The 143,635-nt window shown below is 45.8% G+C and overlaps 8 protein-coding genes and 1 non-coding gene across 10 annotated transcripts; 4 read left to right on the top strand and 5 right to left on the bottom strand.

Annotated features, from left to right (window-relative positions):
• The first annotated feature begins 51,668 nt into the window (after nt 1-51,668).
• Nucleotides 51,669-52,324, top strand: LOC136510815 (uncharacterized). Its single transcript, XM_066505146.1, has 2 exons — nt 51,669-52,038; nt 52,098-52,324. The coding sequence occupies exons 1-2, from the start codon at nt 51,669-51,671 to the stop codon at nt 52,322-52,324; spliced, it is 597 nt and encodes a 198-aa protein (XP_066361243.1).
• Nucleotides 52,325-55,678: 3,354 nt separating this feature from the next.
• Nucleotides 55,679-60,606, top strand: LOC136513504 (probable ADP-ribosylation factor GTPase-activating protein AGD11). Its single transcript, XM_066507495.1, has 9 exons — nt 55,679-56,046; nt 56,193-56,248; nt 58,068-58,167; nt 58,549-58,624; nt 58,975-59,135; nt 59,218-59,407; nt 59,501-59,623; nt 59,728-59,823; nt 59,998-60,606. Exons 1-9 carry the CDS (start codon nt 55,946-55,948, stop codon nt 60,283-60,285), a joined length of 1,191 nt encoding a protein of 396 aa, XP_066363592.1. The 5' UTR covers nt 55,679-55,945; the 3' UTR covers nt 60,286-60,606.
• Nucleotides 60,607-69,535: 8,929 nt separating this feature from the next.
• On the bottom strand, nt 69,536-72,533 carry LOC136510816 (cation/H(+) antiporter 20-like). The gene is given in 4 exon segments (XM_066505147.1): nt 69,536-69,740; nt 69,834-70,129; nt 70,132-70,870; nt 72,381-72,533. Coding segments are annotated over 4 exon segments (1,350 nt in total). The 3' UTR covers nt 69,536-69,578.
• A 21,152-nt stretch (nt 72,534-93,685) lies between these two features.
• LOC136510817 (uncharacterized) lies at nt 93,686-97,318 on the bottom strand. Its single transcript, XM_066505148.1, has 2 exons — nt 97,053-97,318; nt 93,686-93,785 (listed from the first exon to the last, which is right to left on the bottom strand). The coding sequence occupies exons 1-2, from the start codon at nt 97,316-97,318 to the stop codon at nt 93,686-93,688; spliced, it is 366 nt and encodes a 121-aa protein (XP_066361245.1).
• Nucleotides 97,319-98,373: 1,055 nt separating this feature from the next.
• On the bottom strand, nt 98,374-99,982 carry LOC136512787 (annexin D4-like). The gene is made up of 3 exons (XM_066506781.1): nt 99,746-99,982; nt 99,255-99,658; nt 98,374-99,158 (listed from the first exon to the last, which is right to left on the bottom strand). Exons 1-3 carry the CDS (start codon nt 99,783-99,785, stop codon nt 98,619-98,621), a joined length of 984 nt encoding a protein of 327 aa, XP_066362878.1. The 5' UTR covers nt 99,786-99,982; the 3' UTR covers nt 98,374-98,618.
• A 2,918-nt stretch (nt 99,983-102,900) lies between these two features.
• On the top strand, nt 102,901-102,974 carry TRNAR-CCU (transfer RNA arginine (anticodon CCU)). The gene has a single exon. It is a non-coding gene; the product is annotated as a tRNA-Arg (tRNA).
• A 1,508-nt stretch (nt 102,975-104,482) lies between these two features.
• On the top strand, nt 104,483-106,066 carry LOC136513133 (annexin-like protein RJ4). Its single transcript, XM_066507123.1, has 5 exons — nt 104,483-104,573; nt 104,736-104,881; nt 104,997-105,224; nt 105,332-105,640; nt 105,714-106,066. The coding sequence occupies exons 1-5, from the start codon at nt 104,498-104,500 to the stop codon at nt 105,912-105,914; spliced, it is 960 nt and encodes a 319-aa protein (XP_066363220.1). The 5' UTR covers nt 104,483-104,497; the 3' UTR covers nt 105,915-106,066.
• A 22-nt stretch (nt 106,067-106,088) lies between these two features.
• LOC136513134 (mitochondrial fission 1 protein A-like) lies at nt 106,089-110,350 on the bottom strand. 2 transcript variants are annotated; one of them, XM_066507124.1, is made up of 5 exons: nt 110,003-110,318; nt 109,184-109,313; nt 108,929-109,050; nt 106,497-106,560; nt 106,089-106,336 (listed from the first exon to the last, which is right to left on the bottom strand). In XM_066507124.1, exons 1-5 carry the CDS (start codon nt 110,093-110,095, stop codon nt 106,254-106,256), a joined length of 492 nt encoding a protein of 163 aa, XP_066363221.1. In that variant the 5' UTR covers nt 110,096-110,318; the 3' UTR covers nt 106,089-106,253. The 2 variants fall into 2 exon arrangements, with proteins under 2 accessions (XP_066363221.1, XP_066363222.1); XM_066507125.1 differs by lacking the exons at nt 106,089-106,336; nt 106,497-106,560 and adding an exon at nt 108,505-108,833 and having other exon boundaries at nt 110,003-110,350.
• A 29,742-nt stretch (nt 110,351-140,092) lies between these two features.
• Nucleotides 140,093-142,977, bottom strand: LOC136510819 (uncharacterized). The gene is made up of 2 exons (XM_066505149.1): nt 142,845-142,977; nt 140,093-141,804 (listed from the first exon to the last, which is right to left on the bottom strand). The coding sequence occupies exons 1-2, from the start codon at nt 142,975-142,977 to the stop codon at nt 140,858-140,860; spliced, it is 1,080 nt and encodes a 359-aa protein (XP_066361246.1). The 3' UTR covers nt 140,093-140,857.
• Nucleotides 142,978-143,635: the final 658 nt, after the last annotated feature.

Raw genomic sequence — 143,635 nt, forward strand, 5'->3', positions numbered from 1 at the left:
TTCTTCGTCTTGTTGGGGCGGTTGGAGGTGCCTTCACCGACGTCCTGATCCTGCTTTGCCTTGCCCTTGGGGTGGTCAAAAATTGCCTTGACCGCCTCCTCGCCCGAGGCATGGCTAGTGGCGATGTCGAGGAGCTCCTTGGTGGTTTGTGGGCCCTTATGTCCTAGCTTGTGAACCATGGACTTGCAGGTGGTCCCGGACAGGAAAGCACCTATGACGTCGGCATCGGCGATGTTGGGCAGCTCGTTGCATAGCCGGGAGAAGCGCCGGATGTACCCACGAAGAGTTTCCTCGGACTTCTATCGGTAGTTTTTGAGATCCCATGGGTTCCCAGGACGCGCGTATGTGTCCTGGAAGTTTTCCATGAAGATATCTTTTAGGTCCGCCCAACTTTGGATTCGGTTTGATGAAAGGTGTTCCAACCACGTTCGCGTCGAATCGGCCAGGAACAATGGAAGGTTGCGGATAATGAAATCATCATTATTCGCTCCACCGGCTTGGCAAGAAAGCCGACAATCCTTGAGCCACAGTCCGGGGTTTGTTTCCCCAGAGTATTTCAGGATGTTGGTTGGCGGTCGATACCGCTGTGGGAAGACAACATTGAGGATGTGTCAGCCAAAGGCCTAAGGTCCCAGCAAGTCAAGGCTCGGGCTTTGATTCTCGCCGCTGACATAGCGTCCGCCACGATGAGGGTGGTAGCCATGGCTAGCCTCCTCCCTCTCGTTTCCATGGGCACGCCTGCGGGCATCCAGGGTGTCACACGCATCATGGTGGAGGTCGAGATGCTCATGCACTAGGGCCGCGGTGCGCGGCCTGCCGCCTTGCTACACCTGGTGGACTGACATGTCCTTCTCGGGTCACTCTAAGGGAGTGCGCTGGCTAGCGTCGAGCTCGCGTCATTGGGACAGCGAGCTCTCGGCCTGCTGTGCCGCCGCATGCTCAAGTAGCGTGTGATCTCGTGATAGGCTCGACGATCCTTGGGTGTCGCGGGCTCCAGAAGCCCTTGAAGTATGGCCGCTGTGGCACCGACGTTTTGGCTTGCCCAAGTGAAGTGTGGGAGGGCTTTGTCATCCTCGATGATCCTCCAGTTCACATCGCGGGCCATGGCACATGCACGCCCACTGTCTCCATGGCGCTCGATCTCTCGCTTGAGCTTGCGTTCCTGCTCGAGCTATAGTTGTGCTTCTTGGACCTCTTGGTGTCGCGCCCTCAGCTGCTCTACCCACAGGCAAGGCGGGGCCCCAATATCCCCCTCAACCTTGTCGTCGAGGTCGTCTGTTGGGGTAGCCCCTCCCTTGTGGATGCTTTCGACGTATCCCTTCCAGGTACCTGCCATAAAACATTCTCGCGAGGGGTGATGGCTTCCCCTGCTAGAGTTAGAGTTGGAGGGTGAATCTGATTCTCTCGCGAGGAGGTCGTGGAAAGATTCCACAACATATTCGGTCATCCCCAAGAACTCATCGTTCGTAGGGGATGAGGGCATGCGTTACGCCACAAGGTGGCCAACGGTCTCTGTGGCATTGCGCAGACCAAACGGGAGCGCTGTCGAGGTGCTCCAGATGAGGTATTCTAGGGAGAGCGGCTCTCCTCCGGCAAGCTATGTCATGACATTAGCGAACGAGAAGGTGAGGCGGCGTAGGTCCTCCCGGGACGGTCGGGGTCCTAGGAAGCCACCGAGCTGGTGCTATAGCCTCCTATAATCGAAGTCGAGGAGCTGGTTGCTCCCGAGGGTGCGTGCCTCCGGTGCATGCAGATGTAGCTCCTAAAGCGCCTTGGCGATCGCGTCGAGGCCGGTGGAGTGGAGAGTTTGGACGGCGGCGGGAACTTGCGCCAACTCTCCCTCCGTCGAAATGATGAAGTCTAGGTTCCTGAAGCACACATGCGTGCCCAGGACCCAGCTGGCACCGTCACTAGCCATTCGAGGCCTGATGTGGACGTCGAGATGCGCAAAAAGCCCCTACCTGGCATGCCAACTATCGGTGTTTTTGGACCACCGACGAGTAAATTTGTATTTGCCCGTCTGGCTCGGATGGTGTGCTCGGAGGACACAAGGATTTATACTGGTTCGGGCAAAACGTACCTACGTCCAGTTCACTGTTGCTCGTGTTACCGGCACTTAGTTTACAGTAGGGGTTACAAACAGGCGAGAGAGAAAAAGGATCCCAAGTCTCTGGTGAAAGGACTGAACGGGTGCTGAGAGCTCGATTGCCGCTCAGCTGTGTGCTCGTGTCATGCTCTTGTGTTCCGATTTGTTCATTGTTCGGTCCCCCAGTAGGGGCACCTAGCTTTCCCTTTTATAGGCGAAGTCAAAGTGCAGTGGAGGAAAGGGAGAAGAATGAGAGAGAGAAGAAGGCTTATAGGATCGCCGGGTCCTTCTCCTTCATGCGGGTCCCGCCGATCCTGTAGATGTCAACATGGACGGCTCTACATCGTGGCCCTATTCGTCACTAGCGCTATGCGCAGGCGTCATCTGCTAGCATGGCGTTCCATTCCGTTCTGGCGGACGTCGTGGTGAACTGATGCGTCTATCAGTGTTCGTACGAGGGTTAGGCAGAACAGCACCGGCACGCCGACACTGTTCTTGATGTGAATCCTCAGGTATGGTCGGTCATGACCACGGATTACATTGAGGCGTGCCAGTCTCTTTCCTGGTGTCAAAGTTTTGACCCAGGCCCATACGCCTGGACCTGGAGTGGTTGACGGCGGTATGGGTCCCCGTCAGACGAGACGGAAACCGTGGCCTTGGGGTCGGACGAGACGGAGCCCGCGGACTTGAGGTCGGGCGAGACGGAGCCCGTGGCCTTGGGGTCGGACGAGACGGAGCCCGCGGCCTTGGGGTCGGGCGAGACGGAGCCCGCGACCTTGAGATCGAGAGAGACGGAGCCCGCAGCTTTAGGCGAGAGCCCCATGGCCTCGAGGTCGGGCGAGACGGAAACCGCGACCTTGGGGTCGGACGAGACGGAGCCCGCGGCCTTGGGGTCGGGGGAGATGGAGCCCACGACCTTGAGGTCGGGCGAGACGGAGCCACGGCCTTGGGCGAGACCCCCGCGGCCTCGAGGTCGGACGAGACGGAGCCCGCGGCCTTGGGGTCGGGCGAGATGGAGCCCGCACCCAAAGGGTCAGACGAGACGGAGCCCGTGGCCTTAGGTCAGGCGAGACCTTTTAATACGTCTTGCTCCATCCGGGGAAGTCACCCAAGGGGTTGGGCGAGACGGAACCCGCGGCCTTGGGGTCGAGCGAGACCTTTTAATACGTCTTGCTCCATCCGGAAAGTCAGCGTGGGCGCTAACCTCCTTACTTTGAGTATCTCTAATATCGATACCTGACACAATCCATTCAGACAGCATATCTACAACAGGAAGTATGCAGCTGAATGGTAATTCAACAATTTATGTGTATATATTTTTCGAGAACATTTATGTGTATATATCAACAAAAAAATGATAATAGAAACTTTTAGATACCTGCAATATATTTCTATATTTTTTTTAAAGGAATAAGGGATGTCATTTATAATGGCTATTGGAATATCTAAGCACAAGTAAAATAATGCATTAAGAATTAAGGGACGAAAGCATCTTGACATAGAGTGCAATAAACATGGCACTGGGCCAAAGAGATCATAACATAGGTCTGAAACTGAAACCATGCATGTGTATGTGCAAAGCAAGTAGCCTGCAAAAATTGACAGAAACTTGGCAACAATTTGTCACAAACTTAGAGAATTACATATATGTCAAAGTTGACCTCATAGTCATAGCATCATATATGTACACTGCAAGAGCTTCTGCCTCATATACTAAACTTCTCGCCCTTCTGAATAAGGATGGAGGAAAACATATCAGATAATAATATGAAGAACGAGATTAGGTTGAGAAATATGAAATGCAATAGCAATGTGTGCCAAAATCTATACTATGCAACATCAAATACGGAAGAAGAAACAATCTATTATATAATTCATCAAAGAGAAGCCAGTGTGACGGGTGTCGAAACCTTAGAACGGAAGAGCAGCAAGGTGCCGCCGTGACGTGTCCGAGAGCCCTCTCTCGCTGTCAAACGGACTGCCGAGCCTTCGGTCTCCCCTCTCCAGCGGGATGGGGGTGTGCCGTGCCGGCCAGCAGCTCGCGACCACGGCGGCGGCGACGCAGATCTCAGGCACGGCGGGCTTGGCGTGCCGACGGGCCGGCCCGGCACGGCCCGATGAGTCAGCCATGCCGGGCCGGGGTGGGCGGATATCTTTCAGCGCTCAGTGCTTGTGTTTGAATCGAACTTGGCCGCAGGCAACAAGGGCGAGAGGCTAGCGGCAGCGGCAGGTCTTCGAGTTGTGCGCCCGCACGCGCACGGGCGTCCGTCGACCGGTGAACGGCGTGGGCGGCAGCGGATCATGCGCCTTCTTCTCTCTCTGCCTCTGTATAGTTCCAAATGTGAAATGCCCTGTTTGTTTCCTTTACAGGTGGTTGCATTTGCGGTTGTTGAGCACTGAAGGAGAGCAGCGACAGCATGTGCACATCAAGTGTTTGTCGAAATTACAGACCCAAAAAACTGAATGGGCCATGTCAATGAGTAAAGTGGTATGCTGCAGATCCTTGTTATCGTATCGATGATTCAGCATAACAGTATCTGAAGAACCTAATGTGCCAATTGTAGTTTGAAGCAGTGCCAATTGTAGTTTGAAGCATATTTTCTTTAGCCAATCACAAGTTCAGAGCTCAACGGCAGTATCATTTTACTTGTTCATGCAGGGAAATACAAAAAAAGGATGTTTCTCCAAATACTGCTAGAAGTAGCAAGCTGGAAACAAAAGCACCCTACACATGTGTCAGGTTTTGACAGATTGACTGATTTTGATCGTGTTGTGCAGGGCTAGAAATAGGATGCTGTATTTTACAGGGCTTTGACATTTTAGTCATGTTCGCTTGTCTTATAATCCGTACTGTTCAGTTTTTTTTTTCAGCCGGAATAGTATTTTTCTCTCACAACAAATCAGTCGGAACAGTGTTTCGGCTTGTTTTTTCAGCGAAGCGAACGGGGCCTTTCTTCTTATTTACGTATGGAATTCCTTCTTTTTCTGAGCAGGGGTTCCTATCCCACTATTGTATCTAAACATATTATTTCTATGAAATAAATATTTTTTTTTGAAAGAAAAGGCAGGAGCTCTGCCGCTCAATTAAGTAAGGAAAGTAGAGGTTTATGTACACTTACATCCACTATGCCACACAGATTGGTCCTAGAACCAAAAGGAAAAGGAGGGGGGGGGGGGGGGGGATATGATCCAGGCACCGCTAGAAGCTAAGTGGTCTCTCCAGCCATGGGCAGTGTCCTATGTCTCTGCCCTATATCTTCTTTGGTCATGGAGGCTATTTGTTGTGCCATCTTGTGCTCATTTTGAAATATCCTCCTATTCCTCTCCTTCCACAAGTTCCACACAATGTAGATGCAGATTCCAATGAAACGTCTTCGTTCGTGCTTTGGCACCTTGCTTGCTGTATGCTCCCACCAAGTGGCAAGTGATGCTGGGTCTTGCTGCGGCAACTGCAATTCGATGTTCTCCCAAGATAGCACCTGATCCCAAACTGCACGTGCAAATGGGCATGACAAAGAAAGGTGCATCCCAGTCTCCAAGGGGCCATTACACAGGACACAACTGTCTTGGTGCGGCCACCCCTTTTTTTTTTTGGAGATTATCTGCCATGAGGATTTTGTTATGTACCAGGATCCAGACATGATTTTTGCATTTATTTTCTGCTTTGGCCTTCTAGGTGAGGTCGTGTTGGAATCTTTGATGGGAACCCCTGAACTGTATTCTGTATGCCGAGCGAGTAGAGTAGACTCCGATGGCCGTCCATTTCCATGTAATGGAGTCTTGTGCCTCTGCCTGCAGCTGCACGCTTTGTATCCTGATCCATAAGCCGATGAACTCTTGAATCTGTATAGCTGTTGTAATTCTTGTCCGTAGCGATCTGATCCAGTTTCCATTTTGTAACTCTTGTCTAACTGTCCTATTTTTTCGGCGTACCAACATGAACAAGTGTGGTGCTAGATATCTGGGCACCTCTCCATCTAGCCAGTTGTGGTGCTAGAAGCGTGCTTTGTTGCCGTTACCAATTGTGATCGTGGTGGAAGAGTGGAATAGGAGCCGATCTATGTCTTTGCACGACACTTCCGTTCCCACCCAAGGTTTTGGATCGTCGCCCCACTCCTGCCAAAGCCATCTTAGGCGCAAGGCCCTCCCAAACCTTTCCAGGTCGGGCACTCCCAAACCACCCAACTCCTTTGTCATGCAAATAGTCGGCCAATTCACTAGACAGTGCCCCCCGTTGACGTTCTCCTCTCCTTTCCAAAGGAAGGATCTTCTGATTTTATCAATCTTCTTTCTTGCCCAAACAGCTAGCGGGAACACCATGAGGTGGTAAGTAGGCATCAAAGATAAGACCGTTGTAACTAGAGTTAACCTTCCGGCTCTGTTGAGCATCTTCCCCTTCCATCTCGGCAGTCGCTGGACAATGCGCTCAATGAGGGGCTGAACATGGATCTTTTTGCAGTGTTCGCGTGTGTAGTTGCAGGCCCGTTGGCATTTTTAGCGCAATCACCAAGTGAGGGGGTTTTAAGTCCATCACCGGCAACGGCGCTAGAAATGCTTGTTGGCATTTCTTAGCGCAATCACCAAGTGAGGAGGTTTTAAGTCCATCACTGACAACGGCGCCAGAAATGCCTGTTGGTATCTCTTAACACCATTACTAAGATTGAGTTAATCTTATCAACGCCGTCAAGAAACACCAACTACGATAGTTCTTAATGATTATAGAGAATATCCACAAGCGCATGGATCTATCGTTGTAGGATTTCACCCGAAAGTATTCAGGGTATCGTTATTTATATTTTCCCAAATGAGGGCAAGGTTTTAAGAGTCTAGCATGAGCATAAACATGACTACATACTTGCATAGTAGACCATAGTGCATGATAGGGGTAAAAAGGTATATCAAGGATAGTGGACATACATCTGGGCCAACCTCAAGGATAAAAGGAAAACAAAGAATAAAAGAATGTTCCTAAGCGGAGTCGGCATGTTTTAATATAGCCGTGCAAAGAACAGTTAATGATCATACAAGTTATATGACTAGAGTTAGAACTAAGTGTGAGATAGACGGGGAGATCTTCGGGAACTGGTCTGCCAGCGCATGGGAGACTTTAAGACTCCTACACAATACCCGGACGTGGGGGATTACAATGGATGGACAGGGCTATCACCACCTACTGCCTACCCCTCAACCGTGGGAAATCATCATATCTGAAGGTTCTCGTGTACCTGAGCACCACGCCCATGTACAAGGAAACTACCCATATCCCTCTGGGACTCTGACCCTACGGATCGACAAGAATACGGGCAAACCCAAAGGAACGATGAACCATCACCTCAACCCTAGCTCTACTTCTACTCATACAAATCATATGAATGATTAAGCATGAAATTGAACATGTTAAGATCATGACACACAAACTATATGCTAGTTTATATATCACGATTATAACAAGACAACTATACTCTAGTTCATATGCACTACTATATACTACTACTAAAGCTAAGAGAGTACAAGTAGAGAGGTGAGGTGTATAGCTCCAAATGATGGTGTGTGTTGTAGAATAAGCTCCTTCCTTGCTTATATAGTGAAGCATGGTCGGTTTGGCCTCAGTAAATTAGGAAACCGGCCAAAACCAACGTAGCATGGTGGCATGCAACTGCCAGAGGAGACTGGGCCTAGGCGGCAATGGTAGGGGTGCGGCCGCACCAGGCGCCCGCACCCTGGTGGGGCCGGCTCATGACCGCCTTCGCGTGGTCGGTTCCTGGGTGGGCCTAGGCCCCTCCCACGTCGGTGCTCGGCCCTGGTTTGACTTGTAGGTGGGCTTCTTCATGTATTTCTTTTGCGCATTTTTGCATTATGCTTTCTGCTTTGCGCCTTTTACTTGGTTTTGTTTGTTTTCCACTTGTATTCGAATGTGTCTCCTGTAAAACAAGTTTTCTCCAATACAAGTGGAACTAGGTCAATAGTATATGCATATGTGTCAAAAGTATGTTTATTTCTCCAGTTTTGAACTATAATTGGCAGTCAAATCTTGTCGTTAGTGACCGCCAACAAGGCCCAAATAGCGGCATGGGAAAGATTATGTTTTCCCTGTGAAGGAGGTGAGGACATGATCGAGGTCAATGTCTTGGTATCTGATCGGGTGGACTGAACTTTTCTACAAGTTTATGTGAAGGCCTAAGACGCTTCTAAAATCTTGCAGGATGGTCGTGATGGCTTCTAGGTCCTCTTTGTGGGGGTTAATAAATATTGCATCAGCATCACATACATGGAAGTTCTCCATCTTGCTGCAAGCAAAGGCAAATTGGTGAGGATGGAGTGCCGTGTCGCTAAGTCTAGCAGGCGCTGCAGTGGGTCCATGGTGAGAATAAACAACATAGGCGATAGCAGGTCACCCTGCCGAACCCCCCTCCTATGACTGAAGGCCAGGCCTTGTTGACCATTTAGGAGCACTCTTGAGGAGGTGGTGTGGAAGAGTATCGAGATCCACTCACGCTAGCGTGCTCCAAATCCTAGAGCCTGAAGTACCTCAAGAAGATAGCTCTAATTGACTGTATCAAAGGCTTTGTGGATGTCCAGCATGAGGACGAGGGTCGGCAATTTTTGTTTCTGCATTGTCCACACCATGTTCTTGCTGGTAATGCCCAAGATGGGCCTGGCCCAATTAGCGTTGGCCCAATTAGCTAGTCTATAAATGCTAATAAGCTTTTAACCCTAGAACGACCAAGATTCCTACTGCCATAGGGCTCCTGCCAGTGCAGCCGCTGACCAAGGTTCCTGCCGCCGCCGCACCTGTAGTCTTCCCCCCGATCAAAGGTTGATCATGAGGATCTTCGAGTACGTGCCGTGGAGTGCTAGCACGCTCCAGTTCGTCGTCCCATCCCGTATGTGTGGACTACCATAGAGGTGTTGCTAGGTTGCGCACTTCGTCAAATCGTACGACTACTTCCTCGACGTTGATTGGATCGATAACTCGCGCTTCATCAAGACTTCTGCTGCGATGCGTGACGAGCGAAGGTATAATCTATGATCATCTACTCGCAAGTGATCCTATTTACGCGGTTAATTCTTTGTGTGCTAGCGAGTAGCATACCGCATTTCCCAATAGTGGTACCAGAGCTGTGCTTGTGCTATTTTTGTTCTAGATTAAATATTTTGCATGGTTGGTTGTAGATCAGATCATTTTGGCGAATAGCGTTACGCATGAATTGAACTATTTTACTACATTCTTGCTTCCTCATTATGTGACTGGCTTGTAAGGAAAATGGACCCTAGGCCCATTTACTTTGGATTTTGGTGTTTGATGACCAACACAACCAAATTAGACTAATGAATTTGCAAGTGATTGTTTTGTATTTCAATAGGATGCAAGACATGACTTGGACAAAGGCGATGTGATGATCCAATGATCAACACCTCAAGCAAGACCTTAGGAGCACAAGAGAAGACCCAAGATATCAAGCAAAGTCCAAGCATGAAGATAGGAACCAAGCCGCATGCAAGATCGCAAAGAAATGAGCTCATAGAGGTGACCGAATGCTAGACCGGACGCTGGAAGAAAGTGACCGGACGCTCCGATCAGTGGCTCAGTAGCAGCAGGCGTCAGCAGCAGCGACCGAATGCTGAACAAGTGAATCAATTAGACGCACCGATGGCACTGTTCATCAGTTCAGCAACACAATCAGCAAGAAACCAGTCCCCAGGCGTGTCCTAGAAAGAGACAAAGCACATTCACCGCAAGGTGAAGTGTGCCCACTTAGTCCCCGAGCCTGACCATAGGTGACGTAGTCACGTGGTGCCAGGGTCGGAAACAAAAAAACAATCAAAGACCAACAAAACAGACCACCAGTCCCCGAGCTGCAGGTGGAGTTATAGGAGAAATCGAATCATGGAGGAAAAACTAGAGTAACAGCTATACAGTGTTAGTTACTTAGCCTCAATAAATGGTGGAGATGTCGATGATATTTCGGCGAGGAGCAATAGAAGGCAGAGACAAATGAGCGCCATGGGCTGTGGTTGCGCAGAAGCCTAGGTAATGGCCCATTAAGCTGCATCGGAGAATTCAGAGGAGCATAGATCGCGGGAACGGTTTCCCAAAAACCCTTGAGTCATAAAAGTGGGGAAAGTGCTTTATAACAGTACCACCGCCCCCCATTCTCTCACCCTTGCCACTTCACCATTTCATCTTCTGCCTCAGCCACCATACCACCAGATTTGCAACCACACACGTTGCCAACGCCAGACAACATCCAAATCTGAGTGATGGCCTCGAAGAGGAGAGCCGTCAACCCAAAGAAAGCAAGCCCAAAGAAGGTAGGTGGTAGAGCCAGTCGCGACGAAGAGTGGACACCGTCGCGCACTGGAGAAGCGGATCTTGAAAGAATGGTGACAGCGGGTGTGCTTCCTAACCGTGTCATCGCCAGATGGCGGCTAGCCAGTGGTGAGCCCTTTCCAATGCCTAACACCGATGAAGTTGTAGTCTTTGAAGATTATTTCTAGCGTGGGTTGGGGTTCCCTGTTCATCCTTTCCTACGAGATCTGTTGGTATTTTGGTCGATCAGTCTGTGCAATCTCCACCCCAACACTATATTGCACATCTCGATCTTTATTCACTTCTGTGAGGCATTTCTTGGGATTCTGCCGCACTTCAACCATTTTAGACACTTGTTTTGGTTAAAGAAGAAAGGCGGCGGTGGCTCCAAAGTGGTCGGTGGCATATATCTACAGCTCGGGATGGAATGTCAAGCGATTATATCAGCGTACCACTGAACACTTCACTGAAAGGGTGGAATTCCAAGTGGTTCTACATGAAACAGAGCCACCCGGCCATTCGCTGCGACATCCATCATATCTTGGAGAACCAAAGAAGCTGGTCGGAGAGACCAAGAAGTATCGACATGGAGCAGGTGAAGGAGCTCCTTGACTTGATTCAAGGTGTGGACTTGAGAGGTGAACTTGTGGCAGCAAGCTTCATAGTACGCCATGTCCAGCCTTGCAAGGAGAGGGCCTACCCTGCATTTGACTACAAGGGCAACGACAACAGAACCTGGGAGAGACCTAAACGGCTGTCAAGGAAAGAAGTAATAAGTCATGCCATAGAACTATTCACCTCCTGCGCCTCATTTAGCTGGCCGAAAGAAACAAAGGCCTTCAACTGTACAAACCCTCCTCCTCAGGTAACCATTTTAGTTTACATTGTTCAACTGCCAATTGCCGAGCAGGGAACTGACTTACTTATGCAAAGATCCATTTGCAGGACAGGGCAGTGTATTTTTCTGACGTGCCGAGAGCTGAATGGCCGCCGTCGGTGGACGTCCGACCAATAGTACACCCTGAAGAAAGTTCCATCGATATCTCGTCAGAATCCAGAGATTTCGATGTTGATCACACGACGTGTCCCCCCCCCCCCCCCGTTATCGGAGAAATCTTGGGGGAAACAGGCAGCGGCAGATGAGCTAGTCCAGAAGAAGAGGAAAACAGCGACTGCCGCTCCCCACAAACCGAGCAGTATATCATTGGGTGGCGACCAGACCACTCGACTGTGAAGGGCCACAATGATCAATTGGTCCGATGACGACGAAGTTATAGTCCCACCTCCTCCGAGTGTGTAGACAGCTTCACGCAGCACACGCATGGAGGAGCAACCAAGGGGAAGCGAGGAAGTCCCCGAGCAGCAGGCAACGAAAATCCCCACGGAGCAAACGACGGGAGTCCTCAAGCAACGGGCGGAGGTAAACCCAGTGTTACAGGTGGAGGAAACACCAGAACAGCAGGCGGAGTAGAGGTCGACTATAGAGGAGGACAGACCTCCACCCGAGAGCACAGGGGTCGACCCCATAGCCGCACCTAGGGGCTCAAACAGGCCTCGTTGATTCAAAAAAGTGCACCGGCAGACCAAACGGTAAGTATCCTCGCGTTGGTGTTGTTTTGCTATTTTATCTTAGCTTTTTGGGCGATTGACCAAATGATCTAATGTAGTGCAAGGCACACAGAGGATCCAAAACCGTCCACCCAGACTGACGAGCAGCCTCGGGCTGATCCCGAGGTAGAGGTAACGCCGGCAGGCCCCATGTTAGGGTCCCCCAGTGCTTGGCAACCGGTGGGAAAGTCAACGACCGTTGTGGGTGGAGCTGGAGATGGCTAGGGGTCAGCATCAGTGGAGGCTGGCTCGGCAACAATGCCCAAAGCAATGGCGGGTAGTGCTGGACCCTTGGGAGCTGAAACTAAAGTTGCCAGCAAAGCAATAGAGTCTGGGTCGGCGAGACCAGGGGTGCCTGAGGAGCTAACAGTACCCCCTGAGGCATCGCAGGTCATGCTCGGACCCACTATCCGGCCACAGAGCCCCCCAGCGGTGACTCCCACTACTGCGGAAGAGGAGGACAAGGTGGAGGAGATCGTTCGTGATGAGCCCCGAACCCAATCCATCTGAATCCTCCGCAAGCGCGGTGACGAAGTGATAGTTGTCGAGGAAGACGAAACCCCTAGAGAAATGAGGAGGCTGAAATCCACCCTCGGTGAAGTAATAAAACAAATCGAGGTTAACACTGAATCCTGGGTATTCTTCGTTGACATTGGTGGTGTCCTTCTGTCATTGTCATTGTACATTTCTAGGGGATAACTCGGACTGCCGAGCACCATCACCAGTTGATTAAGAGGATGGAGCCCCTCGCTGAGGAGAACAAAAAACTCAAGGAGGCGATGAACCTTTTGGAGAAAAACATCCAAAGGGCCCAGCGCGAGCGAGACCTTGCTGAGTCTAACGTGTGGGACCTAGAATACCAGAGGGGGGGGTCCTATCTAAGCACCTGGTGACTATGAAAGAACAACTTCGGAGCATGTCTAAGCAGCTGGCCACTGCCTCTACACAACTTAAAGATGCTTTCGAGCAGTTGGAAAAGCTACAGAAAATCTCCGAGCAGAAGAAAGGTACGTATGATCCGCAAAAATGCCTCGCATAGTTGGATATGATTACTTTTGGTGATGAATGATGTACTTGTAGAACAAGACGTGGAGCTCGGCCAACTGCGCCAGGCCCTCGAGCAACTCTGAGAGAGGAAAGCAAAGGAGACAGGGCGAGCGAACAAACTGACCGAGGAGCTAAACGATGAGTACCCCCTGGTCGGGTTTTCTGCTGAAGTAATTGTCTTGCCTGATGGAACTTCAAAATGCATGCAGACTACCATCGGAGGGTCAAGGCATAGTTCGATGTGCTGGAGCAAGACGCCCGGACCCAGAGGAACAAATTTGACACCGTAGTTACCGGAATCAACCCAGTGCTCGACTGCGTTGAACCAGAAACTGGTCCTCAGCCCAACGATAGGCCGCCGTGCCTAAACATCATCATCGAAAGATGCAAGACGACATGGGAAAGCTTCAAGAGCTTCAACCACGACACCATTGTTACCGCCGCTACCCACGCCCTTGCTGTTGTTCGGTCCCACTATCCAGCCACTGACCTTGAGGCGATAGGGGGTGGGTATGCCAAGGGCTGAGCGAAGTGGAGACCCAGCGGCTGGAGGATGAGGTGGAAGACGCGGTGAAAAAGTTGGCCGGCGATATAGACCTGTTCAGAGAGACTGACAGCAGTGGCGAAGCACAATGATCTCCTTGGTAGATATCATCTGTAATTTCTGGATAGTATAGTTAGAATGCGTGAAAGCATGGAAAAATACTTATACAGATGATAACTGTTATAAAGTGCATGTGTATGCAGTCAGATTGTATTTTGGTGAAAAAATCTTTGTAATTACGACCATAAGGTATTTATACGGAGTATAAGTAGAGTCCAAGCAATTAGTTCGCTACTAACCCCTATGGCCTCAGCTAGCCCATAGTCCATGACGTCGAGCGCGGAGCCCATGCATGTGTAGGAAGAACAGGCGTGACCAAGGAACCACAGCTGACCACCCATAACACAGAGCGCGGAGCCCGTAGCACGTGTAGGGAGAGATCAGAGACTGGGTCTTCTCCATAGAGAGAAAAAAGCGGAACGTGTGCTGCTCGGCGGTTACCAAAATAACTTGGAGATATAGATCGTATAAGCGGAGTCCGAGCAACTAGTTCTGTGTTGAACTCTCGGCCTTGGCTGACCCATAGTCCATAACGTCGAGCGCGGAGCCCATAAACATGTAGGAAAAACAGGTGTGACCAAGGGACCACAGCCGACCACCCATAACGCAGAGCGCGGAGCCCGTACCACATGTAGGGAGAAATCAGAGACTGGGTCATCTCCGAAAGGAACAAAAAAGAAAGGATGTTGCTCTCCGATCAAAGAATGTTTTGGCGATTTGAGGAAAACATGCCCAGTGATTTGGAGAAATCGAGTTCGGCGATTTGGAGAAATCGTGTTTGGCGATTTGGAAAAATCACGGTCGGCGATTTGGAGAAACCGTGGTCGGCGATTTGGAGCAATTGTGTTCGGCAATTTGGAGAAATCATGTTTGGTGATTTGGAGAAATTGTGTTCGGCGATTTGGAGAAATTGTGTTCGGTGATTTGGAGAAATCGTGTTCGGCGATTTAGAGAAATCGTGTTCGGTGATTTGGGAAATCGTGTTCGGCGTTTTCATATTGGAGATCATTATGGAGTATTGTGATGCTCGGTGACCGTACGTGGAGATTAAAACAAAAGGGGAAAAAGAATATAACCAAATTACAGAGATCAAAACTTTATTCATCACAAATTGGAAAGTACATATCCGGAACGTTTTAAGGGTAGAAACGTATAAGGTGCTCGATGTGCCATGAATTGGGAACATCAATTCCATCCAAGTCACATAGGCAATAAGAGCCTGGTTGAGTGACCTCTTTGACAACATAAGGCCCTTCCCAAGGGGAGGAGAGCTTGTGCAACCCTTCAGTCCTTTGTTTTCTGCGAAGAAGGCGGTCGCCGACGGTGAATGAACGACCTTTAACGTTGCGGTTATAGTATCTTCGCAAGCTTTCTAGATATTTGGCTATGCGGACACAGGTGATCAGGCGTTCTTCCTTGGCCCTATCGACGTCCTCTGTCCAAACAGCTGCGGCTTGCTCTTCATCATAATTTTCCACCCTAGGTGCTCGGAAAGTAACGTCCACTGGTAGTATAGCTTCTGAGCCGTAGACCAAAAAGTATGGAGTCATGTTGGTGCTATGACTAGCTTGAGTACATAGTCCCTAGACAACAGCTGGAAGCTCCTTGAGCCATCTGCCCGGGTGCTTTTCTTCTTTCTGATATAGTTGCTTTTTTAGGGCATTAAGGATCATACCGTTTGCCCGTTTGACCTGACCGTTGGCTCGTGGATGAGCAACGGAAACATATTTGATGGAGATGCAACAGTCTTCACAGAAGTCCTAGAAGTGATGGCTAGTAAATATAGTTCCGAGATCAGTGATGATGCTATTTGGTAGACCAAATTTGTGGATGATATCTTCAAAGAGCTCAACTGCCTTGTTTATAGTGGCCGAGATGAGCGGCTTGTACTCAATCCACTTGGAGAACTTGTCAATGGCGATGTATACGTACTGGAAACCACCTAGTGCTAGCTTGAAAGGCTCGATCATGTCTAGTCCCTAGCATGCAAAAGGCCAGGAGGCTGGGATGGTTTATAGCTCTTGCACCGGCACGTGTATTTGCTTAGCGAAGAATTGGCATCCTTCACAACGTCGGATGAGATCTTCTGCATCAGTGATGGCTGTGGGCCAATAAAAACTAGCTCAGAATGCCTTGCTGACTAGGTTTCTCGAGGCCACGTGGTTGTCATAGGAACTAGAGTGAATTTTGAGAAGTAGCTTGACCCCTTCACCTTGGGTGATGCATTTCTGCAGTATCCCTTCCTTGGCACTTTTCCTCATCAAGTTGCCATCTACCAACATGTAATGCTTGCTTCGGCGAATTAAACATTCAGTTTTGATCTTGTCAGCGGGTACTTCAGCAGTGGTGAGGTACTTGACGAACTGCTCCCTCCAATCGGCGATCGGCAAGGTATGTCAAGTACCAACTGCTCGGCAGGGGGAACCTCTACAACTTCCTTTTCTTCTTTAATGGATGGCGCCAAGAGATCTTGAACGAAGACCCCCGGTGGAACCACGGCGCGAGAAGAACCTATTTTTGAAACATGGTTGGCAATCTAATTTTGATCTTGTACCACATGGTGGTATTCGATACCATAGAACTTCCCTTTAAACCTCCTTATTTTGGCGCAGTATGCATCCATCTTCTCACTGGAATAGGACCAGTCTTTGTTGAGCTAGTTGATAACCAGCGCAGAATCCTCGTACACCATGAGGTGCTTGACGCCGAGCTCAACTACTATACGGAGACCGTGGAGACATGCTTCATATTCCGCGGCGTTGTTGGAGGCCAGAAAGTGTATCCGGAGGACATAGCGGAGCTTACGTTTGGTCGACGTAATGAACAAAATGCCTGCACCAATGCCATTGATGTTAAGGGCGCCATCAAACTACATCAACCAGTGCTCGGGGTAAGTGGCAGCAATGGGTTCTTGGATCTCGGTCCACTTAACGATGAAATCAGCGAGCGCCTGTGATTTAATGGTAGGTCTGCTTCTGAATTCGATGGAGTAAGTTCCAAGCTCAACAGCCCACTTTACGATACGGCCATTGGCCTCTTTATTGCAGAGAATGTCCCCTAGAGGGAACTCGGTGACCACAGCGATCTTGTAGTATTCAAAGTAGTGTTAGAGCTTGCGCGACGTAATTAGAATTGCATATAACAGCTTTTGTACCTGAGGATAATGAGTTTTTGGCTCATTAAGCACTTCGCTGATAAAGTAGACCGGACATTGCACCTTGTAAGCGTGTCCAACTTCCTCGTGTTCGATGATGATAGCAGTGCTGACGACGTGAGAAGTAGCGGCGATGTAGATCAGAAGAGTTTCATCTGGTCATGGCATAGTCATGATCAGAGGCCTTGTTAACAACAACTTAAGCTGCTCAAAAGCTGTGTCCGCCTCTTTCGACCAAGAAAAATGCTCAGAAGCCTTGAGGAGTTTGAAGAAAGGTAGCCCTCTCTCACCGAGGTGTGATATGAAGTGGCTTAAAGCCGCCATGCATCCTGTAAGCTTCTGTATATCCTTGACATATGTTGGCCGTTTCATATTGGTAATGGCGGAGACCTTGTCAGGATTAGGCTCGATGCCTCGAGCACTAACAATGTAGCCCAGCAGTATACCAGATGGAACTCCAAAGATGCACTTTGAAGGGTTTAGCTTCCATCGATACTTGTTCAAGTTGGCGAAGGTTTCTTCGAGGTCGGCGATAAGGTTGTCAGCTATCTTGGTCTTGACGACCACATCATCGATGTAGGTTTCGATGTTGCGGCCGATCTGTTCATCGAGGCACATCTAGATGGCCCTTCGATAGGTGGCCCCGGCGTTCTTGAGTCCGAAGGACATAGTTTTGTAGCAGTATGCGCCAAAAGGTGTAATGAACGATGTTTTTATCTGGTCTTCTTCCTTAAGAGAGATATGATGATAGCAGAGTAACAGTCAAGGAAGGAGAGTAGTTCACAGCCAGCGGTAGAGTCTACAACCTCATCTATCCGAGGCAAGCCGAAGGGGTCCTTAGGGCAATGTTTGTTAAGATCAGTATAATCAACGCACATTCTCCATTCTTTATTCTTTTTTTGAACGAGAACAAGATTTGCTAACCAATCTAGATGATACACTTCTTTTATAAACCCAGTAGCTAAGAGCCATTTTATTTCTACCCTAATAGCCTCGTTCTTGTCTAGCATGAATCGGTGGAGTTTCTGCTTGATCGGTTTGGCGGTCGGCAAGACATTCAAGGAGTGCTCGATCTTCTCCTGTGGTACCTCCAGCATGTCAGAAGGTTTCAAAGAAAACACATCGGCGTTGGCACGTAGGAAGGAGATGAGCGTGCTTTCCTATTTGGGGTCAAGGTGTGCCCCAATCTTCACGGTCTTGGAGGCGTTGTCGAGGCCGAGGCCGAGGCTGACCTCCTTGATTTCCTTGGACTTGGTAGAGGTGCGGGGAAGCTCTAGCTTTGGAATCTCCATGTCATCGGCGGGTGCTGTCTTGGCTTCGGTGACCACGCTAGCCATCTGGATGGAGAGGTCAGTGGCTTCAGCGAGAGCGAGACTCTCTATCTCGCAGGCGTAGGTAATAGAGAGGTTGGCCCATAGAGCCAGGACTCCTGCAAGCGAAGGCATCTTCAACACTAGATACGCATAGTGTGGTATGGCCATGAATTTGGCTAGAGCTAGACGACCAAGTATGGCATGGTAGGCGGTGTCGAAGTCGGCGACGTAGAAGTTGATATGCTCGATGCGGTAGTTGCTTGCCGTGCCAAACTATACTGGTAGGGTGATCTCTCCAAGTGGTCTAGATGCCCTTCTAGGTACCACACCCCAGAAGGAGGAGTCCGAGGGTGTGAGATCTGATATCGCGAGGCCCAACTCCCTTAGGGCCCCGACGAAGAGTAGGTTCAAAGCACTACCACCGTCGATAAGGACTTTTCTGAAGAGCACCTTCTGGATGGTTGCGTCGAGGACGAAGGGGAAACGCCCTATGTAGGGTATGTCTGCCCACTGGTCGGCCCTACTGAAGGTGATGGGGACCTCGGACCAAGGGCGATAGCTAGGGTCGACGTTAGTTTCTTCTGAAGCGACGGTGAGCACTCGTCGGGCGGCGAGCTTCCATTCTCTTCTACTCTCAGTGGAGGTGAGGCCCCCAAAGATGGTGGCGACCACCTTATCGTGGTCCTAAAAGGTGTTGTTGTTGTTCCCCGGTGGTCGGCGGCCTCTGTTCCCACCATTAGTGTCGTTGTCTAGCTTTTTGTCTTAGAACTCCTTGGCTAAACCGAGGAAGTCCTTCATCTTGTGTTTGGCATTCTTGTGGAGGGGGCACAGGCCATCGAGGATCTTCTTGTACTGCTTGTCGTAGTTGCGCTTGGCGCATGGCTCATTGACGTTGCCGACAAAGTAGTCTAGCTGGCAGCGGTGATTCTGACTTGGCTTGGATCCTTCTAGCCGATCACGGCTGATGTCCTGGTGGAAACTTCATTCGTCATAGCGGCGGTCGTTGTGGCACTGGTTGTCAAGGCAATCATCATAGCGGTGAGGCTGGCAATTGGTGCCCGCGTCTTCATTGAAACATACTTCAGCTTCCTCCGCATCAGCGTACTGGTTGGTTGTTGTGATCATCTCGCCGATGCCTGTAGGTGGCTTGCGGTTGAACTTGGAACGGAGCTCACGGTGATGAAGTCCCCGGACAAAGGCGGTGATGACCTCGGCTTCCATGATGTTGGGGATAGAATTCCTCATCTCAGAAAAGCGTCTGATGTAGCTGCGGAGGAGCTCAGATGGCTTTTGGTTGATGCAGTTGAGATTGTGCTTGGTGCCCAGCCGGGTACATGTAGCCATGTAATTATCAGTGAAGACTTTCTTTAGCTTTTCCCAAGATCTGATGGAATCTGGAGCATGGCTTGTAAACCAACTCATGGAGGCTGGCATGAGCATGACAGGGAGATAATTCGCCATGACGTTGGTGTCTCCTCGGGCGGCGCGGACAGCAGTGGCGTAAGCCTACAGCCACTGAGTTGGGTTCATCCTTCCCTTATAGGGCTCGACCCTAGTGATTTTAAAACCATGGGGCCACTGGAGTGTTTAGAGGGCCCTGGTGAAAGCTGGAGGACCTTCTGGGTTGTCGGTGCCGTTGTCTGCAGTGTTGCCGGCGGTGATCGGCTCTAGAGATGAATCTGGATCACCATACTCTCGCTCGTACTCCTGGCGGCGGCGTACTTCATCTTCATGGCGGCCGAAGCAACGCTGCTCGATACGCCATTGTGCATCCTGAAGGTTATTGAGGTGCACTCGAGCATCCTGTTCGACCTCCTAGTCGTGCTGGCGATGATGCTCGGCTTGATGGCCCCTAGCTCCCCCTTGGGGAGGTAGTGACTGGTCGGCGAAATGGCTTTGACTGGGGCAGCGATTGGATCTAGGCACAGCTGATCGGTGAATGGTGCTGGTGGAGCACAAAGGTCTTTGATCCTCCCAGATCTCATTGACTTGACAGTGTGCCACTTTAAACATAGCGGCGACCTTGGCGAGCTCGGGCGTCTGTGGGAGGCGGGCGAGTTCATTGGCAGCCACCGCCAGATTGGCGCTTGGAGTCTTGAAGACGTCATGACCGTCAACGCGGAGAAAATCTTCATCGAGGTTGCGATGGAGTGGCCTTCCTTATGAGTCAAATTGGTTGTCGTGAGCAGCCTCAGCCATCGCAAGGGTACGCTCGTTTTCGCGGTGCTATGCGTAGTTGACGTTCTTGTTTTCACGAGCGACGCGTTCCTCATCGGTTTCGCCATTCCAGGGGGGGCTGTCGATGCTGACGTTGAAGATCACGCCACCCCAGAAAGGTAGGAGAGGAGGTTGCTTGGTGAAGGTTTCGGCGAGGGTCTCGGTGGAGCCCTAGGACTCGGAGTCCATATTCTCCTCTAGGATGGTTCAGAGGGATGCTCCGGGGCCTCAGCCTGCATGCAGCATGTTGACTGTTGGCGGGAGTTGATCGACGATCTGGTCGGCAAGAGGATAGGTATCCCCCACCTGGTCGGTGAATTTGCCCCTCAGGGCGTGTTGGTATGTAGTGGCGGCGTTGTCGAGCCCGTAGGGTAGGGCCGTAACCCTCAGAGCCTGCCGAGTGACTTCCAATATACGTGTATGACAAGGTGGTTGGCACTGAACCATAGTGTCCAGAGCTGATTCGGCGATGGAGAGGCAATTGGCGAGCTTCAGACCGACCCAATCGATGGATATGATCAGATCGTCGTTGTTGATCTGCCTCCTCTAGTAGCAAGGACGTAGGCAGTGAGTTGTCGATGAAGGCGACCTCGAAAGCGGTTCCAAGATTGGATCTACAGCCACGGGAGCAGGGGTGGTCGATGCAGAACGGATCCACACCTGCTCGAGGATCTCTCCGACTCCATCAGTGTTGATGACCCACGAGATGGATCTGACCGTAAAGATCTGGCCAGGCTGTGGGAGGGACAAAGAGCCTACAGAAAAAGCCATCTTGTTCGATAAGAAAACAGCACGCACACCCCTACCTAGCGTGCCAACTATCGATAGAATATCGTTTGCAGTCCTCCAAGGGGTATCCCACGAAGGTAGATTGATCGGCAGAGGAGCACGTGATCAAGAACAAGAAGGCAATAGAGACACATGAGTTACACAGGTTTAGGTCGTTGGTACGATATAATACCTTACTCCTATGGTCTATCGGTTTGTATTAGCTATCGTATGATATGCCATGATTTTAGAGGGGGTCCCTGCCCACCTTATATAGTCCGGGAGGTAGGGTTACAAGTTGGTTAGATCTAAGAGATAACCAGAAAGTAATAACTGATTACAGAAATCTTGGGATCGTACATATTCTAACAGATCTCGTAGTATCTTCAGGATATCTTCCCGATATCTTGCAGAAGGCGCCAAGCAGAGTCGTGCCCCACAAGGCTTCTTCTTGTGGGCTGGGCCACCCCTAGGGGCGCAGCCCATGTGGTCCGCCGTGGGTATCCGGGGTCATACACCCCACAACTGGCGGTCGTCGACATGTGCTGATTTTTGTTGGACGAAGAAAAGGCCATACTATCACAATAATTTGATTATCTATGATGATTAATATTATGCATTGCCTATGATGCGAATGATGAATCCCTCACAAAAAATTAAGATTTTATGCCCTTCCAACAACTGCACCATTGGGATCTTGTTAGTAGGTGATGGGTCTACCAAAGCAGAGTGTCATCTTCTACCTTGATCCATTGGGTGGTGTCGGACACCATAGCATAATGTTGGTTTACTTGACAGAGCTATCAAGTTGAACTTGGGCTTTGGGGCATAAGTGTTGGGAGCCGAGACATATGATGTCGCCCAACAAATGAGAGTCGCATTGGATGCGATTGGCAAGTGTTGCCTACCTTGTTCACTATGATGCTAGCAGTGATGCCAAAGCTCACTAGTATCACAGGGAGCGTTGGATCTCGTTCTACTATGCAACGTCGGGGGATGTTCACACAACATAGCAGGAATTCTTTTATTAAAGGTCTTAATAAAAGAAGTGCTAATGGTTGCGTATCTTACTGTTGTAGAAAATGTCGAGTGCATCAAGCTTCAATCTACGATCGATCCTGGATAGAGAAAAGCTAAATGGAACAAACTTTGTTGATTGGAATTGGAATCTGAGAATTGTTCTCAGACAAGAAAAAAAGGAGTACATTCTCGATACGCCTTACCCAGAAGAGCCTTAGAATGTCGCGCACACCACTAGTGCATATCGTGCTTATGTGAAGCATACTGATGATGCGGTGGATGTGCAATGCTTGATGCTTGCTTGCATGAACTCTAAATTGCAGAAGCAATTTGAGAGCACTAACCCGTACGATATGATCGTGGGGTTACATGGCATGTTCGAAAACCAGGCGAGGGTCGATAGGTTTAATACCTCAAAAGCCCTGTTTGGTTGCAAGCTTGCTGAAGGTGTTCCAGTCAGCCCTCATGTGATTAAGATGATTGGGTACATTGAGAGCTTACAGAGATTGGGTTTTCCCCTCGATGATGATCTTGCCACCGATGTGATACTGCAGTCCCTGCCTGCTAGCTTTGAACCGTTCATCCTAAACTATCACATGAATGGTTTGAAGAAATCACTGACTGAGTTGCATGGGATGCTTAAGACAGCAGAGGCGAGTCTTAGGAAGACTCCTGGTCATGTGATGACAGTCTAGAAGGGTAAAAATCGTAAGCGCCTAACGAAGGATAAAAAACCTATCGAAAGTGTGACTTCCGGGCAGATGTCCAAGGCCAAAGAAAAGAAAGTTGGTGCCTCCCCTGATGATGCTTGCTTTGACTGTGGTGTAAAGGGGCATTGGTCGAGGAATTGCAAGAAGTACTTGGAAGATAAAAAGAAGAAAGGAGGTGCAACCTCCGCTCAAGGTATTAATGTCATTGAAATTAATCTTGCTATGCATTCTAATAATGCATGGGTATTTGATACTAGTGCAATGATTCACACTTGCAAATCATTGCAAGGGCTGAAAATAATTAGACGCTTTGTGAGAGACGAAGTGGATTTGCGCATCGGGAATGGAGCAAAGGTTGCAGCGTTGGCCGTCGGCACTTATCCATTGTCATTGCCTTCTGGATTAGTGCTAGAACTCAATAATTGTTATTTTGTTCCTGCATTGAATAAGACCATTATTTCCTCCTCATGTTTAGAGGATGATGGTTATGAATTCATAATAAAGAACAAGTGTTGTTCCATTTTTATGAATGGCATGTACTATGGGAGATGTCCTATTGTGAATGGGCTTTATGTTCTTGATCTAGAAGATGCAGAAATTAATAGCATTAGTACTAAGAAAACTCGCGTAGATAATTTAAATCCTAGTTACTTGTGGCTTTGTCGTTTAGGCCATATAGGCGAGACGCGCATAGAGAGGCTCCATAAAGATGGTCTTCTCGATTCTTTCAATTTTGAATCGATTGAGACATGCGAGTCATGCCTACATGGAAAAATGACTAAGACTCCCTTTGTTGGACAAAGCAAGAGAGCAAGCGAGTTATTAGGCCTAATACATACTAATGTATGTGGTCCAATGAACTTGGTCGCAAGAGGTGGTTTTTAGTACTTTATTACCTTTACTGATGACTTGAGTAGATATGTCTATATCTATTTGATGAGGAATAAGGTAGAATCCTTTGAACGGTTCAAAGAATTCCAAAATGAAGTATAGAATCATACCGGCAAGACAATCAAATTCCTACGATCGGATCATGGTGGAGAATATTTGAGCCATGAGTTTAGCGATCATCTAAAGAGTTGCGGAATTGTTCCACAACTGACTCCGCTAGGAACACCGCAATGGAACGGTGTGTCCGAGCAGAGGAACCAAACCTTGCTAGACATGGTGAGGTCTATGATGAGTCAGATTGATCTTCCATTGTATTTTTGGGGCTATGCACTAGAGACTGCTGTGTTTACACTAAACCATGTACCATCTAAATCTGTGGAGAAGATGCCATATGAGATATGGACTAGGAAGCGTCCCAATTTGTCGTTCTTGAAGATTTTGGGTTGCGAAGCCTATGTGAAGCATTTGACGCCCACTAAACTCGAGCCCAGATATGATAAATGTGTCTTTGTGGGGTATCCTAGGGAAACCAAAGGATACTATTTTTATAATCATCAAGAGAACAAAGTGTTTGTTGCTCGAAACGCTGTCTTTCTTGAGAAAGAGTTTCTCTCGAAAGAAATTAGTGGGAGCACAGTGCAACTTGAAGAAGTTCAAGAAACACAAGAAAATGTTTATGTTCCCATTGATGAGGTGCAACATGATGAATTAGTGATGGTTGCTAACCAACATGATGAACCTCAACCACGAAGATCAATACGGGCATGTTGTGCACCTGATAAGTACACGCTACTGATTACAGGGTAGAAGGACATCCTATTGTTGGACAATGAGGAGCCTAAAACATACACAGAAGCATTGATGGGACCGGAGTCTAAGAGATGGCTTGATGCCATGCGATTTGAGATGGAGTCCATGAGAGAGAATCAGGTTTGGAACCTAGTTGATCCACCCGATGGTGTGAGAGCCATTCAGTGTAAATGGATTTTCAAGAAAAAGATAGATGCTGATGGAAAGGTTCACATCTATAAGGCACGACTGGTAGCGAAAGGTTTTCGTCAAATTCAAGGTGTTGACTATGACGAGACATTTTCGCCCATTGCAATGTTGAAGTCTATTCGAATCCTTCTAGCAATCGCCGCATATTATGATTATGAGATTTGGCAAATGGACGTCAAAACAGCTTTCCTTAATGGAAACCTAAGTGAGGATGTGTACATGACACAGCCTGAAGGTTTTGTCAGCCAGCAAAATGCTAGAAAAGTGTGTAGACTTAGGAAGGCTACATACGGGCTAAAGCAAGCATCCCGGAGCTGGTATCTTCATTTTGACAAGGTAGTCAAATCGTTTGGCTTCTCATACAATAAAGGAGAGGCATGTGCTTACAAGAAGGCTAGTGGAAGCGCACTCGTATTTCTAATCTTGTATGTGGATGACATACTATTGATTGGGAATGATATTCCGCTTATGGAGGATGTCAAGGCCTCATTGAGAAAGAGTTTCTCTATGAAGGACCTTAGAGAAGCAGCCTACATATTGGGCATAAAGATCTATAGAGATAGGTCTAAACGCTTAATTGGATTAAGCCAGAGCATGTACCTCGACAAGGTGTTGAAGAGGTTCAACATGAATGATTCCAAGAAAGGATTCATACCTATGTCACATGGTGTAACCTTGAGAAAGACTCGATGTGCATCGTCGCTTGATGAGCAAGAAAGGATGAGTTAGGTGCCATATGTCCGGCTATTGGCTCGATCATGTATGCATGTTGTGCATGCGCCCAGACATTTTGTATGCTCTAAGTGTTATGAGCAGGTACCAATCCAACCTGAGTGATGGTCACTGGGTTGCAGTAAAAAATATCCTAAAGTACTTCGAAGAACTAAGGATATGTTCCTAGTCTATGGAGGTTCGGAGGAGCTTGTTGTAAAGGGTTTGTAACACCCCTGGTGTTAGTCTTACCTAATTGCACTTGCATTTCCTGATCATGAGCATCATTCATCCATTCATAAGCATATATCACTTGAAACATGTGAAACATGATTATGAAACAAGAGTATCATTTCAAGTGTTTTCATCATTTCAGTACCTTTAGTGCTTGATTTTGTATGACCAATCTATGGTATAGCTAAATATATTGTTAAACATCTTAGCTATGCTTAGAAAGTCATTAGGAACAATGTTCATGTTGATCATTTTGCCCAATTAAGATTTCAAATCATGGTTTGACTTGTTTTGACCCTAGGACTTTTTGGTTTGACTATTCAAAAAGTACCACTTAGAATGTTTGCATGTCTAAGCAACCTAAAGCAAAGTTGTAGCAAATTTTATAAGGAACAAAAGTTATTTTGTGGCCAAGTCATGAAAATGAGCACAACATGTTCAATTTGGGCCCACAAGTCGGATTTGTGGTGCTGACTCAACACTTAGAATATTTCTAAGTCAAAAGTCAGATTCCAGTTTCATGTACTCAACTTTGGCTCGATATAACTTGTGATCCAGTGAGATTTAGGTCTTGGTCCTGTAACATGATTTCTAGCTGGTACTTAGAGCTATAACTTTCATTTCTACTATTTTCGCTAAGGACCAACAGATTAGGAGTTAGAGCCTCACCAAATGGCGCTGTCAGTCAGTTCATTGATCGCTGAATCATAGCTACAGTGTTCTGGTTTCAGTCAGTCCATGGCCGACCGAGGTCAGGTGGTGGCCGCCGCGTGTCCGCCACGCGCTCGGCTCGCCCTGACCACGCAGCGCGCTGGCTGGCTTGAAGAGGAGCGCGCCCTGCTGCTCTCCGCACGCGCTCTGCCCCCTTTCACCCCTCCTTGCCTTCCCCATTCGCAGCCGCAGTGCACCGCCGATGCCATCAGCTCCGCCGAGCTCGCCGCGGCGCCACAGCCACCACCATTCAACCCGTAGCTCCGCCATCACCTCTCGGACCTCGTCAGCGCTTTCACGGAGCCAGCCAAGCTGTAGGTGAGCGACATTGCCACCGTGCACCACCGCGGCATGGCCACCATGGTCGCCGCCGGTGATCGCACGTGGTCCCGCCTGACCGCTTCACCATAGCCACTAGCCGTAGCATAGGAAGGTCCGCCTTGTTTACCCTGTGCTTGCGCGCGCCTTGTATGGCCACCAACCGTCGGGGTTCGCCGGAGCACCACCGTGCGCCATGGCCGAGCCGCCGTGGGCCATGGCCGGTATCCAGGGAGTCCATTAGAGTCTAGCTTTAGGGGTGCTATGGGTGCGGGAGACCGAGGTGAGCACGCCGGTGCCGTCGGGTTCACCGGGGGAGCTCGCCGTCGGCGAATTTCGCGGCTGCCGCGCCATCGTCTCCCTCCGTCCCCTGTTCTGTGTCTATGACACGGGGGTCCCGTGCGTCAGTCGCTGAGCCGAAGAGGGAGCCAGGCTTGGGCTGCGCTGTGTCGTGGGCCGTCGGATCTTTTCGGGCCGGCCCAGTACTGTTTAAGTGATTGGATTTCCCTTTTATTCTTTATTATCTGAAATCTAAAATGGTTTGAAAATTGTTTGGGTGATCAAACTTGCTCCAAATTTGTTGAAACAAATTTTGCTAGGTTCCTTATCATCAGATCTACTTGGGAAAATTATTGCATGTCATTTTTGGGATACTTTTCTGTAGGATTTTATTTAATTATGGATATTGCTGATAACTTGAAAAATATGTAGAAAAATCTATAGTCTGCAGAAAAATATGATTTCAAGTTGGTCATGTACTTCCTAGGAAAAATATGTTTCATGCATGTGCTGTGGGAAAATTTTGAGGTGTAGTTCAAGTGCCTTTAATGGCTTATTTTTGTTATTTTTGCTAGAGAGCAAACTTTGTATAAAACATGCATGTGGTAATTTTAGTACAGTCATTATAGGCTATGAAGAACCTAGGAAAAATATTAATTCTGTTGTTTGACACTTTTCATAGTACAAAGTAATTTCATGCTCATTTTTATGCTATAGCTTGTCATTTTTGTGTAGGATAGTTTACTTCTCCAAATGTCATGAAATTTTTATGGTAGTCTGTTTAGGGTAGTATTATGCTACTGTAATTTTCTCAGATTTTTAGGAGCATCAGAAATATATGTTGCTATTCAAACCTATTATTAATTAGGGTTTAAGTAAATGTTGCTTTAAGTGTGATTAAGAAATTAGTAAAGCTTTGGTGTATCTTTGAAGTATTTAATAAAATATGTTGACTTAACATATTAGTAGTAGAAGAGAATGCAGTAGATGACATGTGCTTATAGTATAGTTTCTTGGATGATGTTGACTACCTTGTATTTCAACATACCCATGGCATTCATCTCCTTCGATGCACCGTTTGCATAATCACTTACGCGCATTGCATCATACAGGATCGCAAACCGAGAACCCAGTCGTCATACCCGAGGAGCCAGAGGAGCAGCTCGAGGTGCAGCAGCAGGAAGTGCCAGAAGCCGACGAGGAGGACGTTGAGGAACTTCCGAAGTGCCCCGATCACCGTCCGAGCTCCTTCGAGAGAGGCAAGCCCCGGAGCATTTTTCTCCCGGTTTGCGATTATTTAATTAAATACTTTACTTTAAATTGATGCATTACGTTCAGGAGTTGTTTGCAACCGTTGCTGCATTATACCTTGCTTACCTTTGTTATACTATATCCTTGTTACCCTGGTATCCGCAGTCGAGTCAATGCTTAGCTGGCTTAGACCGGTAGAAGTCAGGTGATTTCCTGTCACCTGCGAGCTATAGGTGGTTACCTGGATCTACTTGGATGACTATGAAGTCATGGTATAACTAAGTGTTAAATGAAGTTGAGACCGGACGGAGACTTGCAGAGTTTTGGACTGTAGTGCTTTCCGTCTGTGTCGATTAAGGACCGACCGTTGTTGGGCCTCGAGTCATGTTGAACGCATGCCTTACATTTAGCTGGCCAGATAAAGTACCTTCCGACCGCGAAGCTGGGAGATTTTTCGGGCCGAGTAGATTGCCCGCAACGCACTGTACCGGAGCAGGTGTGGTAGGACACGGGGGCGGGATGATAAGACCAAAGTGTAGTCGGTCGGCCCCCGGGTACATGTGGTTCCTAGCAAACTCAAGATTCCTGGAAAGTTGACTCGGTGATCAATATCTCACTTTAGCGGGTGAGTGAGGTTTGTGTATGGAACAAATCACCAGCTGGTTAGGAATCGATTCGAATCGCCATCGCTCTTGGATAGTGAGCACTTGACTTGAGTTACTTCATCGTAGTAAATGTTATGGAACACCTAGACAGTTATAATGAATATGATAGTATGGAAGTTGTTTAATGATCATTGGTTATCATTATCTGCTTAATCACCTGTTTACTCTAGTATAGGTGCAAATCTAGTTGATAGGTTAATAATAATTAACTTGGCAATAATGCTTTTAGAAAGTTTCTTGAAATGCTAAAAATGCTTCTTTTTGCAAATGAGTCAGCTACCCTACTATAAAGCCCTTCATAATCCTTGGTGTCATTTATTTTCGGTTATGTCGGGTAAGTCTGGCTGAGTACCTCCTCGTACTCAGGGTTTTATTCCCACTTGTTGCAGATGGGCAGATGTATTACGGCTACTGTATCAACTGCCTTTATCCTGCGATGGGTGATGCTTAGGACCATGGGCATGGTCATTCCTTACGTCTCATCTGATGCTTTTGTTGGAGATGATCATTCGCTGGCACTATATTTAAACTCCGCGTGAGTGTGTGTGTGGTTTGAACAAATGACTTCCGCTACTTTTATTCGAACTGGTTTGTAATAACTATGTTTAAACTCTGATGTATCTGAGATTGCGAACTTTTATGTAATATGTGATGGTGACCGCTAAACTTATTACGATCATGTCTGGGACACAAGTTGGTTTGAAATCCTTCATGATTTCACGGACTACCGGGTTATACGGGCTTAAGTTTGCTCAATCGTCTGCTCTGGTGGATGATTTTCTTACTTAATTTCGTATAATTGGTCGGTTCTGTCACAGCTGGTATCAGAGCATGGTTTAGCGTGTTACTGTTCACAAGTGTATTTAAAACAAAAAGGCATTTGGAAAATGTGATTTTTAAACTATAAAGTGTGCCAGTGATCATATCCTTTATGCCCAGTTAAGGACTTTAGGTGGCTTAATTAAGTACTGACTGGGGTTCTTGCATCATATTTCTCTTTCATCGCTCATACGGCGTGCTATTGTATGAGTGCCACTTGGTTGAGTGGTAATGAATGGATCATTTGCCTCTACGCCTTGGTAAGTGTGAGTTGTGAGAGCATGATCGGATACACCGCCGATCTAGGGTGAATGCTTATATGATGCTGGAGTAATTACATGTTCTACGCATGTTTTACAAAGGTATCTCATGTATGGGTCTTCCGTCTGTGGAGGCGATGCCGTCAATAGGACGATGGTTCGGGTAGTTACTACCGTGGTACACGTATCTGGGGATTCGTGTAGAGCGTGTAGATAAAAATTTTACTGCTTTTATGCATTCATTGGGAATTGGGCTGAAATGAATCTTCTGTAGGTACATAACAACGCTATCATGTAGAACGTATTAGCTACGTATTTGAGAGATCGTTGTTATGCCACCGAATTCGTCGTTAGAAATTATTTATTTCCTAAGTTTGTGAGAACGTATGGCACGTACATACATCATGTTACTTGTGCATTTCATTCATCTCATGCATTCCTCCCCTTATAAATTGATTATCTCATTTTGATAAAAGAGATATCACCAAAAATATGTTTCCCCAAGGTAATAAGAGAACTTTTGCTACAGATGGCCCGCACGAAGCAGACCGCCCGTAAGTCCACCGGAGGAAGAGCACCCCGACGTCCGTTGACCCTGAGGGAGCACCGCACCACGGACACCTTCTTGAGCGAGTTTGGCATGCCAACTTTGCTTTGGAGAGTGCTCCATGATGTGGGGTACCCAGAGGGTCAAGAGCCGGTGTACTCTTGGAATGAGAACCAGTTAGCAGATGATGGACTTGTAGTGGTGGATATCACGGTTCCTGCTCTCGGTGATGCTCCAGATTGGGATGGTTGGCATTTGGAGTTTGAGGGTCGCACTCCAGCTGAGGGTGTAGAGGGAGCAGCCTTCCGTGTCATCAGGGACATTATGAGCAGATTTCCCAGTGAGCTTGCAGCAGCCCTAGCTGGTACTTTTCCTAGGGATGATCCTCGTGATGCCATTTGGGTTCAGCCTTAGGGAAGCGCATTGGTCAGAGGTCCAGCTGAAGGACAGGCTAGCGACAACCAGGCAATGAGTGCTATGTTCGCCGCCATCAGAGCGTATGAGGGTCTCGAGAGTACCTACTGGACTTTGACTGGCTTGCGTAGTGAGGATAAGCTCAAAGGGAAGAAGTAGAAGAAGAGACAGGCACGTGCAATAGCTAGCTTGCAGGAGCAGTTGGCTGATATGAACTTACAGAGAGATCAGGCGGTTGAGAGAGGTGATAGAGCTATGCAGCGAGTGCATACGTTGACTCAAGCCAACAACAATGCAGACCGCATGATTGGACAGCTGGTTCAGGAAAGGAATGAAGCCTGGAACGCAAGAAACCTTCTGCTGCAGAGGGTCGATGAGCTAGAGGAATACAACGGCTACTTGCACGAGGAGTTTCACGCGCTCTACAATGGGGTTGGCCCATATGCTCCACCAGTCGCCACTGGCATGGACATCGACGACGACAACCAGGATGAGCCTACAGCTTCACCGGGAGACGATGGTGACGTCTCCGATCTCGACGATGGCCCCAAGGAGTAGGCTAGTTGCTTTGCGCTAGTATCTAGGTCTTGTCGCGATGACCTTTCTTTTGTTGGCATGTAATCTATCATATGTTGCTTCGAACGTATGAGACTTGGCATGTGGTTGGAACTTGATTTTCGAATGCGATATCTGAACGCATAAAAAGTCCAGTGTATGTATGCTGGCAATGTGATTGTATGGACGCGATGTTTGCCATTTAAGTAATTCGATTAAGTGCTGTTGTTTTAATTGGAATGCGATTGTTGTGCCTCTGTTTTATTGTATGAATTTATTCTCTCCAGTAAATTCAGTACAGCATAATTTTTCCTTCACTCGCAATTATTACAGCTTCACTCAATCGTACTTGTTGCTGAAATATGCAGATGACAAACACTCGCCGAACCACGTATGAGGCCGCTGAGCCCGGTGCTAACGGTACGGGGACCGGTGGTGGTGGTGGTGGTGGAAACCACGGCAACAACAATGAACCTCCCCATGAACCACATTTGCCACCTCCTCCCCCGTTTACCCCCGAGATGTTCCTTGCACAGCTGCTCGGGAGTCAGCGCAACACGGAACAATCCCAGAAGAACATGGAGGATCTTCTTCGAACCATCGCCAACAACGTTCAACGTGGTAACAATCAAGGTGGTGGCATGGGAGTGAACCAATATAGCAGCTTCAAGGATTTCATGGACACCATGCCGCCAATATTCAAGGAAGCAACAGAGCCACTCGATGCTGAGGAATGGATCAACACGATGGAAGATAAATTCCGTGTGTTGAGGATGACTGAGGTTCTAAAAACGGAGTATGCTGCACTTCAATTGCAAGGACCGGCGGGAATGTGGTGGAAGCACCATCGTACTACCTTCCCTCCAAATGCTCAGATTTCTTAGAGAGAGTTTGCTGAGGCTTTCCGTGGAGCCTATATTCCACCCGGGCTGACCGAGATGAAGTTGGGAGAGTTTCTAGCATTGAACCAGGGCACCAAAACCGTGACGCAATATCTGCATGCCTTCAACAACTTATGTCGCTATGCTCCTGACATGGTTGACACAGATGCTAAAAGGATAGCCAGTTTTAAGAGGGGTCTCAATCCAAAAATGATGAAGCATGTTGGTACCAACAACCGCGTCAGATTCAATGACTTCATCAGCGACTGTCTGAAGCAGGAGAAGAATAACAATGCCAGCACCGCAGCCAAGACACGCAAGAGAGCCTTTGAAGGTGGGCCGTCCCAAGCTAGAGCACCTATGGGAGGTCGTCCTCCATATCGCCCATCGGCACCTGGCGCTAGATTCCGGCCACCTCAGCCAAGAAGCCAGAATTTCCGTGGACCTCAAAAGTCGTACAAGATGGCAGTACAGCCCAACAAAGCAGCCGCAACTGCGGTATAAGGCAGTTCCAAGGGAGCTATGGGATCTGCCGGGACAGTAAGAGGACCCTGCTATAACTATGATCAACCCGGTCATTTCTTGAGGTTTTGTCCGTACCCGCCCAAGAAGAAGCAGCAGACTTATAATGCTAGAGTGCACAGTACAACAGTGGATGAAATTCCAGAGGGAGAGCCCATCACTGCTGGTAAGTTTCCTGTCAACAAAAACCCTACAGTTGTTCTATTTGATTCTGGATCATCGCATTCTTTTATGAGTCAAGCATTTGCACAGAAACATAGACAACTATGCACAGAATTGGGTTATGGGTACCGTATAAGTTCAGCAGGGGCTGATGTTTTGACCAACCAGATGGTTCGAGGGGCAACCCTTGAATTAGGTAGCAGGAAGTTCCGAGTGAACTTGATAGTTATGCCTGGGTTAGTCTTGGATGTCATTATAGGGATGAATTGGATGAAGGATTGGGGAGTAGTCATAGATACTGGAAGTCGAGTACTTACCCTTAAGGATCCCCTGGGTGAGGGTACTTTCCAAGTACCATTGCCTTGAAGAACAGACCTTATAAGTGTTACATGTGCTATGGCAGTCATTCCTATTCATCAGATTCCGGTAGTGTGTGAATTCCCGGACGTATTCCCGGATGAGCTACCTGGTCTTCCGCCAGATAGGGAGATTGAGTTTGGAATTGAGCTAGTCCCCGGAACAGCTCTGATTTCAAGGAGACCCTATCGGATGCCTCCAGATGAGTTAGCTGAGCTGAAGAAGCAATTAGAAGATTTGTCAAAAAGGGGGTTTATTCGACCAAGCAAGTCTGAATGGGGATGTCCCATTTTGTTTGTGAAAAAGAAGAAAGAGGGCACGTTGAGAATGTGCGTAGATTATAGGCCACTCAATGCTGTGACCATCAAGAATAAATATCCCTTTCCACATATTGATGTTCTGTTTGACCAATTATCCAAGGCCAAGGTGTTCTCAAAAATAGATTTGAGATCCGGTTATCATCAGATTAAGATTAGGCCACAGGATATACCGAAAACTGCATTCTCCACCAGATACGGGTTGTATGAGTATCTTGTCATGTCTTTTGGCTTGACGAATGCTCCCGCATACTTTATGTTTTTGATGAATACAGTTTTCATGCCAGAATTGGATAAGTTTGTGGTAGTATTCATCGATGACATTCTGGTGTACTCTGAGAACGAAAAAGATCATGAAGAGCATCTGAGAACTGTCTTGACTAGACTTAGAGATCATCAATTGTATGCTAAGTTTAGCAAATGCGAATTCTGGCTGAAGGAAGTTCCTTTCCTTGGTCACATTCTATCAGAGAATGGGGTGTCAGTCAATCCAAGTAAGGTGCGAGAAGTTATAAATTGGAAAGCACCGACCACAGTTCCTGAGATTAGAAGTTTCCTAGGACTAGCCGGTTATTACCGTCGCTTTATACCAGATTTCTCAAAGATCGCCAAACCAATGACGAGTCTCCTATAGAAGGATCACAAGTTTGTGTGGACAGAAGAGTGTGAAGCAGCTTTCCACACTTTGCGGAAACTATTGACCACTGCTCCTGTTCTAGCACAACCAGATATTGAGAAACCCTTTGATGTGTTTTGCGACGCATCGAACACTAGATTGGGTTGTGTTCTTATGCAAGAAAGGAGAGTCATAGCTTATGCATCACGTCAATTGAGAAAGCATGAGGTCAACTATCCAACACATGATCTGGAACTTGCTGTAGTTGTGCACGCCCTAAAAATTTGGAGACATTACCTACTTGGTAATGTGTGCAATATTTTCACGGATCACAAGAGTCTTAAGTATATCTTTACCCAACCAGAGCTAAACATGAGACAGCGTAGATGGTTAGAATTGATCAAGGATTACAACTTGAATGTGCAATATCATCCTGGTAAAGCCAATGTAGTGGCAGATGCTTTGAGCAGAAAGTCACATTACTTGAATGTGCAACCATTACTTGAAGATGGATTCGATCTAATGCATCCTGCTATGTTACATAGTATTCAGATTAGTTGCTCTTTGGAGAGTAAGATAATAGAAGGCCAGAAAACTGACAAGGGGGTATTCCACATCAAAGAGAAAATAAAAGAAGAGCCGTCTCCACACTTTAAAGTGGATGAACAGGGCGTGTTGTGGTTTGACAACCGTCTTGTGGTTCCCAAGGATCGAGAGCTTAGGAATAAGCTCATGGATGAAGCTCACCTTTCTAAGCTATCTATCCATCCTGGAAGTAGTAAGATGTATCAAGGACTAAGATCCCGCTATTGGTGGACCAAAATGAAGAAAGAAATTACAGCATATGTTGCTAGATGTGACACATGTTGTCGAGTGAAAGCCATTCACATGAAACCTGCCGGTATGTTGCAACCCTTATCAGTCCCTAGTTGGAAGTGGGACGATATCAGTATGGATTTTATCACGGGTTTGCCCACTACTCAAAAAGGACATGATTCGATATGGGTAATTGTGGATCGTCTTACCAAGACCGCTCATTTCTTGCCTGTCAAAACAGATTATCGACCACCTCAATATGCCGAGAGATATATCACAGAAATTGTGAGGTTGCATGGAATACCAAAGACCATAGTGTCTGATAGAGGCTCACAGTTCACGGCTCATTTTTGGGAACATTTACACAAAGGCTTAGGAACTAGTTTGATTCGCAGTATCGCTTATCATCCTCAGACAGATGGTCAGACTGAATGAGTAAATGCTATTTTAGAGGATATGTTGAGAGCCTGTGTATTGTCTTCCAAGGGATCATGGGAGTCATGGTTACCGTTAGCTGAATTTTCTTATAATAATAGTTATCAAGAAAGCATCAAGATGGCCCCATTCGAAGCTTTATATGGCAGAAAATGTAGAACACCATTGAATTGGGTCGAGCCTGGTGATAGAAGGTATTATGGCATTAACTTTGTAGAAGAAGCCAAGAAGAAAGTTCATATTATTCAGCAGAATATGAAAGCTGCCCAATCACGTCAGAAAAGCTATGCAGACAAAAGAAGGAGACCCCTTGTATTTGAAGTTGGTGACTATGTTTACCTGAAAGTCACGCCAATGAAGAAGAAAAGGTTTGGAATCCGAAGAAAGCTTGCCGCGAGATTCGTAGGACCATACAAGATCCTGGAACGAAGAGGTCTGGTAGCCTACAAGATAGAGTTACCTGAAACAATGAGTACCATTTTCCCAGTTTTCCATGTATCACATCTCAAGAAATGTTTGCATGTTCCAGAGGAAAGAATAGAACCTCGAGGTATTCAACTCAAATCAGATTTGGTGTATCGTGAGCAGCCAGTCCGGGTGTTAGACACGAAGGAACGTGCTACTCGGAATAGTGTGGTGAAAACATACAAGATACAGTGGGATCATCATGATGAGGGAGATGCAACTTGGGAAATAGGAGAGTATCTACAAAAAGCTTATGAAGAATTTTATAACAAATGGTTCGTAACCCAAATCTCGAGACGAGATTTTTATAAGGGGGGAGGGCTGTAACACCCCTGGTGTTAGTCTTACCTAATTGCACTTGCATTTCCTAATCATGAGCATCATTCATCCATTCATAAGCATATATCACTTGAAACATGTGAAACATGATTATGAAACAAGAGTATCATTTCAAGTGTTTTCATCATTTCAGTACCTTTAGTGCTTGATTTTTGTATGACCAATCTATGGTATAGCTAAATATATTATTAAACATCTTAGCTATGCTTAGAAAGTCCTTAGGAACAATGTTCATGTTGATCATTTTGCCCAATTAAGATTTCAAATCATGGTTTGACTTGTTTTGACCCTAGGACTTTTTGGTTTGACTATTCAAAAAGTACCACTTAGAATGTTTGCATGTCTAAGCAACCTAAAGCAAAGTTGTAGCAAATTTTATAAGGAACAAAAGTTATTTTGTGGCCAAGTCATGAAAATGAGCACAACATGTTCAATTTGGGCCCACAAGTCGGATTTGTGGTGCTGACTCAACACTTAGAATATTTCTAAGTCAAAAGTCAGATTCCAGTTTCATGTACTCAACTTTGGCTCGATATAACTTGTGATCCAGTGAGATTTAGGTCTTGGTCCTGTAACATGATTTCTAGCTGGTACTTAGAGCTATAACTTTCATTTCTACTATTTTCGCTAAGGACCAACGGATTAGGAGTTAGAGCCTCACCAAATGGCGCTGTCAGTCAGTTCATTGATCGCTGAATCGTAGCTACAGTGTTCTGGTTTCAGTCAGTCCATGGCCGACCGAGGTCAGGTGGTGGCCGCCGCGTGTCCGCCATGCGCTCGGCTTGCCCTGACCACGCAGCGCGCTGGCTGGCTTGAAGAGGAGCGCGCCCTGCTGCTCTCTGCACGCGCTCTGCCCCCTTTCACCCCTCCTTGCCTTCCCCATTCGCAGCCACAGTGCACCGCCGACGCCATCAGCTTCGCCGAGCTCGCTCGAGCTCGCCGTGGCGCCACAGCCACCACCATTCAACCCGCAGCTCTGCCATCACCTCTCGGACCTCGTCAGCGCTTTCACGGAGCCAGCCAAGCTGTAGGTGAGCGACATTGCCACCGTGCACCACCGCAGCATGGCCACCATGGTCGCCGCTGGTGATCGCATGCGGTCCTGCCTGACCGCTTCACCGTAGCCACTAGCCGTAGCATAGGAAGGTCCGCCTTGTTTACCCTGTGCTTGCGCGCGCCTTGTATGGCCACCAACCATCGGGGTTCGCCGGAGCACCACCGTGCGCCATGGCCGAGCCGCTGTGGGCCATGGCTGGTATCCAGGGAGTCCATTAGAGTCTAGCTTTAGGGGTGCTATGGGTGCAGGAGACCGAGGTGAGCACGCCGGTGCCGTCGGGTTCACCGGGGGAGCTCACCGTCGGCGAATTTCGCGGCTGTCGCGCCGTCGTCTCCCTCCGTCCCCTGTTCTGTGTCTATGACACGGGGGTCCCACGCGTCAGTCGCTGAGCCGAAGAGGGAGCCAGGCTTGGGCTGCGCTGTGTCGTGGGCCGTCGGATCTTTTCGGGCCGGCCCAGTACTGTTTAAGTGATTGGATTTCCCTTTTATTCTTTATTATCTGAAATCTAAAATGGTTTGAAAATTGTTTGGGTGATCAAACTTGCTCCAAATTTGTTGAAACAAATTTTGCTAGGTTCCTTATCATCAGATCTACTTGGGAAAATTATTGCATGTCATTTTTGGGATACTTTTCTGTAGGATTTTATTTAATTATGGATATTGCTGATAACTTGAAAAATATGTAGAAAAATCTATATTCTGCAGAAAAATATGATTTCAAGTTCGTTAATCTTCTTAGGTCATGTACTTCCTAGGAAAAATATGTTTCATGCATGTGCTGTGGGAAAATTTTGAGGTGTAGTTCAAGTGCCTTTAATGGCTGATTTTTGTTATTTTTGCTAGAGAGCAAACTTTGTATAAAACATGCATGTGGTAATTTTAGTACAGTCATTATAGGCTATGAAGAACCTAGGAAAAATATTAATTCTGTTGTTTGACACTTTTCATAGTACAAAGTAATTTCATGCTCATTTTTATGCTATAGCTTGTCATTTTTGTGTAGGATAGTTTACTTCTCCAAATGTCATGAAATTTTTATGGTAGTCTGTTTAGGGTAGTATTATGCTACTATAATTTTCTTAGATTTTTAGGAGCATCAGAAATATATGTTGCTATTCAAACCTATTATTAATTAGGGTTTAAGTAAATGTTGCTTTAAGTGTGATTAAGAAATTAGTAAAGCTTTGGTGTATCTTTGAAGTATTTAATAAAATATGTTGACTTAACATATTAGTAGTAGAAGAGAATGCAGTAGATGACATGTGCTTATAGTATAGTTTCTTGGATGATGTTGACTACCTTGTATTTCAACATACCCATGGCATTCATCTCCTTCGATGCACCGTTTGCATAATCACTTACACGCATTGCATCATACAGGATCGCAAACCGAGAACCCAGTCGTCATACCCGAGGAGCTAGAGGAGCAGCTCGAGGTGCAGCAGCAGGAAGTGCCAGAAGCCGACGAGGAGGACGTTGAGGAACTTCCGGAGTGCCCCGATCACCGTCCGAGCTCCTTCGAGAGAGGCAAGCCCTGGAGCATTTTTCTCCCGGTTTGCGATTATTTAATTAAATACTTTACTTTAAATTGATGCATTACGTTCAGGAGTTGTTTGCAACCGTTGCTGCATTATACCTTGCTTACCTTTGTTATACTATATCCTTGTTACCCTGGTATCCGCAGTCAAGTCAATGCTTAGCTGGCTTAGACCGGTAGAAGTCAGGTGATTTCCTGTCACCTGCGAGCTATAGGTGGTTACCTGGATCTACTTGGATGACTATGAAGTCATGGTATAACTAAGTGTTAAATGAAGTTGAGACCGGACGGAGACTTGCAGAGTTTTGGACTGTAGTGCTTTCCGTCTGTGTCGATTAAGGACCGACCGTTGTTGGGCCTCGAATCATGTTGAACGCATGCCTTACATTTAGCTGGCCGGATAAAGTACCTTCCGACCGCGAAGCTGGGAGATTTTTCGGGCCGAGTAGATTGCCCGCAACGCACTGTACCGGAGCAGGTGTGGTAGGACACGGGGGCGGGATGATAAGACCAAAGTGCAGTCGGTCGGCCCCCGGGTACATGTGGTTCCTGGCAAACTCGAGATTCCTGGAAAGTTGTCTCGGTGATCAATATCGCACTTTAGCGGGTGAGTGAGGTTTGTGTAAGGAACAAATCACCAGCTGGTTAGGAATCGATTCGAATCGCCATCGCTCCTAGATAGTGAGCACTTGACTTGAGTTACTTCATCGTAGTAAATGTTATGGAACACCTAGACAGTTATAATGAATATGACAGTATGGAAGTTGTTTAATGATCATTGGTTATCATTATCTGCTTAATCACCTGTTTACTCTAGTATAGGTGCAAATCTAGTTGACAGGTTAATAATAATTAACTTGGCAATAATGCTTTTAGAAAGGTTCTTGAAATGCTAAAAATGCTTCTTTTTGCAAATGAGTCAGCTACCCTACTATAAAGGTTAGTCGATCAGAAAAGTTCTTCACTGAGCAAGAAATGGCTAAGAATAAGGGTAGCACTTCATTGGCCTTACACTTGGCTAGGTGTCGTGTGGCAGAAGGATATATTATTGGCAAGTGTTATAGGTTATGCAAGATATGATCTTCGTGAACCTTCAGGAGTCAGTATGCCTTGCTAGAGGCCAATGCTAACTATTGATCAGAAATGGTTTCCGAATCATGTCCGTAGGTTGCATGAACCTACGGGGTCACACACTTAAGGGATTGGAATAAATGGATACTTACATAATTAACTCTCGTGCAAGTGGGAGACTGCTGGTAATGCCCAAGAGGGGCCTGGCCCAATTAGCGCTGGCCCAATTAGCAAGTCTATAAATGCTAATCAGCTTTTAACCCTAGAACGGCCAAGATTCCTACTGCCGTAGGGCTCCTGCCAGTGCAGCCGCCAGCCAAGGTTCCTGCCGCCGCCGCACCTGCAATCTTCCCCCCGATCAAAGGTTGATCGTGAGGATCTTCGAGTACATGCCGTGGAGTGCTAGCACGCTCCGGTTCATCGTCCCATCCTATACGTGTGGACTACCATAGAGGTGTCACTAGGTTGCGCACTTCGTTAGATCGTACGACTATTTCCTCGACGTTGATTGGATCGACAACTCGTGCTTCATCAAGACTTCCGCTGCGACGCGCGATGAGCGAAGGTATAATCTATGATCATCTACTCGCAAGTGATCCTGTTTACGCGGTTAATTCTTTGTGTGCTAGCGAGTAGCATACCGCGTTTCCCAACCGTTCTGGACATAGAGAAAGTTGTCATGGATGCTCCTTTTTTTGATAAATGCACTCTGACATTTGGAGTCCAGCAAGGGCCAGCCTGTTTGCCAGCATCTTGGCTAATAGCTTTCCAATGCTGTGTACGAGGCTAGTCAGCCGGAAGTCCGTTACACGCATAACGTCCTCTTTTTCTGGAAGCAAGACAATATTTGCCGAATTTAGTAGTTCGAAGCCTTGGGAATTTAGCATGAACATGTTGTTCATCGCTGCCATGACATCGTCCTTGATAATTTCTCAACATTTTTTTGAAGAAGGCTCCTATAAAACCATCGGGACCTGGTGCTTTATCATCCGGCATGAAGTTTATTGTGTCTTTGATCTCCTCTTGTGTGAACGGAACCCAAGGATGGACAGGTCCCTTGGGACATAGCCTAGCACGTTCCAGTTGAAGGTCCTCGTTCTCTGATCCACTGAACCGAGGTGGTCCGAGAAGTAATCTGCCACCATCTTCTGTTTGTCACTGTAAGTAATGGCCACCCCTCCGTTCGCGTGCAGGCGGTGTATGTAGTTTTTCCAACTTGTACTGGCTCTAATATAGAAACATTTGGTGTTTGCATCTCCATTGTGGATGTATGCCAATCTTGCCTGCTGTCTGATCCTTGATTTTTCTATGGCTGCAAGCCCGGTGCTTCTTGCCTTGTCGTCGTAGGACGATTTCCTGGGATGTTAGAATCCTACTCTCCTGCGCCGCTTCGAGTTGCAAAAGCACCTCTTTGACGATGGCCAGCGGTAGACGCGTGTCCCCAATTTTCTCTCTGCGCCATCTCTTAATTCCTTTGGCCACTCTAGCTAGTTTGGTGTTTAGCCTCTTGAGAGGCACGACCGAATGGACTGGTCTGTTCCAAATTTGCTGTGCCAATTCAGTGAAACCGTTGACATTCACCCAGAAGTTTTCAAAGCGAAAGGATGGGTTCTTGTAGTGCACAAGCTCGCCTTGCAGAAGTAGTGGCGTGTGGTCCGACATTAGCGAAGGCAGGGAATGCAGAAAGCAGGTTGGGAAAACTAGTTCCCAGTCTGGGCTGCAAAACAATCTGTCAGTTCTTGTAAGTGTCGGCCTGTCTTGTTCATTGCTCCAGGTGAAACGGCGGCCATTGAGTAGTAACTCTTTTAGGTTCAATTCGTCGATCAGTGCCTTGAATGCCCCCATTAGCCGACGGTTCAGGTTTGAATTGCTTTTATCTTCCGCCTGGTAGATGAGGTTGAAATCGCCAAGAATTAACCATCTCCCATGAGCCGGCCTGGGTATTGCTTTGAGCTCCTGTAGGAACTGTAGCTTCTCAGCATCGCCTTGCGGACCATAAACAACCGTAATTTGCCATGTGGTCCCATCGGCCCTCATTGTGCGTGTAGCCGTCACCGCATTTGTGGATAAGTGTTGGTTGGAGAGCTGGAAGTAATCCTCGTTTGCCGCTAGGAGAATGCCACCCCTTGTTTGGGCAGCCGGCAAGACCATGAAGTTATTTGTAAATTTTGCGCCTATTGATCGGCGGACGATGCCTTGATCCACATTTTGCAGCTTTGTCTCTTGCAGTCATACAATGGTGGAGGCTGTGTCTCTCACTAGCAAGCTTACTGCATCGTGTCGCACCACGTCATTGAGCTCTCTCACATTCCAGCATAAGACATTGCAATTACGTTGTGACATTGGAAACTGGATTTGGTCCCGATAACAGCAGCTGGAGAACTTGCCAGGGAAGAACAGGCAAGGAGGGAAAAGTAAACAGGTTCCAGGAGACCGTAACATTGCATACATACTGAAGGTTGCAGCAGCTGGTGAGCTGAAAGCCGTTGGCCACCAGTTGTGCCGGCTGTAGCACTGTTGCAGCAGTAGCAGTACAACAACAAAAGCATGCTTAATCCAACGTTGGTCAAATTAGACATGCATGTTACTTATTGCAACTCTTATCATAAAACATTCACTTATACTTCATTTTCTAATTAAATCTCCCCGTTGGTTCTAATTTAATCAGAAAATTAGTAAACTAACAACCAAAAAACAGTCCTAAACTGGCTTAACTCAAGTCTTTTCATTCACATAGCCTAGCATCGCAACCCGTTGGCATGCAGCCGAGTGATCTCGTCGGTTAAAAATAAAACATACAAGATGCTTCTGCATCAATTCTACATCACCATTGAACAGAAAATAGAATTAATGCATAAAACTCATAAATTAACTTAGAGGACATATAACTACTCTTCAAAATTAAATTCTCCCATTGGTTCGAATTTAATTAGAAGATAATCAACATCATTGCAGCGAAAACTTGATAATAAAATAGATTCTATTAGTTTAGGAGCATTTCTTGGTCTTTATCTACTCTCTGAAAAATTGACCATGTTGGTATAAAATTTATCAGAGATTTAAACTTCAACCTTAAACTTATTATAATATTATTATCATCAACGTCGGTCAGAAAATAACAATATCATAATTTAACATAAACAAATCGGACTAATCCTCTAATTTAAATTTTTCCGTTGGTTCCAATTTAATTAGAGGATAAACTTAATCATAATTTACTAAATAAAATTTAACTGCTCTTTAAATTAAATTCTTCCATTGGTTCAAATTTAATTAGAAGATAATAAACATTAAACTTTGCAGCGGAAACATAAAAAAATAATTTATGAACTTTTCAGAAGCATTTTACTGTACCCATCTACTCTCTAAAAAATTATTCCATTGATTCAAAATTTCACAGAGATTTAACACCAAAACTTGACAAAATTCATCAAAATGTGCTTCTGAAAAAATAAAACAAAACTTTGCTATTGTTCTGCGGCCCTCAGCGAAAATCGGCCCAACGGCCCATCCGCCAGCGCACCCGCGCACGCGACCCAGCGCGCTCCCACGCTCTGCCGTGGCCTAGCAGGGCAAACGGCCCGCGTGAAAGATTCTTGTGTGGTTTTGGTAATGAAGTGACAACCCTAGGTGAACTAATTGTGTTTATGTGAGATACACAGGTGATTAGTCCATAAATACATGTGTGTGAGCAACATATGCAGTGAAGGTGAAAATGGTTTGGAGATGTTGCAAAGCTCACATATGTGATGATGAAGGAGTTTATTGCACATAAGACATGACATTGAGTTATATGATCAAGGTGGAGAAGATCAAGACAAGACTTGGCTTGATAGACCAGTTGCAAGCGTGAAGGGCAAGTCGGGGGCTTTGGAGCGATGGACAGCGTGGCGGTGAAGCTTGAGCAAGACTTGGCGCCGATGGATGAAGGGAGCGGTGAAAAGCAAGTGAAGTCAAGATCGATGAACCAATATGATTACGTGATGATATAAAGTGGATCATATCATTGTTGATCATGTTGGTGCATGTGTTGCATCGACATTGGAGGAGATGGAATGGAATACGCAACGCAAAGGTATAACCTTGGGCATTTTATTTCACCGATCATAGATGTGTAGAGAAGTTAATGACCGGGTTTAGGATAGATGGCCGTACTATCAAAAGGGGCAAACTTGTTTGCATATCGGTCATCTAGTGCCACTCGAGTGATATAACTTTGCATCATCGCTAGGATCAAGTGGCGTGGCAAGTTGAGTGACTAATCCTTTGGAAAATGTTTGTGAAAAGCTAACACACATACACATGGTGGTGCACACTTGGTGGTGTTGGCATATTTGCAAAGGAAAAGAAGTTAGAGTTGTTGTGAATCAACTTAGAGAAGAGAAAAAGGTTTTTCAGTGTACTCCAAACTATAGGATGGTCCTTGGATTGGAATACTACTTTGATCCATTGTGATTTGGATCAAGTATGCATGTGTGATATGTAGCCCTCTAAGTAAGATTTCCAAAATGTCCAAGATCATTGAAATCGGAGTTCGGAGCTAAGAGTTATAGCCATTTTAGCGCTGAAAGGTCTATGACCGGACTCTATGACCTCCATGTCTGGTCAGCACCTGCGAGTCCGGTCAGTGTTTTTAGCGTGTCCAGAAGCGACCAGACACAAAGAGTCTGGTTAGTGATGATCAGACGTGTCCGGTCATTGAAAACGTCTTTGGAACCTCTCTGTAAGTGACCGGACAATGGGAGAGTCGAGTCTGATCGTAGGAGAAAGGCGAGTCCGGTCAGTTGTGCAGAAATGTGTTGGTAACCGGACTTGGCCTTGGCGCATCCAGTCGTTGGACCTAGGCGCGTCCGGTCAAGAGTATGCGCACGTGGGAGCTAGCCGTTGAAGCCCAACGGTCGGCTTCGAAAGGAGGGGACGCGTGGCATCATCCTAGTGACTAGACTCTGTGACCTGCACGTTCGGTCGTTATGACCTGCGCGTCCAGTTAGTGCGTGTTTTGCTCAGTAAAGGGGTAACTGCTATTTTAGCTCTTGGGGATATAAAAGGAGTGTGTGGCCGGCCTTGGGTTGGTAGCTGAGCACCCTCACACCTATGTGCCTTGTGTAGGAGTGCTTGGATGCCCTCTAACTCACTTGTGCTTGCAAGAGTGCGAATCGATTGCGAGTGTGTGATTCTAGTGCGTTGCATTGTGAGATTGCATCGAGTGGCACTAGGTGATCGAGTTGCAAGCCGGTGGTGCTTGTTACTCTTGGAGGTTGTCACCTCCTAGATGGCTTGGTGGTGGTCTCTGTCGAAGCCCGCAAGAAGCTTGTGTGGTGCTCTGGAGAAGAGCTTTGTGAGGGGCATTGTACTCGCCCCGTGGGAGCCGCGAAGAGCAACTCTAGTTGAGCGTGTCATTGAGCTACCCTCACTTTCAGGGTAGGTTCTTGCGGTGCCCGACGTGTGGGCTTGGCGGGTGATGCCAATTAGCCGCCGAACCACCAAGTAAGCGGTCGACACAACGGGGACGTAGCGTGTTGGCAAGCACGTGAGCCTCAGGAGAAAATCACCGTGTCAACCTTGTTCTTCCCGTTGGTTTGCAATCCCCTTACACAAGCTTGTGATTACTTTTATATACATTGTGCTTGTGTAGTTGCTCTTGTAATTAGTTAGCTTATGTAGCTCACTAGTTACCTTCTTGCTTGTGTAGCATAGAAGTAGCTCCCTTACGTGGCTAATTTGGTTTGTGTAACCTTGTTAGTCACTTTGCTTAGTTTGTGTAGCTAAGTATTTGCGCTCTCTAATTTAGCATTGGTTGCCTTATTATTGAGCATTGCTAGCGAGCTTAGTTGGCTTTGTGCTTTTTGTTTACTAGCATGTGTAGGAGCTCCCTCATTGCTTGAAATACTAGTGGTATAGGTTTGTATGACCTTGCTCCTAGAATTGGTTAGGTGAGCTCTAGTTAGCTCGGCACCTTTGTTGCTTAATTAGGATCTTTGCAAGGTGCTAGAGAACATAGATAGAGGGGTGTAGTCTTGGCTAGACCGATAGTTTTAATTTCGCACTTGTTTTGGTTAGCCGACGCGATTAAGTTTTAAAAATGACTATTCACCCCCCCCCCCTCTAGTCGCCATCTCGACCCTACACCACGGCATCCGCTCGCACCACGCTCCCCCGCACCCAGGCCGCAACCTGGGCCTGGGCTAGGAATTCATTCGCCCGCCTGGGCTGAATGTTGGCCCAATCAACGTCAGACGTCAGATTTCATCAGACGGTTGTCCACGCGTCTCACCCGAGTAAAACCCCGCCACGACCGCTTCTGTCGAAACCCTAGGTCATTTCTTCCCTTTCCTTTTCTCTCTCACCGCCACAGCCGGAAAAGAAGGAGCAGCAGTGATGGTGCCACCACCGGTACCCTCATCAGTGCGCGCGCTCGCCCTAGGCTGAGTGCGTCGCTGTCGAACGGTCTAGGGCGACGGTGCCCTAGTCTCCCACACGCGCTGCGGTGGGGCTCGCCCTAAACCCTAGCTCTTTCCTTTCTCCCGTTTCTCCTTTCTCAGCCGTCAGCGTAGCAGACGCCGGAGAAGAGAAGGATGGTGCCGCCGTAGGCCCCCTCGCTGGCGCGCACGCTCACCCGAGGTTGAGCGCTCAATTGTCAAGCGGCTGTGGGGCGGTGCGCTAAGCCCTGGCTTGTGCGCTGATGAAACAACACTGTGCGGTGGCTCGGCGTTTGCTTCCTGCGCGGCGCCATCCGGCGGCCGGAGGTGGCGGCCAGCAGGTGAGAACGATAGGTCCTGCCGGCCCTCTTTCTCAACTCACTTTGGGTTAGGGTTAGGGTTAGACAGTCTCTCCTTGCGCCCGCGGCGGATCGGGGTGACTTCCCGCGCAGCGTTGTGGTGACGGCCGGCGGTGGTGACAGTGTGGGCGGTTCCCTATTAGGAAAGCCCCTTCCTTTCCTTTCTCGTTCTGGTCTACCCTAAACTAGATCTACACACTAGAAGAAGCATTGGCTCTGATACCATTGATAGCACTAATAGGGTCATCTAGCCGTAGATCTAGGGGGTAAAACTTAACTGGACAAAGAACTTGCTGATGTACCTCATCCAGCGCAGTGTTGCGGCCATAGCGCCACCATCGAGGTAGCAGCGACGTGGAGGCGCGGTCCAGTGGTGGCGGCGAAGGCGATGGCGCTTCCCGTCACTCACGCCGCCACTCACAGCGCACCCTCTCAGTCAGTCTAAGGTTAGGACGCTGGTGGGGAACAGGCGGCTACAGTGAACCTCGTACCTTGCGCCCCAGCCCCCACCTTTCTCTTTATAGCGCTGCGCGACAGGGGCCCATCAGCTAGGAGAACGACGGGGCGCCCCTGATCAGGGTGTGGATCAAGGGCCCAATTGGCCATTGGGCCAACTGGTGGAGATCAATCTAACATCTTCATCTTCCATTGGACGCTCCGGGAGAAGTGACCGGGCGTGGTCGTCCGACGCTGCGCGGCGCTAGAGGCCTCCGTCTTGTCAGGGCTGCCTTGGCAAGGGGTGCCGCCATTAGCTCTGCTGCTGCTGAAGGCGCACCCCTTTGTGAGGGCGGACGGGGGAGTAAAGGAGAAGTGCACTCTGCGCTGAGCAGCGACAGGAGGTGCGGTGGCCGCTGTCCCTTGGAGCGGCAGCTCGAGCGAGCCAATCACCAGGAGCGGACAACGGCTGGCTACCGGCCGGCGAAGCAGGCCCTGGCTGGGTGTGGTGAGGGCGCTTGGATGGTGGGGGTATGTGTGGTGGTGCCGCGGTGGATCTGGGCGTCACCGATGGGGTCCGGGGCGGGGAGGATGGGGCTAACGGACACATTTCAGTTGGACTCACCACTTCTCTTCTTTATCAAATAAATATGTGTTGATGTCATTGGAGAGCATGGATCGCAAATGAAAAATCATTTGTATGAATTTAAGGACAAAATACTTTAACATTTGATAATACATCACTGGAACGGTATACTTTTTATTGATCAATAAGAAATCATTTGATAAAAGCATGACTAATCTAATGCTGCAGGATTTGATACGTCATCAAATTATAATCTTCTAGCAGCAGAAGCAGACCAAGTAAAAGACTTGTATATCCTCCTTTTGTTGGATGAGAAGCCATGGTCGGAAATCCACCATATGGGTTGGTTAAATAGTCCTGTGGTGCAATATTCACACCAGTGCTTGCATGAGAAGGACCACCCTGTGTGGGAAAAAATTCAGAACATAGTTTTGTAAATAAATCTTTTAAAAATAGGTCCACTAGTCTCTCAATGAATTCTTATGGATCTTGTCCAAGTTCTGTATTGTCTTGTGCACTCACAATCAATTCTTCTGGATCATGTCCAAGTTCTTTATTGTCTTTTGCTCTCTTTGCTTGTTTTCCTGAGATTTAAAAAACAGGGGATAAATATTACTGCTTATAAAACTGAGATGGGAAAAATGCATGCTTGAACTAATGCAAGTACCTTTTTTCTTACTGGTGGCCTTTTCCTTCCCTTTGTTTTTTTCAAGTACACTTTTTGATCTCTTATTCTTTGGACTTGTTAGCACCTGAGGAGCTCTGGTTGATATTTTACCTTTTAACATGTCTCCAGCATATTCGATACAACTGAGGGGCTCTGGTTGATATTTTAGCCCTCGACGTTTGGACGCCATTCATCGAACACTTGGACAGCCTTCTCCAGCGCTTGGATCCAGGAGGCAAAAGCTTCAGCGTTGACCGCGATCTGGCCCTTCAAGTCGTCGAAGCGTCTGTCCTGAGCGGCGAAACGCTTGTCGACCTCGTCGAGCAGGATCTTCATCTTCGGGTTCATGGTGCCGTGGCAACGTTGAAGTCGGGTGAAGTGCTCGTGATCGGCAAGGGCTTGGGAATCCAGATTGGGGAACACACGCCACAAGTCGATCCAATCCGAGATTGGAATTACGGAATCCTGACTTGGCGAAGGGTTAGACCAACCGAATTAGTTGGATAGATCGACCGATGGGATGATGGTGCTCGCCGGCAATCGAAGAACTCCGAGGATCGGTGTCTCTGATACCACTTATGAGAGATAGCAGAGGGGATTGGGAGGAATTGGGGAAGAATTGGAGAACAAGTAAGAACAGAGGAAGCAGGGATACGGAGGATGAGTGCTTAGCGAGTTTAAGAATTTCAGTTACATAACGTGCAGCCTGTTCGTTTGGTCGTAAACGATCGTGGATTATAAGCCAGAACAGTATTTTTCTCAAACACCAAACCAGCCAACAGTAATAATCCACGACCGTTTCAGCCGAAACGAACAGTGCGCTGATGCCTTTCTCCTCTCCCCTCTTGTCTCTTAAGTACAAGAGGCTTAGCCTCGCCACGCGCGTGCAAGCGCCTACTGGGTCCACTCCGCGCCAGCATATCGAGCGTTAACCTTCATGGGCCTCCTGTGCTTGGGCCGGCTACTGGAGACGTTCCCAGAGTGGCTTGTCGAATCGTCTACAGTAGCCCGGGCTTGTTCATCTTCTTCAGAACGGCTGCTGACAGGTAGGTCTTTGGCTTAATGAATTATCAGCTTCTTTTCTTGGTCCAGTTTATCAATAGCTCTCTTCAAATCATCAAGAAGATCTTTTGAAACTGAGCACTTCAATGCAATCAATGTCTCTTTTCGAGAGATCAATGCAGCTTGTGCTCTTGAAGTTTCATTATCATCTATTTGTTTCTTTTCATAACAAAATCCTCTTTTTGCATATTTCTTCCATCTATGCAGTATGTATTGGCGAGGCAAAATAAAAACTTCATTGATATTAAGGACTCTGAGAGGTGAGAGCATGCTTGCGCAATATACCTGCAGCATATGTACATAAAGTTTGACTAATATGTACAGAGAAGTAATACTAATATGTACAGAGCAGTAATATTAATTTGAAATCACATACCTATCAATGCATTCATATTTTCTGCAAGAACATGTTATGGTCATATCCTTAGAGTTAAAGGCAATTATTGCTTCATCATTGAATCGGCTAGGCTTCACCTTGTAGGTCCTGATTGCCCCCTCAGATTCTAATAATTTGCATGAGAAAGAAAATTGCTCTCTAAATTGCTCCTCAAAATTAGCTGCTTGTCCGCCTCTGTAATGTGACCTCAATTTTTGTCTTATTTGTGCTAGCAAGATAGTGATTTTGATCGAGTACAATCTTTTGCACTTTCTAAATTCCCTCTTGACTTATACTGAACTGAACAGGAGCTTTGCAACATGTTCATGTAGTAGCATTTTCCTTTGAAGCCTCATGTGATGAATGTGTGCCTCGTACTCCTTGGCTGCTACAAACTATATGTTTCTGATATAAAGTCTTATCAGGTCTCGGTCTTGTGGTGCTCTTTCTAATACTGAAACCAATACTCCTAGCTATGAATTATACATATAAAGTCTTATCGGGTCTCAGTCTTGTGGTGCTCTTTCTAATACTGAAGCCAATACTCCTAGCATATGAATTATACATATGATAGGCATCATCCACTGAGGTAAAACCCATCCCAACTTCTGGCACAACTACAGTTTGACTTTGATTGTCGTCCACCTAATAAATAAAAGTACAATAAAGCATAATTAACATATGTGAATACAGTTTGAATTTTATCGCAAGCTGACAGTTGCAGCAGGGCCAGCAGCCAAGGAGGTGGCTCCGAACACTCACGGAACCTGACGCTGTCAATTATGGCTGACGATTTGATTTGATAGCTACTCGTACTCGCTAGGGTCAGTCACTGATGGCGGGAAGCTGATGCTACAATCACGGTGAAAGAATTCTTTTGTCGTTGGTCAATACGACCGGCCAGGTGCAGGTACTGTAGAACGATTTCATATCTTTAGAAAATTAAGCATCATCATTTCTATCTCATTTAAACATCATCAAATTTGTGACCACCCTTTGAAGAGAGAGTACAAAGCTTATAAATACCTTGCATTTGCAGCTAGCTACCTCCCCGTCTCCACAAGTCCACATTCCACACGACCACACTCCACTACAACACTCCGGACTCCAGCTCTCCGCCTCCGCATCCCACAATCCAATCCCCCAGCTGTCGCCCTCGCTTCTCGCCGTGGTCGAGATGAGCCAGGTGCAGGCATGGAAGCGCTCCTTCGATCGATGGAGCCCCAAGGAGACGAACGTGCTCATCGAAGCATGGGCTCCACGGTACAGTTGCCGCCGCCAAGGTGCCGTCGGTGCCGCTCCACATACGCGGCCGCGCGCGCAGCTCCCGTGCCCTCGTCACCGAGGAGTGGCGCGCCAGGCGTTGGCGGTGAACACGTACCGCGCCATCACCGCCCGCCTGGACTCCTGTCGGATGCATGTTCAGTGCAAGGATCGCGTGGAAACCCTCAAGAGGCAATACGTGAAGGTGCAGGCCGGGCCATTCTTCAGCGTTCTCCACGCTGTGTGGGCTGATGAAGTCGCGGGCCGCGGCGCTGGAGCGGCGGAGCCCCGGTGGGAGACGCTGGCGGTACTGAGGCCGCGGGCGCCTATGACGGAGCGGCGGCGGATGCGGGCGGCTCTGCGGCAGGAAACGCCGATAGCCGTACGGCGGCGGTCGATGATTTTGGTCCGTCCGGCAACGAGCGCGGCATTGCGATGGTCGACGCGCGTGCCAGTGCGGCGGCGGCGGCGGAGGGCTTTGTCCCGGCAGGGGACGCCAGCCGCGCTTCAGCGGTGGAGGAGCCTGATGGTGCGTTGGTTATCAAGGGCGCTGCGGCGGCCGGGGACGCAGGTGGCACTGCATCGGTGGCTGCGCGCGGCGGCGCCTTAGTCCACGAGGACTGCCGCGCTGCGGCGGTCGCCATCAACTCGAGCCACACCGCCGACCGCGTCAGCTCTGAGAGAGCGCACAAGCAGTGCAGGGGGCGCGTCAAGCCCCTCAGCTATATCTACGAGAAGAAGCATGACACCGTGTTCGATGCAGCTGCGGGCGAAGAACGCGGCGGTGCTTCCGTCGACGGGCATGGTGCTGCTGCAGAGGCCGCCCGCCGCCGTGCTACTTTTGTGCTACCGCCGATCCCGAAGAGACCGAGAATGCGTCGTCTGCCAACATGGCGGCGGACGATGGGGAGGCGCACGTCAGCGAGGCCACTGTGGCGGACCTGTCGGCTCAAGCCCTGGCCGCGGGGTCCGTCGACGCAGAGGTCATGACGAAGCTGGCGGAGATCTATAATGAGCTGAGGATGAAGGTTCTCGACGTCGAGAGGGAGAAGTCCGCGGCGGCGCACGCTGGAGCCGGCCGCCGTGCATAGTGCCCTTTTCCTGTCCGTCATGCGCATGCGACTTTTGGTGAGCGAACCCTGCCCATGCCGATCTCGTATTCTCGTCCTCTCTGTGACATGTTGCCTAACCGTGTTCTTGCTTCTCTTTACCAGGAATCAAGTAGGGATCAAGAACTGCCTGCACTGCAGCGATCTAGGAGAAATCTTTTGTTCTGGAATGCGTGTATTGTGTTCGAACCTGCTACTCGTATCACAAGGGGCGAAGCTACGTACACTGTGGGGGGTGCCAATGCACCCACGGCAAAAAGAAAATTAAGTGCTAATTATCTCAAATCACCACACGTGCACTCCCCTCAATCCTTTGTCATGCACCCCCCCCAACGGCGCAGTGTGAAAGCTTGACTCCTCGAGCAAACCAATACAAGCCATTCATGGCCTAGTGCCAATAAACCTGACGATTTCTGGAGCAAGGGCAGACCACCCTGCATGTATGACGTATCTAGGCCTAGGGCCAAAACTCTAGTCTCGAGAAGCCCATGATTCATTGTATAATTAGTTTATTATTATTATATATATAGTATTCGTTGACGCATGCTTCCTGCACCCTCTCATTTTATTTGTTGGTTGCACAAGCTAAGTACCACTCTTTATTTCTATATATACTTTAAGTAATTATGACATTTCTTCCGAACAAAACACCTAAACTTGCAATTATTGCTTGCTTGCTAATTGCCTCTGTAGTAGAAGTAGAAATAACCAGATGTTCAGATTTGTTATGGGAAGATTTTTTTTTCAGTAGGGATATAGATAGGCTAAATGCCAAGTACATATAAGAATAAGAAAAATGAGGCTCATCTTTCATTATTTCATAATTAGGAGCTCTGAATTTTTTAGCCATGTTTTCAGGACGGCTGGTCGAATCTGGACGCCTGAGGACCGTCCAGAACGTCCAGGACGATTAGTCGTCGTCCAAGACGATTAATCGACCCTGGACGAGTCCCCTGGTTGTCCTGGTCGTCCCCCATATATGGGGAACTGATATACCATATATATTATATAGTTACTCAAACTAATATACACACACTAATATACTACATGTTCTGGGCTCTAGATAGGTCAGTTGGCCACTTACCTGGCTGCTGCAGAGCCCTTTCTTGTCTTGCTGGCTGCTGCTGACAAACTGAAATTATAGAAAAATAAAGCACATTAGCAAGGAAATATGGTGAAAGGCAATCAGGTGAAAGGCAATCAAGTGATCAACAAAGGAAATTAAAACAGTAAAGCACACAATTTAAACCAGTCCAGAACTGCATAGTGCATAGTGGCTAGTGGGCATAGTGCCACACTGCCATTGCCATAGTGCATAGTGCAATAGTGCATACATCAAGTCTAGTACATAAATAGGCAAAACAGCCAATGATCTAAAGAACTACTCAAGTAGAGTGCCATCTACACAAAAGCCTCCTCCATCTCCATCTGTTGCACATCCATGGGGGTCTTCATCCTCCTCCATTGGTGCCACAGGATCAGATGCATCATGATCTTCTTGGTCTTCATTTCTTGCGTCAGCATCATGGTCACTATCATCTTCTTCACCTCCAGATATATCTTGTGCTGCAGAAGTCCCCCTACGACGCTTCCTGTTCCTAGTATAGGTCTTCTGGACAGTGGCTACAGCACGGCTAGCAGCAACCCTAGGCAAGTTGCGAGCCCTTAGATTCTCAGATGCACCAATAGCTTCATCCACAACAGCCCAAGGCAGCTCCCCACAATTCTCATCAACCCATTCACTGTCCCACTGAAACTCTTCTAGCAACTGATGCAACTGAGGAGGCTGGAGCAGAACCAACTTCTCCTTGAACTTCAGCATCAGGGATGTTCATGTACACTTCCACTGCATGTTGCCTCTGTCGATCTAGATCTACACAGAGAAACAGAGCTTCAAGCTTCAAAGCACCAAGATTGAACGAGGAGGTGATGACTGACCTGAGGAGGAGGAGCTCATATTCTTCGTGCAGTCTTCCTCCCTTGCACAGTTGGATCTGCAGTTCTGCACCCGCTAGATCTACAGGCCTGCGTGCCTGTAGCACTGCAGCAACCACAAGGAAGAGAGGGAGGACAGCTGGAAGGGGGAGGAGCAGCAGGGAACCAAGGGAGGGCAGCTGGAAGGGGGAGGAGCAGCTGGAAGGGAGAGGGAGGGCTGCTGCTGGACTAGGAGAGATGAGAGACTAGAAGACTGAAGAGTGAGTGTGTCTGCCGTGTGAGTGAGAGGCTGAGGGAGTGAGGGGGTAGGAAAGGGAAACCCTAATGGGCTTGGGCCAAAATATAAAATAGGCCCAGCTCTCAGATACAGCCCACTCTCAGGCTGGATGGGCTGGACGACTAGCACAGTCTGGACGGGCGATTAATCGCGGCTGGACGACGATTAATCGTACGACTAGTTTCCTGGATGGTCTGGCCTATTCGGAGGCCCTGGTCGAGTTGCTAAAACCGTCCAAGACGATTAGTCGCGATTAATCCAACGTCCTGAAAACATGGTTTTTTAGATAATTAATGGAAGATGCAGTTATATAGGTTTGATTTATCGAACTAAAGGGTTTAATAAGACTTTAAGATTTAAAATTAGTTGATTATGGTAGTATGTCATTTGAATTACTAATGTTATCGGATTAAGTGGCAAATAATTGATACTAATTTCCTATACCGAATGTTTGTCCAAGTTTGATAACCCAGCCTATTGAATATATTTATTGATTTTGTATAGATGTCTCTATGTTTATATATAATTTTGCAGAACCGTGTATATTACCTTAGAAAAATCAAATTTTAGCATGTAAATATTGCATATCAAGGTTAAGGCTCTATTTAGTGGAGCTACGATCAACTCCTCTTACATTACCAGTGAGTGCTGCACCCCTCTCATTTAAGCTCTAGCTTCGCCACTACCGTATGGTACGGTATGCGTGTATTTTGCCAACCTGCTAACGCAATTTAAGTTAGAATAGTGTTTTTCTCTCCCAACAATTTAGTCGGAACAGTGTTTTTCAGCTAATTTCAGCCCAGCGAACAGGGCCAAGCGTGTGTTCTACTGGAAGCTAGCAATCTCTCGTAACATGGTTGGCTTAGTTTGTTATCTTCTTTTGTGAAAAAAATGTAATGTTTAATTAGTTGCTAATGAAATAAACAAGCAATGTTCAGTTGTCCAACTATTTGCTCTTCAATTTGCATTCACATTGTGCAAGTTCTGTGAGACTTCGTTGGTTTGCCTGCTATGGTGTGTGCGTGTTGTGTGCCTACAGGTCTATGGTTGTTGCTGACGACGCGGCATATTCCGCCTTCCTCCAGCGGAAAACTCCTCAAAACTGCACGCAGAAAACAGATCAATTGCCGTCACTGCCTATTCTTGGCCATACGGCCGGCTTCCCCACATCCCAACACAAACAAGGGGGAAAAACCAAAGACGAAAGAGGGAAGGAACGGAAGAACACCAAGAAATCGGCGAATCCTTGACACCCCCCACCTTCAATTCTTATCCGCTTGCTCCGTTTGTTTGTCCAGCCAATTTGATCAGGGCGCCACACGGAACCCTGGTTCTTGATTTAATCACGGGTTGTGTGATCATGGAGGGTCACCCCGTTCTTCTTCTCTTCCATGAGTTCAGGGGGTAGAGTGAGAGAGAACATGGAACGACAGGGGATGGAGGGCAACAATCTTCTGCATTTTCTTGATACCCCAAGCGCACATTACAGAAGGTAGGTAGTTTTTTCCCGTCTTAATTCTGATTTTATTTTTATTGATTGATGCAATCTCTTGCTCCATCTTTCGCATCTGTTCATCCGGAACATGCACATTTCCAAGGAAATGGCAGTTTGATGGTTTTCTCCTCTTTGTCTTGAAGGACATGCGACGGATTTGAAGCCCAGCAAGGTGGCGATGATCATTCCGAGACATCAGGTTTCTGAATGTTCTGTGACATCTTCCTTTCCCATTTTCACCTTTGTTAATGGTCTGTGACATCTTCTATAATATTTCATTGCTATTTGGATAGAGAAAAGGGAAGGAATTGATGTCATCAATCACCTAAAGGGTTTAATAAGACTTTAAGATTTAAAATTAGTTGATTATGGTAGTATGTCATTTCAATTACTAATGTTATCGGATTAAGTGGCAAATAATTGATACTAATTTCCTATACCGAATGTTTGTCCAAGTTTGATAACCCAGCCTATTGAATATATTTATTGATTTTGTATAGATGTCTCTATGTTTATATATAATTTTGTATATTACCTTAGAAAAATCAAACTTTAGCATGTAAATATTGCATATCAAGGTTAAGGCTCTATTTAGTAGAGCTACGGTCAACTCCTCTTACATTACTAGTAAGTGTTGCACCCCTCTCATTTAAGCTCTAGCTTCGCCACTGCCGTATGGTACGGTATGCGTGTATTTTGCCAACCTGCTAACGCAATGACCCCGTTCGGCTTACCTTATAATCTGGCTTCTTTTTTCAGCCAAACACAATGTTTTTCTCCCACAACAATTCAGCCGTTTTTTAGCTAATTTCAGCCCAACGAACGGGGTCAATGCGTGTGTTCTGCTGGAAGCTAGCAATCTCTCGTAACATGGTTGGCTTAGTTTGTTATCTTCTTTTGTGAAAAAAATGTAATGTTTAATTAGGTGCTAATGAAATAAACAAGCAATGTTCAGTTGTCCAACTATTTGCTCTTCAATTTGCATTCACATTGTGCAAGTTCTGTGAGACTTCGTTGGTTTGCCTGCTATGGTGTGTGCGTGTTGTTGCTGACGACGCGGCATATTCCGCCTTCCTCCAGCGGAAAACTCCTCAAAACTGCACGCAGAAAACAGATCAATTGCCGTCACTGCCTATTCTTGGCCATACGGCCGGCTTCCCCACATCCCAACACAAACAAGGGGGAAAAACCAAAGACGAAAGAGGGAAGGAACGGAAGAACACCAAGAAATCGGCGAATCCTTGACACCCCCCACCTTCAATTCTTATCCGCTTGCTCCGTTTGTTTGTCCAGCCAATTTGATCAGGGCGCCACACGGAACCCTGGTTCTTGATTTAATCACTGGGTTGTGTGATCATGGCGGGTCACCCCGTTCTTCTTCTCTTCCATGAGTTCAGGAGGTAGAGTGAGAGAGAACATGGAACGACAGAGGATGGAGGGCAACAATCTTCTGCATTTTCTTGATACCCCAAGCGCCCATTACAGAAGGTAGGTAGTTTTTTCCGGTCTTCTTTCTGATTTTATTTTTATTGATGCAATCTCTTGCTCCATCTTTCGCATCTGTCCATCCGGGACATGCACATTTCCAAGGAAATGGCAGTTTGATGGTTTGCTCCTATTTGTCTTGAAGGACATGCGACGGATTTGAAGCCCAGCAAGGTGGCGATGATCACTCCTGAGACATCAGGTTTGTGAATGTTCTGTGACATCTTCCTTTCCCAGTTTGCACCTTTGTGAATCTTCTGTGATATCTTTCTATAATTATTTCATTGCTATTTCGATAGAGAAAGGAATGTGAATTGATATTATCAATCACCATTAATTGACACTACCTAAATTATAATTAGCTAAAGAGAAATTAGATTAAATAAATAGCCTTATGTGATATAAATGAAATGATGGGTAGGTGGAGCTGCTGGTACAATATCCTTTATTTGTTAACTGGCGATGCCTGATTTATGTGTTACTGCTGCAAATGACTACTGATCTCCAAATGATTTCTTTGTGATGGATTTCAGATACGGATCCAGCAAATGCAAGGGAAATGTTGGAGTATTTGTTGAACCAACCAGCAAACAAATACTGCGCAGACTGTGGCAATCCAGATCCAAAATGGGCGTATGTGTCACATATTTCATTTACTCTGAATATTCAATCAATTTGGATTTTGCTTGCAAAACACTGATAGAGTTACCTTTTGGCATAGGATAATTGTCCTCGGTCAGTTTTGTAAAGTGTCTTTAAAGGGGTCTGACATTGTATTTATACAGCTTTACTGCTTTAGTACACATAAATGACCAAACATGAAAATATGAACATTTGAGTTAACCTAACTTAAGCATATGGGGTAAATGTTTGGTCTGATTGTTTTAATTAGACATGCGGTTCTGACAAATAATTTTACAAAGATATAAATTTGGAGCACACATAAACTTCAATCTTATATTTCAGATGGTCCTCAAGATTTCGTTTACAATTAAACTGCTTTTGCACTTGTAGGGCCCTGCCTTTTGGCGCATTCATCTGCATTAAGTGCTCTGGAACTCATAGAAGTCTTGGTGTGCACATATCAAAGGTGGCCAATGAACTTTACTCTTTGTTTTTTTAGTTCCTATATGTTCTGCCATTTTTACCACAGATTGGCTTATTCCAATTTCCTTTTCTGTTGGACCTATTATATAAAGCAAGGCTCCAAAATTTAAACTTCTTTTAAAGAACATATAGCCTACTTTACCAATAAATGTGCATTGCAGTCACTCATTATTTCCCTTGTCAAAAGGATACACTCTATGAATTACTGTGGAAAATGATTAATGCCCAATTTTTAATTGTAATGCTACTCTATGTTTACTGTTAAGTTCTAAGCCTGAGCATATTGTGTCCTTATATTGAACTAATCGACTATTCATTTTGAATGGAGTATAGGTGATTTCTGTGAATCTGGATGAGTGGACAGATGAAGAAGTCAACTGTTTAGCTGAATCAGGTGGAAATTCTGTTGTTAACACAAGATATGAAGCCTTTTTACCCGAAAACAAAAAGCCAAAACATGATTGTTCAACTGAGGAGCGTAATGATTTTATCAGGTACATGTCGAGTTAGTTGATTGTCAGTATTTGTGCTAATTGTATCTAATGATTGTTTTTTCCCCTGTCTATATGCATGCAGGAAAAAATACCAGTTTCAACAGTTTGTGTGTGATCCACAATTTTCGTGCCCTTTACCACTTAACAGAAAGCATGCACCACCAGATAAAAATCACCAGCAGCATAATAGCAGCAAGTATGGTTTTGGCCATACTTTTAGGAATAGCTGGAGGAAAAAGGATTCATCAGATAACAAAGGCCTAAAGAAAATGGTGCGACCACCCCACTGATGCTAAGTTTTCTGAGTGTAATGTGGCACTTGATATGTCATCACGTTTACATTAATTCTGTGTTTTCTGTTTCAGTCGGATGTGGGAATGATAGAATTTGTTGGATTAATCAAGGTTAATATCGTAAAAGGCACAGATTTAGCTGTTCGTGATGTGATGTCGAGTGATCCATATGTCATGATTAATCTAGGGCACCAGGTAAGCACATTTTTGTAGGTGGATATGGCGGCTTAATTTTGCAAAAATATTTGTTTTCTTATTCAATTCCTTTGGGACTTCCAGCTAACAGTCATATTTTTCAGTCCATGAAAACAAAGGTGATAAAGAACACCCTGAATCCTATCTGGAACGAAAGACTAATGCTTTCGATCCCTGACCCAATTCCACCTCTTAAGCTGGTATGCATTCATTTGGTTCTGACTTTTGAGTTGTTTATAGTTAATCCCTGCTAAGCATCTCTCTCATTTCTCTATCTAGTGACTCAATTTTCCACTTCAGATGAAATATTTTGTTCAAACCCTTCACTGAGACACTGACCTACGTTTTGTTTTCTTGACCTCTATATATAACAGCAAGTATTCGACAAGGACACATTCAGCTCCGATGACCGGATGGGGGAGGCCGAGGTGGACATCCGGCCACTGATTGCAGCAACGAAGGAGCACGAGAACTCGACCATCACCGAACCGACAGAACTCTACAGATGGTCAGCCAGTGAAGACAGCAACGGCGTGCTCGCCAAGGACAGCGTCATCTCCGTTGCGAATGGCAAGGTCAAGCAGGAAATCACACTGAAGCTCCAGAACGTCGAGCGCGGTAAGGTCAAGATCGAGATCGAGTGCGTGCCACTCAGCCAGTAGCAGTTTTTCATCGTGAACAGGACTGGAAGCAAAAACAGGGAGAAGAGAATACAGAATGCTCCATTGTTGTGACACTGACACTGCTTTGCAATGCACAGAGAAACCTTCACTTGTTTGTTTGCTCCGTGCCTGTAATTCGTGAGCATGTGTGAGATATGTTGTACGGTAGATAGGTTAAGGGAAATTATCTACTTTGTATTACTTTGATTTTAGGCATATGGTTGAACTATTTTCAGTAGATTTGGAGACCCCAGTTGTTAGCTGGTACTACCAGGATGGTGAAAAGATCTGTATTCTTCTGCCCATAGACAAAAGTTGGCTTGGTATACAACGAGGAAGACGCCAATGGTGGCCGACAAGGCAGTCCTAAAACGGTCAGAGAGAAATTCTAAAAACGGGACGATTGTAATATACTCTTTCCTAAAACTTCTCATACCAGACCAACCTTAACCGAACAGAAGGAGCGCGCGCTTGCATGTACTCGCGGTGACCCGTCCCCCGCTGCGCCGCCATACCACGACACGCCGCCAGCATTGAGAGTAAGGGGAGGGGGCAGCGCCCACCTGCACCTCTAGTTCGGATGTCCAACCAGCGCCGAAAGAAGGTGGAGACACCGAGGCGAGACAGCCAAAGGCATGGAAGGAGCGAGATGCAACATCCGATTTACTTTTGAAACATCTAGATGCAACACTTACAATATAAGTCTCAAGACAGATGAAACACTTGAAACAAATACTTGTAGAAACACCTCAAAACCATTGTAAAACATACGCAACATCCAGATAAAACATTTGCAACATATGTGTGAAACATATGTAACATCCAAATAAACACACTTGCAACGTACATCTGAAAAAATAGATGAAACATTGGGAACATAAGCTTGCAACATACATATACAACCATTGTAATATCCTGATCTACTTTTGCAACATCCTTATGAAACATTTGAAACATATCTATGAAACATATGAAATACCTAAAACATAAGCTTACAACATGCGGTTTCACCCTTCTTCTTCCGTACGACGCAATGTAAGCAGGGGATGGACAGGCGGAGGGCAGCGCCATCGCGGCCCCTTCTAGAGGCGAGCGGAGGGGGCGGCGGGGACAAACCATCGGCGAGCTTTGGCCAGCATGCGGGCTACCGCTGTCACAGGTGGACGGAGGGGAAGGCTAGGACATGCCAGGCGGGTGACCAATGGCGGTCGGATGCGCCGTGGGGATGCGCGGGATGGAGGCGCCACGGGAAGTAGAACGAGAGGGCGTTGTTTTTTTTTTTTTTTTTTTTTTTGCGAAAGCGCGTCCGAACGGGAGTCACAGAACATATGTCTTTATCGTATTATTATTGTTTTGAAAAAGAACCTCAAACACCAGGGTCTCACGGAACTGGCAAGGTTGAAACCGAAACAATAGATTTGTATGAAATCCAATTCGGACGTTACTAGGGACCTGTTTGATATTGAAGAACTAATTTCTAGTCATCTAAACATTAGTTTTAGTTCTATCAAACTGGTGGACTAAATTTTACTTAAACTCTTAACTAGTCATCAATTCACTAGTTGGCAAAGGCAAGCAAAACAAAAGTTCGATAAACTGTTTTGAGATCCGTGAAATTTTTAGAAAGAGTTTTGAATTTAATATATGGACTAAATTTTAGTTTCAATATAACTAGTTATTAATTCACTAGTTTGGTGAACTGCTTTGAGATTCGTGTAATTTTTTTTAGAAAGAAGAATATTGGAGCAGTTCTCTCACCGAACAAACCAACAATGCATTGCTCTACTTGATTTTTTTTAATTTTAATATTTTTTATAAACTAATTTTAAATCTAACACTTTTTTTTTCAAAACTAACACTTTTGGCCGTGCCTATTGCCATGGCGAGGCAAAAAGCCTGTGCCGCGCGGCGGGTGGCTGACATGGCGATGATCGAAAATGCTGACCGGTGATGTGGTAGGGCCTGCCGCACCACCGATCTTGGTGCGACAGTGCCGCGCCCTGATCCGTGGCGCGGCAGAGTTGAATAAAAGCCCCGCGGCTAGTCCCGCCTGCCCGCGCCCGCCTGCGCATGGTCGCCACACCCGCGCCAGCCGTCGGTAGGGCCTGCCCGCCGCCGAGCACGCCGGCCGCCGCGCCACGAACGCCGGCACGTCACGGCCACCGGCCGCCCGCACGCCGGCGCACCACCCCCTCCGGCCACGCACGACGGCTGCCCGCCGCGCCCGCCGAGGCTAGCGCCAGCGCCTCCCCGCCCGGTCTAGCGCGCCACCGCCGCGAGGACGAGCGCCGCTGCCACGAGGTAGTCCCCTAGTGTATTTGTTGATTGAATCGACATTGTTAGTATAGTAAGTTAGTAAAATAAATAAAGTTAGTATAATTAATAAAGTATAGTTAGTTAGTATAGGTAATAGTAAGTAGTATAGATAGTAAGTTAGTAGTTAGTACAATTAGTGAGTCTAGTTATACATTAGATTTAATCTAATTAGTTGTTGTAGTTAGCCTTGTATAGATGTTAATATTATATTAGTTAGTATAGTTATAGTTAGAATAGGTATTAATATTACTATGGACATTATGTACGACGATTTCGACGTCTTGATGAAGTTTCTTGAAATGCTTTTGCAGATGGATTGTTGTGTTAGAGTTTTATACGGAGGAAGTGTTAGGAGAGAAGATGGTATGTTTGAGGATATGGAAGAAGAATCGGAATGGTTTGATGAACCTCCTAGCTTCAACGACCTTTGTGTCCGTTTGAATGCAAAGTTTGACGGTGATTTCACACTGAAGGAGAGGTTTGATACTGGGAAGACTAGGACACACTATGTTATCATGCCCTTACGCGACCCTACTCACTGATCCCGCTACACTAGGGTGCTCCAAGGTTCCAATGTGCCCATGGCTAAGGTGGTGGTTGAGAATGGGTACAGGATGCAGGGTGTTCAGGACAGCCCGTTCATTGATGGTGTTGGAGGCAATGAACAAGAATTAGGGGTCGAAGGGGAAGCAACTCAGGATAACATGGATTTGGACGGTCAGTTGACACAGTAGCAATTTCATTCAACTGTAGTAGGCTATATAAGCAATGACTTCGATGTGAATGAGTTCGAACGGGAAGAGGAGGAGCAGGACAGGATCGGTGATGTAGTTAGCAGTGATTCAGACGATTCTGATGAGGACCAAGGAGGTACAGATGCTATGCCAACACCGGTTGATGCCATGCTAGTACCGGTTCATGCTATGCCATTACCAGTACCAACTGAGGTTTTGCATGGTATCCAGGCTCAGGGTAGACTAGTCACAGATTTAGCAGCAGATAATACCCCATATGATTCATGGGCCAGAATTAGCGGAGCGCAACAGTATGTTCCACCACCACCTTAAACAGCGACTGAGCTTGAGCAACTAAGGTCGATGAACGTACATTTCAGGGGCGTTCCGAACTATAGGGATGTCAGCATGACGGATATGGCAGTTTATGACACTGGTCTCTAGATGTGTAGGAAATCATTGTATGACCATGAGAAAGAAACCCTTAGGAAGGGGATGATATTCAATACAATGTCAGAGATGAAGCTGTTCCTTCAGGACTATGTTGTGTACCACCATAGACTGTACACCGTCACTCATTTGGACCAGGAGTTGAGGTACCACGTGATATGCAAAAATGGTTGTATGTGGAGGTTAAATGCATGAAAGAGACAGAGTGATGGCAAGGGGAGGATAAGTAAAGTTGTCGAACCCCACACTTGCCTATCAAATAGGGGGAAGGAAAATCATCAGCAGCTCACTACACGTTACCTTGCTCGTCGTATATTGGGGCTCGTTGATGACAATAACGATATTTCGGTATCTTCTTTACAACAGTCCATATCTAGATTCGTTAAGTACGATGTAAAGTACGGAAGGCTTGGTGTGCTAAGCAAATTGCCCTGGTGATTCGATGGGGTAGTTGGGAGGAAGCATACAACAGGGTGCCCCGCATCTTATGTGCAATGCATTACTACAACCCTGGCTTGAAATGGTTTGTGGACACCGGAGGGATGTGTTTTCGGGACCCGTTGAGGCATGTCCTCTATCGTGTGTTCTGGTCGTTCACGCAAACGAAGCATGCATTCAAGTTTTGTCGGCCAGTCGTACTTGTTGATGGCACTTTCCTGATAGGAAAGTACAGGGGCACCTTAATGATGGTTGCTGCTGTTGATTCTGAGGACCAGATAGTACCCATGGCTTTTGCTTTGGTAGAGGGAGAGAACAATGAATCATGGTCATGGTTCATGTGGCTTCTACGTGTACAAGTGCTTGGCCCATCTCGCACTATATGTTTGATCTCGGACCATCACCTAGGGCTTCTTAATGCTACAGCTGAGCATATAGATGGGTTCCCACCTTTAGTGCATAGATGGTGCATGAGACACTTTGTCGCTAATTTCTGGTGGCGTCAGCGGAAGCAGGAGGTATGTGATAAGGTAAAGGCTCTATGTTGTGTACGTACAGAGCACCAGTTCAAGAAGACAAAGAGAGAACTAGACAAGATGGTAAATGAAGCGGGAAAGGTCTGGTTAGAGGCGCAAATGGAACAGAAGGCTCAGTGGGCGTTAGCATATGACGAGGGGGTTTCAGGTATGGCATCATGACCACTAACTCCTCGGTGTCCTTCAATCGTGTATTCACCAGAGTTCGATCATTGCCTATGTCTGGAATTGTTGAGTTCTCCTTTCATAAGTGCAACGAATATTTTATGAAGAGGTGGGAACTTGCGCAGAGGAATATAGCTGAGCAGGGGCATTTTGGAAAGGCCGAAGCTAAACATTTGAAGGAGGCCGAAGAATTGGCCAAGCAGCACACCATTGAGCCATATGGACCCCACCACCATATCTTTAGTGTACGGGGCAAGGGTGGTACAAGCTTGGGCAGTGAACGTTATGGTGGACGAAAACTACCGAGTTGATCTTGAAAAGGTAGAGTGCAGTTGCAACGTCCCTCAGATCATGCATGCCCCTTGCTCTCATATGATCACGGCCTGTAGGGTTCGTGGGTACAACTATGAGGATCTACCATATATGTCACCCTTGTATCTCCGTACGACGACCCCCTTCTTCCACCGGACGATGAGGTTTCCAAGAGGCGTTCGAGGGATCCTTACATTCCTAGGACTTAGTTCGTTACATCGAACTTATGTCCAATGAATATTGTCATTCGAAACTTGCAGACTCATGAACCAATGAAAATATTATGTGGCAACTTGTTGTCCATTTATTTGCTTCTTATTTGTTTCAACTTGCGTATGGTCGTGGCAGCACTTGTAGTTGTTTACAGCACCGACAGTAGCTCAATTAAGGCTGGTCGGTTTCTGTCTGCGTCACTACCATGCTGTGGGCTATGGCGCGTCACTACCGCGCCGGAGAACTATGGCGCGACAGAACCTGGGCTATGGCGCGGCAGAACCAGTGGGTTATGGCGCCGTATTCAAGATAATTTCACTCGATTATGTTCGTTTTAGAAATTCTCAACGCATGATACAAATGGATGGGATCACTTAAGATCGACCATGGGTAATCCGAGTACATGATACATAGTACAATACATCAATAATTCAAATGGAATATAAGACAACACAATGGAATTTCTAGTAAATAGCTACATTGATCATTAATAAAGCATGAAACTAACAGATGGCACAATCAAAAACCATCAGTCAGAAACATACTAAGTGAGCAACTCGTCATTCGAGTACCAATCCTCAACCACAATCCTGCTGCTATAGCTAGGCTCACCTGCATTGCCCTGATCTGCCTTTCGCCTTTAGTAAGCGGCCTCCGCTTCATCTGCGGCCTAAGACAAGAACGCGTTCTCTTCCTCCTCGTTCATATGGCTAGGCTCACCTACATTGCTCTGACCTCTGTGTCGCCTGTCGTAAGCGGCCTCCACTTCATCTATGGCCTCTACGAGCCCGCCTCTACTAGAGCGATGAGCTCGCTCAGTCTGCCAGTGTTGTCCTCAGCTTCCTCCTCCTGCAAGCCTGCCTCTGCTAGAGCGATGAGCTCGCTCAGTCTGTCAGTGTCGTCCTCAGCCTCCTTCGCCTGCAAGCCCACCTCTACTAGAGCGATGAGCTCGCTCAGTCTACCAGTGTCGTCCTTAGCATCCTCCGCCTGCAAGCCCACCTCTGCTAGAGCGATGAGCTCGCTGAGTCTAGCAATGTTGTCCTCATCCTCGTCCCCCTCATCAGGCAACACAATCGGTGATTCAACGGTGTGACTAGCTCGCTTTCTGTGCTCATCTAACTTCTTTTCCTCGTACCTTGCATGAGCCACCTCTACAGCATGTTCCTCGCTGCATCCAATCCCTTCATGTACAAAATGCAATCAGTTAGCAACGTGATTATATTACATTTAAAATTCAGGCAACGAAAAAAGGCTTTCAAGCACTCACTGAACACATAATGCAACAACATGCTCGTTCAAGACCTGCATCTATACTATTATCTCCTCCCTTGTCCTCCTTCCTTGCCCTCTTCCTCCTCTAATGTCATTCCGTCTCTCCAATCGCCATTTGTAAAGCCCAACATCGATCGGGTTACAAATATCCACGCTGTCTAGCAAACTCACGCATCTTTGTCTTTGTGATGGTTAACGAATAGGTTGACGTAGTCAGGTCCATATCCCCTCTTCAATGCAATTACTTGCTTCCCCTTCAGTTCATCCAAGAACTTAGCTTGACCATCATAACATTCCCACCTGTATTTTCTAGTGCTCTGTTTAAACGAAAAATTATATCATATATGTCTTAGCAAAAGAAATAAAATACGATTTCATGGTTACCACAAAAATAACCAACCTCATCATAGTCAACTATATAGCCGCAATAATGGCCTATTCCAAGCTCCGAAGGGACTAGACTATAGTTAGATTTAACATCACATTCGCATTTGACTGGAGGTGCTTTGTAAATTAACCTTTCTTTCTTCTTTGCTTTGCCTTTGGAGGTTCTTCTGGCCTATTGGTTCTTAGGACCATACAACAACTCCTTGAAACGACACTTCGCCATTGAATACACCTAAATAAGGTGACATTAGTACATGAACACATATAGCTTAATATTTTAACACATACACTTTGCACTTACTTCATGCTTGTTTGGACACATAAACTCCAACGTATTCTCAGGGTTTATCACAGCTCGATCTCCGCAATCGCACAGAGGAGGTTCTCGAGTCGTCTAACTGCGGCTAAGTGCTTCTCCTTAGCCGTCATTGGAGGGGGCTTACGGGGAGGTGGAACCCACCACTCGAAGTGCTCTCTTGGATGTCGCCCTCTCCACCAATCGTCGAAAAGGAGGTACCTAGGGTCAAACTTGTCTGCACCGTCGATCCACTGAAAGAAAAAGCACCTCTCATGGACATACACAATAAAATTTCAACAAAATATTAGTAACCTAGTAATACAAATGAAGAAAAAAAACATACGGAAACAATTACTTACATTAAAACGACTGCATGTGTAGAAGCAACGAGCCGCTGTGTCCGGATGTCTTGATTGAAACACGTCGACCGGACGGCCACAATCACAGTTAGGGACATGGAGTTCAGGAGGGACGGGGGCATCTTTGCTAGACTCGTCGGGGTACAATTCTCTAGGACAACCCCGTTTTCGCCACAACTGCTCCCGAAACATGTCTTCGATCTAATAAAACGGCTCAAATTAAACATCAATCAAAACAACGCAAATTAATGTAAAATATAATCATTTGCATTGCAACTAAAATAATGTAACAAACACTTATAGCAACAAAAATATACATGGTAAACATACTTCTAACTAAATAATTAACCTTATCATTGACAAAATCAAACTAATATCTTCCTTCAAACCGTAGCCTATAGTTCCCAAATATAATTTTTCTCATAACATTAACTCCCATTCATAATATTTCTATCCACCATTCAAACGAAAATAAAAAGTGCGTCATTACCTTGAACGAGGACGAGGAGGGAGGGAGGCGGCCGGGGAATGGAAAGGAAGGGAGGGAGAGAGGTGGCAACGGAGGGCCGGGCGGGCGGCGGGCGCAGCGGCCAAGAGCGGCCAGACGGGCTTGCTGCTCGGGCAGACGGGACTGGCCGCGGGGCTTTTATTCGGCTCTGCCGCGCCACGGATCAGGGCGCGACACTGTCGCGCCAAGATCGGTGGCGCGGCAGGCCCTGCCACGTCACCGGTCAGCATTTTCAGTTGTCGCCACGTCAGCCACCCGCCGTGCCACCATGCATGGCGCGGCACATGCTTTTCGCCGCGCCATGGCAATAGACGTGGCCAAAAGTGTTAGTTTTGAAAGAAAAAAATAGTGTTAGATTTAAAATTAGTTTATAAAAAGTGTTAAAATTAAAAAAAATCCTCTACTCAAGACTAAGGCAATGGCTTTCAAATCTTGGCCATTTCAAAAACACAAGGAAATAGTACTTTGCATATTGAATATTTTAGCTTCTTCACCACCTCGTTGAAGTACATTTTATCTAGATCGCAAACATTCATCCATCACATCTCCAGATCAAATATGTGTGTCCGTTGAGGTATCACCCCTTGTGATTTCATATCAGTATAGCTCTGCCTTTTGAAATTACAGGGAATGAAGCAAGGCATATCCATCTATCATTTACGCCTTGTTTAGTTTCACTCTAAATTCCTAAAAAGTGCTACAGTACCTATCACATCGAATGTTTGCGGCTCATGCATGGAGCATTAAATATAGACGAAAAAAAACTAATTACACAGTTTGGTAGGAAATTGCGAGACGAACGTTTTGAGCCTAATTAGTCCATGATTGAACACTAATTGCCAAATAAAAACGAAAATGCTACAGTAGCCCCAAATTCCAACTTCCTGAAACTAATTAATAACACGCGTTTATTATCCATCCTATGTGAACTAATTAATTAATCTAAAAACCCAAAAATCAACGGCTCAAATTTATTTGAGATATGTACAGTAGCATTGCCCATAACTGAATGAGAAAATTGATGTAGGCACGGACGATTATCAACTGCGGTTATTGCAAACACACCACACCAGACACGACAAACAAAGTTCAGATTGTTACAACCAAATCACCTGCCGCCACACAAAGCATACTGCATAGTAGTACTATGTGTTTAGTTGGCACCTCAAAATCCAAAAAAATGCCTATAGTACCCATCATATCGAATCTTGCGATAACCCAACTAAACCCACCCTATATATATAGGAGCACAACAAACAGTGATGAATCCTTGTGAGCCGCCGGCCTGTCAGCTAGAGCTACCAACTAGGCCGGACAGGCCTCGCCGCCCTTGAGCTCCGTCCCGTCGGTCTCAGGGGTGGTCGCTGTCGGCGTGCTGCGGTACAGCGCGGTCATGAACGGCGTCGCCAGCACCGTCGTCGTAAGCGCCATGATCACGAAGATGGCGAACGTCGTGTCGTCCAGCACCTGCACTCATCACTAGCATGTTGATTAGAGAACGCATGTTCTCGATTGATTAAGAAGAAGCAACGTGCAAAGTACTGTAAGTAGAGCGCGCACCTTCCTCTCCTTGCCGATGTTGAGCACGATGAGCTCGACGAGCCCCTTGGCGCTCATGGCGACGCCAAGCGCGGCCGCCTCGCGCCTCGCCATGCCGGTCACGGTGGCCACCGCGAACGTGCCGCCGAACTTCCCCAGGAACGCGACGGCGAGGACGAGCGCGACCATGCCCCACGCGGCCGCGCCGCGGACGGTGTCCACGTCGGTGTGCAGCCCGCTGGTGGCGAAGTAGAGCGGCAGCATGAGCCCGGACACCAGTGGCGCCACCTTCTCCCGCGCGCGCTCCGCGAGGCCGCCTCCCGGGGCACGGACAGCCCGAACACGAAGGCGCCGAACACCTGGTGCACGCCGATGGCGTCGGTCACCGCGCCGGTAGGCAGCGCGCAGGCCACGACGGCGCTGGGGGAGGAGGCCAGCGCGGCGGCGGCGCTGTGCTCGGGACCCGCGCGGCGCGCCAGGCGTGCCATGAGCGGGCGGAGCAAGCACAGCATGAGCGCCACGAAGGCGGCTCCCGACGCGAGGATGTAGACCGGGGCGAGCGGGGTGGCCCTGGGGCTGGGCCCGCTGCCCCCGCCGCCGGAGACGGCGAGCGCGAGCGCAAGGAGCGCCCACGCGAAGACGTCGTTGACCGCGGCCGCGGCCATGGCCGTCTCGCCGAGCGGCGTGCCGAGGCGGCCGACCTCCTTGAGGATGCACGCGAGCACGGGCAGCGCCGTCATCGAGAGCGCGGCGCCGAGGAACACGCAGAGCGGGAGGAAGGCCGGAGCCGGCGGCTGGACGACGGCGAGCTCCAGCAGCGGCACGAGGCCCGGAGCGGCGAGGAACGGCGGCACGATGCCCGCCGCGGCGACGGCCACGCTGCGCGGGCCCGCGCGGCGCACGGCGCGGAAGTCGAGCTCGAGGCCGACCAGGAGCAGGAAGAGCAGCAGGCCCAGGGCGGACACGGTGTCGAGCGCCGCGGTGCTCCATGGCGGGAAGATGACGCGGCGGAAGGCGCCCCATCGACCCAGCGCCGACGGGCCCAGCAAGATGCCACCCTGCACCAGGACGTGTCGTTGCCACGAATATAAGCAGGCAGACTGATCATTTTGTTTGTTGCCATGGTGACTCGTGATGCCATGCTCAGCTCAGCTCAACTCGAGAGGTCAACAGAATAATGCTAACAAGTAACAGGAGCTGCTGGTTTTTGACATGACCTGACTATTGCCTGGTCTAGAAAATGATAAGCGCATGTTTAGTTTCAAAAAATTTTCACTCCAAAGTGTTACATCGAATCTTGTGGTACATGCATAAATTACTAAATGTAGATGGGAAAAAATTAATTGCACAGTTAGGTGAGAAATCGCGAGACGAAACTATCGAACCTAATTAGTCTATAATTAGATACTAATTATCAAATACAAACAAAAGTGCTACAGTAACCTAACAGTAGCTAAACAAAAAAAATTTGGGAACTAAACGCGCCCTTGAGTTGTTCTGGACATGTGGTCAACACGAGCATTCGTGCAAATGCGGCTGGGGACATCCGGACATGTGTGTGCTCAGTGAATGGTTCGAGATGTGGCCGTGTGGCTTATGAGCAGTTAGTTCTTCACTGCTCACAGATTTGTATCATTTTCAAAAGATTTCATGATTTCTCAGCGAATAAACCATCACTTCATAAAACATTCGCGCAGATTTATACCCATAAAAATGATCATTTATATGCTTTTAATTTCATAAATGCTATACCACATCCATGTGTTTTCGAGCAATCCAACGCATGATTTTAAGGCCGTCTGATCTTTCTCAGTTCCCGCTCGCCTTCGTCTGATCTGTGCCCGCGCCACCGCTGTGGCCTAGCCGCACCGTGCCGCCGCCGCCGCCGCTCCCGTGCCAGTGTCGCCGCTGTGCCCGTGCCCGCGCCGCTACGGCCTCACTGCGCCGCGCCCGTGCCCACGCCCGCGCCACCGCGATTTGTTGTTTGTGATTTGTGCCGACACAACCGCGATTTGTCCTTATCCTTTCATAGAAAAAATTGTTTGTTGTGATATGTGATTTGTGATTTGTTGTTGTTTGTAATTTGTACCGACATAGCCGCGGCCATGGGCGGGGCGGCCGACGGCGGCAGGGGGCAAGTTATGCAGTGCGTATGAAGATAGAAGAAGGCTGGAGGCCGTTGAATCTTCATCGTACGGTTCAAAAAAATTATATGTTAAAACTGCATAAAACACGTGGATTATGTAATTTGGTCGGATCATGCATGTTAACATACAGTGTGTGTGTGTATATATATAGACACACATATACATATGATGTACAAATATAGCAAACCACAAAGCATGGGCGAGCCGATTTGAGTGGTTATGTTTGTAGACGTGTCATCGAGCAGCCTTTGTAATAATGTTTAATAAAAAAACAAACACCAGCTGTTGTGTTTGTATCCGTTTTTGCTGTTGCGAGTGAGGTTTTAGTTAAAAAATCATGCTAGTGGTGAATTTTTCTCTCTCCGGTTCTCCAAAATAACATTACGCATATATAGAGAAATGAAATGAAACTGGAGGATACCAGAATCTCGGCGACAACTTTAGGTTGGCGCAGTGGCCTGAGCGCGAGGGCAAGGCCCTGCGTCACCGCGAGTATGACGGCGATCTGCACGGCGAGGAGCGGCAGCGCGAAGTCGAGAGGGTTCTCCCCCTGCCACACCCCGTCCGACGCCATCTTCACGTTCACGGTCGACGGGCGACGACGACGACGAGTTGGACGCCACCATTTTGTCGGTCTGGTAATTAGTGTGTGGTTGTTGCAGCCGAGATGTAGCTTTAGCTAGCTAGCCAATGACTTCAGCTGCTGGGGGCATGCATGCATGCATGATTGATGATACTACTGGGACTAGGTAGGTCCTCTGGATTTATAGGCGCGCGTGCTGATGCAACCTGGCTGGAAGGCTTTGCACCTGATGATACGTTAGGTCTGTTTAGTTTCTAAAATTTTTTACTTCAAAGTGTCGTATTGAATCTTACGGCACATGTATGGAGTACTAAATGTAAACGAAAAAAAACTAATTGCATAGTTCTCGGCAAAATCGCGAGACGAATCTTTTAAGCCTAATTAGTCCATGAAAAGCCTAAGCACTACAGTAACCCACATGTGCTAATGACCGATTAATTAGTATCATTAGATTCGTTCCACAATAAAAGTGATGAAAACCATTAAATTTTGTAAATACAAGTAATATTTTGTAGCGTAATTTAGTTGGTTATAATTTTTATAATGAAACCTTCTCATATGTTTCAAGTCCTAGACTTGACACGTGTGTTCATATCTATATTTCTTCTAAATTTATTCTAGAAAGAAACAAGATTGTTCTTTTAATAATAGTCGACGTGTCTATATATTGAAAATTGGATGGTTGTACTGCTGAGTTTGCCAATCTCTAGATTTATTGGTTCACTCTTTTGGAGATGTTTATAGGGGTGATTATGTGTGTAAAGATGTTTATGTAAGCGTCCGCATGTACTTTGTTTAAAATGAACCATAAAAGGTAAAGTTCATTCAAAATATCTAATGGCATAGCAGGATAAAAACTATGATTTATAACCTTTGGAGTTTGGACTAAGGGTCCTTTAGAATGTAGGATTGTTGACTCATACATGAATCTCATAAACTCCGTTAAAATATACATAGGAATCTATATCTATCCATCCATCCATCTATCTATCTATCTATCTATCTATCTATCTATCTACCTATTCTATACTATAAAAGAGCAAAGGAATTAAAAATACTCTTCATGAAATATATAAAGTTCTACCCACCTCATGTCTTACCTCTTGATGTGTTTTGAAGTTTAGATCTAACGATCCTAAAACTTCCAGTCCAGCATGACAAACAGGTTCGGTCAAAAACTAATCCATTTACATGTTAGTCGGTCCTTCATATACATATATACTTACATACCATGTATAGTTCATGTCGCTATTCCTAGGCTTGGCCTGTGTGTATGGCCCTGTTCGTCAATTGGCATACTATCATGTGACTTTAGCAAGTACTCCAATTTCAACGTGACATCTTTGTGGAGCTTGAATGCCTCGTGGTGGTAGGGGCATGAGACTTTATGTCCACCTCTCTCCTTGGGCTCGATGAAAGTTCATCTAGCTCTTTAGTGGATTTTGGTGAATTGAACGACAACACCATTAAAGGTCTAACAAGTTTGTTAAGTGTTTAACTGAAATTTGAGTTTATTGCATATGCTCATGGATTGTGAAATGAAAAGTGTATATAGGTTCAACAAGAAGGCAAACTTGATGATATGCCACATAGTGTTGAAATGAAGGCCAAATTATATATTGTTGTATTGAAAGATTATGGAAACAATCTAGTTCAAGCAAAAGACAATAATGCAAATGGAATCAATGAAATGGCTTTTATGTTGTGGGATATCATAACATCATTTTAAACCAAGCATATTTGGCAAATGGCAAATGACATGAGTTGATGATTTTGGATTGGTCTCTATAATGGCTTGCTTTGCATGAACAAGAAAAGTTGGATAGTGGACTAGCTTTGATCAAGGATTGAAGAATGAATCAAGAGTGCATAAGTGAGGAAATGTCAAGCAAAGGTGAAATGACAAAGGAGACAATGTATAATGGATACAAGATGTTCTCTATATTGGTTCGTGAAAGGATCAAGATGCCCAAGAGGGGGGTGAATTGGGTTAATTCTAAATTTCTTTGCAATAATTAAACTCTATGGTTAGCCCAATTAACCCCTTGTGCCGAGAAGGTGTTTCTATTGATCTAACGCACAAAAGTTTAGCACCCTAAGTTCCAATCCGACTCTAGCATGGCAATTCTAGGAATGTAAATGACAAGAATTGAATTGCTCAAAGTAATGAGAGAAGGAGGAACGTGGCGATGTTTTGCCGAGGTATCGGAGAGTCGCCACTCCCCACTAGTCCTCGTTGGAGCACCCGCGCAAGGGTGTAGCTCCTCCTTGATCCGCGCAAGGATCAAGTGCTCTCTACGGGTTGATTCTTTGACACTTCATCGCAGTGAATCACCAACAACCGCTCACAACTTGAGTTGGGTCATCCACAAGCACCGCCGGATGATCACCAATCTTCCAATCACCACCAAGCCATCTAGGTGATGGCGATCACCAAGAGTAACAAGCACGAACTCTCACTTGACCAATACAAGCCTAATGAGAAGGGTGGATGCACACATTGCTACTCTTGATCTCACTAATGAGGGCTCTCTTTAGGATTCTTAAATCTCAATCACCTCACTAGGACCTTGCTCTTCTTGGCACTCTTAAGGATGTTTCTTAGCTGTTGAAATGAGCAAAAGTACCCCCACACACGAATGGAGGAAGTATTTATAACATGGGCTGAAAAATGAACTGTTATGTACCTCTGCGAGGTGACCGGATGCTCCGGTCATGTTGACTGGACGCGCCGGTCAGTTCACCCCAAACTCCAGTGTTTACAGTGTGACCGGACGCGTCTGGTCAAGATTTTCCCTCTCTGGAACCTTACTGGAGTCGACCGAACGCTGGCCCTCAGCGTCCGATCACTTGATCTCTCAGCGTCCGGTCGCACCAGATTAAAACACCTCGGTCAAATGAACTGACCGGACCCTAAGCCAGCGTCCAGGTCATACCGGAGCCAGCATCCGATCAGTATTTGACCCTCCATGCACTTTCAACTCTCGATCATACGTGAATGAAGTTTGCTCCATTGGATCTAAGGGCTATTTTGGAGCTATCTAGTGCTAGATTTAGCAAGTGTGCACCACACCTAACTCACTAGACTCACCTAGGTCAAGCTACCCATCCATACCCCCCTTAATAGTACAGCCAAAGGAAAAACAAAGTCCTAACCTACTCTAAGTGTCTCTTCAACTCCAAACGACACTTAGAACTAGTCCATCCGTAACCTTGTCGTCCATCCTTTGAAAACCAAAACGATTTCCATCGTAGGGGCATGACCACCATGATTGCCCAATCGATCTCCATTACCATGACCTAACTTGATTGCCTCTGCAAAACACACGTTAGTCACAGTAATCACATATTGTCATTAATCACTGAAACCCAACTAGGGGCCTAGATGCTTTCAATCTCCCTCTTTTTGGTGATTGATGACAATACCACCTCGAGTATGTGAAAGAGATGAGGTTTTTAACATGCTTGGTTCATATAAGCTTTTGGCAATAAGAACAAAAGTGTTAGGCAAGCTTATATGACCCAAGCCAACATGATGTACTCAAAAGATATGAAATAAGCATGAGTACAAGTAATGAAACTCATTTGCATCGGAGTGAAACGCGGAAGCAAAGCAAATGAAGCATGGCACAAGTGATATGACATATAACTAATTCAAAGTAGAGAGCACACATGTCATATATCACGATCACGTAGATATCACTATCACATAAATAGTTTAATGCATAAAAGTAAACACACGACGAATGCATAATAGTGTATCACACATGAAAACCAAATATAATAGATAGTCTAAGTAAACTAAGCTCCCCCTAAGTCTAGCATACTCAAACCCTCTCCCCCTTTGGCGTCAAACACCAAAACATAAGGGTCGGTCGGCAGGGGCTGCAGCGGATGAGTCGGGCGCTGAGGTACGAGGAGCAAGCTGGAACTGAGTGCCATCATCATCTGAAGCCAGAACTCTAAGCTGTCTAACCCTCTATAGCTGGAAGCGACGCTGAAGCGGTCTGGGTCGGATCAACAATAGGAGCTACTATAGACTATGTAGGTATGACTGGAGCAGCTGGCTCTGATGATGCCACTGACGAAGGGAGCGTCTATGTAGTCCCGGTAATAGGTGCAACTATAGAAGGACCTAGGACATGCAAATATGGCAGAGTAGGCTGCCCTGTCAACTCACTGAAAGATGCACCAAGGCTCCTAGACACTATAGTCTCTAGCACTAGCAGCGAAGAAGTCTGAGCCGGTGTAAAGCCCAGTCTAGAGAGGTGTGAACTAGTGGGGCTATCACGGGCGAAGCAAACCACTGGGACACCTGCTCTATAGGTGAAGCAAACTATGCTGGTGGTTGTCCCTGACTCTGAAGCCCACTAGGCTATAACGCTGGAGTCATAGAAGTGGTGGTAGGCTGACCAAGCTGGGGTGAAGGCTATGGCGGTGGAACCCCAATAGCTGTCACTACATGCTTGCATAAATCCAAGGAGCTGCTGCTGCATGAGGAGCTGCTGCTGATGCATGGCCTGCTGCTGCTGCTGTATGGCCTGCTGCTGCCACTGAAACTCATCCTGTCGAGCCTGGAAACTGTGCAAAGGTAGCGGCGGTCTCCTGAGCCTAGCGAGCCTGATCCTGCCTCATCCGCTCAAGTATGGCAAGTAGAGCGGGGTCAGTCTTGCAGTGCAGATGGAGCTGAACTAGAGCTACTGCCTCATGATCATGTCATCGTGGAGGCATCTGAGGAATATCACTGGTAGTCCTCATCTGAGCTGTCACTAGGGGTCGCTCTCGACCATCCCCTCCTGCTGAGCATCCAACTGCTCCTCCTCTATAGCTGCTATGCCCCTGATAGTATCATCCTATTGGGCTATAGTCTCTGGCACCTCTAGACAATGGTGTGGCTGGCTAGGTGTAGTCGGTGTACTATGGCGGATCATCTGAGTCAGGTTATATGCAAGGAACTCTGTCATAGCACCACTGTACTCAGCTAGCATCTCAGGCGGCCTCACTATAACTGCCCTGTGAATAAGAAATGTGATCCAATGGGCATAGGGCAATTATTGGTGACCTCTGAACCCCTTAGTAATAGTGTCCTCCATCTTTGATAGAAGGAGATCCCAAATATCAAACATTGTCTGCTGCATCAGACAGTTCAGTAGCCACAACTGGATACGAGTCAAGCCCTCGCGATACCCCATCCTCGGAAGCAGTGTCCTCCTCATAATGGCATCAAGCACTCTAGCAGTAGGAGTAAGATCACTGGGTGTCCTGCTAGACCTCCTCGCCGAATGGCTTTGTGAAGCAGTGGCAGACTAGATCTATAGGGGGCACCATCCCGCCATGAGGATGTCTGGGGGGCGTTGTCTATCCATAGCAAACCTCATGTAGCTGGATGGGCTGCTCCTGAAGCCTGAGTATCTCTCTGACCCTAGTGCTCGTCAGCCTATAATCTCTGCCACTGAATGCAAAGTGTATGAATCTATGCTATGGGTCAATCCAGAGAGAAGCATAGAACTGACGGACCCAAGATGGAACATACAATCCTATCCGTCCAAGTAAGTCTGTCAACCCTAGCAGGTAAGAAATGTAGGGGCGAATGTGCTCTCCAGCTGCTGCAACAATAGACTCTATGTTGCACACCCTCTGAGATCTGAAAATAGCTCCACTATTAAGATATGCATTGTAGAAATCCTCCTTGCAGTGGTGTGTAGAAGCCCTCTGATGCACGCTCATCTCGCCTCGGTGGAAACCACTGCTCAAACTCCACAAATCTGAGCTGCTGCACCTGCTTGGCCGTGGCGGCCCTCAGATCTAGATGAGTCACTGGAGGCGGACCCTGTGGTCTGGGCGGTGGACGAGAACCCCTCTGCTGTGTATCTGCCCTCGGTGTGACTAGAGCACAGTACGACCAGAGCGGCGAAGCTGTAGGCTAGAGTGCCTGCTCTGTCTCCTGGTCCAATTGTCCCTCCTGAAGTCTACTCTACTGCCTGTGGCTCTGTGACTCCTCCTGAGGCTAACTCTTATCCAAGACACTCGCCATCCACTACCATGACAGTCCCAGCTGGACCACCATGACGGACGCTCAACCTGCTCAGTGCTTCTATTGTCGCTGGTGGAAGCTGCTGATCTACAATAACTATACCACTGCGAGCACCTCCTCTCTCGGCATGCTCTGGGGCCTCTGCAACTACAGCTGCTCTAGCTGTGTCTGCATCTAGATACTTCTGCTTCTTTGTTGCAAGTTTCTTTATCGCCTTGCCTTTTGGATCTGCAGGCAAGCGAGGCGGACGCCTCGGATCCTCATCACCCGGACCCGCCTCCAACATTCTTGACATGAACCATCGGTTGGATCTAAAAGAGCAACTGCTGCTGACAAGAAACAACTACCAACTATCACTTCCGAGGCTTGGCCTCGATCCGTACTCGCAAGCTTGGCCCCGAGTTGACTGACAACTACAAATAGGACCTCAACGGCACCGACTCGCTGCACGATAGAATAGATAGGATATATAGATAATCTTAATTATTCATCTAGAGATATGAAACCCTAAGAAAGTAAGCAATTAGGTACAAATTGAATCGAGGGCTTGCTACCTGATGAACCGGCGAAACAACAAGAAGAGGTACGGATCAAGGAACCACTGGGTCGGCAATGAAGCTAGGGTTCTGGTGACTGCCCTGAGACACTGGTCATCTACACTGGATGGGAGTTAGGGTCACCGGCACTGAATGCAGTGCGAGGGTGAGGGTAAGGCTAAGGCACGGCGGCTGGAGCCAGGGCACAGCGGTGCAAGGGTGGCTGTGCAGGAGCGGCAGCACTAGGGTGGTAGAGCGGGAGCGGCGGCGCTAGGGCGGCTGGGGTGCGATCATGGCTATGCGGGCGTAGAAGGAAGTGAGCGGTGGCACGACGGTGGCGTGCAGGCTTATATGGGGGTCCCCCGCGGAGTAGAAAAGGAAAAGGAGAAAATCCAGGTCCCGCACGTTTTCTACTGACCGGACGCTCCGGTGGCAGCGACCGAACGCTGCCACCCAGCGTCCGATCAGTTCCAGTAAGGTCCAAAACCCCTAGAATCATGACCGGATACATCTGATCCCTACTGACCGGACGCAGCCAGAGTCTGGTGCAAGCTATCTCCTTCGTCTTCGATCGATCGGACACAGAGCCACCATCTGACCGGACACTAGGAGAACACTGTTTCAGCGTCCGGTCACTCCTTCACAGCAGCAGTTCACCACCTATGAACTGACTGGACACTGGACATCAAGTCCGGTGCAGCGTCCGGTCACTCTTTTTCCAGCAAATCTTCAAAGTCCTTTGTGCTGCCTGTTCCCAATCAAGTCCCAACTCCAATAAGATCCAAATAAACACCAATTGGGACTGATGTGAGTGACCTCTCTCAAACCCTCATGTTTTTCAAAAATATTTTGCCTTAGGCTATTATTCTTTTTATGAAAATAGGCAATAAGAGGGCAATTGAAGATGAACGATAAAACAACATTCATGCATATGCAATGCAATACTTGGAAGATAAATCTAGTTGCTTGTCAAGTTTGATCCAAGGTTAAGCTTCTTCACACGCTTTACGGCGGTTATCTTAACCATGTTAGACAAGCCCTATATGCATTACCAAAAATTAAACATGTTGTATATTACAATGCAATGCAAGGGACAACACAAGCTCATCTTTTAGTAAAGTTGCTAAAATCAAGAACATTGAGCTCATTCGCAATCTACAAAATGTTGCCTCATCTAGCGGTTTAGTGAAGATATCCGCCAATTGATCCTCGGTCCTTACACCTTCTAATGATATATCATTTTTAGCAACATGATCTCTAAGAAAGTGATGGCGGATATCTATGTGCTTGGTGCGAGAGTGTTGAACAGGATTATTTGCAAGTTTTACCGCACTTTCATTGTCGCACAAAAGAGGTACTTTATCTAGAACTACACCATAGTCTAGCAAAGTTTGTTTCATGTAAAGTATTTGTGCACAACAAGCACCCTACGGCAATGTATTCCGCTTCGGCGGTGGACAAAGCCACACTATTTTGCTTCTTGGAGGACCAAGACACAAGTGATCTACCAAGCAAATGGCACCCTCTGGATGTGCTTTTTCTATCAACTTTGCAACCGGCATAATCCGAATCGGAATAGCCAACTAACTCAAATATAGCTCCTTTGGGATACCAAAGGCCAATGCTTGGTGTGTGCTTAAGATACCTAAGGATTCTTTTTACGGCAATTAAATGAGTTTCCTTAGGATTAGCTTGAAATCTAGCACACATACACACACTAAACATGATGTCGGGCCTAGATGCGGTTAAATATAGCAAGCTACCAATCATAGAGCGGTAGAGAGTTTGATCAACCATGTTACCTCCCTCATCTAGGTCGAGATGTCCATTAGTTGGCATTGGTGTCTTGATTGGCTTACATTCATCCATCTTGAATCTCTTGAGAAGATCATTTGTATATTTCTCTTGAGAGATGAAAATCCCTTCTCTCATTTGTTTGACTTGAAAACCAAGAAAGAATGTAAGCTCTCCAATCATTGACATCTCGAACTCCTTTGACATCAATTCACCAAACTCTTTGCAAGAATCTTCATTTGATGATCCAAAGATGATATCATCAACATACACTTGACAAATGAAGATGTGCCCATCAAGCTTCTTGGTGAATAGTGTGGTGTCGACCTTCCGATGGTGAAGCCCTTCTCAATGAGGAAGTCCCGAAGGCGCTCATACCAAGCTCTTGGGGCTTGCTTAAGCCCATATAATGCCTTGGACAACCTATAAACATGATTAGGATATCTAGGGTCTTCAAACCCGGGAGGTTGATCAACATAGACTAGTTCATTAATAAAGCCATTTAAAAATGCACTTTTCACATCCATTTGATATAGTTTCATTTCATGATGTGATGCATATGCAAGGAGGATACGAATGGCTTCTAGTCTTGCAACCGGTGCAAAGGTCTCTCCAAAATCCAATCCTTCAACTTGAGAGAACCCCTTTGCAACTAGTCTTGCCTTGTTCCTCACAACTACGCCTTGATCATCTTGCTTGTTGCGGAACACCCACTTTGTTCCAATGACTCTTGCTCCTTTTGGCCGCTCTTCAAGAGTCCAAACTTCATTGCGGGTGAAATTGTTCAACTCTTCATGCATGGCATTTATCCAATCTAGGATCTTGAAGAGCTTCTTCTACCTTGGTAGGCTCATAGCAAGAGACAAAAGAGTGATGAGCAATAAATGAAGCAAGTTTTTGTGAGCGAGTCATTACACCCTTTGATGGACTCCCTATGATGAGATCTTGTGGATGATCTTGTAGTAGAGGTGTATTTCTTCTATTGACCACTTGAGGAGGAGGTTGTGGAGCATCAACATCTTGTGCTTGTACCACCATTTGATCATGGGAGACATGGGTGTCTTCATTTTCTACTCTCCCATCTTTATCATCATCTTGTGGCACACTTGATGAAGAAGGTGGATCAATCACTTGTACATCATCTTCATCATCTTTAGGCTTGATGTCTCCAACAGGAATGTTCTTCATAGCCTCCCTCAATGGTTCATCACCTACATCATCAAGATTCTCATGTGCTCCTTGGGAGCCGTTAGATTCATCAAATTCCACATCATATGTTTCTTCAACCAAGCCGGTGGCATGATTAAATACTCTATATGCTTTGGACTTTGATGAGTAACCAACAAGAAAACCAATATCACAACGTCTTTGAAACTTCCCTAGGTGTTGTCGCTTCTTGTAGATGTAGCATTTGCAACCAAACACCCTAAAGAAGGAGACGTCCGGCTTCTTCCCATTGAGCAACTCATAAGGTGTCTTGCCAAGGAACTTTTGAAGGAATAGGCGGTTGGATGCATAGCATGCGGTGTTGATAGCTTCCGCCCATAGAGCTTCGGGGTGTTGTACTCATCAAGCATTGTTCTTGCAAGAGTGATCAATGTCCGGTTCTTCCTCTCAACTACACCATTTTGTTGAGGAGTATATGTTGCGGAGACCTCATGTTTGATTCCAACTTCATCACAATAGGCTTCTATGTTTGTGTTGTCAAATTCCTTCCCATTGTCACTTCTTATCTTCTTGAGCTTCACTTCAAATTCATTTTGTGCTCTCTTGGCAAACTTCTTGAAGCATGATGCAACTTTCGGATTTGTCATGAAGGAAGAATACCCATGTATATCTTGAATAGTCATCAACAATCACAAGACAATAAAGATTTCCTCCCAAACTCTTGTATGTTGTTGGCCCAAATAAGTCCATGTGAAGGAGTTCTAGCACTCTTGTGGTTGACATGAAAGCTTTGGTTGGATGAGTATTTGCAACTTGCTTGCCGGCTTGACATGCACTACAAAGCTTGTCCTTCTCAAACTTCACATCCTTCAACCCTCTCACCAAATCATTCTTCATTAGCTTCTTGAGTGAGCTCATCCCAACATGAGCAAGTCTTCTATGCCATAGCCACCCAAGTGTTGTTTTGGTGAATAGGCAAGTCTTCAAATTTGCATCTTCGGAGGTGAAGTCCACTAGATATAGGTTGTTGTATCTAAATCCTTTGAATATCACTTGATCATCATCCTTCTTAGATACAACAACTTCCTTCTCGGTGAACAAGCATTGGAAGCCAAGATCACACAATTGTCCAACGGATAGCAAGTTGAAGCTCAATGAAGCAACATATAGCACATTTGAGATAGAATGATCATTTGATATTGCCACTTTGCCCAATCCTTTAACCTTGCCCTTTGAGTTATCTCCAAATGTGATTCTTTCTTGTCCATCTACTTCTTCATCTAGTGAGGTGAACATACGAGGATCACCGGTCATATGTTGTGTGCAACCACTATCAATAACCCAATGACTTCCACCGGTCTTGTAGTTCACCTACACACAAGAGATCAAGCTTTAGGAACCCAAACTTGTTGAGGGCCCTTCACCTTCTCAACAAGTGACTTAGCAACCCAAATTTTCTTAGGCCTATTCTTGTTGGGAGGTCCTAAGAACATGACTTTCATCTTTCCACTAGAATCCTTTCTAAGCATGTAGTGAGCATTGAAGGCAAAAGGTCTAGCATGCTTGGGCAAGGGTTGTGGTGGTGGAGTTTGGCACTCATGAGCAAAGTGGCCTTCTTGTCCACACTCAAAACACTTCTTTGGCTTTGGCTTTTGTTGTTGTTGAGCTTGAGCCTTCTTCTCTTTGTTTGCCATGTACCCAATGCCACTTCTATCCATCTTCATGACGGTGTTCATTAGTAGCTCACTTTGAAGATACTTGCCTCTAGTGAACTTGCTCAATCCAATCTTGAGATGCTCTTTCTCCAACTTGAGCTTCTTGTTCTCTTCCTTAAGAGCATCATTGTTTTTCTCTTCCTTGAGCTTCTTATTTTCTTCTTTGAGCTTCTCATTCTCAAGCATCAACTCACCATCATGATCAAGAGTTTCTAGCACAATAGACTTGGTGGTTTTGAGTTCTTCAAGATCTTTCTTGAGCTTTTCATTGTCATTCTTGAGCTTGACAAACTCATCATAATCATCGGCCTCAACCACTTGCTTGCCCTTGCTACTAGAACTTTGCTCAATGCTCTCAATGATCAAATCATCACATGATGTAGCTATATCAATCTTAACAACATTGTTAGTAGCATCATGTGGCTCATTGAATAAATATTCTTGAGCAATAACTAGATTATCATGATTAATCTTAAGAGTAGTATATTCATCTTTTAGCATATTATGGCTAGTGATGAGCTCTTTATGCATCCTCTCAAGTTTATCATGTTTATCTTTAAGCTCTTTCTTAGAAGATTTGAGCTCTTTGAGTTTGGATGACATAGCTTCATTTGCTTCTCTAAGCTCAACACTAGCCTTTTCGGCTATATCACATTTAGCTAAAAGAGAATCATTTTTAGCTTCTAGCTTGTCATTCTTAGCTCTAGTCTTTATAATGATCTTGGAGTATTTATTTAGCAATTTAACAAGATCATCATAAGAAGGTGATTCATATTCATCATCATCACTATCGCTATCATCATTACTAGCATGTTCATCACCACTACTCTCATCATCATTTGATACCTTGCGTTCACCCTTGGCCATAAGGCATAGGTGTGTAGAGGATGATGACGATGGTGGCGGTGAAGATGATGAAGAGTCAATAACAATGGCGGCCACCTTCTCGTTGTCACTATCATCATCGGATGAGCCACTAGATGAATCAATGTCCGTGAGCCAATCACCGACGATGTATGCCTTTCCACTCTTCTTCTTCTTGTGGAAGTCCTTCTTCTTGCCATCTCTCTTCTTGTATGGCTTGTCTTTCTTCTTCTCATCTTCATCACTTGAGTCATCTTTCTTGCCCTTGTTCTTGTTCTTGAACTTGTCTTTCTTGGGCTTTGTGCATTGGTGAGCTAGATGACCAAGTTCTCCACAATTGTAGCAATCCATCTCGGAGATTGGCTTCCTTCTAGAGCTAGTGAAGAACTTCTTCTTCTTGCCATCAAACTTGATGCCACTCTTGTTGAGCTTCTTTAGCATCTTGGCAGTTTTTCTCACCATGAGAGCAAGGCTTGCATCATCAACTTCATCATCACTTGAGCTCTCATACTCAAGCCTTGCTTTGCCCTTCTCTTGACTAGCTTTGAATGCTAAGTCCTTTTCTTTCTTCTTGTTAGAGGATGAGCCATCTTGAGGTGTGATGTGCATGTACATCTCATGAGCATTGATCTTTCCCAAGATTTGTGTCGGTGTAGCGGTGGAAAGATCACCTTGATGAAGCACGGTCACAATATGCCCATATTTGTCAATGGGGAGGACACTCAAGATCTTTCTTACAACATCGGATGGTTGCATTTGAGTTAGTCCAAGCCCATTGACTTCCTCTACAAGAACATTCAAACGTGAATACATTTCATTAGCACATTCTTTAGGAAGCATTTCAAAAGAGTTAAGCTTTTTCATGACAAGATGATAGCGTTCCTCATGCTCACTCTTTGTTCCCTCATGGAGCGCACAAACGTCCGACCATAGTGCATGGGCGTCTTTGTGGTTCCTCACCCGGTTGAACACATCTTTACAAAGGCCTCTAAATATGGTGTTTCTAGCCTTTGCATTCCATTTTTCATAATTCAACTCATCGCCTTGTAGGTTAGTAGCATCCCGAGGTTTTGGGAAGCCTTGTGAGGCGGCTCTAAGTATTCCAACATCTAGAGCTTCTAAGTACGCCTCCATGCGAATTTTCCAATATGGAAAATCATCCCCCTCAAAGATAGGAGGAGGTCCATCCCCAGTGAGACATCTTTCTCTAGGCGGTTAAGCCTAAATACGTGAGCACGAGGCTCTGATACCAATTGAAAGGATCAAGATGCCCAAGAGGGGGGGTGAATTGGGCTAATTCTAAATTTCTTTGCAATAATTAAACTCTACGGTTAGCCCAATTAACCCCTTGTGCCTAGAAAGTGTTTCTATTGATCTAACGCACAAAAGTTTAGCACCCTAAGTTCCAATCCTACTCTAGCATGGCAATTCTAGGAATGTAAATGACAAGAATTGAATTGCTCAAAGTAAATGCTCAAAGTAAAGAGAGAAGGAGGAACAGCGGCGATGTTTTGCCGAGGTATCAGGAGAGTCGCCACTCCCCACTAGTCCTCGTTGGAGCACCCGCGCAAGGGTGTAGCTCCCCCTTGATCCGCGCAAGGATCAAGTGCTCTCTATGGGTTGATTCTTCGACACTCCATCGCGGTGAATCACCCACAACCGCTCACAACTTGAGTTGGGTCATCCACAAGCACCGCAGATGATCACCAAGCTCTCCAATCACCACCAAGCCATCTAGGTGATGGCGATCACCAAGAGTAACAAGCACGAACTCTCACTTGACCACGACAAGCCTAATGAGAAGGGTGGATGCACACTTTGCTACTCTTGATCTCACTAATGAGGGCTCTCTTTGGGATTCTCAAATCTCAATCACCTCACTAGGACCTTGCTCTTCTTGGCACTCTTAAGGATGTTTCTCAGCTGTTGAAATGAGCAAAAGTACCCCCACACACGAATGGAGGAAGTATTTATAACATGGGCTTGAAAAACAAACCGTTATGTGCCTCTGTGGGGTGACCAGGACGCTTCGGTCATGTTGACCGGATGCACCGGTCAGTTCACCCCAAACTCTAGTGTTTACAGTGTGACCGGACGCTGGCCTAGTGTCCGGTCAGCACTGATCGAACGCGTTCGGTCAAGATTTTCCCTCTCTGGAATCTTACTGGAGTCGATCGGACGCTGGCCCTCAGTGTCTGGTCACTTGATCTCTCAGTGTCCGGTCGCACCTAGATGAAAACACCTTAGTCAAATGAACTGACCGGACCCTGAGCCAGCGTTCGGTCACACCGGAGCCAGCGTCCGATTAGTATTTGACCCTCCATTCACTTCCAACTCTCGATCATACGTGAATGAAGTTTGCTCCATTGGATCTAAGGGCTATTTTGGAGCTACCTAGTGCTAGATTTAGCAAGTGTGCACCACACCTAACTCACTAGACTCACCTAGGTCAAGCTACCCGTCCATACCCCCCTTAATAGTATGGCCAAAGGAAAAACAAAGTCCTAACCTACTCTAAGTGTCTCTTTAACTCCAAACGACACTTAGAACTAGTCCATTCTTAACATTATCGTCCATCCTTTGAAAACCAAAACAATTTCCATCGTAGGGGCATGACCACCATGATTGGCCAATCGATCTCCATTACCGTGACCTAACTTAATTGCCTCTGCAAAACACATGTTAGTCACAGTAATCACGTATTGTCATTAATCACCGAAACCCAACTAGGGGCCTAGATTCTTTTAGTTTGCTTGTATGGATAAAGATTTTGAAAATAACTTTGCATTAATATGATCAAGCTAGAAGTACGAAGATAGATACTGAAGTGAGTGTTAAGAGTGTCAAGCCAAAATGAAGAAGATATAAGGAATCATGAATTGGCTTGACCATATTGATGTTGATCGATATATGTCTCTATGTGAGTCAAACTGAAGCTTGATTGATCTTAACATTCATATCTAGAAGATATTTAAGAAAGGATCACAATAGTGAAGAAATCTTTTTTTCAATGGATGCTTAATATGATGTGACTTGAGTATGGCTTGATAAGGTGAAGATAGCAAGGAAAGGGCTTCGAGGGACTAAGCGGAGGTAAAGGGCAAGCAATGGCTTGAGGGCCGATGTACCATGGCTAAGGTGAAGAAGAGAGTACTTGCATTGAGTTGAGGAACTAATCAAGCTATGTGGAGTCATATTGTGTTGAGGATCAAATCATTAGTGGAAGTAACTTGAAGCCATGGATTAAACTCACATGTGTTGAAATGGTTCATGTCACATGCTCAAAGTATGTTTGCTCGAAGAGATGAGACAAAGATGATTGCAACCCCTTATGAAGTGATATTGAAAAAGAGGATAATACATGTGATGGTGGAAACCCCAAATTACAAAAGGTAGCGGCATCCGACTCAATGGAGTTTAATTTCTTTGATATTTTGAATTTGAGCTGAGGAAAAGCCATACTATAAAGGGGGATACAATGCACAAGTTTTAATGTGTAACCAAGTGCTCATTTATCCACCAAATATCCTTAAAGTCTTAGCCAAGATAGCGAGCTTTGCAATCCTATCTTTTGTGCTGCCTGGCAGGTGAGGCACTGCCGCGCTGAGGCGAGGCACTGTCGCACTGAGGCACTATCATAGTTCAGGCGAGGCACTGCCATAGTTCAGCCACGGCATTGCCATGACTTAACTGACCATTGGGAGCAGGGGTATTTATACTTTCTCTTCTCTCACACAACGGTAACCTGGTTTTCAGATCGACCATTCCCTTCCCAAGTGCGACCAGAGTAGTTCTCTCTCTTTCTCACTCACCATTGGAGCTCCTCAAGCTTCTCCTTTGATTCCCTTCCAAATCCAAGAGAGTTTGAGCCTCCAAACTGCATTAGAGAGCAGCCCCAACTGTTCTTCATCTCCTAGAGTACTTGGTTCACATTCAAGCTGGTGGATTGAAAGGACCGAGGATGCCGCCTAGAGGGGGGTGAATAGGTGTTTCTAAAAATTCAACCCTTCAAATACAGAAACGATTAGTATACTCAAAAATTCCAATTCAGAGAAATAAACCCCTCACGAGTTAGCCAACAGAGTACACAAGATATATAGAATAACCCTGCAACAAATAAGTTAGAGCAGCAAGTATACAAATTCAGCGCAGGGACCAAATACCAGTATTGATACTGGGTCTAGTATTCATGGGTTTGCCCGGCCAGCTCTCAGCTTGCTCCAATTGATTTCTCTTTTCAAACCAAGTTCCAGATCACTATTGGTAACCTGTAGACAAGCTCAAACAACACACAAAGATCATAAATACCAAATGTATAGAGAGATCGAGACATGGTATTTGTTTTACCAAAGTTGGACTCCAGTCGAGTCCTACTCTCCATTGAGAGGGCTGCAAGCGACCCAACGAAGGTCAGTTCTAGAGGACGACGAAGGCCACTCTAGTCGAAGTCTTTTCCGAACTCCTTTTTCTTCTTCCACTAGATGATTTCCTTCCCTTGTGGCAGTGAAATTGAACCAGTTACAAACTTTTTGAGGCACACTCCCAAGCTCTTGGGGTGCTCTCCAGTGAACGCCTAGCTGTCTAGGACCGAAGAGTCCAAGAGTAACAAATGCAAATCATAAGATCGACAAATATGCACAAGTGCTCAAGGGTGGCTTGCTCTCAATTTGATACTAACCCACAAGATGATTTGCAAGTTTGAATCAATCACTCACTAAGAGAGGGTCTGGAGAGTGTTCTCAAGGCTTAAAAATAAGGTGGAGGCTAGGGGTATTTATAGCTCCTTTGAAAAACTAGCCGTTATGTAGCCATTGGCAAATATCGGACACGTCTAGTATTGGCCTGTACAACATCAACGGTCACAATGTCAGTAAAGCTGCGAGGCGTCGGAACTCTCCGACAATTGTCAGGACTTCCAACTCTCGGAACTCCTGACTCTTGTCGGAACTTCCAACGAACCAACCTGAGAAAATCCGAGAAGGTCACTTTCTGGTATTGCCAGACTCAGCAAAACAAGTTAGTACTTTTGGCTCTAAAAAACACTCACATGGGTTGGGTTGAGCACTTAAGAATAAATATCTATCAACATGATGCATCCCTCTTAATAGTACAACATACCTACAAACTCAAGATCAAATGAAAATTGAATTTGAAGCGCTTGTGTTGATTTCCCTTGAATCAAAATGCCATATACTTCAATGATCATCAAGTGAGGGTGTCACTCATGTCGATCTTGATTTTCTCCTTAAGCATAGCCATCTTGAGCATGTGACTTGATTCCATTCAACAAATGTGAGTTAACTCCAAATGTATCAAGTCACTTCCAACACTTATCTAAGATTTGATCCTCCACTTCAATATGACCATCATGGTTTGATTGGTACCTCAACTAAATGCAAGTACTTCTTTCTTCACCCTAGCTAGCTTTCTTGGTCTCTAAGCCATTGATTGTCCTTCACCCTTGCTTAGTACCTCAAAGCCTTTCCTTGCTATATTCACCAACTCAAGCCATTAAGTCATACTTGGTGTTGAATCATTCATTTAGATCATTTATATAAATGTCTTTCAATGTAGCAAGCTTTAGAAATGTGAGACCATTCCATATGCAATCCCCTATGTCTCATTAATAAGTTCTTCAACATGCTTACTTTCTCATAAGCCATAGAAATCCCACAATTGAGTAAGCCTTGCATGAATTATATTTGCTTTGTTATCTTGTGTTTGAACTCGATTGTTTCCAACAATACATCATTTTTGGCTTTCATTAAGTACCTATGAGATAACCTATTTTCTATCCACACTTAGCAAATGGGTTAGACCTTTAATCACGCTGTCATTCAATCATCCAAAACCCACAAAAGGGCTTGATGCACTTTCAATCTCTCCCTTTTGGTGATTGATGACAACTTGATTAAAGCTTACAAAAAGATATTAAACATTAAAGCTTCTGGTTTCAATGATTTATGAGAGACTACCCTTAATATGTGCTTATGAATGGAATTCATAAAATGACCTAAAGTGTCAATTGCACATATTAGAACACATAGAAGACTCCCCCTAAATCATTGCATCTGTGGGGTGCAAGTGTGTGTGATAAAATAAATCTGTGATGCATATGACAAGATGTATCACACAAAGAATAAAAGTAAAAAGGTATCACACCATTCAAATCCATTCTAAACATGTAGGGTCCTTATGAAAATAAATACAACACATGTATATCACACACATAGCACTCATCAAAAATTTTCTCAAGTCCACAAACCACTAAGATAGATTATATTATAAGATAAGGATCATGTCACATGAGTCTCAAAAAGATACATCCACGAAGCACAAGTCTCATCTCTCACATGATATAATCTATCACAAACTCAAGGTACAACTCAAACTCAAGATACATCAATAAAGCTCAAAAGACAAGAAAACTACAGCTCTAGCAGTACATATCTCTAGGAAAAAAGATAACACATGAAATACATCTGAAGATTTAATCAGTCTCTCCCACTTTGTCATCTATCACCATAAAAGGTCCAAACAGTGACAATCCGAGCACAAAGGGGACTGTAGGCTATAACTAACACCTGTGATCACTCCTCGTCATCATCGTCATCCTATTCACCATCATCCTTATCATCTGAACATGGAGCACTAGCTAGACGAGAACCACCCTAACCAGAAGGGCCATAGCCACTAGAACCTATAGTAGTTGTATCCACCTATGAGGTCACCCTACCAGTCTGAAGCATACTCCTTTGTTGTACTAGGACATGGCTGAAAGTCAGAAGGCACATGAGCCTATAGTGGCAAGGTGTTAGGGTGCGCTGATGCCTGCTCCTACTGTTGCTGAGCCTGCTACTCCTACCTTTGAAGAAACTCAGCAAATAGTCTATCGTGTCTGACATATCTCTAATCCTCAGTCTTGGCCTCACTGGAGGGGGTCATCATCTGAGATAGGAGACCTTGGCGGATTAAGCTCCAAGTTTTGAGATATCATCTTGAGCATGTGATTGTCCTTCCTCCTAGCCTCTCTCTCCTTCCTCTGTCTGACCTCACTATCCTTGCATATCCGAAAGATGGCACTGAAGAGCTTGTGAATAGGAGAAGGAGGGTTGTGGCGATGAGAAGGAGAACGTGGTGGAGGTGAAGCTCCTGCTGCTGCACCACCCTAAGGTGCATCTGCCTCTATTGCTGCTACTACTGCTCCCCCAAGACTAGGTGGGGGTACTCCAACCTCTGTCAGATCAGCCACTATCTTCAGAACCTTGTGAGGTCTGTCATAATCAATTTGGTGCCATGTCACTTGCTCAATCATATATATAATATATGAACCAAAGCCATAGCCCTTGATAGGCCTCTTAGCAACACTCTGGATCTCACACTAGATAAAGTCAAAGATACTAAAGGGCTGTGCATCTGGTGCCATCCTTTGGAGAAGATTCCTAGAGTAATCTGCAATCGTACCCTTGTCACCATCCTTGCAGTCAATGGTCTTCCTGAAACATCCTATCTAGGTACCATGTATGTGGGATGAAGGCCATTCACTTTCCCAATTGAGCCACCTCTATACATGTAAGCCATCCTCTCAGGAGGTAGTACCTGCTCAGTGTGAATCTTGTCTCTCTAAAGCTCATCCTCTAAAATACCCAGATACCCTACAATGACTGCATAGTCAACACTGTACCACTACCCTTCTAACATCCAGTGCATACATCTTGGCTCCTCCTCTACAAACAATGTAACACCTCGCATCCAAAACTGCTTATATGGCCCAGCTCCACACGTGAATGAGCCTACATACTTGTAGCACCTCGCTTCGTCTAAAGGGGTTAACCCAGAGGTGATACGTTTGGAATGACAAGGCTTATAAGCTGGCCCTCACCCTCCTAAACTTCCATGGTGGTACTAAATCCACCTACAACAACTCCACATGTGCCACTTGGACAACATGGGCCAACTTTACAACTACTACAGGCTACTAATGGGCTAGGGTGTTACATTCACCCCCCTTAAGGGTAGACACCCTCGGCAGCTCACCATATATATGTGGTAGATGTCTAAGACCACCCCTTGGTATACCCCTCCACGGGCATGTGCAGTAAGGGTTGATGCTCTGAATGCCATCTGTAATACCCCACATCCAAAACTACTTATATGGCCTAGCTCCACACGTGGAACGGGCCTGCATACGCGTAGCACCTCGCTTACACTTTCGTCCTTGCTTCATGTAAAATGGTTAATCCAGATGTGATATGTTTGGAACGACAAGGCTTATAAGCTGGCCCTCACCCTCCTAAACTTCCATGGTGGCACTAAATCCACCTACAACAACTCCACATGTGCCACTTGGGCCAACTTCACAACTACTACAGGGTACTAATGGGCTGGGGTGTTACAAACAAGGTCACATAGAACTGTGCAATAACTTCAGAGTTCTAGGGATGCTAAAACTTCCATGAGCTGGTACACACCTATACGTTGACATGTAGCAATAGCAATATCAAGAGAAGGCTTCTGTAATTCTCTAACTTGTGTCCAATCAATCCACTGAAACTTAGCCACAACTAGGTTTCTGGAGAGTATCACACTGTGATAGTAGTCAAACTAAAACATAGTACGAAAACTGATGATCATATGGGCAACTCTCTGGCTGACTCCTCGGATCAATCCTCCTCAGCTCTCTAGCTCTCTTAGTCATACCCTTTCCCTTATAATTAACTCTAGCAACATATTCGGAGTATAACAGTACAATGTACCTTAAGCATACCAAAGTGGATGCTGTGAGCTAGCAGTCCTCCCTGAGGTGGGTGCTGAACTAGAGGTGCCTCCTGCTCATCATCAAGACTATCATCGTCATCTGATTCTCTATCGGTGCTCTTCCTCTTCCTATGCTAAACTCTATAATCCATCAGTGTCATCATCATCAGAAGAGGAACTACTACCACCATCACTCTCTCTGTACTATGGAACACCCCTAGTTGCTCTAGAGGGTCTCCTGCTGCTTCTTTGCTCATCGAACCTGGTGTGGATATCCTACCTTGATTTCTTGTGCCTCTCAAAAGCAGGATGATCATGCTTGGCCTTGGACCTAGGATCGATCTTTTCATCCTTATGTCCTGCCATCTTTCTAGCCCTGTATCCAAATAAGTATTCCACATAGATTGGTCTTAGAAGCATATCAAGAATAATCTCATGTTGCATCACTATTAGAGAATGAACATTTGTCCAATGATTTGTGCTCATCTAGACCATCTCTTAGTCATAGATTCACAAAACAATTTAGACAAATAGTCATAATTCTAATGGCAACATAGATGAAAGATTGAGTCAAGAACTGTAGAAAAAATCAGCACTGTTGCGCAATACCGTATGCGTCCAGTATGTCGGTATGGGTCTACAGCAAACCCTAACTAGGGGTTCATGCTCAATTCATCTCCAAATCAATCCATATCTTTACTAGTGCTTCTAGACATCCAATGCAACAACTTGATAAAAGAAATTTGAAAATGAAGCACTTTCCAATAGATCGGACGGATTCCTGAGATTTGAAATACCTAGGTTGGTGACGATGAAATTGAACTCAAAGACTATGAGCAATCCTTGGATTCTTGATGTGGAGCACGATCCAATCCACCTCCCTTCTCTTCTCCTTCCTTTCCTTTCCCCCTTCTTCCTTGCATGGGCACCAGCGAGGGCGACAATGGAGGCTACGGCTAGATGCTTGCTGCTGCTGCTGCAGAGGCTAGTGAGGGCGCACGACAGAGCAGAGGGAGCGCAAGTGATGCTGAGGCAATGCAGGGCAACCAGCGACGCTAGCAAGCGAGGACAGTGGCAAGCACTGGCGTGCGAGGGCGAGCGAAGGCGGCTCTGGCAGATACGGAGTAGGAAGAAGGAATGTGTAAATGGGCCCTTGGACTTGGGATGAAGGGGGTACTTGACCTAATACTCCCATGGATACTGGACACGTCCAATATTTGCGGGAACTGTCCAACTACTTCAAATTTTGTTCTCTTAATTCCAAATCCCTTCACAAATATTTTTCTCAACAAAATAATATCTGTCCTTGGTCCAAATTGCATGTAACCACTTTTCTCATCCAAATGCCATGAATTGATTCTCTCTTTTCCGATTATTTGGCATATATAGGATTTTGGAAACTTTAGAGAGATTAAGTGAGATATAGGGATTTACGGACTTGAGAGGGAGTCATACCACTTGTGATTAGTCAAACAATCAATCAATGGGAACGATAATCACAAATGGCATGACTTGCATGACTTAGGTCACAAAGGCCTAAGAATAAAATTATTATTCAAACTCATACAACCTACACATGCTAGTTAGAGATTTTGAAAAACATATATCCTATGTCACACATATGCACACTCTAGCATATAAAGGGACTTAGATGCACTTACAATGCATAAATGTAAATGCATACCTTTGCCTTGAGCCCACAAAGATTTCCACTAAGACAATGCATAGTATGATATTCATTATGCTCACTTTACTTCTTAAATGATCATTGCCATACATCAAATCAATTTTCATCCAAAGGACTATAAAGAATGCTAGATGAAACGGTTAGTCCACAATGGTACCAAATAGAAATATGAGCTCCCCCTCAATAAGTGCTACAAGTAATTTAAATAACTTGCCACAAGCACTTTATTCAATTATGAATATGAGAGGGTCAATTTTCTATTTTGACCAACACAGTAATAAGATACCATATATAGATTGAGTTCAAGGAATGCTTACAACCACGTAGACATAATGAATCACACGACTTCTGAGTAACCTAAGAATATATAAAGTTGCAACGATCATAACTCAGCGGCAACTAAATTTGATGTTCTATCTGGTATGCGTACCGAACACTGTCCGGTATTTGTAGGACATAACTAACCACTTGAATGTCAGTGATTCTTGTATTCATTGTTTGATTTCCTGTATACCTGCATCTTAATAAATAAATTGCTCTACTAAAGAGCCATTAAGAGCATCATATGGCAAATATCAAATGATCATTGAATCTAATTAGCCACTTTCAATATTTCACAAACATGCCTATTTGTGAACTATTGAGCAAGTTACACTTAAAGTGGATATCCTATCAGGTTTAGGTACATGTTACCAATGGAGAAGATGAAGTAGAAGTCATGATCATTTATTTTCTTCGGGTCAACCTTAAGAGAGAGTATGCTAAGAATTGGTTGATAGCTTGAGTGAATATTTCCAATTAGATTGCTCAAGCACCCTGAAGACTTCATCTCACCACCAAGTACCTACATCAACATCCTAAGCACACTTTGGTACCCAACTCTTGTTGGGTCCTTTTGAGTTGGTCAACAAGTGCTTAGGTACCCTAAATGGCTTTAGTACTAGGTTGGGGTGAACACATCACCTTGCTAGTGCTAACTCCATTCGCGGTTCTCCTAAGCATATTATCATAACCAAATGTGTTCGGCTTAGGAGTGTTACCATTTGGGCAATTGTAGCTTAGATGCCCCTTTCTTCTACAAGCATAGCATATACAGCCTTGATTTGCTCTATGCTTGTTTTGCTTGTTGGTACACCTATCAATCACGTGCCATGTCTCATTGCATCCATAGGCATCTTTTTGTTGTAACTTGGGCCCTCTTTCTTGCCTCTTTGGACAATGGGACAATTCTTGGTAGGATGGCTCAACTTCTTGCATATGAGACAAGCACTTGGCTCATCACTCTTCACTTGCTTGGCCATCTAGGTAGAAGCCTTTCGTTCTGTGGCTTCAACCTTGTCGACCCAACTCTTGTGTGGACACATGGCCCATTCATGTCCATATAATCCACAACCATAGCATAATCTTTTTCCATGCTTCTTGCTCTTGGTTGCTTTGACATTGCTTGAATTGTGATTCTTTTGTTGGGTTTTGGAGGGAGCAAGGTTTGAACCCTTCTCAAGCTTCTTCACCATGGTATCACGGTTATCTTGAGAAGGTTGTGCTATCTCCTTACCCTTCAACCAAATCACATCCTTCTTAGCCTTTCTACTTCTTCTTTGAGCTCATGACTTTCTAAGAGATTTTGCTCAATCAAAGATTGGCTTACTTAAGAGACACACTCATTAGTACAAGTAATATTTAATTGAGATGGTAGTACAAGCGAGTGTGTGTGAGAGAGGTTGAGATGATTTTATCGATGTAATCACAGCCTCATGAGCTACCTCAAGCATGATATGTGATTCTACTAACTTATAATGTGAGCACTTAAGATGAACATAGTTAGCTTGGAGAACATTGTATTTGCTTGATAGTTCATCTAATTTTGCCTTGAGCTCAATGTTGTCCTTTTCTAGTTGTGACACACTAGAAGAGGAGTTAGTAACTAAAGCATGCTCAATCAACATTTTTTCATACCTTTCATTTACTTCCTTTAATTCTTCTAACTTGGAGATGAGAAACATTTCTTGCTTTTGAAGTGATTGCTCTTGCTTCTCATTCTCTTCTTCTAGCTTATCATTCTTTTCAACTATCTTCATGATAATGAGCTTGTCCTTGTGGCTGAGATGATCAAGGTTGTAGTTGTCCTCAACTTCAACATCACTTTCATCTTGATCGTCTATTTGTGCTTTCTCCTTCACTTGATCTTTCTTGGAGGCTTTCTTCTTGCTTTTCTTGGCCATGAGACACAAGCGATGAGTATCATGAGATACTGAGGTTGACTCATCACTCGGCCGCCACCGAGCTTGATCAACGTCGTAGATGTCCGTTTGCTGCCTGGCTGACCCAGCAATATCGGACACGTCCGGTATATGAAGTCAGACAATACAACAATTTGCAGTCTTGCACTTCTTGCTCTGGCTCGATGCTTTGCTGGTTCCTTGAGGTTTCTCCACTGCATGAAGACTCAATGGACACATTATCCATTGACACGAGCTCATATGCCTCATCACATTTGGACTTTCCATACAAATCAATAAGTCAAGTCCAAATGAGATGAACACTCTCCAGAGGTGTTTGTTCATTGAAGATTGCCTCATCTAGGAACCACTACACTCAATGTACTCAACATGACATTAATTGCTTAGCACTGTGTTGAACACATCTCTCTTCCTCTTTTGGAATATTTTTGTATTTGCTCCAATCAACTATAGGAAGAGGGATACTTGCATCCACAATATGCTCAACAAGAGGACTAATAGCCCTAAAAGCATTGAGTATATGAATTGACCAAGATAGAAAGTTTTAACTATCATTTTGGAAAAGCACCGGCTCCGACTCGTTAGGCGGGAACAAAACTGCTGAAAAACAACTGAAACTGAATGGAACAACTAAAAGCGTTCATATTTTGTTAAGAACGCTGCTGAATGGACTGAATCTGAATCTGAATGGACTGAATATGTCTGCAAAAGAAGTCTCGGTAGAAAAATCTGGTGAAAAGCGGCTGGGTAGAAAAAGGGCAGGGACAACGTGGCCGGAGGAGAACAGACTGCATTTGAGCAGCCCGAATTACAAAGCAAGTTCGGGCGGATGAGAGATCGTAAATGCAGCCGCACGCCGTTGTGGTCTGTCGTTTTCGCGTTGCCACTTGCCCAGTGCAATGGTAACGTGCCGAGCCTATGTACAGTCCTCCCCCCAAATGAACATCAGGAATTTCTTCAGAGACACCACGGAATGGAATCAATGGATTCTCGAGTGGGAAATGCAGCCTTTGTTTTTTTTGTCACGAACGTGCGTATACTAAAGAAAAACTCTTGCACATCTTATTGACCTCTTCTTCACCAGCCGCACAGCACAAACAACGACTCATCAGCTACAAATGTTACAGTCCCGCTCGACAACAGAGCAAAGTTCGCAGGTACGCAACGCACAGACACCACCACTAAGACGAAACAAAACACACCACACGTACACGGGAAGGGAGGAAAAAAATAGGCTCCATCGATATCAGCAGGGCAGCAGGCAGCAGCAGCGCTCACACAGTCACACTGATGAATTGCCGGCGCCCACCAAGGAGAGCAGCGCGTCCCTGTAGTGCCCGTGCGCCTTGGCCGCGATGGCGTCCTCCAGCTTGGCCCCGAACTGCTGGTGGTAGGCGGCTCTGATGTCGTCCATGTCGTGGTCCGACCGCGTCACGGCCACCCTCGTCAGGGCCTCCTTCGCGTGGTGGTCCGCGCCGTCCCTCAGCGCGCCCTCCATCACCTGGCTGAAGTACTTGGCCGGCGCGGCGAGGCACAGCACGGTCTCCAGCAGGGTCGTCTCCTCCCCGCTGTGGCTCAGGTCCTCCTCCACGTGCCTGCCGTGCATCTCCTTGTAGTACTTGAAGGTCTCCACCAGGTGGGGCTTGCTCCTGGTGGTCAGGATCCGGACCACCTCCTCGTTCTCCACCAGCTTCTTCCCGGCGCCGCCTCCGGCAGCCGCGCTCTTCACGGCGGCGCCCAGCGCCTTGGCCTCCGCCTTGGCCACCTCCTCGTTCACCCGCGGGCCCTCGTACCGGTACGCGCTCACCAGCCCCACCAGCAACTGCACGCATGCAAACATTTCACGATCAGAGGAGCTTCGTTGCCAGAGCATCATCATCAGGAGTGGCGGTGCTCATCAGTCATCATCAGTGCTCACGCTGCAGTAGGGCTTGTCCCTGGCGCGGTACGCGACGTCCTCCTCGAGGGAGTGGTGGAAGAGCGCCTGGTACGCGCGGCGCGCGCCCAGCAGCTCGTCGGCGGACCGCGTGCAGGCCACCTCCACGACGATGGCGACCGGGTGCTGCTGGTGGAGGACGTGGTGCGCCAGCCGCGCGTCGCGCTCCCACGGGTGCATCGCCCACAGCACCATCAGGTTCTTGAACCGCGCGAACTCGGCGGCCAGGTGCAGCATGTACTCCTCCTCGCACCGGTCGATCTCGCCGTGGCTCCTGAAGAAGCCCGGGAAGCCCTTGCGGAACCCGGACCGCTTCTCGGGCTGCTTGCGCCACCGCGCCAGCGCCGACACCATCGTCGGCTCATCCACGCCGAGCCCGCCAAGGCCTTCACACACAAATTCATTCTGAGCAATGACGGCGACAAACGGAAAGGAAAGGATCATCCAAGTATTTTCAGTTCAGTGACGCCAACCTGAGAAGGCCCTGGTGAGCTGCTGAACTTCGTCGGCCATTGCCTGAAGTGAATCGCCAACAAAACCGGAGCAGAGGAGACGATGAGTGAGGAACAGAGGATTGCTGTGTGCTCTGGTTTGCTTCTCGAGTTCTTGTGGATGATCTTTATACTGCAATGCAAACCGTGTGTTTTGGAAGACAATTATACAAGGGCAGCGCTGGCAATTCGATATGTCTGCTTTCACATACGTATAATGGAAAGGGGCAGAAAAAAAGAAACTAATTGACAGCTCAAGGAGGACTGATCAACGGGTTGGTATGTGCTATCCATATCGTCGTGCAACACGGGGAGCCGTTGGGGAGGTGTGAGTGTGTAAGACCAGGACGGCAATAATGCAGACACAGTATTATAGCTGATCTCACTTGTTTTTACAGGCTCAGGAAGTCACCGACTCACAGTCTTGCTGAATTCTTAAGGTTTAGCAAAGTTTTAGCACAAAATTTACTGCATTTATCTTGAAACGCTCCAGCTTGCCGCTTGGAATTATAAGGTTTGGTGTTTGCTACTCAATGATGATTTTAGTGCGCTGCCCCTATAAAATGTTTTATATCAACAAGATGTATAGTCCACCTAACATTTTCAGCTAAGTAATGCTAAGAGAGTTCAATATGCGATAAAGTTAAATATAGCGATAAATATAGAGTTCAATAGCAAGAAGAAATGCGTTCAATGAAAAACCTGTAGCTGATCTAAACCACAATGAAAGGCCCCATCTACTTAATCATGAATATGCAGGAGCACATCACATGAGCAGGCCCAAGTATGTCTCCAAACACATGTGAAATTGTACAAATCATTGGTGAGAAATATCTCTCACTTTCAGTTTTAGGTGTTCAGTCCCATCGTTAACATGGTCCATTGCATGCAATTGTTTTGATCCTTATGTCACCATTCTAATCGATTGGGAACATTAGGATACCTGATGCACTGGATAACTCCACTTCCTATCTCATTTTGTATACAAATAGAGCTCCCTTCTATGAAGAAGCCGGAACTATTTTAAAAGGAAGGATATATATAATAAGTTGGCTGATTTTAAAAACTACAGGAGATTTTATATGGACTGAACCCTGACATGAGAAATTATGATCCAAGTATTACTTTATTTTCGTCAAAGAATGAGCAAAGGCTAATAAATTGCTAATGCAAGCAGTACAGACCACAGTCCAGCTTGTCATCCTTATCATCGCCAACAGCTAGCATGGCAGCAGCAGTTACTTATTGCCATCTAATCATGGTTGGTTTGCATCGCGTTCACGTAGTTAGGACATATGCTCCTCAAATATGATCACAGGATGTGTTGTTTTGCGAAGAAATTTAAGAAGAGCCGCGAAACACTTCCTGTTTGTAGCGTCTGTTACAAGGTAAATGACCAGCAACAGCAACTCCATTGTGCCTTGTGCGGTGCCTTCGTGTCTCTGGCTCATTGAAGCCAAATCATGCAGCAGATTTTATCAATGCCGTATGACAAATCGCCATTCCATGTCAGCAATAATGGCTATGCTGGCCTGAGCTACAAGATTTAGGCCCCGTTTAGATGCGATTTTTTTTGGCTTTTGACTACTGTAGCACTTTCGTTTGTATTTGGCAAAAATTGTCCAATTATGGACTATTTAGGCTTAAAAGATTCGTCTCGTCAATTACGGGCAAACTGTGCAATTAATTATTCTTTTTACCTATATTTAATGCTCCATGTATGTGCCGCAAGATTTGATGTGACGGAGAATCTTGAAAATTTTTGGATTTTGGGTGGGATCTAAACAGGGCCTTAGATGAAAAGGAATTTCAGAGAAACAAAATCATGCCCACAGCCTGTTTATGTGGTCTTGATCGCTCACATTATTATTACTGACGTGTTTGAAAGCAAAGGTGTGAAAAGGGGCACTCTTGTCAGAAGCTTCTAGCATGCTCATCAGAACTACAAAGACCACATTTCGCCAACGTGAGAAACATGCAGTACTGTCACGGATAAGCAAGCACCCATCGTCACGTACAACAACTGGGGCCAACAATGTCTCCCCTTCAAATGATCAAATCGTGGGCAAATGAGTTCATTAGCCATCGAGGTTGGGTAGGTCACCCTCTCAAATCTCAATCATGGAGGAGGGCAATGGCCGCACGGGGAAGGACTATACGATCTGTGACATGCGAACGAACAGATCACCACCAATAATTTCAGAGAAAAAAAAAGAAAAAAAACTGAGCTGTTGATCTGTTTGCACAAGAAAACATTGGCCATTAGCCACATAGCTTGGCTTGTGCATTTTGCTAATGACTAGTGATTGCCTAGTTGCCCGCTTATCAGTTTGCTGTGTGTTGGCGACCAGATTATTCAACTCTGTCTGCAACTTTTTGAGTTGAAAGCCATTAGCCAGATGCTTGTGATCCCCAAGAACATTATAATATTTTGGAGATGGTGAGCAGATGGTGTATTGTCAACTCCAGTATCGCCAACTGTATCTGTATGATTGATATTTTTTTAATATGGTTTCTCAAACACTTGTGTGAGAACTATTGGAGAAAACAAGACAGATGAAGCTGTCTAATTGCTTTGGCGCTAAGATTTTTGGTTGTTGCGTTGCATGCAGTCCCTATTGAAAAAGAACTTTGAAAGTGACTCAAGTGACAGGGAAAGAGGACTAATAAACAAGTGTGTGTGTTTCACATGCAGAGCAAAAATTATGATGTGCTGAAGGAGCAGCGGTGTGAAACATGCAAGCCAGCGGACAGATGTTGGAAAGGTTATTAATATTGTTTGTTCTCAAGCCCATGATATTCCTTCTTGTATTCCATAAGCTAAAAGGTTAAATGCATATCTTTACACGATGAGCTTTCCTCCGCTTTTATTGAAATCCTCTTTTATCCTTTTAAGTCCCTTTAATTTTGATGACAAAACCTTATGGGCTAAGCAACGATCTAGGTTTTCGAAGTTTTCACCATTTCCCTTTTGTTATTAGACATCATTTTCTGCATTCCCTGTCCTGCTTAGCAAGGAAGGTAAGTTTTCTTCTCTCTCTGAGCAGACAAATAGTTTATTACTAGACTCTACTCAAACAACACACCTTTTGCTCAGTGCAAATGTCTAATAAACTATCAAACCTTGCTCGAACAAGGCGCCTGTAGCTCAGTGGATAGAGCGTCTGTTTCCTAAGCAGAAGGCCGTAGGTTCGACCCCTACCTTGGCGCGATTTATTCTTTACTTTTTTAATTTTCCTTGCAGTTCAAAGATCCAAGTTTATTTATACTTTATGCACTTCAAACAGTCAATGGTTGGCTGGATTATTAGTTTGTATTTTTTTTCTCGCGTTATAAAATTCTGATGCAGTCCAAACAACCAATGGTTGCTGGAATATTATTTTTACTTTTATTATTATTTTCCTTTGGGGTTCAAAGATCTTTTTTTATTTTCCTTGCAGTTCAAAGATCCAATGATTGAAATTTTGATGCAGCTAGTTTGTATTTTTTTTCTCGCGTTATAAAATTCTGATGTAGTTCAAACAGCCAATGGTTGCTGGATTATTATTCTAATATGGTTCAATAGCCTTATAAGATTTGGGAGCAGGCCCGGCTCAGGAGGGGGTGAAAGGTGGCTTCGGATTAAAAAAACTGAGCTAAAAAAACAAGGTGAAAATTAATTGGCTTTTAGAGCAGGGCAAGAACACCTATTCTCCAAAACAGAGGTGGGCCTAAAATTTGAAGAACATGTATTCGACTTAATTTTTTAACATGTATAATTGGTTGTACTTTTAAATACTACTGATTAGCAAAATAATGGGAATTTGATGAATCCCTGCTTTAGAACTTGTTTGATTAATGACAAATAAATGAATTAAAGAAAAATAAAATTAAAAGATGATACTTACCCTTGACCATATCCTGATCATCTCGAATTTCGCTGATGGTTTATTAAGTATGTTTAACTTGATAAAGTTTGTTTAAATCTAAAATATTACAAACTTTGTTATAAGATTCTTTTAAAATGTTGGCTGAGTATTTCAGTATCAAAATGGAGGTTGAATTCATAGAACGTCCAAAAACATAGGTGTAAATTCACATGAGAAAACTAGTCTTTTTTAGTTGAAGTTACCATGCCAACTCCTCTAAATCAAATAGCGGTAAACTATGCCTTGGTTTTGAAAAAGTAGGGGCACTAAAAATTTGATGCAGTTCGTTTATCTATTTTTAATTCTGTTTGGGTTATAAAATTCGGATGCAGTTCAAACAACCAACGGTTGGTGGATTATTATATTCTAATATGGTCACATAGGATTGAACAAGTGTGAATAACATGTCCGGCAACGACAAGCTTTATTATAGTTATAGGCATATATATTTGATATTAGCAAAAAATAATTACTATAACTGCAAACCCCTAAAAACATCCCTGGACTGCGCTGTACGAGTACACAGCGAGCCCCACTAGCCAAGGCTGTCGATCTCAATTTGGATCACATTATTCTCGTAGTAGCAATTAGCCTACAAATGAATCGAAACAACATCATCGTCAACCACGTCAGGGAACACACACACCATGAAAAATTGGCAGAAGCTCATCCTAGGTGGTGGAGCTTTGGGGGTCTCTAGGCGTGTGCCATGTGTTGCTGGCGCTGCTGCCTGGAGTGTATCCATAACATCCCTCCCCTCAACCTTCTCTTCATCCACTTCTCCGACCCAGCTCTCCCAGGTGAAGCAGGAGCAGCACCTGCCTCCATGGCCTCCATCTCGGTCCCCAACCCGGTCCCTTCCGCAACCGAAGACGCCGAGAACATTAGGAAAGCAGTGCAAGGTATTTCCATGCTGTAACCACTGAATTGTGCAATGCTGTATCGGTTCCCTTGTTTTGTTACCTTTGAGAATTGGGAGGTTACTGTTGATTCCCTGATCAAGAACAGAGCTGCTTCCAGACAATGGTAAAATATTCCTCTCTCATGGATTGAACTTGGGACAGGATGGGGCACGGACGAGAAGGCGCTGATCGAGATACTGGGCCACCGGACGGCGGCGCAGCGCGCGGAGATCGCCGTGGCCTACGAGGGCCTCTACAACGAATCCCTCCTCGACAGGCTCCACTCCGAGCTCTCCGGCGACTTCCGGGTAATTCCAAGGTTTCGTGCGTCGATCGATTCGATGTCTTGGATTGGATTGCCGACCCGACCTGACAGTTCCTGCCTCCTCGCCGGCACGGCGGCGTTACTCCTGGTCCTGGCAGAGCGCGATGATGCTGTGGACGGCGGACCCGGCGGCGCGTGACGCCAAGCTCGCCCACAAGGCCATGAAGAAGGGCGAGCGGTACGTGTGGGTGCTCATCGAGGTCGCCTGCGCGTCGACGCCGGACCACCTCGTCGCCGTCAGGAAGGCCTACCGCGAGGCCTACTCCGCCTCCCTGGAGGAGGACGTCGCCGCGTGCCCGCTCTACAAGGACCCCCTCCTCAAGCAGGCGAGGCCGCCGGCTCCTGCCACCGTGTCGTGTGCAGTCAGATCCTGACGTTTCTTGGCCGGCCGGCCAGTCGCTCACCTCAGCCGGGTGTCTAGTCTGTCTTGCAGTTCTTGGTGCGGCTGGTGAGCTCGTACCGGTACTCCGGCGAGCTCGTCGATGCCGAGCTGGCAAGGGCGGAGGCGGCGGAGCTGCACGACGCGGTGGTGGCCAGGAAGCAGCCGCTGCACGGCGACGTCGTGCGCATCGTCAGCTCCAGGAGCAAGCCGCAGCTGAAGGCGACGCTCGAGCGGTACAGGCAGGACCATGGCAAGGCCATCGACGAGGTACTCGAGGAAGAACGCCGCAGCGACCAGCTCGCGGCGGTGCTCAAGACAGCGGTGTGGTGCTTGACGTCGCCGGAGAAGCACTTCGCGGAGGTAACCCATCCTTCAGTTCAGTAGCATAGTAATCCGTTCATTTCTGATGGCCCTTTTTGTTGTTCCATTGCAGGTGATCCGGAGCTCCATCGTCGGGCTCGGTACGGACGAGGAGTCCCTGACGAGGGCGGTCGTCTCGCGCGCCGAGATCGACATGAAGAAGGTGAAGGAGGAGTACAAGGCCAGGTACCGCAAGACGGTGACCAGCGACATCAACGGCGACACGTCCGGATACTACAATGGCATCTTGCTCACTCTAGTCGGGCCTGAGTGAATGACCATGGATGGATGCTGGATCTATATGTAGGTTGGAGAGATTGTTTGCGACTTGTAGCTTGCTTGTTCTTGTTTGATTGAACAAAATGCCTACAAAACTGCTAAGTGAAATGGTGATATTTGTGGTGATCCATTTGGTGATAATAAAACGCCAGATCAATGGGAAAACCAATTAACAAAAGCTATGGTGTCTCGAGTATTATCATCCAAGCACTATTTGTACACATAAAGACTGTTGCGATTCGAACTGTAATATCACCAAGGTAACAACAGAAGAGATGGAATTACAGACGGGGACTCTCCAACTAGTTCAATGAGCTGATCCAATCTATTCGCCTCACTTCTTCCTGGCAAGAGCAGCTATTCCACCAACCACAAGTCCCACGGCAGCTGTCGCGATTCCTATTCCAATCACACCATCTGCGAGTAGAAGAATTTGGTTTGGTTATCTAGACAACTTTAGCTCTACACAGCACTTCATGAACATGGCCCCGATAAGTACACTGAAGTGATGAAAGCATTTGGGTTGCAAAGAATCCAATGCAAATGTGACCAAGTTTAGCTGATTAAGTTATCTCACCTTTGGCAATTTTATCTTCTATTGCCTTCTTCAGAGACATGGCCTGCCTCCAGTCAGGTTGAATCTACAGGACAGAAATCATGCAAGTTAGATATTAGAATATCAAGGCAACAATATCCTTGAGAAATTAAGAATATTTGAATCTACAGGAAAGAAATTATGTAAGTTCGATATTAGAATATCAAGGCAACAATATCCTTGAGGAATTGGGAAAACTTTAAAATCTTAGAGACTCAGTGGTCTTGCAAATAAACACATCCTATCACATAAGCCAGAACGATCTTCTGATAAGAATCCTAAACAATTTCAGCTATGCTAGCTTCCAGTACATACCACATACCCAGTACACATGTAGGTTAGGAAAGAAAACCAAATTAACTCCACAAAGGGAGTTCCAAAGAAAAGGAAAGAACCAACAAATCCATTTTCAATAAACCACTTGTTTCTGAATACACAGTACATGTAACATGTGAACATTGGCAGAGCAGAAACTATTACTTTCTTTCTGTTGTTCCAAAGCATAAATGCCAAATTGAGAACAGATTATCATAGAAAAAAATGGGGGGTTTCATGCAATAGTAGACAAGGGCAACAGCCTAACAGGGTCATCAGCCTCCAAACAGTCATAAGCTTCAATTCATGATCTTAGGCCTTCAATTCATGATCATAGGCCGCTCTAGCTAGAATTAGATGACGACGGGAGGTCCAGGGAAAGAATTAATAGAACACATCAGAGAACCTATTTAAGTCCACTGCTTCACAACATAACTGTATATAAGAACACAAAATTGTTTAAAAGTACAGCTAAAACAGAAAAGTATTGGCCCCAAGATAAGGCACAGTATGTTTGGTTTCTTGGCTTATTTCTAGCCTGGCTAGAATCCTAGCCGAGGCAGCTTTAGCCTGTCCCCAGCAAGCCAATTGCTAGTTGTTTGGTTGCCTGCATTATCTAAGCCTGGCTAACAGAAGGTGTGTTTGGTTGCCTGGTTTACTTTGCATAGAATGACCTCTTCTTGGAGCTGGTAACTTTACCCCCTTTGAGACATTTTCACAAAGATGTGGTGCGCACCCTCACCGGTGGTGGGCTTTGCTACTCGACGCCATAGCTCGGGGCCGGGCCTTCTCAGACCCCGCTGCCCATGCCCCAAACGGCAGAGGAGAAGGGCGGCATCATCTCTGGTGCCTGGCGGTCAGTTGAGGGGCTCTCCGTGGTGGACGCGCAGGCGGCAGTGAGGTTGCAGCAGTACACGAAAAAAACATGGCCCTCCCAGCTGCTCGGTTCTCTTCCATGGCAGACGAGCACCGCGAGCATCTGGGCCGAGCACCTCTTCCACTGCCGGCGAGCACCTCCACCACGGCAGTGTATGGCCCGCCTACTTCCCATGTGCGTCAGTAGGGCATCCTCCGTCGGAGCATACGGCAGCAGCAGGGCATCCTCCGCTCGAATCGCGCACGGCAGCAGCAGGGCATCCTCCATCGGAGCACACGGCAACAACAGGGCATCCTCCGCTCGAATCGCACCTCCAGTCCTGAGGCGGAGCACGCAGACTCCTCCATCTCCACGACGGCAGCAGCGGCAACAGCACCACCACGAACGTGAACCTGCTGCTCTCGCTCCAGTCCGCGAGCTCAAAGCAGAAGACGAAGACGGTGTACCACGGCGATGGCCGCGGCCACGGCGGCGTTGGGTGGCGAGGTGTCAGTGCCGCGGAACTTCCAGCGCAGGGCCATCTCTGGCGTGGGGACCAGGCACATCTCCGGCGGCGGCCAAGCCAACAGGGAGCACGAAGGAGCAGAGGTGAGAGGTGAGAGGTGAGGAGCAGCGCTGAGCGGTGAGAGAATCGCGCACGCGAGCTCAGCGGAGCCTGGCTCCCAAAGTAACGACCGATATCTGCGTTTTTCTGGAGCCTGGCTAAGTGGTGTTGGGTGGCTTCCTGGAGCCTGGCTTTGACCTCTAAAACAGGCAACCAAACAGCCCGAAGGTGGCTCCCTGAAGCCTGGCTAGGGTTAGCCACCCAACCAAACAGGCCCAATAGGATGGTAGGTAGCCAGCTACTAATAATAAAAAGAATAATGCCTGTTTAAGAATTATATAAACTGATACTTCAGATGAAAAAAAAAACAGTTCAGTTAAAAAATGGATCAAATGAATTTAGTGAAATTTAGTCATCATGATGTTGTATGGCAAAGAAATATCCAGTTACAGTATCAATTCAATACAAAAATTGATTGCCAATGTCACATGGGCTAAGCACAAACATACATGTTGGCTCAATTGCAGTTTACTAGTAGAAAGGAACATAGAGTTTGGTTGCAGCACAGAAATTGCATCATATCCTGGCAACATTGCATTTTGGCAGATATTGATAAGATATCAAGAAATCATAAATCATATATAGCATTCTAGAAGCTAAATGATACTGGACTCATACCTCCAAACAGCGATCTGCAAGTTGCCTGCTTTTTGAGTAGTCGCCAATCCTGTAGAGCCCAACTGCCAACAAGTACATCTTTTCCTTAGTCTCCAGAGGACTGCCAGAATTATCCAAAGAAGCTGTAGAACCAAATGGGCCAATCAAAACAGGTTAGAGAATAACCTATGGCCAAAGGAAACATAATCAACAAAATCTAAACACTTGGTTAGAAGAAGCCAAGTGCTAGTTTTGCGCAAAACACTGATAACAGACCTTGAAGCATGCTGATTCCACGGTTTACATCATCTGTCTGCCTGGAGTGCACAAGGGCCCATGATAACCTCATAAGGCTAGCATTCCTCTGTTCATCATTTACAGCATCGGCAAGCTCTCTTTCAATGCCCTAAGGACAAACAAAATCGCTCAGCTGAATTCTGAGTTTCCACATATTAGCAGAACCTCAGGAAACAGATACAATAGCAAGAACGTGAAGAGCAGTATAAAAACATATTCAGCGACATCAACTAGCAACAAGATCAACGCTGAAAGTTCTGTGTTAGCAAATTATGCTAACAGAATTCTTGACCTATACTCTCCAACCAAAATAAGCAGGGAGGGCATTCAGCTTGGTTAGTCTATGCCACAGACACAGCATGACACATGACTGCAACAAGCCGCTCAAAATAAAATGCCAACATGATCAACACACAGCCATGGTGCTGAATGGGTAGGCTGCCAATGCTATGGCCTAAACTGAAGTACTGAAACCCGTGCTACCCCCCCTTTACCAAGCAATTCTAACAGGGCATCAGAAAGGACACATTACAGAAACAATTATGTGCTCGCATGCAAAGGTCACCCACGCCCTTTGACCCCAATACAAACTGTTGGCGATGATCCCCTTCTGACTCCTCCCATCCCCCTCTCCCTGCTATACCTAACCTCCGAATGCTTCGGTTGCAGGTACACGATCTAACCCTAGTCCCCACCGAGCTGGCGGGATACCGCAAAAAAAAAAACCCTCAAAATCTGCAAGGATTCGGACGGCAACGGAGTGGAAAATGCAGAGGGGAAAGTTCCCAGAGTGCTCACGGCGATGAGGTCGCGGTCGCACCAGGGGATGTTGTCGCCTCCGGTGAAGAAATTGCCCACGGACTCGAAGAAGCGTTCCATCTTGGCCTCCATAGATCTGCTGTCTGCGGGGGGCGATCGGAATCCGAGGAGGTGGCAGAGCAGGGGGGGCTATTCCAGGCTTCGCGTGCAGGGATGGGTGTGGAACCGCTTACCGCAGGAGGAAAAGGGGGATTCGAGAAGCCCTAGATCGTTGCGCACGCCACGAGGGGAAATGGGGGATTCTAAGTCGTGTTTTTGTCACTGATATGTCAGTGAAATGCGACGATTTGGGACTGCTTCCGTGTCTTCGTCGTTAAGAAAGAAGGTTAGAAGAGAGGAGAACGACGGCCGTCCTCTCTCTCTCTCTCTCCTCCTTTGAGGCCCTACCGGCTACCGCTGAGGACAGGCCCAATAAAAAATCTACTAAATTATAAGACATTTTTCATTTTCTATATATCATTTTTAGGTTCCCCTCAAAACAAATATATATCATTTTTAGACATAATGCATACTAAAAACATATATATCTAGAATAGTTAAATATCTTATAATTTAAACGAAGAGAGTAGATGTTTTCTAGGTTCCTTAATTAGGATGCCAACTAAGAAAAAAAATAATATGGCATTACAATTAAAGAAGAAAGATGATAAAATAGTTTCTTTATAAGAAATCATGTCTACACAGAAACCGATATGAAGAGATAGGGTTGGTAGATGATGAAGAGAGAAGACATGTGGACAAAAATTATTTTCTAGAAACTCTTCATTGAGAATATAATTTCCATGTGTAATGTCTACAAAATTTGGCAAGTATAGAAACTACCTCATAGTTTCTGGATTAGGACTGCCCTGAGAATATCTTTGCGTCTAGTGGTTCCACCCTCTTTATCAGTTGTCACACCCTTCAATCGACTAATACCTATTTTCGAAACAAACTGAGTATCTGTTTGGTTACTAAATGGAATTTGTATTGTATATTCCGATAAGGAACCTAGATTGAACGGAATCGTATTTAGGCCATTTGATATCAGGGCTGTTAACAAGTTAAAAATTAACCAAATTATCCCTAGTCCATCGAACAGGGGGCTAATAGGGTGATTAATTTTCTAGCCGGCAAGACTCTAACTAGTTGTTAGCCAATTTGTTAGCTAACTTCAGCTAATTTTTGGTCCTACACAAACATACCATTAGAAAGGAGAGTGTTTAGTGAGTTTGCATGAACGAATGTAAAAAATATTAGATGTTTGATTGGTTACCCGCATGTGCTAATGCAATCTATTAGGTATAGGTATATGAGAGTGATGTGTGTGACACTTATTTAATATGAGTTTGTGCTATGCACTAGCTAGGATTAGCTTAAGTGTAGGCTCTCCTAATAATCGTTTTAGATTGGATGGCCAAACTTTGAGATTGATGCAGTCACCGCAGACAGATCGTCGTCATGGACATATATGTTGAATAATAAGTAGGTAATTTCATGATTAATTCTAACATAGATCATGACAAACTTAGATACTAGAATGTATAACCCTAACATACTAGTGAAAGGTCCTAATATGGTTAGAGGGGTGAATAGCCTATTAAAAAACTCTACAAGATCACTAAAACAATTTGTTAGTATGCTAAACGGCGAAATATAATTTTGCTCTAACTCTACAATGGTTGCAAGCCACCTATCCAAACAATTCCAGTTGCTATGATCACTAGACACACAACAAGAGCTAAGTCACTACTCACTAAGATCTCTCAACAAGGCTACACTAAAGAGCTTCACAAGGTGAAACTAAACTAGCAAGCAAGCTCTCAAAAGCTAGCTACACTAAAGAGCTTGCTACACAACTAGTTTGCAAAGAATGTAAGGAAGAGAGTAGGGTGATTATACCGCTATATCGCGGAATGAACCAATCACAATATGAAAAGCCAACTCAATTATCGGGAGAATTTCAAACACAATGGACACCAAGATTTTTCTTTCGAGGTTCACATGTTTGCCGGCACACTAGTCCCCGTTGTGTCGACCAACACTTAGTGATTTGATGGCTAATAAGTGTTTTACAAACCTAGTCCAACAATGGATGATGCAAGAACCTACCCACAAGTGAGGTAACTCAATGACATGAGCAATCCACTACAGTTACCTTTTGGCTCTATGCAGGGTAAGGTACAAGACCCCTCACAATCATCGGGAGATGGCTACGAACAATCACCAACTCATGCCAATGCTCCTTCGTTGCTCCAAGCCATCTAGGTGGCGGCAACCACCAAGAAAAACAAGAAATCCACAGCCACAACAATCCCTAAGTGCCACTAGATGCAGTCACTCAAGCAAATGTACTTGGAATCACTCTCAATCTCACTATGATGATAAATCAATTATGAAGATGAGTGGAAGGTGTTTGCTTAGGCTCACAAGGATGTATCACAGGTGAAAATGTGCAAGAGAGTGAGCCCAAGGTGAAGCACTTCTATTTATAGACGCCCCAAGACTCAAAGAGTCGTTAGAGCCTTGGGGGCGATCGGATGCACCAATTGGACGCACCCAGCATCTGGTCGCCCTGAGTCTAGTCGCCCTCGGCCGTCCATGTGTCGCCCTTTGAATCTCTCACATTAAATCCCAACGGTTAAAAAACGATTCACTCACGTAGTCAACAAATGGTCGGACGCACAACAGAAATGATCGGACGCACGCCCACATATCGTCCGATCGTTTTCAGAGATGATCCAAAGCATATTTTTATTGACCGGACGTGTGAAAGCTCCTAATGGCTAGAGGGGGTGAATAGCCTATTAAAATTTCTATAACAACACTTTAGCAAACCGGTTAGACAATTATGAGACGAAACAAGTGTTGCGCTAGCCTACTAAAATTGCAAGCCACCTACCATAATTCTAGTTTATATAGTTTATATCCACACAATAGCTATGTCACTACACTAAGTTAGTGTGCTCTCAAATACTAACTAAAGAGCCACACTAACCAAACTAACAAGCTCTCACAACTAGCTACACTAAAGAGCTTGACAACTAGTTTGTGGTAATGTAAAGAGAGTGAGCAAAATGGTTATACCGCCGTATCGTGGAAGGAGTCAATCAATCACAAGAATGAATACCAATGAAGACCGATCATCTCGGAATCAAATACTGACACAATGATTTTTTACTGAGGTTCACTTGCTTATTGGCAAGCTAGTCCTCGTTGTGGCGATTCACTCACTTGGAGGTTCACGCGCTAATTGGCATCACACGCCAAACCCTCAATAAGGTGCCGCACAACCAACACAAGATGAGGATCACATAAGCCACGAGCAATTTACTAGAGTACTTTTTGGCTCTCCACCAGGGAAAGGTCAAGAACCCCTCACAATCACCACGATCGGAGACGGAGACAATCACCAACCTCCGCTCGACGGTCCTCGCTGCTCCAAGCCATCTATGTGGCGGCAACCACCAAGAGTAACAAGCGAATCCCACAGCGAAACACGAACACCAAGTGCCTCTAGATGCAAACACTCAAGCAATGCACTTGGATTCTCTCCCAATCTCACAAAGATGATGAATCAATGCTGGAGATGAGTGGGAGGGCTTTGGCTAAGCTCACAAGGTTGCTATGTCAATGCAAATGGCCAAGTGTCGACGAAAGATGCTCGATAGTCCACCAAGGGGTATCCCACGATGGTAGATTTGTCATAGAGGTGAGCGAGATCAGGAGCGAGATGGTAATACAAGCACCAAGACACAAGATTTAGACAGATTCGTGCGTCAGTATGACGTAATACCTACATCCTATGTTATGATGTATTGCATTGAGATGTAGTAGATAGATCTAGATGGATCGTGTCCGCTAGGGGACCCCTACCTCTCCTTATATAGTCTAGAAGGGTAGGGTTACAAGTAAAGTATCCTATTTGGTACTATACAATGTCCCGCACGCCGAGCAGAGCCGTGCACTCCTTAATCTTGTGGGCTGGGCCACCTCTGATGGTGTGGCCCATGTCTTGTCTTGTGGATACCGAAGGCCATACCCCCACACCAAGAGAGTGAGCTTGAGCCAGCCATGGGGCTTAAATAGAAGCCCCCACAAAATAGAGTTGTTGGGCTCCTCACTGCACTGAACACGGGGCGACCGGATGCTCCGGTCAGATTGACCGGACGCTGGACCCCAACGTCAGGTCGTGCGATGCATGCCACGTGTCCCCTCTATTCAAATACTGAGTGCTCGATCCCAATGATCAAGTGATGACCGGACGCGCTGCTGTGAACTGATCGGATGCTGGACCTCAACGTCTAGTCGTTTCTAGTAAGCATCCAGAAATGAGAAATCATGATTAGACGCGTCCGCTCATGCTCGACCGGACTCACCCAGTGTCCGATCACTCGGCGTCTCCTCTATGCGCTACCACGTCAGCAGGACCGGACACAACCCTCCAGCGTCCGGTCACTAAGGGGGTGATTGGTTGCACGCAGGAGGCCATCCTGAGCCCCATCCCAGCACCGCTTGGTGCGCTTGGCCGTGTTTGGATGCCTATCTCGCATCCTTTTTCTGCTCTGTCTCATTCATCTTCACCCCCTCCATCCCGTATGACTCCGTCTTCTCAATTTCCACTTCCCTCGTGATGCAGGATGACACGATGCACCCATGGTATAAGGGCTCATGTGTCGCACACTCAAAACTCTTATCCATGCATGCAACCAAACAAGATCACATCTCGTACTGGACCAACAACAAAGACAACCAAACACGACTAGGTGCACGATTTGAACATGCATCTCACCATCCTAGACTGCCTCTCCATCCCGGCTCCCTATCACCAAAGCAACAAATCATGTCCTAAGTGACCCAGCGTCCGGTATGAGACCGACGCTAACGTCTTCGCTGCTTCTACAGACCGAACACGCCGGTCCTTCTAAGACCGGTGTCTGGTCACTCACAGTGACCTCCGTCTTTTCTATATAGGGCACCGGTGGCACCGTCGGACTGTCCGCACTCTACGGGTGGACACTCCGCCGGTGAAGTTACTAACCCTTGCTCAAATGTGCCAACCACCAAGTGTATCACCTTGTGCACATGTGTTAGCTTATTTTCACAAATATTTTTAAGGGTGTTAGCACTCCACTAGATCCTAAATGCATATGTAATGAGTTAGAGCATCTAGTGACACTTTGATAACTGTATTTCGATACGAGTTTCACCCCTCTTAATAGTATGGCTATCGAACTTAAATGTGATCACACTCTCTAAGTGTCTTGATCACCAAAACAAAATACCTCCTACCATTTATACCTTTGCCTTGAGCCTTTTGTTTTTTCTCTTTCTTCTTTTCAAGTCCAAGTGCTTGATCATCACCATGGCATCACCATCATCATGTCATGATCTTCATTTGCTTTACCACTTGGAATGTGCTACCTATCACATGATCACTTGATAAACTAGGTTAGCACTTTAGGGTTTCATCAATTCACCAAAGCCAAACTGGAGCTTTCAATCTCCCCCTTTTTGGTAATTGATGACAACCCTTTCACAAAGATATGAATTTAAATTCAATTGAATCCATGTTGCTGGTCCAAGCATATTTACTATGTGTAAGAGGATATGGACAAGTTTCATGAACCCCATATGGTAGCAATTGCCCCCTCCCCTACATATGTGCTAAGAGTTTAGATTGTAACTTGCACATATGCTTAGATAGGAAATATAAGAGACAATGTCTACCAAATGATGCTAAGGTATAAAAGATGGACCTTTGAAGCATGATACCAATCGGAGTGCACCAATATACCATCCTTAGCACCATGGTTAGCTCGATATCACTTGGAAATGAAATCACTAGATAACCTATGCATGCTAGTTTTTCATTTCATCATTCAAACCTACAACTAGCATACACCACACAAGCATGGATATTGAAATTTAAAACTTGTGCCATACAAGCAAACATATGAAATGCACATTCACATGCACCATACAAGTTCATGAGCTTACCCCCCCTACTTGTATGCTCAAAATCTTAATTGATTCCTTTTCTTTATCATATCTCTCCCCCTATGTAAAATTCTCCCTGTCACTTAGATCTTTGTTTTTCTCCCCCTTTGTCATCAATAACCACAAAGGTTCAAAATGTAGATAGGTTGAGATTATCAATGTCAATTAATAGGGTGAGGATCATATTTCTAAATTTGGTTCAGTCTAGACTTCTTGCCAAAGACATTTAACTCGGTTTGATCCAAGGATAAGCTTCTTCACACCTCAAAATAAGGGTTATCTTGTACCATGTTGAGTTAAACACTTAGAGCTTATTTTCTAGATCAAACACTAGGTTTACAAGCCCACAAACATGTCATATGCTACTACTAGATCAAGTTAAGCATAGAAGCAATAGTGGTACCATACAAACATCAAATTCATTTGATTTTCATGAATGAGCCTATTAAATATGAAAGATGTCTAGATGCACTAAATATGTCCTTAGCAAGGATATATGTCATGCCAATCAGCTTTTACCTTGGATTGCTCGAAGAAGAGGCATGTCATATAAGTGGGGGTGCATCAACACATATTTGAGAAATCTAATATGTTCAACTTATTTCTTAGCTTGCAAAACCTTTTTCTCATCCAATGGCTTGGTGAATATATCGGTAAGTTGATCTTTGGTGCCTACACTCTCAATGCAAATGTTCCCTTTTTGTTGGTGATCTCTTATGAAATGGTGGCGGATGTCAATGTGCTTTGTTCTTGCATGTTGAACCGGATTGTTGGTCAACTTGATTGCACTCTCATTGTCATATAGCAATGGCACTTTCTTAAACTTGATTCCAAAGTCACTCAAAGTGGCCTTTATCCAAAGTATTTGTGCACAACAACTACCAGAAGATATGTATTCGACTTTGGCGGTTGATAATGCAACACTATTTTGCTTCTTTGATGACCATGAAACAAGTGATCTTCCCAACAATTGACATATGACTGAGGTGCTCTTCCTTTCAACCTTGCATCCCGCATAATCTGAGTCGGAGTAACCAACTAGCTCAAACTTTGCTCCTTTGGGATACCACAAACCAACATTTGGTGTATGCTTCAAGTACCTCAATATTCTTTTTGTAGCCTTCAAATGACTTTCTCTTGGTGAGGCTTTAAAATCTTACACACATGCATACACTAAATATGACATCCGACATTGATGCGGTCACATAGAGTAGGCTTCTAATCATAGACTGATACAATTTTTGATCCACCATATTGCCACTTGCATCACTATCCAAGTTGCCATTTGCTCCTATTGGTGTGCTAATGACTTTGCTATCACTCATGCCAAATTTCTTGATCATGTCCTTGATATACTTGCCTTGACTCACAAATGTACCATTCTTCAATTGCTTGATTTGAAGACTAAGGAAGTAACTTAACTCTCTAATCATGGACATCTCAAACTCATTAGCCATCATCTTTCTAAATTCTTCACAAAAATCTTGATTGGTTGATCCAAATATGATATCATCAATATAGATTTGCAATACAAATAAATCTTTTCCAATTTTCTTGATGAAAAGAGTGGTGTCAACCTTGCCCATTATAAACCCTTTAGAGAGTAGGAAGTCCCTCAATCTCTCATACCATGCTCTAGATGCTCGCTTCAAGCCATACAATGTCTTCTTCAACTTGTACACATGGTCGGGCTTCTTGTCATTTTCAAAACCGGGAGATTGCTCAATATATACTTCTTCATTGATGTAACCATTGAGAAATGCACTCTTAACATCCATTTAATAGAGCTTGATGTTGTGGGCACAAGCATAGGCTAGCAAGATTCTAATTGCTTCCAATCTAGCAACTGGGGCATATGTTTCTCCAAAGTCAAGACCTTCAACTTGTGTATATCCTTGAGCTACCAATCTTGCTTTGTTCCTTACTACTATCCCATCTTGATCTTGCTTGTTTCTAAAGACCCATTTGGTTTCAATCACATTGTGTCCCTTTGGTCTCTCTACTAATTCCCATACTTGATTTCTTGTGAAGTTATTCAATTCTTCATGCATAGCATTCACCCTATCAACATCCTTCAATGCTTCATCTATCTTCTTTGGTTCAATGGATGACACAATGAGAAATGCTCATAAAATGAAGCCAATCTTAATCTAGTTTGCACTCCTCTTGAAATATCACTAATGATAGTGTCCAATGGATGATCCCTTGCAATATTGGTTGGTTGAAGAATTGGAACTTGATTGCTTGCACTTGCTTGATCATTAGGTTGAGATGATGTACTAGCCACTTGATCTTGTTCATTATCATGAGAACCACTTGTACTAGCTTGATTTGTATCATCTTCCACATTTGAGTTAGAGAGCACTTGCACTTGATCATCTCCATCATCATTCACTTGCCTAGGCCTCAATTCACCAGCATCCATGTTCTTCATGGCATTTGAAAGTTGAATGTCTCTAACATCTTCCAAGTTCTCATTCTCTTCTTGTGAACCCTTGGTTTTATCAAATCCAACATCATGAACTTCCTCAAGAGTACCACTATCCAAATTCTAAACTCTATATGCTTTACTTGTAGTGGAATAACCAAGTAGGAATCATTCATCATATTTCTTGTCAAACTTGCCCAATCTAGTGCATTTCTTCAAGATATAGCATTTGCAACCAAAGACCTTGGGCTTTCTACCATTCAAGAGCTCATATGGTGTCTTCTCTTTCAATAGGTGACAATAGAGGTGGTTGCTACAATAGCAAGCCATGTTGATAGCTTTGGCCCAAAAGGATTGACTCACGTTGTACTTATAATAGCAAGCCGTGTTGATAGCTTCGCACGTTAAATCCCAATGGTTAAAAAATGATTCACTCACGCAATCAACAAACGGCCGGACACACAGCAGAAATGACCGGACGCATGCCCACGTATCGTCCGATCATTTTTAGAGACCATCCAAAGAGTATTTTTATTGACCGGACATGTGAAATGTCCTAATGGCTAGAGGGGGTGAATAGCCTATTAAAATTTCTACAACAATACTTTAGCAAACCGGTTAGACAATTATGAGGCGAAGCAAGTGTTGCGCTAGCCTACTAAAATTGTAAGCCACCTACCACAATTCTAGTTTATATAGTTTCTATCCACACAAAAGCTATGTCACTACACTAAGTTAGTGTGCTCTCAAATACTAACTAAAGAGCCACACTAACCAAACTAACAAGCTCTCACAACTAGCTACACTAAAGAGCTTGACAACTAGTTTATGGTAATGTAAATAGAGTGAGCAAGATGGTTATACTGCTGTATCGTGGAAGGAGCCAATTAATCACAAGAATGAATACCAATGAAGACCGATCACCTCAGAATCAAATGATGACACAATGATTTTTTTACCGAGGTTCACTTGCTTGCGGGCAAGCTAGTCCTCGTTGTGGCGATTCACTCACTTGGAGGTTCACGCGCTAATTGGCATCACATGCCAAACCCTCAATAGGGTGCCGCACAACCAACACAAGATGAGGATCACACAAGCCATGAGCAATTTACTAGAGTACCTTTTGGCTCTCCGCCGAGGAAAGGTCAAGAACCCCTCATAATCACCACGATCGGAGCTGGAGACAATCACCAACCTCCGCTCGATGATCCTCGCTACTCCAAGCCATCTAGGTGGCGGCAACCACCAAGAGTAACAAGTGAATCCCGCAGCAAAACACGAACACCAAGTGCCTCTAGATGCAAACACTCAAGCAATGCACTTGGATTCTCTCCTAATCTCACAAAGATGATGAATCAATGATGGAGATGAGTGGGAGGGCTTTCGCTAAGCTCACAAGGTTGCTATGTCAATGCAAATGGCCAAGAGAGTGAGCTTGAGCCGGCCATAGAGCTTAAATAGAAGCCCCCACGAAATAGAGCCGTTGGGCTCCTCACTGCACTGAACATAGGGCGACCGGACGCTCCAGTCAGATTGACCGGACGCTTGACCCTAGCGTCAGGTCTTGTGATGCACGCCACGTGTCCCCTCTCTTCAAATACTGAGCGCTCGATCACAACAATCAAGTGATGACCGGACACGCTGCTGTGAAGTGACCGGATGCTAGACGTCAGCGTCCGGTCGTTTCTAGTAAGCATCCAAAAATGAGAAATCACGACTGGGCGTGTCCGGTCATGCTCGACCAGACTCACCCAGCGTCCGATCACTCGGCGTCTCCTCTGTGCGCTGCCACATCAGCAGACCAGACGCAACCCTCTAGCGTCCGGTCACTAAGTGACCCAGCATCCGATATGAGACCGACGCCAGCATCTTCGCTGCTTGTACAGACCAGACGCGCCAGTCCTTCTGAGACCAGTGTTCGGTCACTCATAGTGACCTCTGTCTTTTCTGTATAGGGCGCTGGTGGCACTATCAGACTGTCCACACTCTATAGGCGGATACTCTACCGGTGAAGTTCCTAACCCTTGCTCAAATGTGCCAACCACCAAGTGTATCATCTTGTGCACATGTGTTAGCATATTTTCACAAACATTTTCAAGGGTGTTAGCACTCCACTAGATCCTAAATGCATATGCAATGAGTTAGAGTATCTAGTGGCACTTTGATATCCGCATTTCGATACGAGTTTCACCCCTCTTAATAGTACGGCTATCGAACTTAAATGTGATCACACTCTCTAAGTGTCTTGATCACTAAAACAAAATAGCTCCTACCATTTATACCTTTGCATTAAGCCTTTTGTTTTTCTCTTTCTTCTTTTCAAGTCCAAGCGCTTGATCATCACCATGGCATCACCATCATCATGTCATGATCTTCATTTGCTTCACCACTTGGAATGTGCTACCTATCACATGATCACTTGATAAACTAGGTTAGCTCTTTAGGGTTTCATCAATTCACCAAAACCAAACTGGAGCTTTCAACGTATTCGGCCAGAGTTGGCCTGACGTGCTCGGCGTCCGGTCTTCACTTTGCTTGCCCACGATGCTTGCGTCAACGTACGTCAGCCATGACCTAACGCAGCCTCTACGTGTCTGGTCACGTGATGTCTCCTGCATCCGATCGCCACCGCGCGCTGCACCCTCTTTGGACCGAGTGACCGGACATTGCCCCCATGTCCGATCGCTGCGTCTGATCGCCCTTCAGCCCTCTCGGCTAAGTGCTGCGCCGCCTAGGTAAACTGACCAGACACGCCCGGGGTGAGTCTGGTCACCCCAACGTCAGAGTTCGGTCGAGTACCTTCACCTCCTTTTTATCTTCTAATTCCTTAACATTTTTGCCCTTGCTTCTGAGTTGCAAACCACAGAGTGTAGAACTTGTGTGCTCATGTGTTAGCATTTTTCAAGGGTCAATTGTTAGCACACTGGGTCCCTAAATGCATATGGAAGAATCATGTCACCTAGTGGCACTCGATAACCGCTTAGCCAAAGATTTTCCCTCTTTATAGTATGGCTATCGATTCTAAACATGATCACACTCTCTATAGTATCTTGATCACGAAAACAAAAACCTATTTGATACCTTTGCCTTGATCTCCTTGCTTTTTGTTTTTCTCTTTCTTCTTTTCCATGTTGGAGCACTTGATCATCTCTTTTGTGGCCATCACCTTCACCATGACCATCATCTAGCTCTACCACTTGGATTGGACTACCTTATCTAATTCACACGCTTAGATCAAAGGTTAGTCCTAGGGTTTCATCAATTATCCAAAACCAAAATAGGGCTTTCAACTAGTTGAACCGAGCAACATGAATGCGATTAGCAACATGGTCCCGCATGATCTCTAATCATGATCTAAATTGATTAGGATAACATTTACAAATTTAAAGGGCAAGTAACCAAAAACTAAAACTGTAGAAGGAGGTCATGGTCTTGCAAGACCACAAAACATATTTCGATGGACCATTCACATATGTGTCACACACCTTTTGCTCATACCCGACGAGTGAGCATTTGCATGTCGGTTTCTTTGTCTCTCCCTGCACTAGACTTGGAGAAGTGAAGATGGCTTCCATATTTAAGTATGACAACCTCTACTTAAATTAGGAATGTAGGACTTTCTGCCACACCACCATATGCACGCATCAATGTGTCTTTAAGATTTATTTAAAATTTTTGAGAATTTTTTTAGGCCAAGCCTGCGTATTCCAACAATATCGTCTCCACCAAAAGAGTAATTATAAAAAAAACTAAATACCCATAGTCAGAGACTCGAAGATGGGCTGACAGATTATACCACAAGGAAATTTGGATAACAACTAATCTAGTTCGCATATTTTGTGTTATTATTTACGAGCAGTTGAAATAATCAAGATTTTGGATCTAAGACACGACATGAAATCAGTAGAAACCATACATGTAATCCATATAGATGGATATGATTAACCTAAGTACACTAGGATATATATTTTTTCTTGAAAGAAATTTATGTTAAGATAGTAAGATTGTTTATATGTTTTGTAGCCCAGTAACTTCCTTGGTTATTTAGGAATGGAGGGAGTAGGTCAGAGATATAGTTGGCCAATGGGCCGGCCTGGCCCGGTCTGGCACGGGCCTGGGCCAAGCATGGCCCGTAGGTCGTTGTGCCGGCACGGCACACCGTGCCTCCCGTGCCGTGCCTCTTCAGGCGTCGTGCCTGGCCTTCGACCCAAGCACGGCCCTACGGGCCGAAATTCGTGCTGTGCTGGCCCGGGAAGCACGACCAGAACTACGGGTCGGGCCAGCCCAAAGCCCGGTGATCTTAAGTGTGGCAGAACCGCCTAATCTAATGCCTCATAGGAGTGCTTATCTTCCATTAGACACTAAGCACTCAAGGGAGAACACTAAATTACTCAGTTCCGTCGGGAACACCCTAGGGGAGAACCCGAAAATCCACATTTTTGCCATCAGGATCATAAATGAGAGAACAAAGCTTACATCATTCTTAACCATTTCATACATCTCTTTTAGTACAACATCAGAGTATAATAGTTATTGTATAACAGCGGAATGTAATCATATTATCAGAGTTATAAATAATTTAATGTACAACGGAATTTAAACATGTGATCAGAATTATAGCGGAAATAAACATCTATTAATGATATGATGAAGTATTGATATATAAACTACTATAACAGATTATGAAACTTTCATTTATAAAAACATTTGGTGAGAGTTATAAATAAAAACTACGATCACGACGTAAAGGAATCCTCGCTGAGCCCATCAGGAGGAATCCACACACAAGGGTCAGCTCTAGCATCAACCTGTCACCTACAACAGGGGGAATAAAACCCTAAGTACTCAATTGTACTCAGCAAGACTTACCCGACAGGAGGAAAGAAAAGACTCCAAGGATATGCAAGGCTATTTGGCTTGTGGGTTGCATTTGCAGGAAGCATTACTAAGCGTGTGTCCTTATATTTGATTTTTATTAATAGCCGCATTGGTTCATTAACTAACCATTCTATGTAAGCACTTGTGCTACTTTCAAGCAGGTGGTAACCAATCGGATTTCCTTTTCCATCTTCCATCTTTCATCTTCAGTTCTTACTATGATGCTAAACCGTAGACAAGTCGTACCGGATAGCCCGGCGATTTGCGAATCAATGCCCCCAGCTGGGTACCCCAAAAACACACGCTCCGCTTGTACCCCAGGCACAAGTAGAACTAACCCATCACTCTCCTATCCCGGGTGTCTAGGTCCCCATCCAAACTGGGACTCCAAGCCCCCACCCCTGAGTCCCGGACTCAGTGCGGCGCAAGGACCTCCTCCACCAAAAACAAACACTAGCAGTCGGTCCGAAAAGAGCCGGATCCGCGACAAGAGAGCAACAAGTCTTCCAAGCACCCATACACAAGTATGTGCTCGGGATAATAAGTCTGTGACCTGCCTAGAGTCATATGCAACAATCGGTCCTTAACTGACCAGACAGGGAAAAAACGGTGTAACCAAGCTATGACCCGCCTCCGCGGCGACACAACTTCTTACACCCACCAATACCCAAACCATATCCCTGCCCGGTCACCATTTTTCCTTTCCACCATTTTATTTTTCCAAGTGATAGTAATCCCATAATATATTTCCTATCTCTCGCGAGTGACAGGCAATCACTCGACTTCTACCGGAGCCCTATAGCATAGATTCTACACGATCCTGTCATACTAGTAAGACTCATAGGAATAAAGATATATATGCAAGTGGGTTTCATTCAACTCCTTAAACTTAATGCACAAAAATAATTTAAACTGCAGAAAAATAGGGGTTATGCACCGGGGCTTGCCTGGGTAAAATATAACCAAAAGTTAGCATTCCATCTTCGTGATATGATCACCATAGCATCATCTTTCAGCTACTCCAGTTGATATCATCGATCCACCATCGTTCCTATTATGATATGTATTGATGCAAATGCATAGATGTAAATAATCAATGACAGCCAAAATTCTTAGAAATCCAATCACGCTTCCAAGAGTACCATTTCTCCAGCAACTCCTGATGACTCCACAATCCATCGATGTCCCTCCATCGGCGTCGAACTCGCAGTACTCGGCAAACAGACACAATTAAATATTCACATAAATTCAACTGTGTTCCAAAAATTATGAAACTTTATGGATAGGTGGGGTTCGATTTTAGATGAATTTAGGAAGAAGAAGTGATGGAATCGGAGTTAGCATAGTGGAGATATTAATTGTGCAAGGTGGATGCTAATTAATCATGAGGAGAGAAAATGAAACGTGATTAGTGGCCATGAGCTGCCGCTGGTTATTAGAAAGGGAAAAGGAATAAAGAAATGGGTGGAGTGGATTAATGGCTCATGACTCTTGACTTTACGTGTATAGGAGCTGAGTTGGTTCTCGACTTTGCTACTATCACATGGCATAGGACAAGCTGCTGCTGTGGACTTAAACAAAGAGTAGAGCGGGTATATGGCTAGGATTCTTTGAGAGAGACACAGAAAGCACCGGGCATTTGTGCTCCTCAGCTCGTCCACCATGGACAGCTACTGGACTTTCGCCTGATGGCGATTCTAGCCATGACTTCCAAATCTAAGGGCATGGGGAGGTAGAAGGGAGGTAGGGGATGTATGGGGACTATCTACCTTGATCAATTGTAGCTCGAGGAAGGAGATCAACAGAGCGTAGCCTTCCCAGGCAAGAACAGAGAAACTCGATTTAGAGAGTAAGATGGTGAGCGGCGGAGTGGGATGGCTCGGCAGGCTTGCCGTGTCCTTTATAGGTAGGAGATGCGGGGCTGGAGGTGGAGCTGGCATTTGGCTAGCTAGTCATGTGAATTGGATTTCACGTGATGAACTTGGAGTGGGTCTTTGGTCATGAGTGCATTAATTCAGATGATGGACTTTGAGTGGTCTTTGGACTTGACGAGCACATCAGGACTAGAGTGTGCTTTGGGCTAAACGTGCTTGGCGGTGAGGTGCTGATTCATTCATGCAGGTCAAGGAATTAATGGGGAAGGAGACCACAGGTCAAGGAAACATTAGAGAATGAGAATATCAATTGCAGATTAGCTACCTCAGCTGATTATTGCAGCTCAGGAGAAATCGATAGACGCAACCTTCACGGGCAAGAACAGAGAAACTTGATTTGAGAGAAGCAAGTGAGCAGCGGAGCGGAACGGCTCGACGTAACCTTTTAAAGGCAGGTGACGTGAAGGCGCGATAGCGACGCGTCGTAAGGTTAGCGGCTAACTAGGTTTCTTAAAAGTAATAAAGCGGTGTTGCACACGGCGTGATGCTTCGGGTGAACAGTGTTCCATGCGCTACAGTACTTTCCACGAGCTACAGTCTGCTGTCCTACAATGATTCTGCATGCTACAGTGTTCCATGTGGAAAAAGGATGCCTGAGAAGTGGAGTGCCCGAAAGGAAAGTCTTGATTGCAGAGGTGACCATGACCAAAGTCTGAGCCATCATCATACCATGACTGGTCGGGTATACCTTTTGAACACAACAGTGTGTCGTGGTTGGCAGGCCAGCTTAGTCTAATCACTGTCATTAGCTTCTAGTCCTTTGTATGCTTCGAAAGTTAGATTTTCTATTGGCTGCACCTGGTTCTGGTTGTGGTGACTCAGCGGCTGTACAGCCAGAACCAATCCTAGGAAGATGTTGACTGCCTGTAGTCAGAGTACAAGGCAAGAATCCAGATTGTTATTAGTCGTGCATTACTTACGAGCACCCTGACTGTTAGTGGTAGACTTGTGAATCGTGATATTCACAGTCGGCGTCGGCGCGAGGTAAACAGAGGAATGGTGAGCTGGGGAGGGAGAGCAGAGCTGTGGCATTGGTGCACACACGGTAGTTCGGCTCGGCAAATGTAGACATAAGTAATCAAGTCAGAGACAGAAGCAAAGCAAAAGCCAGAGAGCATGGATGTGGATGGATGAGGAGACTTTGCAATGCAGCGAATTGCAGGGCCACGATGAGAACGAGACAGTAATCAAAAGTAATGCCAGGCGAGAACGGTGCACGTCGGAAAAATAAACGAAGCTGCTACGCTCTATTTCTCGTCAGTTCGTGCTTAACAAAATAAACCCGTGAATTTATATATATGTATCATTCTATTTATTAATGGATTTTATTTTATTTATAAAAGTTTATTTTCATGCTTAATCTAACCGAACAAAACGTTCTCTAGAATCGTCGTCGGATATTCTGAATATTTCTACGCATTGCGTAATTTACCTTGAGCGTTTATTTGAGTCCACGAAACTAAGTCACACGGGATTCACTTGTCGCAGCAAGTACGTTTTAAATTAAAAACCCGAGAAACTCGTTTAGAAAATTTTTCTTAGGCCTAAATCGCGGTGCTAAATAAACTCGTAACACCAGAGGTGTTACATTAAGTCACCTCAAAATTCTTCTCATCCAGTTAGCACAGATTCATTCATTCAAATTTCAAAATCTCAACTCACAAGTCAAGAACTTCTAAGTCACAACCTATAAAAATAATCACAGATTCACAAACTGTCAAACTCATCACAAATTATTCTTAGATTCTAACTTCTAAGTCAAGAACTAAGCAAACTCTAAAATTCTTCTCATTCTCATCCAACAGACCAACACTCAGCCACAAACTGATCACACACAGTCAAGAACTTAGCAAACTCTAAATGACCAAATCCAAGCCAACAAAACAAAAGTAACCAAGGAGATAAGATAAATAAGTTGTTTGTGCAATGCTGCCTCATTAAAAATCTTTCTAGGTAAAACTCACCCTTGTGAGAAACCCTAGAAAAAGAAAAAGAGTGCAGCACAGCTCTTAATAACTCTTCCATCATTGTTCAAAGGTCTCAAGTCACACTTGTCAGTCATAGCTGCCAGATACAAAATGGAGAATTAGAGATAACAGATTAAGTGATTAACTACCAGTATCCCTAGTCCTAGATGTACCAGCCCCAGATGAACCAGCCCCAGCCCCAACCCCAGCCCTAGATGAACCAGCACCAGCAGTACCAGCAGCCACATCTGCATCATCATCGAGGTACAGATTCTTGAAGGAGTCCTCCGGTTCTTGGTTGTCTACAGTATGTTGTAATCTGCTCTCTCCCAACTCCTAATCCTTTATGCAGGCCAGCATCTCCATCGTTTCAGGCAACAGGCGGCGTCGCCGCTCTTCGATTATCCTTCCTGTCAAGCTAAAACATGATTCCAAAGAGACAGTAGAAACAAAAACAGACATAATATCTCTAGCCATTATAGATAGGATTGGATATGTTAGTTTGTGGTCATGCCACCACAGAAGTAAATTAAAATCATCCTCATATGCAGTGACATCGTCACTGTCTAGATAAACTGAGAGCTCATTAGCAGTAGAAGCAGATAAAGTGGGGGCACAGACAGGGGAAGGACCAACAACAGATCCAGGGCCTCCAAATATTCTTCCCCATGCCTGTTTTCTCTTATCTGTATGGCTTGCAGGCTGTGCAACCCTTTGACTCCTATCTGCACTAAACTTTCTCTCATATTTGTTAAATAACTTGTAACAGTTTTCACATCAGCATAATATGAAGAATAATCACAAGCAGTGCTCTCTTTAAGTAATTCCAGGACTCTAAATAAACCTCTCATCTTAGCTCTAGGATAAAGAATGAATGCAAATGAATATAACAGAGGTATATGCTGCCAGTTTTTAAGGAATTTAATCTTCATAGGATATACAACAGCAATTAGATTTTGATCTTTTTCACTTGTATGTAAATGAGAAGCAATTTCTAGCAGATGGTGCATGATAAGTAGACTAGTTGGATAGTAAACATCAGAAAGAACAACAGTGGAGTCATAAAATAGTTTCAGAAACTCCAATATCTTTTCAGCTATATACCAATGCCTTGTAGACAACAATTCAGAGCCATAATTGGAATTAATGAACACAGAAAAAACATGCTTATATGGAACCAAGTGTTTAAGCATAAGATATATAGCATTCCATCTAACATCCAGATCTAATCCAAACTTTCTAGGTCTAACACCCTGAGCAGTACAGTAGTTCTTAAACATAGCAATTCTTTGATTAGAGGAATTTAAGAAGTTAATAACAGTTCTAAAATCTTCAGTGTAAGGTTTGAACCTCTTTAAACCAGATTTTACAATCAGATTAATGATATGACAAGCACAACGTTGATGCACAAGACTGTATTTACACTTAGAAGGATCAATAGGCTCACGTGTAGGATCAGGACCCAAATAACCAGCAAACATAGGTGTCAAAGTTTCCATAGTCTTAGCATTAGAAGAATCATTGTCTAGAGTTACAGAGAAAACCTTATCAATGAGACCAAACTCCTCAACCACATAAGCAACTTTTTTCAGCAATATTTTCACCAGTATGTTTCACCTCAATCAACCTAAGCCCAATAATCTTTTTCTGTAACTCCCAATCAACACTAAAAAATGAGCAACAACATTAATGTAATCCTCCTTAGCATTACCAGACCATATGTCTGATGTTATAGCAATAGAGGAAGCAGTAGACAACATAGAATTCTTAAGCATATTACGACGTTCAGTAAACAGATTACTCAAATCTCTAGTGGTGGTCTGTCTAGATACTTTAACAAACCTAGGGTTATGAGCACGGACAATGTAATCCTCCCAGACCTCTGTCTCACCAATACCTAACGGCAAATCAAGCCTAGCAATCAAGCGACACAATTCTGACCTAGCAACATTAGGTTTATAGTCCCAGTTATGCACAGAACCATTAGTATTGTAAGCAATCCTAGACTGAACCCTAGCAGCTTCAGTTTTCTGCCTATAAGATTTCTGGTGCCTCTTCAAGTGTACAGTGCCAGCATTAGATCTAGCAGACAAAGTATGCTTACACATTTTACAGGTAGCTTTAGTGCAGATTTTTCTACCATTCACAGTCTCATATATCTCATCAAAATCAGCCCACATAGTAGATTTACGCTTACCAACAGCAGTTCCAGAAGAGGTACCAGTACCAGCAACAGATGGAGTTGAACTATTGGAGCAGACTGGGGTCCCAGTCGTCGTCGCCCCTTCACCACCGTCGCCATCCAGACCGAACAAGGCAGCAGCGTCCTCTTGGGTGTCGTCGTCCTCAGGTGTTAGGCCTACCACGATGAGATCGTCGTTGCTGGTGAGCGGCCAGACGATCTCATCATTAGCACGAGCCATGGCGCCCTTGACCGCGGAGGGCTCTCTAGCACCGTTCCTCAACGATGCGTGGGGCCGCCTTGGTCGCTCTATGCCACAGCTAGAGGACGACGCATCGGCTACTGACCTGCATAAAGACATGGAGGAGGAGGAGGAAAATAGTACATCAGAATAGATCATAAACCATTCATCAATGGAAGAAGAGGAGGGTTAGGGTTAGGGTTAGGGTTAGGGATGTACCTATGCAACCGGAGCCCGGTGTCGGAGAAGACGAGAGCCACCCAGAGAAGACAACAGTAAGGTTAGAAGGACGACGAGCGACGGAGGAGGGGCACACGGGGACACGAACTCACATAATCACCCAGATCTAGAGGGGAGATAGGGATAGGGAGAAGGGAGAGGCGGAGAGGGAGCAGGGAGGGGATCAGGTAGGACTTAGGAGTAGTAGGGAGCTGCTCGCCGACGGCAGGCGGGGATAGGGTTAGGGTTAAGGTTAGGGTTAGGGATGTACCTGCGCAACCGGAGCTCGGTGCTGGAGAAGATGAGGGCCACCCAGAGAAGATGACACACCGGTTAGAAGGACGACGAGCGGCGGAGGAGGGGCAGACGGGACACGAACTCACATAGTCACCGAGATCTAGAGGGGAGATAGGGATAGGGAGAAGGGAGAGGAGGAGAGGAAGCAGGGAGCCAGGGAGGGGATCAGGTAGGAGGAGTAGGGAGCTGCTCGCCAGCGACAGGTTGATCGTCGAGGTCACCTTACTGGAGTCGGGGAGGACGAAGCCGAGAGCGAGACTGCGAGGCGTGAGTAGTGAGGCGAGACGACAGACGAGCGAGTGAAATGAGCTAGGGTTTCGGATGTGAGCCGCCGCGGCCGCGGCGTGAGTTTTTATATAAGGAGGGGCCGAGGGGGGAGCTGGGGATCCGGGGACGCCACACGCTGGGCCGCGCAGCGCGCTGGGCCGCGGCTGCGGGGAGGCCGGGGAGGATTGGAGTGAGGAGGGAGAAGGGGTGGCCGGGCTGCTGCCGGGCCGGCTGACTCAGGCCGGGCCGTGCCGTGCCAGCCCACAGGCCTGAGCAGTGGCCCAGGCACGGCCTGCTGCCTCGGGCCGCACCGGGCCGTGCCGTGCTCGTATCGGGCTAAAAAAGCGGGCTTCGTACCTTGCCGTCGTGCCTCGGGCTGTATGGACAACTATAGTCAGAGAGCAGCTTGATTCAACTATAAACAACTTAAAATTGGCGCAATATTGGACGCATGTGACAGTGACAGAGTGACGGTGACTGACCCAATAGGATTGAGTGAAGTGGTGGGTCTAAAGTCTAAACTGAACACGTCCTTCCAATGTATCTATAGCTCATGCCAGTGGATTGGAGAAGACGCGGCAAACATCGGGCACCAGCATGGTGATGCAAGAAGTGGAGTGTGGACCTTGCTTGCTTGCGGTCCGGCCGTACGGTCACCAGCGCGCGCAAAGTTCCACATGACTTTTGGGCACGGCATAGGATACCAGGATCAGGTGCCAATTCGACCATTAAACGTGTCCAGATCGTGCTCAGATTTGGAGCTAGCTGCTTCCACGACAATTAAAGGTCTTTTTCTGTTCAGCAATGTGACGTGAAAAAGTAATTCTGAGCCGTGTAAAAGCTATAGTCTGTGAAAAAATTATAAGTTGTTTGGTTGAAATAACTACAAAATATACTCCCTCCTATCTCATTTGAATTAGTCGTGGAACAAACTCTCTGTTTCCACTTATTAAAAAAGTTAGAAAGCCAAAACAGAGTTCAAGCTAGTGTTGTGAAAATTGTACTACGTGGAAAGCTATGACTTCTGAAATAACAGCTTCTGGTTGATTGATGCTCTGCATTTTAGCAGTTGAAGCACTTATCTAAGCATGTGACTAGAAAGTCTGCGTCCAAATCTTCACTGGCATGCTTCCCCCGTTTGACATAGCTTCTCATTTTATGTCAAATAGGGTAAAATCAAATAGCACTCAAGGAGCCCATTAATTCCTGCTCTCAGAAAAGATATGTAGATGGTGAAGTTGAAAATAGTGGCTTCATCCAACTTCATCTCGCTTTGGTGGGTCCTGTATGAGGTTTTGTGCATATTTGTAGGGGCACTGCTAGCGTCCGGACGGACGCCCGCGGCTACAGTCGGTTTCCCTTCGATTCGTGTGTCCACGCGTGGGCCCACGCCACCCAGACGCTGCTAGACCACGCCTACATCACCTGCGGCCACATGGGGCCCGCACCGCACAAACATCGCCTGTGCGGGGACCGCTTGCTCTGCCTCCTGCTTCCCACGCGTATCCCATGTACAACACCCGATCTACTTTTGAAACATTCAGATGGTGTTGCAACATAAAAAAAACCAATGAAACATTTGAAACATGCATATAAAAACACTTGCAAAAACAATTGAAAACCATTGCAAACATAGTGAACATCAAGATAAAAAGCACTTGCAACATATGTAACATCCAGATAAACACGCTTGCAACATTCGTCTGAAAAAACAAATAAAACATTGGGGACAGACGCTTGCAACATACATGTATAACAATTACGACATATGCAACATCATGATCTACTTTCGTAACATCCGTGTAAAACACTTGAAACATACCTCTAAAACATCTGAAAACATTTTAAATGTACACTTGCAACATGCATTATACCCCGTTGCGGCCTCCTCCGCCGTCTGCATCGGGGCGCTATAGTTGTAGCAGGAGGCGAGGCCGGAGGGCTTCCGCACCAAGACCTGATGCTTCTACTTGCATTGGCAGCACCTGCTGCCATCGTCGAGTGGAGCGGGCGGTGGAGCAGGAGCAACGACAGGAGCAACAGAGCGAGCACTCGGAGAAGCGTCAGGAGCAGCAGCACGACAAGCACGCGGAGCAGCGGCAGGAGCAGTAGGTGTGAGTACGCAGGAGCAGCGAGGCGGGTGGCGGAGTGAGAGATTGATGAATTGACTGGATATTGCGGAATGGGTGATGGATGAATTGACTGGATATTAAACAAATGTTGTGTCATATGGTCCATGCCCGTGTTCGTCCGATACTCGAGTAAAGAGTCGGACGTTTGGGTCGAAGAATTACCATATTTGTAGAGCTGTTTTATGAAATGGCCCTAGCTCCGCGGATGGAGCCGGTTTCACCGGCGAAATGAGCTGTGACTAACAAGTCCTTACTTGTTACGGTGACAGTGACGTGGACAGGTGCCACCATCGAAATCCATGTGGCCAGGCCAGCGTGTACAGGTGAGCAGCGGATGAGCGGTGTGGGAGCCAAGCCGAGTATGCATGCTGGAGCCGAGTGGGAGCCAAGTGGAAGCATGGGTGGATAGCAGGTGAGGACAGACATCGATTCCCCTTGGGTGGACACGTGGCAGTAGATGGAAACATGTATGCATGGAAGCTGACTGGCTGGTGGCCCCTCCTTTCTATCCGGAACATACTCACTCCGTTCCTAAATATTTGTCGTTTTCGTTTCTCGAGAAACAACTCTGACTAAATATATATTAAAAAATATTAATATTTATAATACATAATTAGTATCATTGGATAGATATTTGAATCTAGTTTTTTAATAAATTTATTTAGAGATAGAAATGTTACACGCATTTTCTATAAATTGAGCCAAAGTTATCGGCACGTAAATCGTGACGACTAATATTTAGAGAAGTAGGGAGTACGCTGATTCTTCTTTTATGATGTTCTGCATTTCCACCATCGACATGTAACAGCAAAATTTCACCGATTTTAAAAAAAAACATTTCACCGACATTTCTAATGCAACGAAAACAAAAATGGCCGATGGACGTGATTGGTGTGGAGGCTGCTTAACTCTTACGCCTACCAGAGTCGAGTCCTATAGGGCCAACTCCGCAGTTCGGAGGCTCCATCAGATCCTTCCTGTCAGTCTGGGTACAGAGTCGACCTCTTGTACAGTTTATTTTGGATCCATCATAGGGGCTTCCTGTACTACCTGATCAGAATCCACATGATCCTAGTAGCGGTTGGAAATAAGTGCCTAATATACATTCTAGATTTTGTTTGGAAAAAAAACTCATAGATAAAAAATGATGCAAGCACATAACACAAGTAAATAGGCAACATACTGACTAGAATAGGATTGCGCAAGGAAATTACTCAATGATCCCGCGCAAAACGTAGTCGAACGTGTTGAAGTAGATGTTGCAGATCACCAAGCGGTCGCGTGTAGACGCTGCCCAAAAACCTGATTGCCGCCCCGTGCAGAAGTCTCGCGGCAGTGGTTTCGGAGATCCTGCTCTCTTCAAGTCCGGTGCACGCCGAACTCAAAGGTCGACGAGGCGCAGCAGCGAGAAGCTCAGCACAGCGAGTGGGAAGGTGAGCGTGTGAATCCGTACCCTTCAACCAGGACGTCTCCTGATTTTATAGGCCTTCATAGTGCATCAATTCCCTTTATCAAGCAGTAAAAACTACCCAATTTAATGACAGAAAATGCTGCAATCAAACAGCATAAACTGACACACCTTATTACTGTTTAAAACGGCAGTTTCAATCACATTGAAGCACCATTACGCTCAGCATAAAAATAGAAACTGTACAAATAATAGCCTGCCGTACACGTACGCGTCGCGCTCGTCGCGCGATTTTTCACGCGAAAAATGCGCGCGAGCTGCGCGTGCGTGTAGCAACAGTCTCCTCTCTCATTTTTACCTATTTTGCATAGAGAGGAGACTCCCATATTTAAGCAAGGCAACCTCTCCTTGAATTAGCAATATGGGACTATAGCTTGTGCATGCTTTGGAATTTTCAGATTAGGCCAAACATGGGCCTAAATCCAACAATCCCCCACCAATTCCAAAGCTGCTGTACTGAACATTCTTTAAATATACTAGATTTTTAGTATAAGTCCCGTACAAGTTGAACTTACACCTAAATCAACCAGGTCCATCTTCCAGCAGCTTATGAATGGACTAAGCCTTGAATTCATAGCTTTTTGCTGTCAGATTTCTCTTAAAGATCCAACTGGTACTAGGCTGCAAGAACGCCAAGTCCAAATGGAGCTTTTAAAGGTCTTGCTCCTCGATCTTCTCATGAGCTTTCCAAAGAGTACCCCACTCTTATGAACTGCGACCTAACAGTTTAGCTCACATAGGTGTATTCATTTTAGGTATCCTGTAGGACGATATATTTTTTCTCGGTAGACACTAGAATACATTAAGGCATAATAGCCAGCCTTTCATACAGAAGAGAGTACATTTCATGGAACATGGGTAATTTTAATTTTTTTTAAACAGTCTGTACTCCCTGTTACAATAGTAACTTGTTTTTCTCATTTTCCAAATCAGGGATCTCCTATCAGAGGAAATGAGTTGCCATTACTTTGCAACTAAATGGGTCTCAACCCCATGTCTATGTTTGCAACAGAAATCGCTGTCCGTGCAAGCCCTTTTGTAAAGGGATCTGCTAGATTTTTCTCACTGCGAATATAATTCACAGCAATTACTCCGGAGTTTTTCAGCTTTCTAACATATTTAAGCCTCCGCTTCACATGTCTCGAGGACTTCGAATTATCCTTAGTACTCGTAACTTTGATCAATACCGTTTGGTTGTCACAGTACATAAGGATTGCCGGAACTGGTTTCTCTACCAGTGGCAAGTCCATGAGTAGCTCTCTTAGCCACTCGGTCTCAACAGTAGCCGTGTCAAGTGCTACAAGCTCAGCTTCCATGGTCGACCGCGTCAAAATGGTCTGTTTACATGACCTCCATGTAACTGCAGCACCTGCTAGTGTAAACACATAGCCACTCGTGGCTTTAATTGCATCCGCATCAGAAATCCAGTTGGAATCACTATATCCTTCCAATACAGATAGATAACCAGTATAGTGAATTCCATATTCGATTGTACCTCTCAGGTAACGTAGCACTCTCTCCAGTGCATCCCAATGATCCTTCCCTAGATTAGAAGTAAAACGACTTAATTTGCTCACAGCAAAAGATATATTAAGACGTGTTGCACCAGCGAGATACAAGAGGGACCCAATTATTTGTGAATATCTCAAATGGTCCAACCCTTCGCCTTTATTTGTCCTTAGCTTTACACTAGCATCGTAGGGCGTAGGGGATACTTTGGCATTCTCAAAGCCAAAGCGACACAGTATTTTTTCCACATAATGAGATTGATTTAGAATAATCCCATTCTCATTTTTGATCAACTTAATATTCAGGATAACACTTGCTTCACCCAGATCCTTCATGTCGAAGCATGAAGATAAGAATGATTTGACCTCGTCAATCATGGCAGTGTTAGTCCCAAATATGAGTATATCATCCACATACAAGCACAAGATCACTGTTTGACCCCCACCATGGCGATAGTATACACACTTATCTGCTTCGTTTACAACAAAACCAGCAGAAGTTAAGGTTTGATCAAAATTTTCATGCCATTGTTTAGGTGCTTGTTTTAGGCCATATAAAGATTTTAACAATCTGCAAACTTTACCCTCCTGTCCCTTAGCCACAAAACCATCAGGTTGCTCCATATAGATTTCTTCCTCCAACTCTCCATTAAGAAAAGCTGTCTTTACATCTATTTGATGAATGTGTAGACCATAGGAAGCAGCTAATGCAATGAGCACCCTAATGGTGGTTAACCTGGCCACATGTGAATAGGTGTCAAAATAATCTTCTCCTTCTTTCTGGGTAAAGCCTTTGGCCACAAGCCTCACTTTATATTTTTCAATCGTGTCATCTGGTCTCATCTTTTTCTTAAAAATCCACTTACATCCAATAGGTTTGCACCCAACAGGACGTTCAGTGATTTCCCAAGTCTCATTTGTCATGATGGAGTCCATCTCGCTACGGACTGCCTCTTTCCAATAGTCAGCATCCGAAGACGCATAAGCATCAGCCAGAGTCATAGGCACGTCATCCACAAGGTATACAATAAAGTTATCTCCAAAAGATTTCTGAACCTTTTGTCTCTTACTCCTGCGTGGAGTGATGTCTGAATTGTTATCCTCCTCATTATTCTCTCGCAGAGGTATGTTCTCAACTTGTTCAGAGTTAGGAATGGTTGCATCCAGATTTTCTAAAGTACTGCTACTTGGTCTCATAGGAAAGATATCCTCAAAGAAAGTAACATCCTTAGACTCTATTATTGTATCTACTATAATCTCGGGAGTATTGGATTTAACTACCAAGAATCTATAGGCAGGACTATTCTGAGCGTATCCTATAAGAATGCAATCGACTGTTTTTGGCCCAAGTTTCCTTTTCTTCGGCTCTGGAATGTTGACTTTCGCCAAACATCCCCACGTTCGCAGAAAGTTGACATTGGGTTTTCTGCCCCTCCATGCCTCGTATGGAGTTATGTCACTTCTCTTGGTGATAACTCTATTGAGCACAAAATTTACAGTCAAGATTGCTTCCCCCCACCACATCTTTGGCATACCGACACTCTCTAATAAGGCGTTCACCAAATCTGTAAGTGACCGGTTTTTCCTCTCAGCTACACTATTTGATTGTGGTGAATAGGGTGGTGTAAATTCATGGATAATCCCATGCTCAGAACAGAAATTAGAAAAATCATTAGAGATATACTCTCCTCCCCGATCATCTCTAAGTCTCTTAATCTTCTTTTCTAACTGGTTCTCAACCTCTGCCTTATATATTCTAAAATAGTTCAGCGCTTCATCCTTAGACTTCAGCAAGTAAACATAACAGTAACGTGTTGCATCATCAATAAAAGTAAGAAAATACTTTTTTCCTCCTTTAGTCAAAACACCATTCATCTCACATAAATCAGAATGGATCAAATCTAGTGGTGCCAGATTCTTCTCAGACTCTAATGCCTTAAAAGGTTTTCGAGGTTGTTTTGCTTGCACATAAGTTTGGCACTTAGAATTCTTGACTATGTCACATTTAGGAATTAACTCAGATTTGAACATTCTAGCAATTGTATCAAAACCAACATGACAGAACCTCGAATGCCATACATCAGCAGAATTTTTATTCAAACCAGTAGTAATATTCAAACTATAACAAGAATCCATAGTACTTAGGCGGAACAAGCCTCCGCTGTCATAGCCTTTTCCTATAAAAACCCCAAATTTAGACACTAGAACTTTATTCGACTCGAATACTAGCTTATAACCACTCCTACACAGGAGAGACCCACTCAGCAGGTTCTTGTTTATCGCAGGTGCGTGCTGGACATTCTTCAATTGGATGGTTTTCCCTAAAGTGAGCTTCAGATCTACCGTACCAACACCAAGAACAGAAGCACGTGTTCCGTTTCCCATTAGGACACTGGAAGTCCCTGCTGCCTGATATGAAGAAAACAAGGAAGCATCAGAACACACGTGAACATTTGCACCAGTATCAACCCACCAGTCGATAGACTGAAATGTAGAATAAACAATAGGAGATTTACCATACCCTCCTGAAGTCGAGGCCTCGCCAATGGTCACATTAGTGAACTTTTTGCTCAGTTCAGTGGTCCTGTCCTTACGGTCGGGACAATCCTTGGCAAAGTGACCAGGATTACCGCACACAAAACAGGTGAGATTCTTCAGATCCTTCTTCTCTGTTTTCTTCTTTTTAAAGCTAGTAACCTTATTTGCCTTGGGACCCTTCTTCTTGTTAAATTATTTCTTGTTTTGAACAAAATTGGCACTGTTCTGCACGTTCTTCACCTGCACATCTTTTGCCCTTGCCGTCTCTTCCACATCAAGAGCTGTAATGAGATCTTCAATAGAAATCTCTTCTCTTTTGTGTTTCAGAGCTGTAGCAAAATCACGCTACTCTGCAGGAAGTTTAGCAATAATCGCTGCTGCAACAAACTTTGGAGGTAAAGCACATCCCAAATGTGCAATCTCGCCAACCAGAAGCTGGAGGTCGTGTGCTTGAGTTACAATTGATTTAGCACTGTCCATGCTGAAATCAAAGAACTTTTCGCATACATACAGCCAGCGACCGCTTCGGCTTCTGCATATTTTTGCTCCAAATTCTCCCACAGCATGGTGGCCAATGAGTAATTCATATACACATCATAGAGTTGATCCGCCAAAATGGTGAGGATACAGTCCAATGCGGTGTTATTCGCATTCTCAAACTGCATGGTCTGTTCCTCTGTGATGGGAAACATAGGGTATATCACCCACCACAGCCCCAATGACATGAGCCAAAACTTGGCCCTTGTCTGCCATCTGCGGAAGTTCTCACCTCCAAACCTCTCAGGTTTCATGGCATCATATGCATTATTTGCCATTGCTAGATCACAGAAATAGGCACAATCAGGTTTTTGGAATGTTGGAAATAAGTGCCTAATATACATTCCAGATTTTGTTTGGAGAAAAAACTCATAGATAAAAAATGATGCAAGCACATAACATAAGTAAACAGGCAACATACTGACTAGAACATGATTGCGCAAGGAAATTACTCAATGATCCCACGCAAAATGTAGTCGAATGTGTTGAAGTAGATGTTGCAGATCACCAAGCGGTCGCATGTAGACGCTGCCCAAAAACCTGATTGCCGCCCCGTGCAGGAGTCTCGCGGCAGTGGTTTCGGAGATCCCGCTCTCTTCAAGTCCGGTGCACGCCGAACTCAAAGGTCGACGAGGCGCAGCAGCGAGAAGCTCAGCATAGCGAGTGGGAAGGTGAGCGTGTGAATCCGTACCCTTCAACCAGGACGTCTCCTGGTTTTATTGGCCTTCATAGTGCATCAATTCCCTTCATCAAACAGTAAAAACTGCCCAATTTAATGACAGAAAATGCTGCAATCAAACAGCAGAAACTGACACACCTTATTACTGTTTAAAACGGCAGTTTCAATCACATTGAAGCGCCAGTAATAAGGTGTGCCAGTTTCTGCTGTTTGATTGCAGCATTTTCTGTCATTAAATTGGGCAGTTTTTACTGCTTGATGAAGGGAATTGATGCACTATGAAGGCCTATAAAACCAGGAGACGTCCTGGTTGAAGGATACGGATTCACACGCTCACCTTTCCACTCGCTGTGCTGAGCTTCTCGCTGCTGCGCCTCGTCGACCTTTGAGTTCGGCGTGCACCGGACTTGAAGAGAGCGGGATCTCCGAAACCACTGCCGCGAGACTCCTGCACGGGGCGGCAATCAGATTTTTGGGCAGCGTCTACACGAGACCGCTTGGTGATCTGCAACATCTACTTCGACACGTTCGACTACGTTTTGCGCGGGATCATTGAGTAATTTCCTTGCGCAATCCTGTTCTAGTCAGTATGTTGCCTGTTTACTTGTGTTATGTGCTTGTATTATTTTTTATCTATGAGTTTTTCCTCAAAACAAAATCTGAAATGTATATTAGGCACTTATTTCCAACAGTAGCTAGGGCGGACAACGATGAATACAGGACTTAAGAAATGGTTAAAAAGATACACATGATTCGGAGAACGAAGACATGCGGCTGGTTTGGTCATCTGGAGTCGGAAGTCGCTCTCAACAAACAGTTGCATCAATGCCTATTATTTCTAGTATTCTGATGTTCATACTAGTATGTCATAGCATCCTGTCGCATACCAGATTGCATCTCGTAGAATATCAAGTTCTTACAGTAGTATATCTGCGCATGCCGTGCGTTGCAATTTGCAAGTACGCACTAGTAATTCTCTGAAACTTTGTCTAGATTCATTCTCACATTCGTCCTTCCATCCTTTTGAGCTCCAATTCAAATCCCAGAGTACACATCGCAGCAGCATCCAAGTGGCCAAGTGGGTGAGTGACTTCCCTACTTCATTCAAGCAATTCAACGCGTACGAAATGTTCACTTCATTGCAGTGGCCGTAAAGCTCTGACCTGTGAACCCGCCCTCCATTGGCACCACACCTGCAAGCTGGAGAGCTGGTCCTGCCCATATCCATGGCATGCGTGCGGTCAAATGCTCTGCCGGACAGAGTGTCTTTGAGTCTGGAAACAAACCCGCAAATGGCTACGGGACAAGGCGCCCGCCCGCCCATCACTGATATTACAGTTCATTTGCTCCCAACCATGGCAAGTACATGTACAGATTACGGAAGCAATGGACGAAGAAAGCAAGGAATCAAGAATCCGATCGAGCTCCACCGGTGGCGGCGGCGGAGCGGAACGAAAGTTTCCTCTTTCATCATCAGTATCAGTAAAAATTGTGAATCGCAATGTTTGTGGGGAGGAGAATGCGGATGGGCAGTAGCTGGCTGGCAGCCCGGCACCTAACCGAACCGGTCGTTGGGCCTGCTACGACGACTCGTAGGCGGCGGCGGTGTCGGCGCCGGCGGGGAGGACGTCGGCGTGCGGGTTGCAGTCGGCGGAGAAGAAATCGTTCTGCTCGAGGAGAGACCGGACGCCGGCGTCCTCCTTGCCGTTGGCGCTCGGGTTGGGCTCCAGCGAGCAGTCGCCGCCCGGGCACACGCAGCACCACGCCGCCGGCGGCGCTGGCGCTGCAGTGGCGGTGCCCGCGCCCGGCCCGGAACCATCGTCGTCGCCGGCGGCAGCATCTCGATCGGCGGCAGCGGCCGCTCTCTCCCGCCGGCTCCACCTCCTCGCAGCCCTCTGCCCACCGGAGGCGGCCTCCTGAACCACCGAGACGCCGCCCCAGCAGGAGGGCAGTCCGCCCCGGATCGCCCTGGCCACCGCCTCGCGCCTCCCCTGCTGCTGCTTCTTGCCCCGCGCCTGCCTCTGCCCTCGCCCATGCTCCTCCCATCCCTCCTCCGCTCCTCTGCCGGTCGACGACGATGACGAAGAAGAAGACGCGGCGGCCGCGCCGGGCTGCCTCCGCCGCCGGAGCGCGTCTCCACCCCCGCCCCCGCCATTGGGCCGGCTCTCCCCGCCCGCATACATGCAACCGCCAGGAAAACCGTCGGTGCGCGCGGCCGCCACCGACGACGGCTCCCTCCCCGCCCGGCCTTGCCGCGGTGGATCGATCGTCGATCGATCAATCGGCCGATCAACAACCGCGGCTCGCTGGTGGCCCAATCCCGCGGCGCCGGCGACGGAGGCGCTGCTGGTTGCGATTGACGGCGCGGGTGGTTTTGGTGGGGATTGGAGGGGCGGGGGTGGGGACGGACGAGGAGGCGCTGGCGAGAAGAGCAACGCACCAAATCCGATTGCGCTATTATTGGGCGAGCGCAGCTTGCAGTTGCTCACGCCTTGGCACGGCGGCAGCTTCGCTTTCGCTAATGCGGCTGCGAAAGGTATATGCAACAGGAGAGAAAACAAAACGTAATCTTTTTTGGGGCCGATTAATTTAACCGCGCTGGTGATCTGGCGAGGTTCCAGTTGGATTTGCGCGGCGGTGTCTAATACGCGACGCGACACGTTCCTAGTTGTGATCGAGATGACATTGGAACGTGATGTTTGGCAGGCTTGGCTGTAGTGTTTTAAAGTGACTTTCAAGTGTAGTGTCTGCTCTTGGTTTCTTGGATGTGGATGGGATTCACAGCCAACGGTCTAAAAGTTAAGCTTTCTTTCTCGTGCTAAACAAAGAAGAGATGCTCCATTTCATGGTTGCGGTCGTTTGGCAGCCTTGACTTTGCGAAGTGTTACGGCTAGCTGTAACATTTTTGCTGATAATTATCTCTTTTGTATCAAACATTAATAGATAATAGACTAACTAATTGTTAGTTCAACCTCTAGATGAACTAAATAAGATAATAATAGTTAATAGGCGGAGAAATATCAATTAAGTGTGTATCCAAACACCCTCCTAGCTAATAGATAGCTAGTCAATTGATAGCCAACTAACATTAGCTATGTGCTATTAGCTAGCTAATTACTATCAGCTAATAGATCCAAATAGGATCTTAGATTGACTATGATTTTAGCAAGCACATGCGAGTATATTACATAAAGAAACCTATTTTATCCGTGTTCATTTCGTACCTGAACTTTAATTTTATGTAGTGTATAACTTATAACTCCTGCTTCTTGAAACAGGATCATTGTTTGTCTTTACATCCTGCGTCCTAAAGCAAATGTGCATCTCGTTTCTCAAAATGTCAAACTTTTCTAAATTTGACTTATTTTCTAGAAAACAATATTAATGTTTGTATCTTTAAATAAATTTCTTATTAAAATATATGCTAAAATTAATCTATCGATACTTATTATTACTAGATACATGTCCGTGCGTTGCACCGGGAATACAAATTTTTGCCCACGTCTGCGATGACGGTTTTATTCATTTCTACAAAATAATAAAAAGTTAGTAAACATGGATGGTTACGTGTGCACGCTAGCAGATTGAGGTCTAGGCGGCGCAGATGCTGATCGAGCCCGTCCGTGCTCTCCTCGCCGTGTGCTCGCATGTTGAAGTCCAGACAGCACGGGTACCGATCGAGCTCGTCCGTGCTCTCCATGCTGTATACGGAGTACCCTCGAACGACGTGTGTGAGATCGATCGCTTCCATGTCTATGTGATTGATTGGAAACTGGGCATGCAACGTATACATATGGAAACCGTATTGCATGGGGGCATGCAATGTACGACGGTAGGAGACACGGCATCCATGAAGCGGGGCAACAGACGCAAATATATAAAAAAAACTCGGACTCCAAAATTTTTGGCTTAAGATAGAAACTTCTCACGCAGGTTGAGAAAACCCTCGAACCCCATACACTGAGGCCTATAGCCCTGTGAGTGGGCCGGTGTCTGCAAACCTGATCTTTGAGAACGTGGAGCAGGTGAGAGATTTTTTTTATCTCCAGTGCTATAAATTCGTCCCCAGGGATCGAACTCAGGCCGCGAGGGTGTCAACAGGAGTGTTTGAGCAGCCGGTCTAGCATCCTTTGGCAGACGCAAATATAGATAGAAGTATATTTTTTCTGCAGCTTTTTTTTGTTTTCGTTTGGACGATTGTTCCGGAGGCTTTTCAGGCCAGAGTCCAGTGTGTTTGCGTGACTAATTCCGTTCTGCAGGTGTGCGATTCCTCCGGAGCTTTTTTATAGTAAGTATATAGATACAGTAGAATAGAAGTGGATAGATGATATATACAATATGCCCGTGGGAGATCTATT

Source organism: Miscanthus floridulus, chromosome 16, assembly GCF_019320115.1.
Source record: "Miscanthus floridulus cultivar M001 chromosome 16, ASM1932011v1, whole genome shotgun sequence".
NCBI lineage: Eukaryota > Viridiplantae > Streptophyta > Magnoliopsida > Poales > Poaceae > Miscanthus > Miscanthus floridulus.

Coding starts and splice junctions, on each gene's coding strand:
- LOC136510819 (XM_066505149.1), bottom strand. CDS start 142,977: ATGGAGAGCACGGACGAGCTCGATCGGTACCCGTGCTGTCTGGACTTC. Junction 141,805..142,844: donor CAATCTGCTAGCGTGCACAC/GTAACCATCCAT, acceptor TACCTTTCGCAG/CCGCATTAGCGAAAGCGAAG.
- LOC136512787 (XM_066506781.1), bottom strand. CDS start 99,785: ATGGCCGACGAAGTTCAGCAGCTCACCAGGGCCTTCTCAG. Junction 99,659..99,745: donor GCTCACCAGGGCCTTCTCAG/GTTGGCGTCACT, acceptor TTGTGTGTGAAG/GCCTTGGCGGGCTCGGCGTG. Junction 99,159..99,254: donor GGGACAAGCCCTACTGCAGC/GTGAGCACTGAT, acceptor GCATGCGTGCAG/TTGCTGGTGGGGCTGGTGAG.
- LOC136510815 (XM_066505146.1), top strand. CDS start 51,669: ATGGTCGACGCGCGTGCCAGTGCGGCGGCGGCGGCGGAGGGCTTTGTC. Junction 52,039..52,097: donor TGCTTCCGTCGACGGGCATG/GTGCTGCTGCAG, acceptor CCGATCCCGAAG/AGACCGAGAATGCGTCGTCT.
- LOC136510817 (XM_066505148.1), bottom strand. CDS start 97,318: ATGGCCAAGAAAAGCAAGAAGAAAGCCTCCAAGAAAGATCAAGTGAAG. Junction 93,786..97,052: donor TTAAAGGAAGTAAATGAAAG/GTATGAAAAAAT, acceptor ATTTGGATACAG/GGCTAGAAAGATGGCAGGAC.
- LOC136513504 (XM_066507495.1), top strand. CDS start 55,946: ATGAGTTCAGGGGGTAGAGTGAGAGAGAACATGGAACGACAGGGGATG. Junction 56,249..58,067: donor TGATCATTCCGAGACATCAG/GTTTCTGAATGT, acceptor GATGGATTTCAG/ATACGGATCCAGCAAATGCA. Junction 58,625..58,974: donor TTGGTGTGCACATATCAAAG/GTGGCCAATGAA, acceptor AATGGAGTATAG/GTGATTTCTGTGAATCTGGA.
- LOC136513133 (XM_066507123.1), top strand. CDS start 104,498: ATGGCCTCCATCTCGGTCCCCAACCCGGTCCCTTCCGCAACCGAAGAC. Junction 104,574..104,735: donor CATTAGGAAAGCAGTGCAAG/GTATTTCCATGC, acceptor AACTTGGGACAG/GATGGGGCACGGACGAGAAG. Junction 105,641..105,713: donor CGGAGAAGCACTTCGCGGAG/GTAACCCATCCT, acceptor GTTCCATTGCAG/GTGATCCGGAGCTCCATCGT.
- LOC136513134 (XM_066507124.1), bottom strand. CDS start 110,095: ATGGAGGCCAAGATGGAACGCTTCTTCGAGTCCGTGGGCAATTTCTTC. Junction 109,314..110,002: donor GCGACCGCGACCTCATCGCC/GTGAGCACTCTG, acceptor GTTTGTCCTTAG/GGCATTGAAAGAGAGCTTGC. Junction 106,561..108,928: donor TTGCAGATCGCTGTTTGGAG/GTATGAGTCCAG, acceptor TCTGTCCTGTAG/ATTCAACCTGACTGGAGGCA.